This window comes from Globicephala melas, chromosome 5 (genome assembly GCF_963455315.2).
Source record: "Globicephala melas chromosome 5, mGloMel1.2, whole genome shotgun sequence".
In the NCBI taxonomy this organism is placed as follows: Eukaryota; Metazoa; Chordata; class Mammalia; order Artiodactyla; family Delphinidae; genus Globicephala; species Globicephala melas.
In genome coordinates, this window is record NC_083318.1 from 85,921,381 (window position 1) to 86,043,276 (window position 121,896).

The 121,896-nt window shown below is 37.1% G+C and overlaps 2 protein-coding genes and 1 pseudogene across 5 annotated transcripts; 1 reads left to right on the top strand and 2 right to left on the bottom strand.

Annotated features, from left to right (window-relative positions):
* The first annotated feature begins 42,182 nt into the window (after positions 1-42,182).
* YTHDC1 (YTH N6-methyladenosine RNA binding protein C1) lies at positions 42,183-76,871 on the top strand. 4 transcript variants are annotated; one of them, XM_030880703.3, is made up of 17 exons: positions 42,183-42,585; positions 52,393-52,494; positions 52,862-53,190; positions 53,310-53,742; positions 58,278-58,367; positions 58,828-58,881; positions 59,452-59,546; positions 61,051-61,159; positions 61,241-61,358; positions 67,309-67,393; positions 68,380-68,546; positions 71,059-71,141; positions 72,371-72,407; positions 72,480-72,543; positions 72,647-72,709; positions 74,220-74,354; positions 75,877-76,871. In XM_030880703.3, the coding sequence occupies exons 1-17, from the start codon at positions 42,558-42,560 to the stop codon at positions 76,099-76,101; spliced, it is 2,217 nt and encodes a 738-aa protein (XP_030736563.1). In that variant the 5' UTR covers positions 42,183-42,557; the 3' UTR covers positions 76,102-76,871. The 4 variants fall into 4 exon arrangements, with proteins under 4 accessions (XP_030736563.1, XP_030736564.1, XP_030736565.1 ...); XM_030880704.3 differs by having other exon boundaries at positions 72,504-72,543; XM_030880705.2 differs by lacking the exon at positions 58,828-58,881.
* Positions 76,872-90,680: 13,809 nt separating this feature from the next.
* On the bottom strand, positions 90,681-94,534 carry LOC115865722 (UDP-glucuronosyltransferase 2B4-like). Its single transcript, XM_030880720.1, is given in 3 exon segments — positions 90,681-90,713; positions 93,035-93,183; positions 93,805-94,534. Coding segments are annotated over 3 exon segments (912 nt in total).
* A 12,628-nt stretch (positions 94,535-107,162) lies between these two features.
* Positions 107,163-120,542, bottom strand: LOC115865723 (UDP-glucuronosyltransferase 2B31-like; annotated as a pseudogene).
* Between the last annotated feature and the right edge of the window lie 1,354 nt (positions 120,543-121,896).

The window sequence follows — 121,896 nt, forward strand, 5'->3', positions numbered from 1 at the left end:
AGAAGAAACAGCACGAGTAAATAGTACTGAGACTTGAATAAAATACACAATACACTTGTAAGATGTTGACAAAAAAAATTCAGTCTGAAAGGAATACAATTGTTTTTTTCTAATTTCTCCCCGTAAGTAATCAAAGTCTTTGTGCTAGTCCCTTCTTGCTGTATCAGTGTAATAAGCAACTCTGGAAACAATTTCCCATACTGAATGCCACTTTTGACTATCCCTTTACTTCTAAGAAACCATTCTGTGTGGTTGAACCAGAGTAAGTTTTCATTCAAATAGAGAAAATTACCACCAAGCTACTCCTTCCTTGTCTCCCCTCTCGTTATACTGCACCACATTCTTGGAAGACATTCCTGAGCCCCTTAAGGAGCCCTGCTCTGAGCTTCATAGGATGCTATACTTCATGTTATGTGCACTTCTCAGCCCATTTTATAATTGTCTGTATATCCCTGTGTCCCTAATGACAGTGAACTGTGTCTTTCCTTTTAACTACACTATTCCCAAGGCCTAGCTAAGTGCCAGACACATAGTTGGCACTCAATAAAGATCTGTTAAACGAACACATATCTTCAACCTTGTGTTTTTGTGGGTCCAAGATCTTCCTGCAGGATACTGGGCCAGACCTGGTCAAGATGAGTCAGTAGGGCTGACAACCAAGGATTAGTCCCTAGGGTAGGGTACACTAACTGAGGAGGTCTGCAGTGGAGAAAAGTAAGAACACTGAATTCCGAAGTCCTTCAAAAGAATGGGGTTTCAAAGTCAAGGAAACAAAGTCAGAGGGAAGAATCAGGGTCTGAAATGCAAAAAAGCCTGCGCCTCTCAAAAGGCTGTGCCTCTCAAACTGGGGACCTTGTGTTCACAGGGGTATTTGTCAGGGTGCCTCGGAAGACAGGAAGCCATAAGACCAACATGGACCATCTCCCTACAGTACCAAATTTATTAAACCGTGAGTAATTTAGAACATTCTATTTCTAATAAACATAGACTAAAATGCACATTTTCACGGATTTTAAAAGTAAAAATGAAATTTCAAAAGAACTCTATGCTTTCAAGTGAGCCACTTTATTTTGATACCAAGTTCCTAGAGTCATGTGCTTTTCCTCTTGATGTTGGGGATACTGCAGCACAAATTTCTGAGAAGGATAGGCAGGCTAAGAAGCTGAGCAAAACCAAACTTTCAAAGAAATACATTGGACACAATTTGAGAAGTATCTCAAGCACCTGGTAAGAACAATATTGGGCTATCCTTAGCTTAATCATACTGATTTGCATAAAGGTGAATTCTATGGATTAGAGAAAATAAGTAGGTGACTAGATCCTAACATCTTTTTAACTAAAATCAACTTTTTTCTTATTACAAAAAAATGCATGAAACAAGATTTGTCACAAGTTGATAATTGTTGAAGCTAGGTGATGGATACCTGAGGGTTCATTATACTATTTCATTTATTTTTGGATTGACTTGAAATTTTCCATACTAAAAGGTTAAAGAGACAACAACAATGCATACTTAGTTATAGAAGACTATTACATGCAGGTAAGGAAAAGGAAAACATGTAAAAGAAATGTAATTACATTGCCCAATGCTATCATACTGTGGGATTAATTTTCTATTCTATTCAAAGATAGACATTAGATAGATATTTTTAAAACTGTATTTGACTCTCCAAATGCATTTCACCTATACTCCATTGAATGGCAATACTCTGGTTTGGGAAATTGATATTAGCTCAGTGAGTAAGCCTGACTAGTCTAAAGAGAGTCACATTCCCTTTGCCAACTATGAGCTTAGAAATCTGAATATGATGCAATTCTAGCCAATGATAAATGAGGAGGTGGTTGCTAGAGACTTCTAAAAAGGTTCCTCTTCAGTCTTTACAGCAAGTGATAGCCATTCTCTTCTTCTCCATCTGAGTGTTAATGAGGAATCAAGTAGTTATACCAAATGGCACCTGGAATCCATCTTACAATTATTTGGGGAACTAGCTGGAGGATAAAGCAGATATTTTGAGTGATAGAGCAAAGAGAAACAAGCTCTGCCTATCGTGGTTTCCTTGATAACATTGTTAGGTTACTGAATCAACCAACTGTAAAGCCTGCCCTGTCTCTGGACTAGATCAATTGGATTAACACATCTAATAATTATAATAATAAATACATCATTTTAAATTCATTTTGAGTTGGATGTTCTGTTACTTGCTGCCAAAACTATCCTAACTCACACATTCAGTTTAGTCTTTTTGTCTACTTAAGTATATATATCATGAACATCTGCCCATGTCAACAAATTCATTTCTACAGCATCATTTTGAATACCCATACAGTATTCTATTGTGCACTTATACCCTTCCAACATCTCCAAAGTTTAATTGCAATCTTCTTGTACTATCAAATGCATGAAGTTCTTTATCAATGAATCCATTAAGGACATGATCTAAATATCAGTACCCTTTCTGAAGGCAGGACTACCCCTCCATTGAATGACCACTATAATAAGATAGCAACAATGTTCAAAACCATTGTATCTAAGTTCAAGATTTGACACCAAGTTAGCAGTTCTTTCTTATGAATCCATGGGAAGTTTTACATGGTACTGTCTTCTTTTCCACTCTTAATCAGGGAAAAGGTTACTATAACCCAATACTAGAACAATTTTGCCACCTCATATAGGATGCTATGCAAAGTTCCTTCTCACTGAGCTGCAGGAAAAGGTAGGGCTCAGTGTCAAGAGATTTGTTATGACTGTCTTCCTGGTATACTCATGCATCATTCAGAAGGGTCAGAAAATAGTGACCTCTTAAGAAACTCTGCTTATTGTAGGGAAAGACAGGTATTAAGAAGGTCCCATTTAGGGTTTTTTAAGCTTGATATGTCATGTTAACCCATTATTCTTTGACTGGTTGCAATCTTTTCAAAAAGGATATTGTATTACGACATTAGGATTAGGATTATCTAAAGAGACTAGACAATAATTTCTCTTTTAACCCTAACATTCTTATTCATTATTAAGGACTCCTAGTATGGGTGAAGAAAATGTGAAAAGGGGCAATAGTTTAAATATGAATAGTCACTTCAATTGTCATATCAAATACCATATCATGATAAAAAGAACATGATTAAACCATAAATATTGCAAATATTGGTGTTCTACTAAATTTGAATGCATCTGTGCTAATTCCCCGGTTACTTGCCTTAATTTAAGGTGAGTGTTGTCAAAATCTCAATTACTGGGCTTCCCTGGTGGCGCAGCGGTTGGGAGTCCGCCTGCCGATACAGGGGACGTGGGTTTGTGCCCCGGTCCGGGAGGATCCCACATGCCGCGGAGCGGCTGGGCCCATGAGCCATGGCCACTGAGCCTGCATGTCCAGAGCCTGTGCTCTGCAACGGGAGAGCCACAGCAGTGGGAGGCCCACATACCGCCAAAACAAAACAAAACAAAACAAAAAAATCTCAATTACTCGTATCATTTTGGATTTCATGCACAGGCAGGTATTTTTTTCTTATTTTTTATAAATTTATTTATTTATTTTTGGCTGTGTTGGGTCTTCATTGCTGCACGTGGGCTTTCTGTAGTTGCAGCGAGCTGGGGCTACTCTTCATTGCGGTGCGCGGGCTTCTCATTGCAGTGGCTTCTCTTGCTGCGGAGCATGGGCTCTAGGCATGCAGGCTTCAGTAGTTGCAGTGCATGAGCTCACTAGTTGTGGCTTGTGGGCTCTAGAGTGCAGGTTCAGTAGTTGTGGCGCACGGGCTTAGTTGCTCTGTGGCATGTGGGATCTTCGCAGACCAGGGCTCGAACCCCTGTCCCCTGCATTGTCAGGTGGATTCTCAACCACTGTGCCACCAGGGAAGTCCCAGAAAGGTAAATTTATGTCCTATCATACTCTTTTGTTCTAATAAAAGTCTTGCTGAATTAGCAAGTGTCCTAATCCAGATTATTTTATGAATATAAGATTAAAAGAAAAATTATTGGTATAAAATAGAACCATAGTGGATATTCACTACAATCTATTCTTCCATTGCTTAGCACATATCCAGAGACATGCTTATACCTCTAAAAATGTCTTCACCAAGCGTAACTCCTGTGCCACCAAAAACACCCACCTCCTGCCCATTGGGAAACTACATAAAGTCATTCTTTTAGACCTTCCCTCATACAATGTTTTGAGCTCAGTGTTCTTCAAGTCCAAGCTTTCTGTACAATATCCTTCAGTACAGCTGACTCTACTGTGAAGTTTCAAAATATCGGTCATGGATTAGACAATGAACTCACTCTTCTTCAATCAGGGTCCCAAGAAGAAATAGATGGCACAACTAAATAGATTATTTTCAGGGAGGATTGTTTATAAAGAGACTATTTTCTAAGGTGTGGATGTGGGGGAATTATAAGGTATAATGTAGGAACCCGAGGTTTTGTAGCAGCTAATCTGTAGCTCCTAGGCCAGAAGTCAAAGGAGAGAAAGAGTCACATAGAGTGATTTGGCTTGAGATGAGCAGTGACCTTCAGTTGAGGGACACAGAAGGCAGACTTGCAGGGAGGGAGCCAGGAGGTAAGTACCCTTACCTCATCCTTTCCCAAGTCCCTGATCTACTGCTCCTATGCCTCCCTATTGGCTGAAACTAAATGGAAGTCAGAAGGTGTAAGAATCTATTAATGTTGTCTAAACAGGTCTGCCTCCCAGGACAAAGGTAGAATAAGAATAAGGCATAGAGAAGAATAAGAATAAGGTAGAGAGGGGTGAAGGATAGACAGTGGATTCAGAAGGGCAAATAAAAACACACCAAAGACAGAGTACCTATAATAAAATATCTTATTTTAAAAGAAGGGGGGGGGAAATGATCTTTTGTTAAGAGCATGTACTATAAAATGTCATTAACTTGCTTTCTTGGAAGTAGAGGAAACATTCTTGATGAGCCATTCTGCACCTTGGAGCTCCCTTGTTTACCACTGTTTCTCCAATGCCTGATCTAATAGTTATTACCTACGAGGCATTTGGTACTATTATTATTGAATACATGAGTCAAACTCCGAATCGGTCTTTCTATATCTGATCTTGTTCTCATGAAGTACATTATCCCACTTCTTACTAGGATGATCATTCTCAAATGCCAATCTCACCATGTCACTCTCTTGCTAAAATTTCTTCAATTACTATTTACCATTTGAAGAATAAATTTAAAATTTATTAGCATAATATCTAATGCCTTTCCCCTGCCTGCCTCTTCAGCCACATCATTGGTCATGGCATACTTTGCACTCTGATCTACCTTCCCTTTAATCAACATATCTTTATAAATGCTCTGCTTTTGATTAAGATCTCTTTTCCCTTTCTTAGTCTGGCTGAACTACTCATCCCTCAGCAGTTAATTCATCTTTCACCTTTTCTAGGTAGGTGTTCTCCATCAGTCTAGATTAGATGTCCTTCCTAATCTGTACTTTCCTTAGCTATAGCACCTATTATGTTGTATTAGCATTTTTAATATATGTTTTATTGTTTTTATTATTAAAAAATGATACTGATCCACTGTGAAAATTTCAAAAAAATATAGAAAACCAGTTTAAAGAGAATCAAATTAGTCAAATCTGTTACTATCCCAGATATTCACTTTGTGCCCACAAGTGAACACATTTTGCTATATATCCTCCTCCCTATGTGTGTTTGTGCCCCTTCTTACTTTCCACAATGCGGGCAATTATCTTTTTTAAACTATAGATTATTCAAACCTTTCCTCTCCTTAATAGTCTTTTAAAATTTCACATTGCCTTTAGGGAAAGATTTTATGCCCTTACTATAACCTGTAAAGCCAGGAAAGATCTGGTCACTACTTACCTTTCCATATTTACTATATGCCACTCTCCCCACCTCTTCCTCCTAATGCCACATTGGAGTTCTCACCTTTTTATACATACCATGGTCTGTCCACCTTAGAGTTTGTCATTCTATTCGCTCCGCTGTGAACACTTTTACTCCAGCGCTTCATGGAAGTACCTTGTATTTATCATTCAAATCTCACTTTAGAAGTTACATTTTCAGAGAAGTGATTTTCTAATCTACTTTAGCTCTGGAAAAGCTGGTATAGCATTTCTTACATTTACTTCATAGCAGGCATACTACTTGGAATTATGTGTTCAGTACCAGTTTCCCCACCACCAAATTTATGAACTCCATATGTATGTCTGTCTTACTCACCTCTGTATTCCCAGTACCTACCATGTACTTGAAGTATTTCAGGTGCTCAGCATTGCTTAGAGGAAAAATAATAGAATATGTAATAAAAATGGGTTTTTATCTATTTTTTATTTAACAATATTTTATGGATATCTTTCCATATCAGTAAATCTAGGTCCAATGTCAATTTTGGTGGTTCATTGTATGTATTTCTCATCTCACATCATTATTATTTTCTCTTTCCCTGTATATTTTCCTAACTAGACTATGATCTTCTTTAACACAGGGACTAGACCCCTTTCTCTATAGCTCCAGTGCCTAGCATGTAGTAGGAATTCAATACATATTACTGAACAAATGAATGAGAAAAATTTACAACCACAGCAATAATGGTTTCCAATTGCTGAGAACTTTCTATAGTGTGCTGAGCACTATACTAAGTTCTTTATATGTTTAGCTCACTTAACACTCACAACAAGTATTAGCCCAATTTACAGATAAAGAAACAGAAGCCTAGAGAAGATAAATAATATACCACAAGTCTCCTGGTTGGTAAATAGCGTAGCTGGATTAGGACACAGGCCGTCTGGCTACAGATCTGAGTCCCTAAAGGGAATCAGAAAGAGATTGCTGGATCAGGCTAAGGGGACATTAGCAGTGACTTTCAAGACAGAAGATCTGTGAGGCAGAGGTTGTTTTGGGAGTATGCTGAGGACAAAAGTAGGTTTTAAACAATGGTTCAAAAAATCAGAACCACTGTATCAGGGATGAGCATAGGGAACAAATGAGAAATTAGTGAAAGGAATGGCTGAGGATGCAGCAGGGCAGCATTCCCGAGAACCATGGAGGATCGGAGTAAGAGGTCTAAGTAAAAGAGAAGCCTGATTGAACTTGGTCTTGTATGTAAGAAAAAGGCATAAGTCCCACCAAACAAGGACTTTCCATGAATACCCATGGAGCCATAATGACAGTGAGTGGTCCCTTCTATAAACCGGTCTGAGATTTGAAATCCTTTCCTTTAGGCTAGTTATCAAAATATTCAAGGCACAAGAAATACAAATCCCTAAGAACTTTTTCTGGGAACTCTTTTTGTGTGTTCTCCATTATTCCATATTGTTTGTCAATTCTTGATATCATACCCATAAAAAGCTAATTCTTCTTACCAGTAGTAGACATTTTATCTAGGGTATGGTATACTTAAGGATTTGAGACAGTTGTCAAATGATAAACGTTTTCATTTTCCTTACTTTGAGAGGTAAAAGATAAAAGCTGTAACAAGGTACTTACTTGGATGTAGAATAATAACTATGAGGATAGATACAATACAAATACAATTTATTTTCTAAAATAAAAGCCTCTTTCAGTCAGTTAATAAAAACTCAGAATACATGCACATGCAGAGTCTATTTCTCACTTGCTTTTGATATGTAAGAACTGAAGAAAACTTAGAAATAAAATTGCACAAATGCAGGAACAAATCAACAGGGTTGAATACAGCTAAACTCTCCATGCCAAATACCTACAGTTAAAAAGAAATGTTTTAATAAGAGATCTAGTCTATTAATAACTTTTAAAGTGATTTTTTTTTTTTTTTTTTTTTTTTTTTTTTTTTACGGTACGCGGGCCTCTCACTGTTGTGGTCTCTCCTGTTGCGGAGCACAGGCTCCGGACGCGCAAACTCAGCAGCCACGGCTCGCGGGCCCAGCCGCTCCGCGGCATGTGGGATATTCCCGGACCAGGGCACGAACCCACGTCCCCTGCATCGACAGGCGGACTCTCAACAACTGCGCCACCAGGGAAGCCCAGGGACGATTCTTGATTAGGCTCCAATTATGTTTTCTGGGGAGAACTCCATTATCCAATGTTCTCAACCTCTGGAAGGCTCCTCCTTGTCTGTTATCCTCCTCGACTGCAAATGGACAGATCAGGGCCTGCAGGCGAGAGGGGCAGAGAGGGGTCAGAGGGCTCTGGGCCCTCAGCAAGCAGGGGCAGTGGGGAGCTCCTGGACCCTGATGGGAGTGGGGCCCCTAATGTCGAAACCAAGGAGGGTCAGAAGGCCCCAGGGTGGGAGTGCTGATAATCATAGCCCATTTCATGCATGGGGGAATCCGGAGACCCAGAAATGCCAGAGTGCCCCAGGAGCCTGTAGTCCCCCTGGGGCCGTGGTGGATGGTGGCAGAGGCTCACTCATTCAGGGCCTCTTCCAGGTCCTAGAGGCACCACCTAAGCCTCCTCTAGGTCCTCCTGCACCCGCAGCTCATACTGCCTCTGCAGCTCCTCTGGCAGGGACTGTAGCTCTGTGGATGCAGCACCACCGGCGGGCAGGGCACCGAGCTGAGAGGCAGGCAGGTGCCGGGTCTCCCAGCCCTTTGCTCTTCAAGCAGCCCTGGCTCCAGCTCCACTACCCCCCCACCCCGCCCCCCTACTCACTTGGACAGCCACTCACTTTTGGCAACCAGACACCATATGCCATACCGGTTCTACTTTCACTGGTGCCCTGCCACAGGTTGTTACTTAAATACTGCTACCACTATCAGAGTAGGTTCTCCACTAGCTCCCAATGTAAAGTTGAGTGGGTTCAGCAGATTGGTTGAGCCCTGGTCATGTTCCTGCGCCCTAGTTGAAAAGGAAGTTGGGATACAGAGCATATGGACTCTGGGCCTTCTGTCAAAGATGCCTAAGGTGGAGAATTCCCCAAATATACAAAGAGAGTTTGTACTCTGGGCAAAAAGAACAACAAAAGACAAACATTTACTTCAGGCGCTTAGTGAGCTATGCCTGGTAATTTCTGGGTTCCAGGGAAAGACGTCAATGAAATAGTTCTTGCCTCCAAAAAGCTATAAAAGAAAGTATTTTACCTGACTCTATTCAAAGATATAGGAGCCTAGATATCTGACCTCATATGCACAGTATCATTTTTAACCAATAGCTTTTCATGAATATCAGCAGATAGCAACTCCAAAGTTACAAAAATACAGTACATGTGGATGAGTTTCTGTGATTTCTCTTTAACTACTGAAGCTCTGGTTCCTGATCTAGCAGAAGCATCACCTGTTTTCATATACAGTCATGTCAAACAATTTTAGAAAAAAGGGTCAATGAAATAAAGACTAATGTTATTCATTTTCCATTAAATAGAGACTGGAATTTCAGATGTTTCATAAAAGAATATATTACCTTTTCTACATTATGATATAAAAGAACTGTGGATCTCTGAAGAATATATCTTCCTACAGAGAATAACAAAGGAAATGTCCTTCTCCAGGGTTAAATTAGTAATTAACATTCAGTGAGTTGAATGATTGATCTTCTGAAAGAAAGTACTATAGGTCATTCTCAGTTACCCTGCTTATTGTGGCAATGAACCAGGGAGTTCGTGACTTAGCCTGTTTGTAGGGATGGATCAAAATCAGAAGCGGAGGAACCAGGTCTCACAGATCCTACCACTTTGGGGAGCAAATCATGAGGAATGGTAACAATAATCAGCAACCAGAAGACAAATGCTAAGAAAAATAAGCGGGACCTCATAGTTCCAACACAGTCAGATCCCAAAGGGTTAGCTTGTTCATCTGTCTATAGATTTCAAAATAGTCATTTTTGCAACTACAAAATCATTTTGAAATGCAATATGTATAAACATTCACATGAAATAACCAGAAAAGAAAGCATAATTATGATGAAAATAAAGAGGAAAGCCACATCACCACCCATTTACAGAGTGAATATAAATCAATTCACCACAATTATCAGTTTCCTTAGGTAATCTTTCTGAACCTATGCCTTCTCAATTCACCTAGTCAAAGAAATAAGTAACCTAACCTTCACTAGTTAGATGAAAAAAACAGATGACAGCTGAATTGTAATCATCAACTGAGTGATATAACAAGCTTTTTCTTTCTCAAATGGTAATGTCTATCATTCCTCACCACAAAAAACAAACACACACACTCTTCTTTTAAAACTTTTTGAAGCATTTTAATCAGGAAGCAAGGACATTCTTCAGATTCCCTGAGATGTAAAGTTGGCATTTTTCCACATGACAAACGTTCCCTACACCATCAACTAAGGAGCAGTCAGTGATGTTAAAACACACTGAATATAATTAAATGTTCTACATGGAAGCATAATATCCTCTTAATATTCACATTCAACAGTTAAGAAACTATTATTTCAGCTATTTCCTCTAACAGGCTGTGCTGTATACTCCACTGCCTTCTTTTCCTTTTGTGATTTTTCAAAGGAAGCAAGACAATAAATAGAATATAGAACAGAGGGTAAGTGCAAGACAAATAATTTTTAGAGGCACTGAGTTCCAAAGATATTCCTCATTGAAGGTCATGAATGATAACTAAAGAAAGATAAAATGGTAGTTACAATTGAAGTAATTTCTAATGATAACATATTAAAATCTGAGAATGCAATTTAAGCTTCATGTTATACCAGTTAATGAGATAATTGCAAAAGAATTCCCACTATGAAAAAAATCACCATAATTGTCACATGGAAAGGTGAAGTTTTTGATGATCATGGTACATCATCTTCTTTTTAAATATATTTTCTACATTTATGTTTGCTAGTATACATAGATGCATCAATTAGAGCTTTATAGCTTATCTCGTTATTATCATTTGCCAAAACAGAATTAAAGTACAACTGCTATGATATTTATTATCTTTCCCTTAGCCCAGAAAGAATATAAGAGAAGGGAATCATTAGAAGCCTGAGAATTCAACACGCTCATGCTCAGATAGCACAGACTTTCATATGCTCTCAAATTACCCCAGAACCCATACTCCAGGTTGTACTATGTATTATTACTTTTAGATGATCAAGTGCACAAAGTTGAATTAATCACTTTCCCCCATTTCACCGTACATTATCAGCATCTGTCCAATTTCTCTTATTTTTCCTCCTTTCATTTCACTATTTTTTCCATGCATCCATCATCTCTCTTCCACCCTTGTGTAAAAATACATGTATTAAAATATATGCTCTTCCATGTTTATTTAGATACACGTGTATCCTTAGAAATAAGTGTAGGGTTGTTTTCTGAGTGTGTGTGTTTAATCTCCTTGAAAGATATTCTTTTATAAATCTCATATTGTTTCTTTTTTTTTGTACTTGCCAAAATATTTTAAGATCCACCTAGCTATATATTAATCTAGAACATTAATTCTGATTACTGCATATAACTTTATTATGTGTCTATCTCTCACTTTACTTCTCATTTCTCTCCTGATGGGCATCTAGGCTTCTTCCATTCTTATTACCACACCCAGTGCTGTAAAAAATATTCTTAGGGACATGTGCAGAAGACCTAGGATATCATTGCTACATCCTATAGAGAGTATAAGTAGAGTTAATGTACCAAGTACTTGCAGGTTACTCTCTGGAATGGTTGCACTTACTTTCTTTTAAGCTTTATGGGAGATTTCTTTTTTTTAAAATTTGATTAATTAATTAATTTTGTGGCTGCATTGCATCTTCGTTGCTGTACGTGGGCTTTCTCTAGTTGTGGCAATCGGGGGCTACTCTTCCTTGTAGTGCGCGGGTTTCTCGTTGCGGTGGCTTCTCTTGTTGTGGAGCACAGGCTCTAGGCGCATGGGCTTCAGTAGTTGTGGCACGTGGGCTCAGTAGTTGTGGCTCACGGGCTCTAGAGTGCAGGCTCAGTAGTTGTGGCTCTCGGGCTTAGTTGCCCCGCAGCATGTGGGATCTTCCCGGACCAGGGCTCGAACGCATGTCCCCTGCATTGACAGGCAGATTCTTAACCACTGCGCCATCAAGGAAGTCCCTGGGAGATTTCTTATTTCCCAACATTCTCACCTCTACTTGATATAAGACTTTCTAATTGATGCTTTAATTTGCATTTCTCTGATTACTAGTAATGGTAAATAACTCTTATCAGCCATTTGGGTTTCCATGTTTAGTTGTGTATTTTCTGTTTCAATAGCAGAATGCAAACTTCATGGGTGCTGTTATTTATTGCATCTTCTTCCCTTTTTCCTCATTAGTTTTACCAGAAACTGGCCTAATCAATCTTTTACAAGAAAAACCAGCTTTAGATTTTTACAGTAATACCTAGCACACATGAATGATGAATACATTAATAAGTGACAAAGGAATGTCTTTTGCTATGTAACAAACAACTGAACAATTCAATGAATAAACGACGTTTATTTCTCACTCATGGGTGTGCAGACTGGTCTGAAGGAAGTTGTGACTCTGCTCAGATCTCCTGGGCTTGGCACTAGCCTGCAGTTTGGTTTAGGTATGCAATGAGAGGAAACTATCCTAAAGTTTTTTTTAAAAACTTAGCTTAATAGGTTTCATGTCTTAAGTCACCTTTCTTTAAACTATAGGAAAGAAAATGGTACATGATATTTATAACCCAGAAACAGTGAAAACCCAAGCAAGCTGACTTGTCAGGAAAATATCTTGAGTAAGATTATTTGATTATTCTCTCTTCTTTATTATAACTTAATATCCCTTATTTATTTTTTCTTACTTGCCATGTAAAGAAGATAAGGCACTCCAATATACCAAATCGTTTTACTTCAGGAACTGTCATCATCTCTCAGGAATATAACATCTACCCAAAGTTTGTTTTAAAAAACAAGTAGGACCTTCCCGGGTGGCGCAGTGGTTGGGGGGTCCGCCTGCCGATGCGGGGGACGCGGGTTCGTGCCCCGGTCCGGGAGGATCCCACATGCCGCGGAGCGGCTGGGCCCGTGAGCCATGGCCACTGGGCCTGCGCGTCCGGAGCCTGTGCTCCGCAACGGGAGAGGCCGCAGTGGTGAGAGGCCCGCGTACCGCAAAAAAAAAAAAAAAAAGTAAAGTATGTTTTAGAAAACTGCATTACATCATCAAACATGAAGGCACATTGCTATTCTGCCAGTATATGTGACCATACCAACTGTTAAAGTTTTGAACAATTCTATATCTGTTCGTAAATAGAAGCTACCCTGAGCCCCATCCTTGTGCCTCCCACTGCCCCAGCCTGTCCCAAATCTACCCCTAATCCCCAGGTGAAGGACCAAGCAGGAGCCTCCCGGAATCTACTCTAGCCCTTTGACTGACATCTGCTCTGATGGGTCAGTGCCCCATGCTGTACTACATGTTATATATTTTAAATATCACCTCTGATCATAGGAAATAGTACATATATATTCACATGTACAACTTGTAAATAAACTCATGGGAGGTTTTTTTGGCCTTTGTTCCTCCAGCAAATATACACACATACCAATGACATATGTCACACATATGTATACTCTATGAAATCTCTGGGGTAAAGGAAGCAGTCCAATCTTGTCTCTCCCTGAAGCTGTTTGAATTAAAGATGCTCCAGCAGCTTCTGATCCAAGCACAAGTCCTTCTCCCACACTTTCTACATCTCCTAGTTACCTCTTGGATTCATTCCTTTCCTTGCTCAGACACTTCATCCCACAATGTTTTCAAATAGGATCTTTCTGTGTCAGCCTTCTCAGGCCTTGTGCACCTTACAATAACTTATTTGGGCCTTACATATAATTAATTAGATTTTAAAATGCTACCTTGAAATTTCTCCTATTTCAACACTTTCTCTGCACTCTTTCCATCTAGATACTAATATCATTCTTTAATCTTGCAAAATTCTGTCACTATGTCTTAACTTTTCTCTCAGTTTTTTTAGTACCACTTTGTCCCTTCCTAATTCCTTCAGAAATGTTAATTGACCTGATCTTTCAGTTTACTAATTTGTTTTTCAAGTATATTCATTCTGATAAACAGTATCCACAAAACAGTGGTAAGGTGTTTCTGATACAATTCTCACTATACTATTTCATCTGGTAGAGTTTTCATATTCAGTATCTCCAATTGGTCCTTCATAACTGATTTTCTTATTTCCTGTTTCCAGTTTCCTCCTTTAGCTTTCTAAGGTTATTTATTATGCTTTTAAAACTTCTTATTTGTGGCTTCCCTGGTGGCGCAGTGGTTGAGAGTCCGCCTGCCGATGCAGGGGACGCAGGTTTGTGCCCCGGTCCGGGAAGATCCCACATGCCGCGGAGCGGCTGCGCCCGTCAGCCATGGCCGCTGAGCCTGGGCGTCCAGAGCCTGTGCTCCACAACGGGAGAGGCCACAACAATGAGAGGCCCACATACCGCAAAAAAGAAAAAAATTCTTGTTTGGTCTGGTCCATTCACTTGGCTTCCTCTAAAGATTTCTCAATGTTTACTTTCTTTTCCTACTATTGGCATTACTCCTAGTTTGTTATTTTTTCTTGTGTCCCTTAGGATCTGGAGTGATACCCAAATGATTTAATAACTAGATGGCATGAACTAATCCTAATAGAATGTTGAACACATTGGAGCAGGTAGATGCCCACTGCAACCACCCCATATGGGCTCAATATTGAATGTCAGCTTAATCTGGGACTATCAGCTACCTTTGCTAATTATATGTACTATCATATTCTGATTAACACCTCCAGATTACAAAGTTCTTGCACCAAAAATATCCTGCCAGTGACCCAATTCTGATTTTGATTTGCTCTAAATTGCTTGGCAACATATTTTCTAAATCTTCTCCTTGCAACAATTAAAATATAATTTGGCATTTTCTTAAGAACAATAAGATTTTTAAGATCATAAAATGTTTAAAGTGTTAAGAAGAAATGCTTTCAAGAAAAGGCCTGTGGTTGTTATCATCCAGCAAGTGTTTTCATTTCCAAATTAGATGACTTGACACAATATCAAATTACAATCATGGATTATTTTACATAAAGTATTTTTAAACTTTTTTATTTTTGGCTGCGCTGGGTCTTCATTGCTTGTCACGGGCTTTCTTTAGTTGCAGCAAACGGGGGCTACTTTTCATGGTGGCGTGCAGGCTTCTCATTGCGGTGGCTTCTCTTGTTGCGGAGCACGGGCTCTAGGTGCGCGGGCTTCAGTAGTTGTGGCATGCGGGCTCAGTAGTTGTGGCTCGAGGGCTCTAGAGTGCAGGCTCAGTGGTTGTGATGCATGGGTTTAGTTGCTCCGCAGCATGTGGGATCTTCCCGGACCAGAGCTCAAACCCATTTCCCCTGCATTGGCAGGCAGATTCTTAATCACTGTGCCACTAGGGAAGCCCCTACGTAGAGTTTTTATTTATATCAAAATTTAACAGAAGAGGGGTGAGGTTTATTCCATGCTATAATACTTACTGTTCTATTTTTAAATATTTGGCTCTAGTACTCGAGTGTCAGAATTTTTCTTGCTTTCAGGTAACCTATCTTGCCACTAGATGGAGAGTAATGACAGTTTATGGTCTTGTGGTAAACTCAGCTTTTAAAGATAGCTGTTTAAGTATAATACATATGTATGGGGTCTTAATCTGGTGAAAAATCAATATTCTAGTTTCAAAGGTGAATTTAGAACAAGTTCTTTCTCCTCTAAATCACTAAATATGAATAAAACAAACAATTCATTAAGGCCTTCTCTAAATCTCCTTATGCTTATTTTGGTAAGAAAATAGAGGATCTTTAACCTCAAGAATAGTAAAAAAATCAATCAATCAATCAATCAATCAATCTCTTATCATTTCAGAGTAGATGCTTCACATGATGCCTACTAGAAGAAAATGATGTGGGAACTGTTGTCCTGACAGCCCAGGGGTTCCCTGGGAATTCATGGAGCCGCATTAAATCAGGGAGGCCTAGTGATTCTGTCAGTGGATTCAAGCAGATGTAATGACAGCTCTATGTTTGTACCTTTCAGACTTTCCCAAGCTATAGAGCTCTTCCTCACAGAGCAGCTTTCCTTCCATGGCTCTTACTGTGAGTGGCAAGAAATTCAGAGCCTGGACCCGTGCACATGTAACCCACAAATCTCATAAAGTTATACCTATAGATATTCAGATGCTTATGATTCAAGTCTAGTATTTGCACCTAAATTAAAGTGATGGCATCATAATCAAGTTACATAATCTTACTTCTAAGTTATGGTCTACAGGCTTTAATTAAGTTTAATTCATTTTTTAATTAATTTAATTTTGGAGACAGTAAAAGAAGAAAGTTTCCTTGTGTTTACGTGAAAGACCTAAAGAGGATGGTTTACCTACCAACACAGAGCTGTAGTAAGCGGTCACTAGATCTTAAAGTTACTTATTTAACTAATAGTAATTATATATGGATGATATATATGGATATATATATCCATATATATATATATGGATGATTACCATCATTTGAGATAATGCATATGAATGCATTGCTGAGAAATACTGGGGAAATGGGTAGTCTAAGGACTTGATGGTACTTCACCTACAGTGAGAATTAAACTGTTCAAATTTACTAGCAAAATAAATTAGAAGTTTTTAAATGATGTGTCATTTTCCTTTTTAAAAGTATGAGCAAATGCATTAATCATGATTGACAATATGGAACAGGATGGCCAGAAGGAATATAAACTCGTATAAGTTTTTAAGAGGGGAGTTTTGCAATAATTATTAAAAACTTGAAAAGTATTCATACTGTTTGACTAAGATTCCACTTTTAGGAATTTATTTTATTTATTTATCATAGAGAAAAATATGTAACAACCTAAAAATCTAACGAATGGTTAAGTAAATTATAACAATGTTCTACTTGCATTCCAGTCGGCTTCTAGTATTCTTTCTGTGCCTTTGAGGTTGGAAAGTAAAAACTACATTTCCCAGATGCCCTAGCTGTTAGGGTTGAGAGTGGGTTCCACCACACAGGGACAAGAGATCCGTGGACACGGGACCGGGACCGCAGCAGAGGCGGGTTTTGATGCTGTGAACCCAGGCGGAGCCAGTATTGTTCTGTCCGCCGAAACCTCTTGGTTTGATGACTTCCTAGTGGCAGTGCTGCTTCGGAAGTGAGGGTTGGCGGTGTGATTTTGGCGAGTGGAAGTCGTTCCCGGAAGCTCCTTAGCGCCTGCCATTACAAGGAGTTTAAGCCATCTAATACCGGGTAATGAATTCCTTCCTGCTGGAGCTAGATACAATGGTGTGCAACTGGACCGTAGCCAATAGCTCATTCATACGATGGAATATGACACATCAATTTAAAAATCCATGGTCAAAGTTAATATTTAATGATATAGGAGTAAATTCTGTAACTTTATTTTTACTGGCTCATTTTTTCACTTATTTATAATTTAATCATTTACGCCAAAAACTGTTTTCTTAAAGAGCCTCTATATCTTTCAGAGCTAACAATTGAACACATGTGAGTAGTTCAACCTGGTTGTAGGGAAAATTAAAAATGATGTTTTAACACAGCACTTAAAAAGATTTCCCTTATACACTAATATGTATAAAATAGATAACTAAGAACCTACTGTATAAAAATATAAAAAAAGATAAATTAAATTAAAAAAATTTAGCTTCAGATTTTGAGATTAAAAAAAAAAAAGATTTCCCTTCTGTCTTCAGGTAGGCCACAATTCTGTTGCTACACTACCCAGTTTCCCTCAAAGGCATTTGTTTTTAGGTGTAATCCAGTCATCAACTAAAGTAGTCTGTTCTGTATTGTTTAAATTTGGCTCAAACCCACATAAATGGTAGAAATCCTGCATTCCTCCGTGTTTCTATTCCTCAGCTAATTCTTGGTAAAGGGGGAAGGTGGGAGGGTAGGTTTGACTTTTTTCTGAACAATTAATCTAGTGGTTTTCTGCTTGTTCCCTTAGTTGTGTTAAATTAATTAAACAAGGAAGCCATTAGACTGAGGTGGCTCTAAATGCCATGTCAGTCTATGTAAGCAAACCAAAACCTAACCCAGTAAATGCCAAGGTTACCAAATCAAAACCTAAGGACAGTCAGTCACAAATAGCCAATTAGGCCTTATGCTATAGCCAATCAGTTATTTCCTTACTTTGCACTCAGCCTTCACTTTCTTTCCCCCAGCTCGTGTGGATGGAGCTCTCCTAACTACTTCTGGATTGGTACTGGCTTATTTGATTTTTGCTGAAATAAACTCGTAAAATGTTTACTATGCCTCAGTTTATCTTTTAACAGAACTTAAAAGCAGAAGAGTCAATTTTAATTTTAAATGATTTCTCTACTTCCATTCTGCAAGACTTCTAAATCACCATATTTTCACTTGCAAACACTTTTGTAAACCTGAGGACACACCCATATGTTCTGCATATGTACTGTCCTCATAGGGTGATTATGAAGAATCAATAAGATAATGTATGCAATTAAATTTAGCATTTAAGAATATAAGACCCTAGGTGTATGTAAGTGGTGAAGAAATTGACCCAAACTGAACTTATCTTCTTTACAATCCTGATTCTTCTTTTATATTCCTTATCTCTGTTAATGACATCTTTTAGGTGTGTGTCAAGAGCAGATGATATTTCCTTCTCTGGGCTAGGTATAATTTCAGTTCTTTTAAATTAAACAATGAGAAGAAATTTTCAGAGCAGCAATAATGGTAGAAAATACTATCCAGGGATTTAATAAGTAAATACATGGAAATTGTAAAATAAAATTCTTTCTAACACAATCATCTCTGCCTTATTTCTAGATAATAGAATCAGTCAGAACCATTTTCTCTTTTGAAGCAATCATCTGTCTAGTCATGCCCCAGGAGCCCAACTAATTATTGGGGCAAAAACTGTATGTCCTACTATTCTTCCCTCTTAAAAAATAAAGCTGTGGTAAAACTACTATCAATAACAACAACGATAATGACTTCCATTTTTTAAGTGCTTACTGCTGTATACCAGGTGGCATACATGCTTTACTTGCTAAATCTGCAAGGTAACTCTTTGAGGCAGCTATTCTGATTCCCACATACCCTCAGATTAGGATGCAGAGCTGAAAGAGGTTAATTTGATCAATAGCTTCTAAGTGGCAGAGTCTGGATTAGAACAGAGAGCCTGATTCTAGAGTTCTTAAAGAGAGACAAAAACTTGCAGAGTCAGGCTTGTCGCAAATGAAATTACTAGATGCATAGAGAACTTGATAGAGTTATCGTATTAAAACGATCCAATCATGTTATTCCCTCCAGTCACTCAAGATGCCTGTTAAAATAGCAGGTTTGGGACTTCCCTGGTGGCGCAGTGGTTAAGAATCCACCTGCCAATGCAGGGGACACAGGTTTGAGCCCTGGTCCGGGAAGATCCCACATGCCGCGGAGCAACTAAGCCCGTGTGCCACAACTACTGAGTCTGTGTGCCACAACTACTGAGCCCGTGTGCCTAGAGCTCGTTCTCTTGCTCTGCAACAAGAGAAGTCACCGCAATGAGAAGCCCGTGCATCGCACTGAAGAGTAGCCCCCACTCTCTGTAACTAGAGAAAGCCCGGGCACAGCAACAAAAGACCCAATGCAGCCAAAAATAAATAAATTATTTTTTTAAAAAAATTAGCAGGTTCCCAGCCTTATAACAAACCCCTGAATCTTATTTCTGGGTTCAAGACCAGGAATCTACATTTTCAATAAATTTTCCTTATGAATCTTGTGCACAGTATACTTTGAGAACTACAGATCAAGAGGGTCAAGTTCAGACTCCTTATTTTGGCACAAAAAACAGTGTCTTGGGCAGTATCTACCATGTAATGGATGTACAATAAATACGTGTGGGAAAAAACCCAAGGAGGCAAGAAGGGGAGGAAGGTGGGGAAGTAGGTTCGGCTACTTAAGTTTTGGATAAAATTAAGGCTTAATATGGAGATAAGGAAGATAGACTAGATTCTTTACAGAAATCCTGCACATATTAATTCCAACATTCAATCTGTTTTCTGCCTTGTTTTTCTTTCTCCAAAAGATTGTAGCCCTTGAAAAACAAATGCAATGATTAACTAAGTGTAATTTTAACTATTCAACTTTTAAATGCCTTTCATTCTTTTCCTCTTTTTATTATACCTTTCTCTCCTTGCACTGGCAGGTGAACTTGTTGTTCTGGTCAAATGAGTCCGTTTAGATGGAAGCACTGATGTATAGGAGCACAGCTTGTGTTGACGTCCTAGTCACACATTCACAAAAGTAGTGGCTGCACATCTGTGTTCCACTTAGCCCACAGAATTTCTAAAATGTTCCTGGAAATTTGACCTGAAACTGTTTCAGAAAGTCTGGAACAATTTAAGTCCAAACTTACCCAAGTAAAAAGTGTCCTAATGATATTAAGACTTTATTTTTTTAGAATAGTATTAGGTTCATAGCAAAATTGAGAGGAAGATATAGAGATTTCCCATATAAACCTTGCCAACACATATGCATAGGCTTTCCCATTATCAGCATTCCCCACTAGAGTTGTACATTTGTTATAATCGATGAACCTAAATTGACGCATCATAATCACCCAAAGTCCACAGTTTATCTTGGGTAATCCTTTGGTGGTGTACATTCTTTGGGTTTGGACAAATGCATAATGACATGTATCCATCATTACAGTTTCATACAGAGTAGTTTCACTGCCCTAAAAATCCTCTGTGATCCACCTATTCATCCTTTCCCCACTTTCAACCCATGACAACCACTGATCTTTTTACTGTCTCCACAGTTTTCTTTTCCCGAATGTATTTGGGGTCACACAGTATGTAGCCTTTTCGGATTAGCTTCTTTTACTTACTAAAATGCGTTTAAGATTCCTCTGCATCTTTTCATGCTTAATAGCTCATCTCTTTGTAATGCTGATTAATAGTCCATTGTCTGGATGCACCACAGTTTATTCATTTACTTACTGAGGAATATCTTGGTTGCTTCCAAACTTTGGCAATTATGAATAAAGCTACTATAAACATCCATGTGCAGGTTTTTCTGTGGGCATAAATTCTCAACTCCTTTGGGTAAAAACCAAGAAGGATGATTGGTGGATCCTGTAGTAAGAGTATGTCTGATTTGTAAGAAATAGCCAAACTGCCTTCTAATGGCTGTACCATTTTGCATTGTCACCAGTGTCAAAAGATAAACTGAGGCATATTAAAATTTTTTAGTTTATTTGAGCAAAAATGGATTCAAACTGGAAGCGGTTAGGATCACTCTGCTGACAAGAGTCCGGGGAAAGACGTTATATAAGAAAGCATAAAAACAAAGAAAGGAATATATTTGACTGGCTATAACTTCAAGCCTAGTTGGCTATTTGTGATGGGTTGTCCTTAGTGGTTTGATTTCATAGCCTTGAGGCATTTACAGGCTTAGGTTTTGGTTTGCTTACATCAGCCGCCATGGCATTAGAGCCATCACAGTATAATGGCCTCCTTGATTAATTAATTCCACAGAATGTCCAAATCCAGGGATAAAATGCAGCCAAGTCTCAGAAAAAATTGCAGCTGAAAACTATTGACAATAGAATACTGTAAGAAAACCAAGATTGGTGTTTTCCTTTGCTTTCCCTTTGCATTTCTTCTTCTTTACTGGAAGATCAGTCTTATTTGCTACTCAGTCTGCATTATGGTCGAAAAGTGATTAGCTCAAATATTCACGTGTTAATTATAGCTTCAGTCACACATAGAAAATGATTCTCGGTCTTAATTCACATCTAAATTCTGCATTACTCTCATTAGCTGTGGCCAGGAAAGACAATGATGTTGTACAGATTTGGCCACTGGGAGCAGTGTATCTGAGGGCAGTGGTTTGCTGGAAGTGGCTTATAATGACTTACGAGAGTCAATTGTGAGATTTTTAGAAATTTTGCAAACTGGTTGTTAAACACAGGGATTATTAAAAATTAGATTATATGAAACTGTAGTTAAGTAAACTATATCAAAAACAAAAGTAATAAATTTCAAAACTCAACACTTTCTAATTCTTTCAACTAAAATTTAATACTATCTATGTTCTTTTATAAAAATTTAATTTATTTATTTATACAGCAGGTTCTTTTTTTAATAAATTTATTTATTTATTTAATTTATTTTTGACTGTGTTGGGTCATTGTTGCTGTGATTGAGCTTCCTCTAGCTGTGGTGAGCTGGGGCTACTCTTCATTGCAGAGCACAGGCTCTAAACGCACGGGTTTCAGTAGTTGTGGCACACAGGCTTAGTTGCTCCATGGCATGTGAGATCTTCCCGGATCAGGGATTGAACCTGAGAACCCTGTTTTGGCAGGTGGATTCTTAACCACTGCGCCACCAGGGAAGTCCCAACAGCAGGTTCTTATTAGTTATCTGTTTTATACATATTAGTGTATATATGACAATCTCCCAATTCATCCCACCACCACCACCACACCCTGCCCCTGTCTTTTCCCCCTTGGTGTCAATATGTTTGTTCTCTACTTCTACTTTGCAAATCAGTTCATCTGTACCATTTTTCTAGATTCCACATATATGTGTTAGTATATATTTGTTTTTCTGACTTACTTCACTCTGTATGACAGTCTATACAAATGACCCCATTTTGTTCCTTTTTATGGCTGAGTAATATTCCGTTTATACATGTACCAAATCTTCTTTATCCATTCGTCTGTCAATGGGCACTTAGGTTGCTTCCATGACCTGGCTATTATAATAGTGCTGCAATGAACATTGGGGTGCATGTGTCTTTTTGAATTATGGTTTTCTCTGAGTATATGCCCAGTAGTGGGATTGCTGGGTCATATGGTACTTCTATTTTTAGTTTTTTAAGGGACCTCCATACTGTTCTCCATAGTAACTGTATCAATTTACATTCCCACCAAAAGTGCAAGAGGGTCCCCTTTTCTCCACACCCTCTCCAGCATTTGTTGTTGTAGATTTTCTTTCTTTCTTTTTTTTTTTTTTTTTGTGGTACACGGGCCTCTCACTGCTGTGGCCTCTCCCGTCGTGGAGCACAGGCTCCGGACGCGCAGGCCCAGTGGTCATGGCTCACGGGCCCAGCCGCTCCGCGGCATGTGGGATCTTCCCGGACCGGGGCACGAACCCGTGTCCCCTGCATCGGCAGGTGGTCTCTCAACCACTGCGCCACCAGGGAAGCCCTGTTTGTAGATTTTCTGATGATGCCTATTCAAATTGGTGTGAGGTGATACCTCATTGTAGGTTTGATTTGCATTTCTCTAATAATTAGTGATGTCGAGCAGCTTTTCATGTGCTTCTTGGCCATCTGCATGTCTTCTTTAGAGAAATGTCTATTTAGATCTTCTGCCCATTTTTTGACTAGGTTGTTTGTTTTTTTGATATTGAGCTGCATGAGCTGTTTATATATTTTGGAGATTAATCCTTTGTCCATTGATTCATTTGCAAATATTCTCTCCTATTCAGAGGGTTGTCTTTTCATCTGTTTATAGTTTCCTTTGCTGTGCAAAAGCTTTTAAGTTTCATTTGGTCCCATTTGTTTATTTTTATTTCCATTTCTCTAGGAGGTGGGTCAAAAAAGATCTTGCTGTGATTTATATCAAAGAGTGTTCTTCCTATGTTTTCCTCTAAGAGTTTTATAGTGTCCGGTCTTATGTTTAGGTCTTTAATCCATTTTGAGTTTATCTTTGTGTATGGTGTTAGGGAGTGTTCTAATTTCATTCTTTTACATGTAGCTTTCCAGTTTTCCCAGCACCACTTATTGAAGAGACTGTCTTTTGTCCATTGTATATCCTTGCCTCCTTTGTCATAGATTAGCTGACCATAGGTGCATGGGTTTATCTCTGGGCTTTCTATTCTGTTCCATTGATCTATATTTCTGTTTTTGTGCCAGTACCATATTGTCTTGATTACTGTAGCATTGCAGTATAGTCTGAAGTCAGGGAGTCTACTTCCTCTGGCTCCATTTTTTTCCCTCAAGATTGCTTTGGCTATTCAGGATCTTTTGTGTCTCCACGTAAATTTTAAGACTTTTTTTGTTCTAGTTCTGTAAAAAATGCCATTGGAAATTTGATAGGGATTGCATTGAAACTGTAGATTGCTTTGAGTAGAATAGTCATTTTCACAACACTGATTCTTCCAATCCAAGAACATGTTATATCTCTCCATCTGTTTGTGTCATCTTTGATTTCTTTCATCAGTGTCTTATAGTTTTCTGCATACAGGTTTTTTACTTCCTTAGGTAGGTTTATTCCTAGGTATTTTATTCTTTTTGTTGCAGTGGTGAATGGGAGTGTTTCCTTAATTTCTCTTTCTGATCTTTCATTGTTAGTGTATAGGAATGCCAGAGATTTCTGTGCATTAATTATGTATCCTGCAACTTTACCAAATTCATTGATTAGCTCTAGTAGTTTTCTGGTGGCATTTTTAGGATTCTCTATGTATAGTATCATGTCATCTGCAAGCAATGACAGTTTTACTTCTTCTTTTCCAGTTTGGATTCCTTTTATTTCTTTTTCTTCTTTGTTTGCCATGGCTAGGACTTCCAAAACTCTGTTGAATAATAGTGGTGAGCGTGGACATCTTTGTCTTGTTCCTAATCTTAGAGGAAATGCTTTCAGTTTTTCACCATTGAGAATGATGTATGCTGTGGGTTTGTCACATATGACCTTTATTATGTTGAGGTAGCTTCCCTCTATGCCCACTTTCTGGAGAGTTTTTGTTATAGATGGGTGTTGAATTTTGTCAGAAGCTTTTTCTGCATCTATTGAGATGATCATATGGTTTTTATTCTTCAGTTTGTTATTATGGTGTACCACATTGATTGATTTGCATATATTGAAGAAACCTTGCATCTCGGGGATAAATCCCACTTGATCATGGTGTATGAGCCTTTTAATGTGTTGTTGGATTCTGTTTGCTAGTATTTTGTTGAGGATTTTTGCATCTATATTCATCAGTGATATTGGTCTGTATTTTTCTTTTTTTGTAGTATCTTTGTCTGGTTTTGGTATCAGGGTGATGGTGGCCTCGTAGAATGAATTTGGGAGTGTTCCTTCTTCTGCAATATTTTGGAAGAGTTTGAGAAGGATGGGTGTTGGCTTTTCTCTAAATGTTTGATTGAAGTTACCTGTGAAGCCATCTGGTCCTGGACTTTTGTTTGTTGGACGATTTTTAATCACAGTTTCAATTTCATTACTTGTGATTGGTCTGGTCATATTTTCTATTTCTTCCTGGTTCAACCTTGGAACTTTACACCTTTCTAAGAATTTGTCCATTTATTTCAAGTTGTCCCTTTTATTGGCATAGAGTTGCTTGTAGTAGTCTCTTAGGATGCTTTGTATTTCTGTAGTGTCCATTGTGACTTCTCCTTTCTCATTTCTAATTTTATTGATTTGAGTCCTCTCCCTCTTTTTCTTGATGAGTCTGGCTAATGGTTTATCAATTTTGTTTATCTTCTCAAATAACCAGCTTTTAGTTTTATTGATCTTTGCTGTTGTTTTCTTTGTTTCTATTTCATTTATTTATGCTCTGATCTTTATGACTTATTTCTTTCTACTAACTTTGGGTTTTGTTCGTGCTTTTTTCTCTAGTTCCTTTACGTGTAAGGTTAGATAATTTATTTGAGATTTTTCTTGTTTCTTGAGGTAGGATTGTATTGCTCTAAGCTTCCCTCTTAAAACTGCTTTTGCTGCATCCCATAGGTTTTGGATAATCGTGTTTTTGTTGTCATTTGTTTCTAGGTATTTTTTGATTCCCTCTTTGATTTCTTCAGTGATCTCTTGGTTATTTAGTAATGTATTGTTTAGCCTCCATGTGTTTGTGTTTTTTACTTTTCTTCCCTGTAATTTTTTTCTAATCTCATAGCGTTATAAGCAGAAAAGGTGCTTGATATGATTTCAATTTTCTTAAATTTACCAAGGCTTAATTTGTGACCCAAGATGTGATCTATCCTGAAGAGTGTTCCATGTGCACTTGAGAAGAAAGTGTAATCTGCTGTTTTCGGATGGAATGTCCTATAAATATCAATTAAATCTATCTGGTCTCTTGTGTCATTTAAAGCTTGTGTTTCCTTATTAATTTTCATTTTGGATGATCTGTCCATTGGTGTAATGAGGTGTTAAAGTCCCCCACTATTATTGTGTCACTGTCGATTTCTTCTTTTATAGCTGTTAACAGTTGCCTTATGTATTGAGGTGCTCCTATGTTGGGTGCATATATATTTGTAATTGTTATATCTTCTTCTTGGAATAATCCCTTTATCATTATGTATTGTCCTTCCTTATCTCTTGTAATATCCTTTATTTTAAAGTCTATTTTACTGATATGAGTATTGTTACTGCACTTTCTTTTGATTTCCATTTGCATGTAATATCTTTTTCCATCCCCTCACTTTCAGTCTGTATGTGTCTCTAGGTCTGATGTGGGTCTCTTATAGATAGCATATATATGGGTCTTGTTTTTTATCCATTCAGCCAGCCTGTGTCTTTTGGTTGGAGCATTTAATCCATTCATGTTTAAGGTAATTATTGATATGCATGTTCCTGTTACCATTTTCTTAATTGTTTTGGGTTTGTTTTTGTAGGTCCTTTTCTTCTCTTGTATTTTCCACTTAGAGAAGTTTCTTCAGCATTTGTTGTAGAGCTGGTTTTGGTGGCGCTGTCTTCTCTCAGCTTTTGCTTGTCTGTGAAAAGGTTCTTCCCTTTCATCACTTTAAATATATCGTGCCACTCCCTTCTGGGTTGTAGAGTTTCTGCTGAGAAATCAGCTGTTAACCTTATGGGAGTTCCTTTTTATATTATTTGTTGTTTTTCCCTTGTTGCTTGTAATAATTTTTCTTTGTCTTTAATTTTTGTCAATTTGACTACTACATGTCTTTGCGTGTTTCTCCTTGGGTTTATCTTGCCTGGAACACTCTGCACTTCCTGGACTTGGGTGGCTATTTCCTTTCCCATGTTAGGGAAGTTTTCGACTGTAATCTCTTCAAATATTTTCTCAGGTCCTTTCTCTCTCTCTTCTCCTTCTGGGACCCCTATAATGCGAATGTTGGTGAGTTTAATGTTGTCCCAGAGGTCTCATAGGCTGTCTTCATTTCTTTTCATTCTTTTTTCTTTATTCCCTTCTATGGCAGTGAATTCCACCATTCTGTCTTCCAGGTCACTTATCCATTCTTCTGCCTCAGTTATTCTGCTATTGACTCCTTGTAGTGTATTTTTCATTTCAGTTATTGTATTGTTCATCTCTGTTTGTTCTTTAATTCTTCTAGGTCTTTGTTGAACATTTCTTTCATCTTCTCTATCTTTGCCTCCATTCTTTTTCAAAGGTCCTGCATCATCTTCACTATCATTATTCTGAATTCTTTTTCTGGAAGGTTGCCTATCTCCACTTCATTTAGTTGTTTTTTTTGGCGTTTTATCTTTTTCCTTCATCTGGTATATAGTCCTCTGCCTTTTCATTTTGTTTTTCTTTCTGTGAATGTGGTTTTTGTTCCACAGGCTGCAGGATTGTAGTTCTTCTTGCTTCTGCTGTCTTGCCCTCTGGTGGATGAAGCTATCTAAAAGGCTTGTGCAAGCTTCCTGATGGGAGGGACTGGTGGTGGGTAGAGCTGGGTGTTGGTCTGGTTGGCAGAGCTCAGTAAAACTTTAATCCTCTTGTCTTCTGATGGGTGTGGCTGAGTTCCCTCCCTGTTGGTTGTTTGGCCTGAGTTAACCCAGCCCTGGAGCCTACAGGGCCTTTGGTGGGGCTAATGGCCGACTCCAGGAAGGCCCACAGGAAGGAGTACTTCTCAGTATTTCTGCTGCCAGTGTCCTTGTCCCTGTAGTGAGCCACAGCCACCCATTGCCTCTGCAGGAGCCCCTCCAACACTAGCAGGTAGGTCTGGCTTAGTCTCGTATGGGGTCACTGCTCCTTCCCCCTGGGTCCCATGAGCACACTTCTTTGTGTGTGCCCTCTAAGAGTGGAGTCTCTGTTTCCCCCAGTCCTGTCGAAGTCCTGCAATCAAATTCCACTAGCCTTCAAAGTCTGATTCTTTGGGATTTCCTCCTTCCGTTTCCCAACCCCCGGGTTGGGAAGCCTGACCTGGGGCTCAGAACCTTCAGTCCAGTGGATGGACTTCTGTGGTATAATTTTTCTCCAGTTTGTGAGTCACCCACCCAGTGGTTATGGGATTTGATTTTATTGTGATTGTGCCCCTCGTACTGTCTCATTGCGGCTTCTCCTTTGTCTTTGGATGTGGGGTATTATTTTTGGTGAGTTCCAGTGTCTTCCTGTCATTGATTGTTCAGCAGTTAGTAGTGATTCCAGTGCACTCACAAGAGGGAGTGAGTGCACGTACTTCTACTCCGCCATCTTGAGCCAATCCAATATTATCTATGTTCTTGAGGTTATTTACATTTACATCTATTGCATGTGTGTGGTGAAAATACTATATAATTGTGTGTTACTGCACATTTCTCAACTTTTTTCAGTGATATGGTGTCATATTGGTAGCTTGAAATAGGTCGTGATAATATGGAAGTACTTATACCATAGAAATTGTCAAACACTACAAAGACGGTTTTTCCTTCTGGAGTGCTGGTTGTTAAATATCTATCAGCTCACTATCAATTAAAGGAGTCAAAGTACCATTTTCTCTACTATCTATTACTTCTACTGTACTAGAAGATAGGTTCCTTTAAACTAGCTATAACACAATAACAATACAGTTGCCTCTTCTACAATTTTTTAAATTATTTTTAAAATTGAAGTATAGTTGGTTCAAAAAATAGGATGGCAGTTTTAAGGATAAGTTACTGCTAAGAGATGACTGTGAGTTTGGATAGCTACATAGCAGTTTGGATAGCCATGTTCACAAGTAACCACAGTGAGAACAGAAAGTGTCATGGGACTACAGAGCAGGGAGTGGTTAACTGAGGCAGCCTGGATGATATCTCAAAAAAAAAAAGAGAAATATACAAATAAATACATAGTTTTCCTTTATACAAAGTATACACACTTATAGAACATTGATTAAAATTAAATTCTATTAAAGGAAAGTAGAAAGAAAATGTTACATTTGGGAAGTATGTTGGACTCCTTGTAGGGAGTAGCCATTTTCCCAATTTGTAGCCTTTTAGGCAAGTGCCACAAAAAATAAACAACTGGAAGATAATTTAGGATACAAAAATAGCTCTAATTGTTTCACAAGTTATACTGATCTAATAACAATGCTAATAAATACAACTCAGAAGTGGGAATTTCTTATTTCCTTCTCCTGCAATCAGTCCATCATTACAGTGAGTTAGCTTTGATTCATTTTTGCCGTTTATGCCACTAACAGCATACTGTAGTGTTCTGCTCTTGACCCTATGGTTTTTTAAAATTCATGGCCTCTGGCTTCTCTTCCTGTTTCTCTCCACTTCTGCCTACCTTACTATTGTTGTTGTTGTTTTTTAATTGAGACATAACTGACATATAACATTGTATTAGTATTAGGTGTACAACACTATGATTTGATGTATGTATGTATTGTGAAACAATTGTCATGTTAAGTTTAGTTAACATCTATCACCACATATTTCATCTTGTGATGAAAACTTTTAAACTTAGCTTTCTTAGCAACTTTCAAATATACAGTACAGTATTATTAACAATAGTCACTATGCTATACATTATATCTCCATGACTTACTCTTTTTATAACTGGAAGTTTGTACTTTTTGACCCCGTTCACCCATTTTGCCCACTCCACATCCCTCTCCCTACCTCATATCCGTGACCTCAGTTTCTTTGGTTTTGGTTCTGGGTTTTGGTTTTTTTTTTAGATTCCACATATAAGTGAGATCTTATTGTATTTGTCTTTCTCTGTCTGACTTATTTCACTTAGCATAATGCTCTCAAGGTCCCTACATATCGTTGCCAATGACAAAATGTCCTTTTTTTTTTTTTTTTTTTTGTGGTATGTGGGCCTCTCCCGTCGCGGAGCATAGGCTCCGGACGCGCAGGCCCAGCAGCCATGGCTCATGGGCCCAGCCGCTCCGCGGCACGTGGGATCTTCCCAAACCGGGGCACGAACCCGTGTCCCCTGCATTGGCAGGCGGACTCTCAACCACTGCGCCACCAGGGAAGCCCTTCCTTCTTTTTCTATACCACATTTTCTTTATCCATTCACCCATTGATGGACGTTTCAGTTGTTTCCGTGGTTTGGCTATTGTAAATAATGCTGCAATGAACATGGGGGTGCAGATATCTTTTCAAGATAGTGTTTTTTGTTTCCTTTGAATAAATACCCAGAAGTGGAATTGCTGGATTATATGGTAGTTCTGTTTTTAATTTTTTGAAACCCCTCCCTACTCTTCTCTTTTCCATAATGATTGCACCAATTTACATTTCCACCAACAGTGCACCAGGGTTCCCTTTTCACCGCATCCTCTCTAACACATGCTGTTTCTTGTCTTTCTGATAACAGTTACTCTAATAGATCTGAGGTATCTCATTGTGGTTTCGACTTGCTTTCCCTTGATGATTAGTGATGTTGAGTATTTTTCATGTACCTATTGGCCCTTTGTACATCCTCTTTTGGAAAAATGTCTATTCATTTCCTTTATTTTTAATTGAATCGTTTGAGTTTTTTTGCTAATGACTTTTGTGAGTTTGTAAAATATATTTTGAATATTAACCCCTTATCAGATATATGATTATCTCATTCCATAGGTTACCTTTCCATTTGTTGATGGTTTCCTTTGCTGTTTTTTTTTTAATTTAATTATTTTATTTATTTATTTTTGGCTGCATTGGGTCTTCGTTGCTGTGCATGGGCAGAGAGCGGGGGCTACTCTTCGTTGTGGTGCGCAGGCTTCTCATTGCAGTGGCCTCTCTTGTTGTGTAGCATGTGCTCTAGGCGCGCAGGCTCAGTAGTTGTGGCACACAGGCTCAGTAGTCGTGGCTCACGTGGCTTAGTTGCTCTGTGGCATGTGAGATCTTCTCGGACCAGGGCTTGGACCCGTGTCCCCTGCATTAGCAGGTGGATTCTTAGCCACTGCGCCACCAGGGAAGCCCTCCTTTGCTGTTTGATGTAGTCCCATTTGTTTATTTTTGCTTTAGTTGCCAAATCCAAAAAATCATTGACAAGACCAATGTCAAGAAGCTTACCCCCTATGTTTTCTGCTAGGAGCTTTATGGTTCAGGTCTTATGTTCAAGACTTCAAACTATTTTGAGTTGATTTTTGTGTATTATGTGAGATAGGGATCCAGTTTCATTCTTTTGTATGTGTATATCCAGTTTTCCCAACACTGTATATATCCTTTTCCCCCTTTTTTTTAGGAGTAACAAATATTTATTCAGAAGTGGATAAGTAACACATAGTCTCCTCCATCCGTTAATGCTGCTTCCTCTCTTTTTAAACAGAAGAGACACAGATGGGGAATGTATTATAGAAGAGAGGGAGTGGAGAGAGAAATAAGGGTCGGCTCACCACCTTCTCTTCCCTGATTTCCACAACATCCTGTAGAGCAGGGGAGGTGAACAGCCTCCGCCCTCCAGTGTATCATATGGCTATGCAGCAGACAGCATCCAGATGGCCAGGCAGCTGCAGCTGGGTTCAATAAAACTCTGTGATAACCAGAGCAGTTCACCATGGGAACAGGAGGGGAGAAGGAAAGGGAAAGCCACTCAGGCAGGATATTTACCACCCCTACTCAAAGCAGAGTCCAAGCAGTGATCTGACTGTCCTCAGCACCTGAGAAACCAGGTGCTACTGTCTTGTGGGTACTTTCTTGGGCCAAGAAGGGAAAAGCGTAGGAGGAATGTCTTCCAGCTGCTGAAGAGAACTAAGTTTGTACCCATTCAAACAGGGAGAATGGAACAAAAACAGCATTCTTTAAAGAACCAGAAAGTAGAGCACCGTCAGGCGCATTGGACTTCTCAGACCTGAAGGACTGAGCTGGTTTCCAACCCTGGGTTCTTCCTGCTTGACAGATTTAACTCTGTAAACATGAGTTTCTAAGTTTTTCTTCTTCACTGGGCTAGCCCTAAGCAGGTCAGAGAGGTACTCAGTGCCTTAGGTTCCCTTTACCTTTTTGGCTTGTGTCTTTCACAGCACTTGCTACTGATTTTGTAGAGCTCCCAGAATCCTCCTCAACTTGCTCCAGGTCTGTTAGCCTGGATTCCCATTACAGTCCCCCCCAAAAGAGCAGAAGACTAAGAGTGACACTGGAACAATTCTGTCTTGGTATTCAGGGGCTGTCCCTGGGTTCTACAGGATCTATCTCCAAATACAGTCACATTGGGAGTTTGGGCTTCAACATAAGGGTCCTGGGGAGACACAGTTCAGTCCAGAGTAGTACCCTAAGCCAGGATGAGCAAATGAAGGTTGGAGTTACTAGAGCCAAGTTAGGATAACTGTACAGATAGTGTTGACTGCTAGGAACTGGGGCCATGGATAAAAGGACAGAGCCAACCTCTGGTAACCCTGCATGGATGTAGTCACGAAAATAAATGTTTCAACTCTTACTCTACTCTCAGGTCTTCTGTTTGTGCCTTCCGTTGACTGCACTCAAACAAAACCAAGGAAGGGAGCCAATTGGCCAGTCTCTATGGATCAGCTTTCTAAGGTACAGAGCAGGATACAGTGTATGAAAAATGGATCAGGGCAGCCAGAGAGATCCAGCACACCCCTGTGCCAAGATGCTACCAAGAAAAGAGAAGAGGAAAAGAAGGAAAACCCTGAAAGCTTAAGCGTTTACTCAAAAGAAATTTACATCCTCAGTAAAATAAATATAACAATAAGGTCTCATGGGGGTGTTAGATGGATTAAGGGAAGTAAAATACAGGCAGAGTTCAGAGTAGACTCCATATAGTGAGTACTCAGTAAATGTCAGCTATCAACGTTGTTAAAAAGGAAGCAGAACAACTTTGAAATTCCAGAATTCTTTAAATATCCCAGGATTAGATACTTTTTTAAAAAGCTGAGCAAAATTATATTCTTTTTTGGAAGTACTTATATTTTGAAAATTTATTTCCTATTAAAAGGCTTAAACCAATAGAATTTCTGTTAAAGAATGCAAGGCTGCCTACTGTGGTACACTTAAAAACTAAATGAAAACTTGACATTAACATCTTAGTGTAGAAGAACAGTTTCAGGTACCTGGTTTCAAATCAAAAGATTAATACATTTCCAAATTTAAAAATACCCTGTAATATTTAAACAGCCCTATTTTTATTGATTTTTTTAAATTAAAACTATAATTGCTGTTAGGATAAATGTTTATTGAATCTAACTCAGAAGCTGGTTGTGAAGTTTAAATGGGATAAGATATGTGAAAGAGAAGTTCTCAGTAAATGTGCTAGTCAAATGTTAGTTATTTTAAGACTACATAATATACTAAATTGTGCAGGCAGCAGTTCAGTGCTATATCAAGGACTCTGCTGCATTATACTCAATAGTTCAGCAATGTTTACTGTGGTATATTTAATGTAATCTTTCCTCATGTTTGGGAAGTTCTGGAAGAGCTTCAGGCAAGTCCAATACCAGAAAGGACCAAGTCCTTACTAGGAGCCAAACATGAATTCAGTCAGATTCCAGAAGGTGGTGCAGAATACATATTTAAATATTTTAAATGATTCCTATCGGTGTATCTTTAAGTCTTTATAAACCTATTTCAAGTGGGTTCAGGAAGTTCCCTTCTCTAAGGCTTTCCTTCAGACTCTCTTTTCTAGCCTTCTGCTCTCCTCCTCAGGATTTTGAGCACTTTGGCCTCTTTTTCTCCTAGAGAAAAAGCCTAGAGAGACCCACTTGCCCTTAAGAGGCCTAGGTCCTTCACGAATGTTTTTTTCAGAGTGGAGCAGCTACAGTACAAACAACTCCTCTCCTTTTTTTTTCTACTTTATTTTTTTCCCAACTCTATTGAGGTATCATTGACAAGTAAAAATTGTATATGTTTAAGATCTAAAATGTACTTTAGAAATACAAAGTATTTGTATTTGTACATGTACAAAGTACATGTACTTTGTGAAATGATTCCCACAATCAAGTTAATATACACATCCGTCACTTCACATAGTTATAATTACCTTTTTATTTTCCTTTGATGTGGCGAGAACACTTAAGATCTACTCTCTAAGCAATGGCAAGCATGTATACAATACAGTACTGTTAACTATAGTCACCATGCTGTACGTTAGATCCTAGAATTTAGTCACCTTAAAGCTGAAAGTTTATATCTCTCTTAATAATGTATTCCGTTATTATGTTAAACTTCTTGATGTGCTATTTTATAAAAACACCTCATCCTTACAAGGCATGGGTGAAGATGGGAAAATATAGTGTCAGGAGCAGCAAATCAGGCCCTAGCACATTAGCTCACATAGCAGCTTACAGAGGCACTCAGGCAGGCAATAGAAGAGGGGCTGGGCTGTGAAGGCAAGCTAGGCTTTATGCATCTGGAGATCCAGATAACCATTTCAGTAAAGGATATGAGTCCTATCTTGTGCTCTCCTCTCACCTACACATACTTGGTTAGGAATAGGAAATGCTGTCAAGTCTGCATCAAGCTTGAATGAGCAGAAACAAGGACTCTAGTGGAGAAGGCCAAGAGACAAAGGAGGCTCAGTTTCTCTACAGCTTTGAGCAACTATTTTAAACACAATTGCATAATGCAACACGTTCCATTTAAAAATTTGCCTGACATTCCATGTGTAATTTTTTTAAATGAAATATTTCAGACACTGATGACAGTAATGTAATCCTCATGTGCTCACTAATGTTATTGCTTTGCCATGTATTTCAGGTCTTTCTTGTCTTTAAATAAATAAAGCATATCTGATGAGCTTTTAATCCTCTTTGTACCCCTTCTGAGTTCTATTCCTTCCTCCCTTCCTAGAAATAAACACTGTTTTGAAGATTACTTCTGGTCTATAATTTTGTATTTTTCATACATATATCTATTTCTATAAAAGAATACATAGTATTTTTGTGTGTGTGTTTTTAACATTTAAACAATATTACCATAGCAATCTGAAAGTTCCTTTTTCACTTAACATTATGTGTTTGAAATCTAACCATGTTGGTACATGTAGCTCTTGTTCATTTTTAATGCTGTATTATGTAACTGTATTTGAATATAACAAATTATCTCTACATTTAATTCTGTATTCCATGCCTAGGTATGATTATATCATACTTTATTGATTTATTGATCTATCTGTCTTACTTTATTTATTTATTTATTTTTTTGCGGTACCCGGGCCTCTCACTGTTGTGGCCTCTCCCGTTGCAGAGCACAGGCTCCGGACGCGCAGCCTCAGCGGCCATATCTAACGGGCCCAGCCGCTCCACGGCCGGGGCACGAACCCGTGTCCCCTGCATCGGCAGGTGGACTCTCAACCACTGTGCCACCAGGGAAGCCCCTGTCTTACTTTAATAAGTACCACACTGTCTTGATTACTATGGCTTTATGATAAGTCTTGAAATCAGGTAATGCTGATGCTCCAAAATTGTTGTTTTCCAAAGTTGTTTTGACTATTCTAGGTCCTTTTCATTTCCCTACAAATTTAAATTCACCTTGTCAATTTCTTTTGTGAAAATCCATTGGGATTTTGAATGAGATTGCTTTGAATCTATAGATCAATTTAGGGAGAAGTGACATCAATATTGAGTCCTTCAATGCATGATGAGTATTTTTTCATTTATTTAGGTCTTCTTTCTGTCAACACTTTTATAGTTTTCAGTATTGCTAAGTATTTTATGTTTTTTAATGCTATTGTAAATGTTTTTAAATTTCATTTTCCAATTGTTTGTTGCTATATTTAGAAATATAATTGATTTTTACGTATGACATTGTGTATTACTTATCTAGTGCTATGAAACAGCACACTCCCAAGTTTAGTGGCTTAAAAATAACCTTTATTATCTTTTGCCATTTCTGTGGGTCGGGTATTTCAGAACCACTCAGCTGGGCAGTTCTGGCTCATGAAGTTGAGGTCAGATTAAGGCTACAGTCATATGAAGGCTAATCACCTTGAACTTGTGTAGATTGTATGTTTATGCTTTATAGGAACAACCCAAGTTTTTAAATCCTTTCTAATATGCAAGATGCAACTTCCACATTTTGTTTCCCCTGTGGGTCTTCCTGGGCCTTGGTTTTAGTCTTTGTCTGAGTAGGTCATGATTAGATTTTACTTTAGGCTAAAGTCCTTATTCTTATGGTGTGACCTTTCTGGTGTCTCAGGTGGCTACCTGGGGTATTAGAAGGTATGAATGAGATTTCTACCCCAGAAGGGCTAGATCTCCAAAGTTCCCTCCCACTGCTCCTCCTCTAGCTTTGCTTGTCCCCTAGTATCTCTGTTCTGATATTAACCCAATAGTAACTGAAATCTGGTAATCCATCCTATCATGGTTCTTCTCTCCATATGTATAGCTCTGGGCACTTTACTGCTATCTAAATTCTGTTAATTTCAATTCACAATTCATTACCATCAGTTTAAAAGGAACTTCCCACTTTGGAAGCTGTATTGTATTTTTTAAATAATATTTTGATGATCCCCGAGATCTGAAGAGAAGTTTTGGCTGTATGTTTTTAGTTTACTGATCTTTACTCAGGAAATCATATGTATACATAGACAGCTAAGCCAAAAATCTATTTAGAGTCATTTGGTGCTACATTTTCTGATTAAGTTCACCAACAACAATTGATAAAACAATCCATCATCCCTGAACTACAGAAATGATAAAAATAACAGTAGTTCCAGCTTATTGAACATTTAACTGCCCTTTTCTAACCATTTTAAACATTATAGCAACTCTGAAAATGATTTCTAAGTTTTCATTCACAGAGACACTAAAGATTAGAGGTTAATTTCTCCTAGATCGCATGCTAGTGAATGGCAGAGCCAGAATTTGTACCAGCTTCTTATGACTGCAAAATCTGTGCTTTTAATAAGTACACAATAGTTTACTTGAATGTTCAACAAATCTAGAGTTCAGTCCTTTATAACCCCTATAACTTTTCCTTTTTATTAACATGACTGAAATGAAAACTGCATTTTTTAAACAGTTGTACCCTTGTTCTCACATAAACTTATTTTTTTTATTTTTAAAATTTTTATTTTACATTGTATAGTTGATTAACAATGTTGTGTTAGTTTCAGGTGTAAAGCAAAATGACTCAGCTATACACATACATGTATCTATTCTTTTTAAAATTCTTTTCCCATTTAGGTTATTACAGAGTATTGAGCAGAGTTCCCTGTGCCATACAGTAGGTCCTTGTTGTCATTGATCACATAACCTTATTTTAATAGCAAATATTTAAATATAGAATTCTAATTACATTAAAGATTACTTTCAATTACTTCTTAGTTCTGATAGGATAAATATGGATTAGGGAAAATGGCATTTTGATATCGCCTTAACTTTCTTCGTTGGTTTCTCTTGCTCTGCCTTTCTTTAAAATTATTAAAGAAAATCTAAAATATTTTTTAAAAAAGGTAAAGAGAATACGTTTTTCTATGAATGTATACATATCTGCAGCTCATGAGATGACTTGTATGATGCCACCCAAATCCCCTTGCCCTATACAAGTTTATTTTGAAATAAATCTCAGATAACATGTCATTTCATCTACAGATATTTTAGTATATATCATGAAATTATGAGAACTATTTTTTATTTTTATTATTTTTTTAAAGAAGATGTTGGGGGTAGGAGTTTATTAATTCATTAATTTATTTTTGCTGTGTTGGGTCTTCGTTTCTGTGCAAGGGCTTTCTCTAGTTGTGGCAAGTGGGGGCCACTCTTCATCGCGGTGCGCGGGCCTCTCACTATCGCGGCCTCTCTCGTTGCAGAGCACAGACTCCAGACGCGCAGGCTCAGTAGCTGTGGCTCACGGGCCTAGTTGCTCTGCGGCATGTGGGATCTTCCTAGATCAGGGCTCAAACCCGTGTCCCCTGCATTAGCAGGCGGATTCTCAACCACTACACCACGCAGGGAAGCCCCGAGAGCTATTTTTTAAACTTAACTTATTAAACTAAAAATATTAATAGCAATTCTTTCAAAATCATCATTCACTCAATATTAAGTTTGCTGATATGTGTATGACTCTGTGTGTGTGTGTGTGTGTGTGTGTGTGTGTGTGTGTGTGTGTGTGTGTGTGTGTGTACGCAAGTGTATTCACGTATTCAAATCAGTATCTAAGTAAGATCCATGGCATTAGTTTCCTGGGCTGCTGTAACAAAGTACCAGAAACTGGGTGGCTTAAAACAACAGAAATTTATTGTCTCACAGTTCTGGAGGCTAGAAGTCTGAAATCAAGATGTCACTAGGGCCATACTCCCTCAGAAATATGCAGGGGAGAGTCTTTATTTGCTTCTCTTAGTTTCTGGTTTTTGCCTGTAACCCTTGGGATTCTTTAGCTGCGTCATTCCAACCTCTGCCTCCATTCGTCACATGGCCAAATTTTCCATGTGTACTTCTGTCTCTGTGTCTCTTTTCCTCTCTTATAAGGACACCAGTCATTGGATTAAGGGCCCACCCTACTCCAGTATACCCGTATCTTAATTAGTTACATATGAAACAAGCCTATATCCAAATAAGGTTGCAATCTGAGGTACTGCAGGTTATGTCTTCAACATATTATTTGGGGGAACACAATTCAACCCATAACATCCACGTACTACAATTGGTTTACATTTTTTATATTTCTTGTAAGTTTATTTTAGTGTATAGATTACTTACTCCTCTCTATTTCTTTCCTTCTTCATTGCAATTTATTTTCGAAGACATCTGCTTGTTTGTTCTGTAGTTTCCTACTGTCTGGATTTTGCTAATAGTATTTGTGGGGGATAGCTTAACACAGTCACCTGTGCTTTGTCTGTGTCCCAGAGCTCGATTTCTCAGCACAAGCACTGTTGGCATTTGGGTCAGATAGTTCTTTGTTAAAGTGGGAGGCTTTCCTGTGCCTTACAGGATGTTTAAAACCATCCCTGGCCTCCATTCATTATATTCTAGCAGCACGCTCTCTGTTGTGGCAACCACATAGTTCTCCAAATACTGCCAAATGTCCCCTGGGGGCAGAATCCCCCCCCCAACCCCTGCTAGAGAACCACTGACAAAAGTCTTGATGAGATCCAGGTTTAGTTTTTTGGCAAGACTGCTTCATAGACAGAATTAGGTACTTCCATCAGGAGGCACATAACATCTGATTGTCTTTCTGTTATACAAATTAGCAGCCATTAATAACCATTGTCTTGATCTGTTTATTTCATAATGGTTATAAAATGGTGATGTCCTACTTCTATCATTGCTTTGCCCTGGCCACATAGTAGCTGGAATACTTCCCTAAAGAGAAACTTCCCTTCATCAACTATTTGTTTGGTAACCCTGAGATACAGTTCTAATTGGAAAGACGGATAAATGATGATTTCTCTTTACCAGTTTTCAAAATAATGAACTGGTTCCCTAGCATCACCCAAAGGGGAATGATGAATATTTCTGAACTATTATGAATTCAAGGATTTAAACATATTTGATATGTTTCAGTCCAATGCAATTTTATCTTTACAGTTGCTCAAAATGCTCCATAGTTTGATAGGTCTCTGGAATTCTCTGATTACTACTTTCTAATATGAGAAGATGTTCTAGGTTCATATTGCATATTCTCTTCATTGACATTCTCTAAGAGTCTGGACTGAGTCTCCTTTACTCTCCACCCTACATTACCTTCCCGGGGCGACAGAACACAGCTATCAATTTTTTTTTTCTTTTTTCTGAATCCACACACTTCATTGATACATACTTCAATCAGTAATATTGGTCAAAGGTAGGGCAATTGAGAAGGGTGGTGGAGGAAATCTTATTGGAAAGTGCATGCCCTGATTAAAGGCATTAAGCTTCAATAAAAGCACATAAACACTGATGGTTCAAGGAAAGTCTTAGGTCAGCAGGCACCAGTTTGCAACCTGTGCTATATAACCTGGCCCTAGCCTGATGTGATATTAAATATTGTGAAATATATGTTTCAGAGATTTTATATTTTGTTGTCTTCCTCTGAGGAGTGCTGATCATCTTGAACTTGTGTTGGCTTATTTTCACATTTTACAGGTGTGGCTCTTTGGAAAGCCAAAGGTGTTTTCCTTCCTCACGCTCCAGTGGGCTCACCTTTGAAATTCTGTTTCTCTGTAGACCTTATACTGCTTTTGTTTAGGGTTGGGTCCTGATTAGGCCCTTACTCTCATAAGATGTGGCCTGTCCCTCAAACATTATCTCAGCCACTTGCTCTCTCACTCATTATCTGGGTGGCAGCTCATTGGTGTTCTCCTTAGACCCTTGACCACACCAAGGCCTCTTTCTCCCTCAGAGCCTTTGGGTGTGCTGTCCTCTGCCTGGAAGACCCTTATCTCCACCTCTTACTGGGTATCAGTCTCAACTTCACCACCTCAGAGAGGACTTTACTAGTTTTTCTATATAAAAAGCCTCCACCCATTACCCCCCTACCACACCCTTTGCCATATTAACCTCTTGTTTCTTCCATAGAATTTGTCATGACTTTTAATTTGTTTACTTTTGCTTTGTCTCCCTCACTAGAACATAAACTTGAACTCTTTGAAAAGAGAAACCAGATTCTATACCATGTATATTTTTTAACTCTGGAGCCTATTACAACATTTGGGGCAGGATAGGAATTTAATAAATACTAGTTGACTGAAATAATAAATGAGTGGAACATATATAATGCTTTTCTTGATTCAGCTTCTTCTTACATAACCATTGAATATCAACCTGAATTGAACCATGGGTAATTTTGCCACCTAGGACCTTTTTTTTTTTAACATGAAAACCATTTTTCTGCCCACCACCCTTGTCTTTTCTCCCCTTTACCTAGGTTAGGAGGCTTTTAGATCTCAACTAGGCTTTATTTTCCCTTCTCCAGAAAGCTTTCCTTTACTCTATTCTGTACCCTCCAGCAGTCTGAGTGACATGCCCCTAGAAGTTCCAATAACATTCTGAGCTTACTCCACATAAGGCAATGTTAGGTGGTGGCTGGATCCAAATTGCCTTAATTTGAGTCATGTTACTTACTACTACTCATAACTTTGGGCACTTTAATTTCATATTACTTCACTTTCTTTTTATGTAAAATAGAGCTAGTAATATACTAATCTAATTGTGTTTTCAGAAGATGAAATCAGATTGTGTAGGTCAAGTGCTCAGAACGGTTCCTGCCAGACAGTAAGAACACACAATTTTTAGCTATTATTTTTACACAGTAACTTCCTGTTAACTTGTCTCTTCCTTATACATACTGAAAATTCCTGAAAGGCAGAAATACTGTCCTATTCATGCTTGATTCCTAAGCATCTGATACAAAGCTGGATTTATATTTACTGAATTGATTTCCTTCTCTCTTCTCCCTTCAAGCCCTCCAGATAGCTCCAAACGAATCTCTATTCGTGTTTTCCCACTACTTAAAATCTTCCCACTGCCTTCAGTTTGGTCTCTACGTTAAAAGGGCAATCAAAGACCAAGACACCATAGATCTGTCCTTCTCTAAACTTGCCATAAGTTTGTAGTTTGTTTTTATGTCTATAACACTGTTACTTTTCTTGTTTTTCTGTTCTTCAATTTTTTTTTCTCTTGTAAACTCAGTTATGGAGCAGTGAAGCAAAATTACATTTTCATTCGTTGGACAATGAACTTTAAGCAAGTTTCCTCGCAGATCTTACCATATCATGTAAAATAATTTTTCGTCACTTCTGTAGTTTTAATTTCTCAATAGTCTGTTTAAATCAACTGTGTACCCCAGGACCTCGATAAATGTTTCAATCAAATTTAGGTGAATTACAAAGCTATTTTAAAATACAATATAATTCCCTTCCCCAGTTAAAAACGAAACTAGTAGGCTTTTGTGACAAGTGAGCTGGTTGTGTCCTGTGCTGCCTTTGGGTAAGCCTGTAGCACCAAACAAGAAAGTACATCCGGTACCTAGAGTAGAAAGTGGTGGCTGCAAAGGGACTGGCCCAGACTTGTCCTAAATAAGTCTCCAATTTCCAGAACTGAATCAGGTGTCCCGCGGAGCGACAGAAAGCATCTTTGCTTTGAGGCTGGAAGCTCCGTTAATAGGCGCTTCAGGTGAGAAACCTGAGCCACCTGGGAATACCCAGCGCAGCTGGCTCCCCGTAAACTTGGGAGACTTTTATCGCTAGAAATAGAACTCATTCCAGGGACTTCCGGGCTGCGGGGGGCGGGGCAACGTGCTGACGTTACGTCACGTTCTTGCCTGACCTGCCACCCCGCCCTCTCCGCACTGTGACGTTCCCAGGGAGGAACGAAGCGTAAACAGCGCAGGGCATTTTGGGAGGGGGATTGTTTCACGCAGGAAGCAGGCTCCATTTTAGCGCCGCCCGCTGTCGCCATCTGTTTCCCTTCCCTCCCCGTTACCGCCTCCCGTTCCTAAGCCCCAACGGGAAGGCTGGGCCTGGGGTGGGGGAGGCAGGAGTGAAAGGAGGAAAGGGGAAAAGGGAGAAAGGGAAGAAGTGGGGAGAAAGGGTGGGTCGGGAAGGGTGAGTGGTAGAGGCTAACGTGCGAAGCGCGCAAGCCCAGCGGACGGACTGACGGACGCGCCTGTGGTTCTGCTGCCGCGGCTGCGGCGCCCGCGCGAGTCGCGTCGAAGCGGCGGTGGCGGCTGCGGCGGCAGCAGCGGAAACAAGAGGGGAGCAATGGCGGCCGACAGCCGAGAGGAGAAAGGTTAGTGCGGAGAAAGGTGATGGGCGGAGGTGGGGCTCGGGAGTGGGTCGACGGAGCCGTGGTCGTCGTTGTGGGTAGGGGAGGTTAGCTTCCTCCGCGCGGAGCCGGTCTCTCCATCGAGACGCTTGGACTCATTGGAAAAGACAAGGCCTGCCCTTTCGTCCTCGGTCTCCACATAACCTAACACTTCATCTAGCCTTGGATTTTTCTTTAATCCTAATTCCCTTCTTCACTTAACGTTTATGTGTCCTGGGCGCGGCAGAGAGAAGGCCTGTTCTGAGTTGCAGGCCCTTAGGTTTATTTCCTGGTAGTGGTATGCGGATGTAATGCGTATCTTCAAAACAGCCTTTTCTGTTAGGCTGAATTTCGAAAACCCTTAATACCCTTAAAGCTGGTAATCTACTAAGTAAGCATATTTAAGAAGTGATATAGGTAGATAATTTCGCGAAATGTCTACGAGTAACTTATGGCTGTTCTGTTAAATAGGCAAAGTGGCAAGAATGGCCTGTTTGGTTCCTCAGATACTTATTCTGGAAAACGTGATGTTTGAAAAGATGATTATGTGATTTAGGCCAGGCAGGAAAAATCCTGGCCACTATTGTGATAGACACACGTTGTGCGTAGTTCCTAGAGGGTACAACCAGGAACAAATGGATACAGTTTGTAGAGAGTCGGAGGGCTACAGTTACTTTAAATATGGGAAGAACTGATGTTGCCAGAATGAAATGTCATGTCTTTTTAAATACCGACCTTCCAAGCCCTGGAAATGTTAATGTAGATCCTGAATCAGTACAAGTCTGGAGAGTGGTCTAGATTGGATGGTACGTTAAGGTTTTTTACAACCCTAAGATTACCATGATAGATTTGGCAAGGTTATGGTTGATAAAAATCTGGCCAGCTGCTGTCCTGTATTTTACGGATCTACTCTTTTGTGTGGCTAATTGATTTGGGGGAGGGAGGATTTGTTAAGTGGGCTGTAGAGTCAAGTTCCATTAGACTTGTGACCTCTCATTTTTCTCCTTGAAAGAGTTTTCATGAATCAGTGAACTGCTCAATAATAGGGACAGGCTTGGGCAACGGAGTGGGTGGGAATATGTTTAAGATATGGCTCCTATCTCAAAGCAACTCGGTGATTAGGTTTTAGTAGTTCAATTCTCCTTCCTTAAACGAATCCTAAAAAGCCTCTCCCTTCCTTTTGAGAAGTCCAGAAGGAATGTGATCATAGGATTACATGGTGTTAGTGAATAAAAGAAACTGCTTTTAATTAGTAGTAAAGTAGTATTAAGTAGATGATTTTAATCAGGAAGAATTAATTCAGTCAACATTTGATTGTTTCAGAGTGTAATCTATGATCTGTGTGTATGGGAGTGGGTGGTGGTTGTGGTGGGTGAGATGAACTAGATAAAAAATGAGTAAAAGCTCAGTACTTCTCAAGAGTTCAGTGTCTGTTAAGGTGAACATAGTTGTAAGTCATTTATGGAGTAGACACAATATTGTACACGGAGGAAAAAAGTAGGTGATGTTTTATAAATTTTGTTTCAGAAACGGATTTAGTGATGAAAACGTCTAAATGCATAAACTTTGTAACTATTATTGGGAAGTAGTAATGCCACCTATTAGCAATACTCAGGATAAATTGTCCAGCTTCTGAAAGGCCTCCCATTTGTGTAGTTTTTAAAAAATTAATTTTCATAATTCAGCTTCATTTCAGAATTTATGATGTAAGTACTTATAGTTTAAGATTGTCTCTAGTTTACTGGGAAAGCTAGCAGATACATACCTACTGGAATTGCTTATTTAATTTTGGAATGAGCAGATTTCTAGAATAACCCACTTTGCATGTATGGAAACTGAGGCCTAGGGTGTCTCACTTTCTTGATCTTTGTCAAACAGCTAGAATAATAGCCAGAATTAGAATTAATGCTTGACTCTTTCTTCTCATGTTGAACAGGGAAAAATGGGAAGCTAAGTACTTACTGTCATCAGTAGGATGACAGTGAAACACTAGGAAATTGTAAAGGTAAACCCTGTCACAAATCTTAGACATGTCACAAACCTTAAGTCCTTTCTTGAAAGATTCCGTAAGTGGTGTAAGATCTTGATAAGAAATGAGTTTAAGTTGCAGAAATTTGCTATAAATCACAGAGCAGTTACAACACTTCAGTTATAAAGTCCTTGGATTATTGGGCTTTGCACATTAGCTGTGTAATAAGCAGACATTACCTTCTATAAATGCTTCTGTAATACCCATACCAAGAAAGTGAAGCCTATAACTGGAGAATTTGCCAGCTTCCTGATTCCTGTGGTGATTGTCCAAAAAGTAGATGTGGAAGATGTTGGAATGTTGGTGGTATTAACTAGTGTTAATTGCCATTTTTCTATGTTTTCCATTATAAACACCTGGTTTATATTTTATTTCTTAAGCTCTTAAAAATTTCTCTCTGAAGAACAGTTATACAAGTTTAATGTATCTAAAATGTGGATAATGAGGTACCACTTTTGAAAGTAACATGTTTTCTGCATTACCAGACTGGAAGCTCCATGAAGGCCAGGAGTATGTCTTGTTTACCAGGTTCCTGGTGTACAGTAATTATGTCTCAGTGCCTCGAATAAATGATTTAGAAGATTGTAAATCATTAGCTCAAGGTTGGACTTCATTAATGACTGACTAGTTATGACTAGTTATGTGATATTTGCTATTGATGTCCAAAGTTAAGAGTTTCCCAGTTTAAATTATATACGTACACACACTCATGCAGGCAAATACATATAAATATGTATGCATGGTTATATATACACACATATATGTGTATACACACTGTAGCCCTCACTATAGTAAGTCCTTAGGGTTAGATTGACTTGGTCCACTTTAGTTAGGGCTTTGTAAAGCATAGAGTATGTATTTGATATTCCGATATATTTGTTTTACCCATAATAGAAGTAGGAGAAAAAAATTACAAATGCCCTCCTTAGACTTCAATTGTATGCGTTTTGGAAGACAGGAAATTTGGATGGTATAGGAAATCCAAGTCTCTACACTTCTTGAAGAATGACGGTTTTGAGTGACAAAAAAGTAACTGAGAGACTGGTCTAATGTACAACACAACAGAAGGGGAGGCTCCAGGAAATCTTGCTACGTTGCCAAACCCGACTAAAACTACATTAAGTGAATTAAAATAAAAACTGTAATGTATTATGGTGCCCTGTATTGGAAAACAAAATAAGTAGTATATTTAAGTACCCAGTTTTTTGTTTTTTTTTTTTTCTTTAAATATTTCAGGTCTTAGTCTGATGCTGGATCCTGAAATAAATAGTACTTTGTATCTCCTAACCCAGAAGCTTCCTGGGTCAAAAAAATGAACTGCGTCTCAGATAAAGGTTAATTTTCTACACTGATATCCCTGGAGTTAAGGTTTGTGGCCTTCGTGGGCCAGGAATTTCAAGGTTGAGGTGTGATTCTGGTAGAGTGGAAACAGCATTAAATTTGGATTCAGAACTGAGATTTAAGTCACAGTACTTTAATTCTTTGGGCTTCATTTGGGATATTTTTTGTTTCCTTGTTTTGCTTCCTATACCCATGGATCTGTACCTCTTTCCCAAAACTCAGTTTGTTAATAATATCGATAGTTTGTGATAACTAAGATTATGCTTGCTTAACAAGTGATGATAATGAAGTCCGTATAAAAACATCATATATTGTGAATGCAAAACGTTCACAGATTATTGCATTTCCATAGAGGAATCAAGCTAGCAGTAGCCTGCTTTGTTTTGTTTTTAATTGAGGCAGCATTTAAAAGACAATTTCAAATAAAAATCTGAATTTGGGAATCCTCTCGAAAATTTGTAAGATCCAACATAGCACTTGTATTCGGTCAAGGCAGTTAATCCACTTGAGTTGAATAGGCTTGTCCCCTTTAGCATTCCTACTCTTCCACAAAGTATCATATATACTAAAACTGAAATTTGGTGTCCCTGTGCCTCAGTATCTTGAACCTTAAATTTTCTTGCAGTTATTTAACATCAGTGTTGTTCAGGAGTTGTGGGTTTATATGCATTCTAGGGTCAGGCAGATAAAGTACTTACTTAGTACTGTAGGTAATGGTGAGTGTTAGGTTATAGACAGTAAAGGAGTAAGCATGGTATATGTTCAGGCAATATTAGTAAATACACTGATGTATGGGGCATAAACCCAGATTGTCTCATGCAAAACTATGACATAAGTTACCTTCTCTGTGTCTTAACAGAAGACTATCAGGACTGCTCCATCTGGTTTTTTTCAGATGGGAGTCTGGGCCCCTAGTGATCAAATAGTCTTTTTTTTTAAATGTAGGGCCTGGATTTTTATATTAAATCCTTGGCACTTTCAAAAACAAAGCATCCAAGAGCTAGATTCATCCTACAGGCTGTTAGTGTATAACTTTGAATGGATTTGAACTTTAGCTGTAAATGGAAATACTGTTTATTTGTGTTTCATTTGAGTTAATTTGTTGCACTGACATATTGTGGAAAAATTCATTTTGTTGTGGCATCTAAAACACAATTTTCAGGGTTTTAAAAGGATTTTTTTAAAAAGACTGTATAGTTCTTTATATAGACTTCTCAAAAAAAGTGAAGTGCTTTAACTGTAGAAATACTGCATTTGAGTTATTTTTTATATAGAATTCTTAACCTGGCATTTGCTAGCCTTTGTTCATTTTATTGCTAATATTCTTAAGGTGCTGCTGTCAAACTACTGTGAAGAAATTGTATATGTACATATCACTATACAGAATAATAATGCTAAATTTCAGGATAAAGTGAGTGATTTAAAACATTAAAGTAGTTTAAAGAGAGTCACCCTAGAGAACCGGTGGATGTTACTTTATCTCTTAAAGACATAGTTATTTCTTTCTAAAAAGGATATGCCAGTGATAGATAGTCTTTAATAGTAGTAGCTTCTGAGACTACTAAAATAATCTTTCTTTATAACTAATTCATTTTAAATTGAAAACATGAATTAAAATATATACAAACTCCTTTCTCTAGCCAATGAATGAAGTGGTCAGAGGAAGCAGCTTGTTAGCTTTATAACCCAATACTATGAACTCTCTCACCTTTTTAAACCAGATTTTGGTTTTTAAGAGTACTCCTTATATTTATAATTAAAACCCCTAAGTTTAAGCAAAACTAAGCAGGTGGTGGTAGTTTTGAAAACATCTATCAAGTATTTAACATTTCAACCAACAATAGGTGGAGTCCATAGCTCCTCTCTTTGAACCTGAGTAGACTTTTGTGATTGTCTCTGAATAAAATACTGTGGCACTGTTGCTGAGCTTCTGCCTAAACCACCATGAAAGCTCTAAACCACCATGAAAGAGGTCGGCCTACGCTGAAGCTGTCGTGGGGGAAAGTGACCATAGAAAGGAGTGCCCTAGGAACCCCAGCTGTTCTGAGACTTCCCAGCCAAGGTATGTGAATAAGCAAGCCTTCAAATGATTCTAGCTAACCCTTAACTGCAGCCACGTGAGAGACCCTAGTTGAGCCTCAGAACCATAAGCAATAATAGTAAATTACTGTATTGTTTTAAGTCACCAAGTTTTTGGGGTAGCATGTTAAACTTACAGCAGTAGATAGTAGGAACATTTATGCATTTGTCTTATTGAGAAAAGAGGATTTTATTTTATGTGCTGGACCAGATTTTGTGTATCATGTACCCTAGTCATTAACAAAAGGTTCAGAAGCATCAAATAACTGCCCTGTCCACCCCCTTCCCTTCCCCAAACACTGATCTTTTTATTCTAAATGGCTCTTTTCAGAGGTGAAGAAACTGGAGCTGAGACTGGGACTTTCCTAAAGATACCTAGCTCTTAAATGATGACCTGGATTTTCTTGCTTCCAAATACAAATCTCTTGCTCCTATGTATCATATTTCAGCAAATATATAAGCGATTTCAGTGGTGGAGAGAAGTAAATTAAAATGTGATCTTTTATATCGGGGTCAGATAGAAAATAATATTTTAGGCTTTGTGGGCCACATAAGGTCTTCGTCATATATTCTTTCCTTTTTTTTAAGACACAACCTTAAAAATGAAGAAACCATTTATATCTTGCCAGTCAAAAATAGGCCATGGGCTGAATTTGTCCTGCAGGTCTTATTAGTTGGCTGATACTGTGATAAAACCACAGTTAGGTTTTTTTTTTTTTCCACAGTTAGGTTTTTGATGTCATAGACTATAATATGGATAAAAATTTGTAGACCATCAAGTGAGGATGTTATGGTTGATCTTAAAGTAAATTTAAGGTGCTATAATGTTGGTAATATGGAGCTTTCTGGTGCACTAATTTGGAATTGATCTACTAGTGCACATGACCTTTCAGTGATACTTTGTAGTTTTGTTTTCTTATATTTTGTTTGAAGATGCTTATTTTATAATAGCCAGGACATGGAAGCAACCTAAGTGTCCATCGACAGATGAATGGATAAAGAAGATGTGGCACATATATACAATGGAATATTACTCAGCCATAAAAAGAAACAAAACTGAGTTATTTGTAGTGAGGTGGATGGACCTAAAGTCTATCATACAGAGTGAAGTAAGTCAGAAAGAGAAAAATAAATACTGTATGCTAACACATATATATATATGGAATCTAAAGAAAAAAAAAGGGTTCTGATGAACCTAGGGGCAAGACAGGAATAAAGACGCAGACATAGAGATGGACTTGAGGATACAGGGAGGGGAAAGGGGTAAGCTGAGACAAAGTGAGAGAGTTGACATATATACATTGACATTGACATATATACACTACCAAATGTAAAATAGATAGCTGGGGGGAAGCAGCCGCATAGCACAGGGAGATCAGCTCCTGCTTTGTGACCACCTAGAGGGGTGGGATAGGGAGTGTGGGAGGGAGACGCAAGAGGGAAGAGATATGGGGATATATGTATATATATAGCTTATTCACTTTGTTATACAGTAGCAACTAACACAAAATGTAAAGCAATTATACCTCAATAAAGATGTTAAAAAAAAAAAGATGATTTTAATGTCCCCCATCTGATTTAACCGTAAATTTAGAAAGCCTGAACTCTAGACGTGTGAATTTGCTCAACTTGAATTTCTGAGCTTCTGTTTCTTTATCTGCAGAGTATTGGATCTAAAACATACCTTGTGTGTGTCATGTATGATATGTGTGAAAGTGATAAAATGTTAGAAAAGCAAGTATTGATTAATATTTTAAAATTTTGTAGATGCTTTCTAAAACTGCAACCAATCTTTGAATTTGACTAATAAAATTATTTGTTAAAGCTTTTTAAGACAGTAATACCCTTTTTATAGGGAAACCATGATTTAGGCATGTCTGAAATTTAAATTGATTAATTAACCTGCACAGTTATTTCATTCTGTGTTTAGCATGTCTGGATTTAGCATGTATAAAAGTTCATGTGAATGTTCAGGCTTTTGAAGTGGATATTTCTAATCAAGAACTAGTATTTCATGAAAAGATTTGTGTAGCACTGTATTTACTTAATTGCCTATTTTGCTGTCCTAGTTGTATGTTTTTTCTTTTGCTTCTACAGATATCTTATTTTTCAAGATCTGTTGGACCCACTTTTTACTGACTAGAGAGCTTTGACCTAAGAATAATTGAATATCTGAAAAACTTGGGTTTTAAAAAATCAAATTGTATGTTTTTATTTTTTATTTACAATATAACGTCCAAAAATTGTGTATGCCACCATTCAGGTCTTCAGGGAATTTCCTCAGTGAAAAAATGAACCCAGAGGATGAGAGAAGCCTTTTTGGTTGGCATATCTTGATTTTCAGTACCATTTAAGAAAATAAGTAAATAAAAATGATAACAGTCTGTATAGTATATATTCATTTTAGAAAAATGGTAAAGTACAGAAAAGCATTCTTACCAAAGAAATCAGTTACGATGCTATTCCAAGCATAGGTAATTTTCAGTGTTTTTTTTTTTAATTTTTATTGGGGTGTAATTGATTTACAATGTTGTGTTAGTTTCAGGTGTACAGCAGAGTGAATCTGTTATACAAATACATATATCCACTCTTTTTTAGATTCTTTTCCCATATAGGCCATTACAGAGAGTTGAGTAGAGTTCCCTGTGCTATACAGTAGGTCCTTATTAGTTATCTATTTTATATATAGTAGTGTGTATGTGTCAGTGTTATTAAGTAGCAGCAGTGACTCCAAGCACAGAGGAAGATACATTGTTACCTTTTCCATATCCTGTGTAACCTTGCTTTCCTTCTTATTATGCCTACATTATCTGTTTTAGTTCTCTTGAGTCACTGATTTCTGTCCCTCTTGGGGGATATTTGAACTCCATCTAACCTGTTCATAGACCTCAGGTTAATAATCCTTGCTACAATTTTAGTGGGCTTTCCTTTTTGGCTGGAGCTGTGATACAATTGTCCTATCTCATCAGTTTTTATGATTTTATACCTCTCTTTACGTCACCTTAGATTTGGAAGATATTTTTTGATGCCAGGATATTTAGTGTCAAAACATTTACCATTAGCTTTAGTGCCTTATTTGAAAAAAAAAAATCAGTTTAAAGTACTAAATACATAGTTGCATGTATTTCTAAGACTTATTTTATCCAGTTGGACTGGGTTGGGGGTAGGGAAGGTGATGGGGTAATAAAACTGAGTTCTAAATTTTCACAATCATTGACTGTATCAATTGCAGTCAAGTTTCCTTGTCTGAACAAGTTATACTTTTATAGTCCATGCTAGCAGCCTCAAATGTTTTTGATTGTGTACCCTGTCAGTAATTTTCTTCTTTTAACTTACTTGGACATTATTTCAGACAAACAGGATAGCTGTAAGGATAGTACAAAGAATTCTTTTGCTTTTCAGCCACGTTCCACAAATGTTAACATTTTTACCACATTTGTCTTTCTGACTCATTCTTTCTCCCTCTTTTGTCAGTTGTAGACGTGATGCTTCTTTGCCCCTAAATAGTTACGTATGTATTTCCTAAAAAGTAGAATTCTCTTTTACTTAACTGTAGTACTATCAAAATCAGGAAGTTGACATTGATACTTGTAATCTACAGATCTTGTTTAGATTTCACTAGTTTTTCAGTTGTCTCAGATAATGTGCTCTGTCAGTTATTGTATCTTTTAGTCTCCTTTAATCTGAAGTATTTCCTTAGTGTTTGTATTTCATGAATGAACTGTGACATTTTTGGATGCCTCTAAATTTAGGTTGGTTTGATGTTTGTTTACTCATGTATAGGTTTAGGTTTTGCATAGGAATATCACAGAATTTTTCTATTCATAGTGCATCATTCCAGGGGTTCCATGTTGTTGATTTGACCCACTGCTAGTGATGTTAATCTTGATTGCTTGGTTAAGCTGGAGTGTGCCAGATTTCTCGACTGTACAATGGTAATAAGTATTCTGCCCGGAGTACACAATCTTTGATAAATGTATGTTTATTTAAATATTATACACATGTATTTTTATTATTGTGCACATTTTAAAGCAGGTACAAACATTAGACATTAAAGGATGAGCTACAAATACAGAAGGTCTCACTTTTTCTTTTTGTACCCCAGTATATCCTTTCATACCTTATGGATTATATATACTCCTGACTTTGTAGACCAGAGCTGTGCATCATATCCTTTACTTTATATCGTTTTGTAGGAATTATTCTTGTGTCTTGATCCTGAAATAAAAGCTCCTTGAAGGTTGTGTTCTCATACTTCCGTAGCCTCAACACAGTAAGTACTCAGAAATAAATGCTTAATGTTAATGATTTTTCCCTGTTACTTTTTAATCTTTTGCTTCCAGATGGAGAACTTAATGTTCTAGATGATATTTTGACTGAAGTACCAGAACAGGACGATGAACTCTATAATCCAGAGAGTGAACAAGATAAAAATGAGAAAAAGGGTATGTAAGATTTCTATTTTTGTTAAAATAGCAAAGTAGAGATCAGTTTCTTAAGAAAGAGTCTTTGCTTTTGTACTTATTCCTTGAGGCACTTACCACCAAAAGCACAATCATGAGAAGCAGTGGTACCCAATTCCATGTGAATGAGAGTAATATGTTTTTTTCCAAACGCGTGAAATGTCTCATGTATTTATTCCAGTGTTTGAAAGCTGTGTTTTCTTTATGATTAACTTTGGAGTAAAGGTATTTCAGAAAACATTTTAAAGAAGTGAGGCTTTTATTCTCTTATGTATTTACCTGTTAAACTTTGGTGAAATAAGTCTAATACCCAAATTCTTATATATATTTTTTTCATTGTATTTTTAAGGTTCAAAAAGAAAAAGTGACCGAATGGAATCTACTGACACAAAGCGACAAAAGCCTTCTGTTCATTCAAGACAATTGATTTCTAAGCCACTGAGCTCATCAGTTAGCAATAACAAAAGAATGGTTAGTACAAAAGGAAAGTCAGTCACAGAGTATAAAAATGAGGAATATCAAAGATCTGAAAGAAACAAACGTCTAGAAGCTGATCGGAAGATTCGTTTGTCAAGCAGTGCCTCCAGAGAATCTTATAAGAGTCAATCTGAGAAAACATGTCTGCGGAAAAGGGATCCTGAAAGGAGGGTCAAATCCCCTACACCAGATGGTTCTGAGGTAGTAAATATTATTGCAGATATAATACAGAAAGCAGTTCTTTTTGAGGCTAGAACTATTTATTCACTCTGACCTTGTCTGTTATATGACTGCTGATTCCCTTTTTCTTTAAACATCAGAGAATTGGGCTTGAAGTGGATAGACGTGCAAGCAGATCCAGCCAGTCTTCCAAGGAGGAAGTGAACTCTGAAGAATATGGCTCTGACCATGAGACTGGCAGCAGTGGTTCTTCTGATGAGCAAGGCAACAACACTGAGAATGAGGAGGAAGGGGTGGAAGATGTGGAGGAAGATGAAGAAGTAGAAGATGATGCAGAGGAAGATGAAGAGGTGGATGATGATGGAGAGGAGGAAGAGGAGGAAGAAGAAGAGGAAGAGGAGGAGGAGGAGGAAGAGGAGGAGGAGGAAGAAGAAGAATATGAACAGGATGAGAGAGACCAGAAGGAAGAGGGAAATGATTATGACACCCGGAGTGAGGCTAGCGACTCCGATTCTGAATCTGTTTCCTTCACGGATGGGTCTGTCAGATCTGGTTCAGGAACAGATGGATCAGGTACTAATTTTTATATGTAAAGATTTGTCTTTTTTTTTTAATTGTTTTTTTTCTTGAACATGTTTAAATTGAATTATAAAATTTTTGAGGCAATGGGGGGGATGTTAGTAAGACTGTCCTGTGATTTTTTTTTTTAATAGTGTGCTTTTGAGTATTATAAATGCACTTGAATAAGATTTACATATCTTAGTAAAGGCATTTCCCAGCTACAAATTGATTGTATTATAAATACACTAGTCTGATTGTTTCTCTATAAGGAGATGTATTTGAGGTTTTAATGTTATAAATTCTTAGATTTCCATACTAGTCAACAACAGCTTATTTAAACACTGATGTACTTGAAGTATATTCATATGGAACCTGTCTGCTAGGTATTAAAATATTTTCATGTTAAATGCCTCTAGATTTCCATCATGTGGCAACAGAAACCAAAATAACTTTCTTTTTCTCTTGGGAGCACAAACTTTTCTTTCATTTTTGTACCTGTGGGTTGACTGACGGGCAGGGTCTCCAGAGGGCTGGGTGTAAAGGTACCAGATGGAAAATAAGAGTATAAAATTATTGTGGAGAGACTGGGTAAGAGGCATCTTGGGTCATTCCTTCAATGCTACATGCCCTGCCACTTTATCTGACCCATGAGACTTGAATATGAGAATGGTAGGTAGTTGCAGTCATTAGACTGAGGGAGCCCTCTTTTGGGGGGAAGTTCAGAGGGTAGAGCAACGAGAGGCCAGGGTACTTAGAGACCGCTGGTCACTCTGTGATGATTATACTCATGGCTGTCTTATGTAAAGATGCAGCCAGATCTCCTACATAGGCCAAATGTACTAAATATTGGAATACAAGAAAAATTCTATTCTTTTGATATATATGATAGTTAAATGTCATTATTATAGAATTTTATCATTTTAGTGTAGTACATTGTTAGTAAATCATATTTTTGATATAGTGTAAATGATAAGAGCAAATGACCAGGTATTTTTCTAATTGGCAGCTGAAGTGCTTCTAGCCTTTTGCTCACTAGAGTTTTAGGTTTGGGAGTTTAGATAGGTTTTGACAGGGGGCTAAAGAGTTAAACTGAATAGATGAGTAGGGTTTGATATAAAAAAAAAACTTGTGGAATCTTTAATTCTACTATCCCATCATACTTTTTGCAAACTGATGGGATATACGTTTTGTAATTTATGATAATGGATAGAGAACAAAAATTGCATTGGCAATATGAATGAATGTTCATTTATTGTGGAGAATGTGTCAAACCTGTAAAAGTAGGGAACATTTTATTATAGGAATCTTCTTTTTGGTGTCCCTGTTAAGAACGATATTTCTTAGACTTGAACGTTTATCCTGTTTAAGTCAAACGAGGGAGACATATAAATACGTAGGGCCTGAAATAATGTATATTTTTAATAAATTCCTAGATGCTGATACTTAACAAGATACTTATTCATACTTTATGTTTTTTGTGGATTAGACATTTCAGATTGAATGGTAGCCAATAGTTTTATAAAACCTGGATATTAAAACTGTTAAGAGACTTACTGTTATAAAAGAGATACCTGCCTGGAACTCTTACTTTCCATATTAAAGGAAAATTTGTGGCTTTTCTTTGGAAGAGCTCTTATGTGGAACATTTTTTAAAGACTGTATTTAGTATGCAGGACATTATTATTTTTATTTTGGAGTGGTTTCTCTTTATAATAATGTGTGAGAGAAAAACGGGGTGGATCTGGAACTCCACCAGAGGTAAAAAATGTTTTTAAAGATTTTTAAATACAAGGGATCACAGTTTAGTTTTTGTGTCTTGAATTTTCTAGATTCCAGTTTATTTTACCTTATTTTTTCTCAAAATTTCAGTAATTTCCTTATAAAAGTGACATACTTGGTGGTTGTTAAAGGTTTATTTGTTAGATGACTGACTTTTTTTTTTTGCGGTATGCGGTCCTCTCACTATTGTGGCCTCTCCTGTTGCGGAGCGCAGGCTCCGGACGTGCAGGCTTAGCGGCCATGGCTTACGGGCCCAGCCGCTCCGTGCCATGTGGGATCTTCCCGGACCAGGGCACGAACCTGTTCCCTGCATTGGCAGGCGGACTCTCAACCACTGCGCCACCAGGGAAGCCCTCAATTGTTTTTTTGACCTGAGAATAATAGTCGGGAGAGGAGATCATAAACTTAAGAGCAGTGAAGGTTATTTATACAAAAAAGATAATAAATTCTTGGAGATTTTTCATGGTAATGCTATATTTAACATTACATAAAAATTGTTGGGCGAGATCTTACTTCTGCTTCTATTATATTTCCTGCATCTTTTTTTTAAAAAATAAATTTATTTATTTATTTTTGGCTGTGTTGGGTCTTCATTGCTGTGCGCGGGCTTTCTCTAGTTGCTGCGAGCAGGGACTGCTCTTCATTGCAGTGCATGGGCTTCTCGTTGTGGTGGCTTCTCCTTTTGTGGGGCACGGGCTCTAGGCAAGTGAGCTCGGTGGTGCATGGGTTCTAGAGCGCAGCCTCAGTGGTTGTGGCGCATGGGCTTAGTTGCTCTGCGGCATGTGGGATCTTCCCGGACCAGGGCTTGAACCCGTGTCCCCTGCACTGGCAGGTGGATTATTAACCACTCCACCACCAGGGAAGTCCCTGCATCATCTTGGTGAGAGATTCTTTTAGTACTTAGAACCGTAAAGTATTATTTTTAAACAGCAGCAAGAGATATATTACCTTTGTCATCAATTTATAATGCTTAGATCCCTAACTATTCAAAGAGGAAAAGAATAAAAGAAACATGCTAGAATTTTTGAAAGAAATAATTAAAAAAATTTTTTTAAAGTTATTTTTCTAATCTCTTTCATGTACATGTCATACTCATTGATTCAGTGAATTCAGTTCCTTCTGTGTGCCAAACACTATATAAGAATGTGTAGTCAGTGAACAAAACAGACATAGATGAGAAAGAGATTTGGGATATGACAAAAACTCCTGTTATCTGTTTGGACGAGATTCTCAGTCATTTTATACTAAAAGGCTTCAGTCTATTCTCTTGAAGTCTTATAGTTTACCCTGAGGGAGAGGATTTTAAAACTTAAAGGTCAGGTATCATTCAAGGCCAACAAACCTGTAAATAAATGCTTTTCTCTATAGCTAGTTATATAAATTTCATTATGTTCCCAAGTTGCTAGCTTTAAATGGGCCTGGCTTTGAAGTTGTGCCAATATGTACTGCTTTGCCTTTCCTTTTTGCCTTAAGTTAGGAAAATCAGCATCATTTACAAGCTTCTTGTTAACATCTATTCGCAGAAGGAATTAGTAGTAAATTACAAAGGGAAAAATGCTTAAACTAAAAGCATTTTTTAAAACTCCTTGGAGTTTTCTATCTTAAACTAGTTTAAACCTAGAATCCCCTTTCAAGAATAGAAGTAAAATATCTTTTCTATTCTCTTGCTCATGGCTTGTACTTTCAAGTTAGAAACTAGGTTCTGCCACTCAGGAACTGTGGGACCCTAGCCAAGTTGCCTAACCACACCACTAAGTTGAGGTTTCCTTTTCTGTAAATGAGAATAATGGGTATTATGTATCTCATGAGTTTGTTATGAGGATTAAAGGAAATAATTTATTTAAAGCTTTTAAAATAGGAGTTTGTATGAAAGATCATTGATTATTATTTTTCAACATTCTGTTAACTTTTATAAAAATAAGTATATGCATTTTCTCCCATCATATTCCTTCTAGCTGAAAAGTAAAGGTGCTTATAGTGGTGTAATTAAAATACCAACAGAGACAGGAGAGTCTAATTCCATTTTAGGCCCTCATTTATATGCTTCCAAATTAAGCCTGAAATGGTTCTTATAGGTAATGCAAAAAAACCTCTTCTGTCTACTGAAGATTCCCAGCTTTTTAATAGAAATACATAGACTATCGCTGAGATTTTAGAGATAAATTTTAAATTGAATTTGAAAATAAGCAGTAATTCAGGAAGGAAGTGGTCAGGAAGAATGGAATTGAAGATACAAAAGCAAGCAGTGGCAACCAGAAGGGAGTCGCTAATTTACTATAGTGTAATTTAAAAAAAAAAAATTGAAAGGCTTTGGGTTCTGGGGTTCATCAGACATCTAAGATAGAATCAGAGTTGGAATTGTGATGAAGAATGATAGTATACTTTTTAAAAAGAGGACTGAAAACAGTGGTACTTGGTTCATAGAAGGGAACACTGTAAATTTAATTGAAAGAAAAGTTGTGTTTGCTTTGCAGAATTTTTTTCTCTTTTAAAACTTTAAGACCTTTTATATATAGGATAAGTAGTTCTTAATTATAGCTGTGTATTTTTATTTGATTAAAGTTGGTGGGAGAAATAACAAAATGTCCTTAGTATTTGAACAGTGTCTGAATTGGAACATCTTAGGAAATTGAGGGGGTCAGGAAGGATTAGTAATGAATAATACTTAGGGATTATGCAAAATCCAGATGCATGGTGATACATTCTTGTTTGACTAACGGTACCTATATTGTAATGTTTTTAAGAATCTTGTCTGAATTCTTTTTTAGATGAGAAAAAGAAGGAAAGGAAGAGAGCTAGAGGCATATCTCCTATTGTTTTTGATAGAAGTGGAAGCTCTGCATCAGAGTCATATGCAGGTATTCTCATTTTATTTGTGATCATATCTGACTGATTCTAATGTAATCTGCTGTAAAAAGTGTGTGGAGGCTGTAGTTTAGCGTGAACTTGTTAATATTCATTAGTATTGATTTCTGGCATGTTCAGTGTAATAAATCTAGAGGAAACTAAGCTTTTTCTTATTATTTTAATCCTGTTCTGTTACTGCTTAAGTGGAATTTCACTTTTTTTTTTCTTGGAAGATGATGATTCAGTGACTAGTTTTCTGAGTGAGAAACTGTTCAAATATTTTTAAAAACATCCAAACAACCCAAAAAGCAAAACACTCGTACACATTGAGAAGTATTTTTTTTTGTGTGTGTGGGTGCGCCAGGAAGAATAATTTGTCTTGAATGAGAACTTTATGTGACAAGACTGTAGAAATTTTGTCTTATCTCTATTAAAGCTCAATCTGAACAAATGTACTTTGGCTAAATACAGGTTCAGAAAAGAAGCATGAGAAATTATCATCTTCCGTTCGTGCTGTCCGAAAAGGTATCATTTAAATTTGAAATTGTTTTCATTGCATGCTTCCTTAAAAGTCATTATTTTGCCTTATTGGTTCTCCATTAATAGTTGGTTTTAATGTAGTAATGTTCTGATATATTACATTAAGGGAAAAAAAATAATTTAGTCTTACACAGAGCTCCATGTTCACTTCTTACTGGGTATCTTTTAGAACAGTAGCGGACATTTTAGGACATCTTAACAGTTTTTGGACAGAGTGGATGGTATATATATTTTAGTAGCATAATGGTCTATTAGTAAATTTTAAATGATTAATGTGATAAAGATCTATAAAATTTATAGCCATTTTCACACTTAAAAAATATGGATCTGATATATTAGAACATTACTATATTAGGTTTGCCTTCTTGCAAAATGCTGGTGTCTTTCTTAGCTTTGCTTTATTATGTGTTGTGGCTTAGCTTTCTAGGTTGAATGGGTGATTATGAATTTAAAAAGTTTAGCTGGGTTTTGGAGGGCTGATTTCAGTTAGTACAACTTATATCCGTCTGTGTGATAATGGCCTCTGTTTAATCAATTTGGATTTCTTTTTTTCAGATCAAACCAGTAAACTCAAATATGTCCTACAGGATGCGAGATTTTTTCTCATAAAGAGTAACAACCATGAGAATGTGTCCCTTGCCAAAGCTAAGGTATTAGCATCAGTTCTGTTGAAATATCCTAATCTTGAAAATTTAAATGTGAAGGTGGACTTGAGTATCACTTGAGTACATGACATACTGTAATTTTCATTAAAGCTTTAGAGATCCATAGTCCAGTTGCCATGTAGGGTCTGCTTTTTTGACTGGTTAGGCAACCTAGTAGTAATTTGAGTTTTCTTTTAAATCTTTTGAAGATGAGTTTAGAAATAAAAATATTCGGTATTTGAAGAATATATAATTATACGTTGTACTGAAAAAGCCGTGTTTCTTTGGATTTTTGTGTTTCTATACTCAATTGCTAGTTTATTATACTAATAAATTTTATAAAGTTTTTTTAGTTAACCAGTTTTGTTTTATATTGCTGCTTGTTTTACACCTTGAGATTTTCTTGAATTCTTTTCCGGAGAGTTTCTTTTACTTTTAGAAGTAAGATCACTTGGATTTAGAAGAAAAGGGAAGAGTTAGTTTTAGTTTAAAGCCCCACCCTGGGCTTTACAAAAGGGATATGCCCAGTTGCTATAGGATGTCGTAAGGTTAATTTTTTAAAAAATGTTTTTGTTACAAAAATGCATCTACTTTTTATATCAACTATTCTAATATTTTTGTATTTTTGTTTTAAGAGAGTTTCTACTGACTTTGAGAAAGTTAAAATTACGCATTTTTTAAACTGTATTTCTGTCAATATTAATAATCCTATATTTCTAACTTAAGTTGAGGGTTACCCACTAAATTTTACAGATGGAAGGAATAATACACTAAATAGTGGAAGTTTATTCTGTTCTTTAGCTGGAGTGGATTTAGGCAGAAGTAGTTAAGCACCTAGTGAGAATGAGGTCTAGTATGTATCAGCAGATTAAACTGAATTAGAGGTTCTGGTTTACATTACCATTCCTGCCTCTTAATCTTTCATGATCAAAGAATTGTTTAAAATGCTTTGGAAATAATAACTATGTTCCAGCTCAACATAAAACACAGGTCTCTTCAGTCAAACTATTGATACATGAAAATTTGAACTTAAATAGAAAGAAGAGAGAAATGCTAGAAACTTGACAGAAATTCTTCACTTATGGATTTATTAACATGATCATTTTTAATTATTTGGTTAGTCACAGTTTTTAAAGAAAAAAATGTACACATTGTGATTCACCTTCAAACAAAATGTTTTTACCACAGTAAATGGTTCTGATTTTAAATTGTAGGTGATTGTTTTTATTATCTAAAATTCTAGCCCATATGATTTGATTGCCCCCTGTCCCCATGTGTTTACTAGTTGTTTTAATGATTTTGTTAAGGTTGGTAATTTTCTCCATATTTTTCCCAAGTTTTTAATAGATTATTCCATTATTTTGACATACATTATTCATAAATGTCCTATGAATAAATAGGACATTTATTCATTATAGCTTATTGGTAACCTTGGTCTTCTGCAAATGTAATTGGAAACATCAAAGATTTACATTAATTTCAATCTTTGATCTTTACATCATTTATATAGGGTGTATGGTCTACACTGCCAGTAAATGAGAAGAAATTAAATGCTGCATTCAGATCTGCAAGGAGTGTTATCTTAATATTTTCTGTGAGAGAGAGTGGAAAATTTCAAGGTAAGAGTAAAAATAATTTGGATATGTAAAAACATTAATTATATTTGCATCTATATATTATGTTGTGATTTATTCCCCTAGGATTTGCAAGACTTTCTTCAGAATCACACCATGGAGGATCTCCTATACATTGGGTGCTTCCAGCAGGAATGAATGCTAAAATGCTGGGAGGCGTCTTTAAAATTGACTGGATTTGCAGGTAAATTACACACTTCAGTGTAGATAATTAAAGTTGCTCTTGTTTTGAATGGGCTACCAGTTGAGAATAATGTTAAAACTCCACGGTTATTTAGTTTTAATTTATTATTATAATTATTTTCCCCCTTATTTTGGTGTCATTCCTAGGCTGATTGGGATCTATAGAGTTTATTTAACAATGTTAAAAGTAAAAGTAACATTAATATGCTTAGATTGTATTGTTCACCACCTTTATAATGTAATGTAGAATGCATAGGGCAAAGATTTATTTAGTCAAGAGTTTTATGTATTTCATTTGTTCTCTGCATTAGTATTATGGCAGTAAATTTACAAATCAGACAGTTGCTTATGTTATTAGCACATGTTTATGTTTAGTGATTTAACATGCCATTTTATTACTGTGGAGTGGGAAAATAGTCACCCTTTGACTTGGCTAATATAACATTTTGGAGGTGACTAATTTAGTTGTGAACAAGTAGTGTTTAAGGAAGTTAGCAAATCATGTTAGTTGGCATTGTGACCTTTTGAAACTGCAGTAGTTAAGATTTAAATGTTTGTTAGAAAAGTAGACTTACTTTGAAATCTGAGTTATTTACCACTTTTTTTTGTCCTTACTGAACGATTGTACATTGTTTTAAAAAATGATTAAAGAAGTCTATTTAGATGATACAGAGAGACTTAACACTTCAGCAAATGGATAGTCTCTTGTCGAGAACTGCAAAATGGGGCAGAAGGCAGAAAGCTTTTATAGGATAAATAATAAAGAATAAGAAACAGACAAGAAAATATCTGATTAGATGGGGCCACACAGTCAACCTTCTTTGGGATGAGGAAGCCCAGAGTTGGCTTGGCGTTTGGGGATTGACTGACTGGATATATTGCATTTCTGGTCAAGTGGAGCATTTACAGGGACATGAAAGTTATCTAAGTTTCAGTTTGCTGGCTTAGCACCTTGGACAGGAGTGGCTCCATCTGGGGCTTAGAAAGCTATTTCAACAATATGAAAAGCTAATTATTTAAGTGAACTTTATATGGCATACACAAATCTACTACCTGTAAAATTAACTTTAGCTAAATAAGAATTACCTGAAAGGGACCATATGGATTTTTTTGTATCATTAAGTCGGCTTAGGTGGATTTTTGATGAGGATAGAGGAATTGGATAAGAAAGAAAAATGCTGTTCATATTCAGAAGGCAAAGTAGCACAAAGAAGAGACATGAAATCAGAAACCATGGGGTGGGGGGTGTGAGTGGGGTGTGTGGATGGGATAGGGAACCACCTTTTTAATAAAGCAGATAGTCATTAAAGAGAAGAACAAAAGGCAAAGATGGGTAGTAATGTGGGCCAGCCTAAGGAGTTAAACCTTTGCTGTGGGACAGTGAGGAACTATGAAAATGGGCAGTGATACAGTAGAGATAGTGTATTAAGTTGATGTTTAATAGAGTAGCAAAAAGCTATATGCGCATATAAATATATCACCATTATTCATCCAGTAATTACTTTTTTTTTAATAAATTTATTTTTACATTTGGCTGTGTTGTGTCTTCGTTGCTGCAGGCGGGCTTTCTCTAGTTGCGGCTAGCAGGGGTTACTCTTTGTTGCAGTGCGCGGGCTCTTCATTGGGGTGGTTTCTCTTGTCATGGAGCGCGGCCTCTAGGCGCGCAGACTTCAATAGATGTGGCACTTGGGCTCAGTAGTTGTGGCTTGCAGGCTCTAGAGCACAGGCTTAGTAGTTGTGGCGCATGGGCTCAGTTTCTCTGCGGCTTGTGGGATCTTCCCAGACCAGGGTTCGAACCCATGTGCCCTGCATTGGCAGGGGGACTCTCAACCACTGCGCCACTAGGGAAGCCCCCTGTCATTACTTTCTATAGGGAAAAATTAGAAGCAATCTAAATTTTCTCATAGGAAATTGGTTAAGTAAATTATGGTTTGTCACTTAAATGTAATACACAAAAATAATTGTCCATGTGATAACATGGAAAGATACAACAAATGAAAGGATACATAATTATAACGTTGGAATGCATTGTTAGGGTGGTGAGATGATATTCCCATACTCCACTGTGCCCAGGGTTTTAAAATATAGATTTATAGTTCTTAATTTCTAAAGTTAAATCATAGTCAAAATTATAAAATTTAAAAATCTGGTGGCAGTTTATAGGGAAGACAAGGTGCCAATTATTTCTTAGCAGAGATAGACATTTTTACTTAATTTTTTGGATGGATAACTGTAAAGGCCAAAGGAGAGATTTGTTAAGTCTATGGTTTAATGACTAGAAACATTATTGGTGTCACTGGAAAATATTTGGAGGTGATGCTTTTTTAGGAGAAAAATAATTACCCAGTTTTAGATTGGTGGTAGCAAATTTTATTTTGAATGTTGCTTGTTTTGTGAACCTTCATTTTCAGATTATTGATAAGGAAATTTGTTTCTTAATTTTAGAAGATGAGTTTAATTTATTCACAGATTATCGTCTTAATTTTCTTCTTCATTGACTTACTGGCTCTTTTACTAACTCATTTGAAATATATATAGCTAGCATCAGAAGATAGGTACAAACCCAAATAGTCCATTCTGCTAAGATTTTGTGTAAAATTTTGTGTAGTAATGTTTTTTATTACTGTTAAGTAAGTTTTTGGTTTACCTGGAAAAGAATATTCTTAATTAAAAAAAAAAACTAACTTTATTTTTAAATACTCATAAGTGCGTTAAAGAGTAATGTTAAAATACTTCAGAGTTCTGAGGGGGCACGTGTTCTTATTACATTGACATTCCTTTGAGTAAGTCACTTGAACTCTTAGTTTTCTGTGTGAAATGAGAATTACATTTGACCTTCAGTGTTAAAAGGATGAAACTTTAATAAATACAAACCCTGAAGGCTTTGCTATCAGTAATAGTAACTGCTATTAATATATTTTCTTTTCAGATATGATAGTTATTAGAGTTTTATTTAAGCACCTTTTGGATTTAATAATAACTAGCCTTAAGTTTTTTGAGGTGTGGTCCCTGGATCACCTGCATCAGTAGTATCTGATTATTAAAATGCAGAATCGTTACATGCACCTCAAACCTGTAGGCACACCGGAGTTTAAAACTAGATGGTGCATGGTAGCAGATAGGAAAGGAGGCATTAAAAAGTGACTTAAGTTGCTGCTGGGAGTTAGATCAAAGTAAGGCTAAAATCTATAGAATGTCATTCAACCAGAATTAAATCTACTGACTATATTGTATTTTAACCTCACCCCTTTCTTGTCCATTCCAGATAACCCATTTCTCTTTATTTCATGGTTTCTCGATATTATTCCTTTTAGTTTTAATGACCAAAACAGCTGTCAGTACGTAAGAGCCTCTGTACAGTTTCATGTTCTTTTGTTAAATATGCCCCATTTTCTAAGCTCCTTAAGTCAGAGAATCACTGCCATGTTACCTAGGGTACTCACAGTAAAGACAGTCATCTCTAGGCTTTTTCATTACATGTCTGCTCAAAAGCTGATTTTTAGGATGCCTGCTCTATAATTGTGATGACCACAGATGTGCAGTTTCTCTTAGTCTTAATCTGAGCCCTGTTTTTCCTAAGGCCTCATAGTTCTCTGTGCTTTTCAGTCTGGGATTAATTTGTCGAAACAGTGGGCAGAGGTCTCTAGAATCTAGTTAGAACCAGTGCTACCAAAGAATTTTAACCCTAAGTGACTCAAACAGCTCAACATATGCCTTTTTTTTGGACCTAGGGTATTCCATTGCTAATGTTTAAATAACAGTGGTAACTCTGTACAATAATAATTTGTAACCGTCCTGCACTTTCGTAGTTGTAGGTTATTTATTCCTTTCCGTAACCTTTTTTTAACTGGCAACTGAGAGGAAAAATCTGAGAAGCTATTAAAGTACAGTTTTAACTATAGATCTGCATCTGGATATTCTAGGCTTTTGATATGGACTTATTCTAGCTTAATGATAGTCTCTTTCCCCCTGCCTTCCCTGTAAAGGGTGTGTGTGTGTGTGTGTGTGCGTGTGTGTGTGTGTGTGTGTGTGTGTGTGTGTGTATGTATGTAGATACATACACACATGTTTTTATGTATGTATATACACTATTGAACCACTCTCGATGTGTGAGGTAAGATGTCTTTAAGGTGAGGAATCCAGTAGTAGTACCTAGTAGGCATTTCTGTACACTCTGCCCATTTCTCCCATACATTCACATCACCACCACCACAGATCATGCCACCTTGATACTTTAATTTTAGATATATTTCTCTTTTCCTGTAAATGTCGAAATATTTTCTGAGCTTTAAAAATAGTTGTGTAAAATTTGGGAGTTTAATATTCATCTTTAAGAAAATTCACATAAGGTTAGAATAAATGGTTATATAGCTGGTCCACTGGACCAGGTTATTTGCTTGTATTTTTTCTTCTCCATTATGTCTTTGCTCAGGTCCTTTTCATTGCTTCAAATGTAACCCTGCCTTACCTCTCTACATACGGCTTTTCCTGAGTCACTTTTCTTTCAGGCTTATCCCATATGCCACCTTTTCCAGGAAGCATTTTCTGATTGTTTTTTCTTTCTTTCCAAAATACATATGACCATGCACATTAAAAATAAAACTTCTGTACTCTATTTATGGTACCCATTCTTTTACAAAATAATTGTGTGTGCTTGTTTACTCTCTGATAAAAGCTGTGGAAGAAAGGTTAGGAATGCAGGCTCTTTATTTTATTCATCTTTGTATGGCTTTTGAGTAGTTTCATTTATATTGTATATATGTGTATATATATATAATCTTTAATTAAAGCATTTATTTAATTTGGTATTACTTTATGCACAAATAGATGAAACCTTATTGAATGATGTTAATTTTCGATTATTTTTTTTGACAAGTTCTTATGTGTCATGTTTGTGTTCAGTGTTGTGCTGGGTTGATAAAGAACTATAAAAATACAGGGTATCTTTTTTTAGCTTGGTGAGACCATTTTGCCCTATGGCTCAGCTTAGAGCCAGAGTTTGTTTAAATTATTTAGGTATAGCACTGTAGTGTAAGTGAAGGGCATAATTAATACATGCAAATATAGGAATTTATGAATAAAAACATTTGTGTTGTCAAGAGCCATTCCATGTGTGGTGGGGAGTATTGCCTTATCAAAAGGTGGGAGGACATTTGAATCTGGGAAAGCAGCCCTGAACCAAGGATAGGGGGCATGTATTTTCATTTGGTATTAACTGCCTGGTTAAGCTTCATCTCTTTGTGATCAGTTATTAAAAAATACAAGATTTTTAGGGGCTTCCCTGGTTGCGCAGTGGTTGAGAATCCGCCTGCCGATGCAGGGGACACGGGTTTGAGCCCTGGACCGGGAAGATTCCACATGCCGCAGAGCAACTAAGCCTGTGCGCTACAACTACTGAAGCCCGCATGCCTGGAGCCTGTGCTCCACAATGAGAGAGGCCACTGCATTGAGAAGCCCGCTCATGGCAACGAACAGTAGCCCCCACTCACCACAACTAGAGAAAAGCCCGCGTGCAGCAACAAAGACCCAACGCAGCCAAAAAAAAAATAAATTAAAAAAAAAAAAAAGATTTTTAGTACACAGAAGCAAGAAATATGCTAAACATTTGATATGTTATTTCATATGTAGACTGCTTAAAACAAGTATGAAGAAGGTGGTGATATCCTTGTTTATAAGATGAAGAAACTCAGGCTCAGAGAAGCTGAGAGATAGCTGGGATTAAACACCAAACTGTCTTGGTTTCTTAAGCGTATTGTTTAGCTTTTTTAAATTTTGAGAACACCTGAGAATGTGGAAAGAGTGTGTCTCTGAAGGGGGCTCCCTTTCTGGGGAATAAGCTCTATCAGTCTTAAATTTTAGTCATATTTAAATCATGATTAACATAGGAATTCACTACTAAAGTAGTATAAGGATTCTGCAAAGTAATGTAATTAATATTACTTTGTATTTAGGCGTGAATTACCCTTCACTAAGTCGGCTCATCTCACCAATCCTTGGAATGAACATAAGCCAGTAAAGATCGGACGTGATGGACAGGTTTGTTGTTTTAATTGATTCTTTAAAAAACATATTTAATCAACCCTTTTAGAGATCTTTATTGAAGGATATTCTAAAACCATTTTTGATTGAATTTGTGGGAAAGATGAAGGGAAAATATTCTTATTTGGAGTTTGTGATTACTGTGATTTTGATTGATTAATCTGACTTCCGTTAATGTTGAAAGGTAGCTTTATATGGTACTTCATTAATACAATTGAAGGAAAAGTTTTCAAAGAGAATTGGCATGATTTTTACATGCTTTTTCATTATGTTATTACTGTTTGACAGATTCTGAACTTTGTATAATATATTTTAGAAATGCCATTTAATGTCTTTGCTGAAGTTTTCTGAGTAGAAGGAAGCTTTATGAAAAGGAGATAAGTATGTGTAGTCAGGTTTTCAAATCTGCAAATGAAATTAAAAGTGTGCCGTGACTTAAACCCAAACCTGTGAACCTTACGGTTTCTACATGTAATTTTGAACCAGGTTTTCATTGCTCCTAAGTGAAAATATTGGTAATTGAAAATAAAACTTAATTTTAAAAAGTCTGTAGATTAGTCTGTTTTTCTAGTTAATATAATGTATTTAAGTGCATTTAGCAATTTATTATTATGAAAATTGTTGACACACTAACACGTTTTTCCTCCACTGTATTGAGATGGATGACTTTGTCCTGATACTTCTGTGTTTTGCACAAAGAAATATTCCTTTGTTGCAGAGGGAGATTGTCACAGACTTTTTGTATAGTTAACGTTGGAGATTCTACACTTTTAATTTTTCCCCTTATATAAATACGTGAAACACTTTTAAAAGGTTTTTTAGAAACCTTTCAAGGAAATTTATCGGAATCTCATACGATCATCAGCCTTGGGAAGGAAGCCTCCAAGTCGATCTGTTTTTGTTCTTGTACATCAGGAAAATACAAGTCTATTGAAAGTTTCTCCTTTTTTTTCATCTTGTAAATTACTACTTTCCTATTCTAGGAAATTGAACTTGAATGTGGAACCCAGCTTTGTCTTCTATTTCCCCCTGATGAAAGTATTGACTTGTATCAGGTCATTCATAAAATGCGTCACAAGAGAAGAATGCATTCTCAGCCCCGGTCAAGAGGACGTCCATCCCGTCGAGAACCAGTCCGGGATGTGGGAAGGTTAGAAACGTTCTTTGGACTGATAATAGGCACATGTATCAGAATAACATGATGGAGGAATGTGATTCGTCAAAAGTTTGTCCTGCGGTAAAGAAGAAAGAGAAAATCCTCAAATCAAGCTGCATGGACTAGTTTGTGGCTTCATTGAGGATTTCACATGGTCATCTTGGTCTCAGTCATTTTTCAAGAGGAAAATGGGGATCTTTCCTTATGCAGAAAAAGTTATCTGCTAAAGAGTGATAACCAGTTTAGATTAGATAATAATCTGATAATACAATGTATACCATTGAAATGAGGTAGGCCTTTGTTGCTAAGAACAGGCTAGAAAGGAGGAAGAGGAGGAAGTCTTTATTTGCAAAAATTGTTAATATTTTGTAAAAAGCCTTTTCTTTCAGGTGTGTCTCTGGATAAGCCTTATCAGATATGGGACTTTTATAAAGGATCACTAATATTTTTTCAGAAGATGACGCCTCATTTAGAGGATAAAATATTTTAAGTTATTTTGATATTCAAGAGGAGCATTATTGGGACTGTTTCAGATTTTACCATCGTGATGTGTTAACCCCATTGTCAAATATTGTCTAACTTGTACCCAGTGAATTCACACATCTTGCTGAGCTTCTGAAAACAATAGGTTCTTTCCAAAGGGGATCAAGTGGCCCTGGGAGACCCGGCAACAAACCAAAAAGAAGGGCTGTTGCTGTGTCTGTTTACAGCTTTTCCAGATGCTGGCAGTACCTGTGGACTTAAAGTGTTTTTTAGAGGATCGCCATGGTTATTGATCACTACTTATGAACTAAACAGCATTTTCCAGGAAAAGGGGGTTTAACTTGTTACAGAATTGGAGAAGTCTTTGCAAAGGACTGATATATGCCCTTCTACCCAACACCTTCCCCTGTATAGATTTGCATACAGCTAAATCTAAAATATTCTGCTAAAGACTGTTGGATGTGTGGTTGATGGGATGAAACCTTTGGTTAAGTTTCCTTTTGGTGGAAACATCCTGTGGTAGGTACAGATAATCCAACAAGAGTCCCCATTTCTTTGAGCTTAAGAAGGACACTGTCAAGTAGGTAGGAGGAAACCTGGCAGAGCCCCCTTATTTTTGGCCTAAAAGGACTGAGCACCAAGATGTCTTTTGAAGTTTTAAGCTAAGAGGTTTCCAGTGCAATACAGTACATACAAGTGAAGTTTTTACCTCAGTTTTGCAATGGACTGTAAACTATACTTACACTACACCTTCTCTCAAGCCTGCCAGGGCCTCCATATTTGTATGTGGCTTACAGCTTAAAGTCAGTAGTTGGACTACTTTATGAACTGTTACTATCATGTTTTATACCGGTCGTAAATGCACTCCCCAAACTACAAGAAAGCGGTATGTTTATTTTTTTAAACCAGCTTTTAATTTTCTTAGTCTTATTTATTGTAGATGCAACTGTTTTTATTCTGTTGGGGGGCTTGGGTTTGTTGCAGCTTTGTAGTTTGAGTGAACTTGTGTTGCAAAAGTTAATGAAAACAGTTAATATGCAGAGAAATAGCTGGAAAACTAGTGATACCAGGTTATTATGGAGTTTTTTACATTAAGGGTAAAAAGGTGTATTTATTATTACCTTAAAAACTTGGATTTTTGTTTTTCTTTTGTGTAGCTCTTTATTAAATGCTAAGTAAAATGAAGTGTATTTAATGATGTATTTACATTAACCATTGAGATTTATGGAAGATAGTGAAGAGCAGCCCTCTGCAGATAGTAAAGTTGTCACCTTCTAAAGAATACACTTTGAACTCGTTTTATGAACTCTGTTAAAACTCTGCCCCATTACGTGCCAGTTTTATTTTAAGGCATTGTCTCTGGAAAACATTCCCATAATTCCTAAATGTTATTAACTTTAGAAATTGGTTTTTCAAAGTATTAAGATTTTCAAAACTTTTCTGTAAAGTCACGTTTAATTATCAAATTTTCTGTATGATCATGTGAAAAGTGTAATTTTGTGCAAAGCAGAAGAAAAATATTTAAGAAATTCTTAATTTTCTTTAGACTTAGCCTAAAATGACATTAATACGTTTAAATATATAGATTTTAGAATTACCTGTTGTGTAATGATGATAGTTTTTTTTCCCCTTTCTTTTACCTGAATGGAGACTTTATTTGGGAAAGTGTTTTGTTAAACTGGATATTTATATTAGTTTGAGGGCAGCTCATTTACTTTTGTTTAGATTACTAAAATGTGATGTACGTATTTTGAGCAGGTTACTCTTTGCAAGTGCCTCGTCATAGCATGAGGATTACAGAGAATATCTATTCCAGCGATACATCTAAGGATTGGTGTATAGTAATTACTTTGAGGAATTAGAATTTAGGAATTTTAAGGTATTTGCTCACCAAAAATGAGGGTGTTATTTTAAAGGAAATAATGAGCTTTTTTGTGTGCTTATTTCTGTCAGAAACACTTGCTTTGCTGTTTGTTCTCCCAGCAGTTTTTGGTTTAATTTCTAATGTGTCTAATTTGTGTAGGCGTCGACCAGAAGATTATGATATTCATAACAGCAGAAAGAAACCAAGGATTGACTATGCCCCTGAGTTTCATCAGAGACCAGGTTAATATTTTATAATCCTGCAGATATTTGACTTGAAATTATTAAAAACAACAACAACAACACAAACTTCTATCATGACCCTATAGTTTTAAAAGTGAGAAAACTTTAGGATGCAACTACTTAAACCTTAGGAAATTATTAATCACATAGTAATTCCTCTTCTTTGTTAAGGTTGTTTATTCTAGTGTGACTCATTATCATAATCTGTTAATTATCTGAAATTACTAATTTATCATTATTGCACTTGTGCTTTTAAGATTAAATGTAGTTAGGGAAAGCAGTGCTCTTACACTGTATTAAGCTTTTTATTCCCTTTGATACTTAGTATTTCATGTGTATACAGCTTTAAATGGAAACGGAAATAATGCTGTATTTTTCTAAATAAAAATACCTTTGACATCATTTTTTTAGAGAGGAATGGGGAATGCTTGGTTTAATCTAAAAGCAGCTTTTCAGTTAGTCTTTCCCTTACTGGAATTGAAAAAGGCAAAGTGTATTTAAGAGAAGATACTTAAAACAGTCAGTGATACACGTATAAAAATTAGGCAGTTTGGAAGTTGGTGTTAGCATTACAGCACTGTATGTGGCAAGTGGCTTGATAAGCCTCATTCTTCTCCAAAATGGGATATTCCAGAGAGTAAAATTAAATTTTTCCCCAGTAACTTGGCCACTCAGATTTTTTTACATTTTTAATTTACTGAGTACTTATGAAAAGGAGGGAGAATATTTCTCTTATTACCATGGTTCTTTCACTTATTGATAAAATGTATATATCTTCATTTTTGCAACTTTTGTTAATTTTGCTTTTCTCCCTGTACGTTTGCATTTTTTAAAACTATGGTTGACTTAGCAAGACTTGTGTATACTCAAGGTAGAGGTAAACATTTGTTTTAAGGAAGCCCTATTACGGTGTTCTCAAGATAATTCCTCTGCCCTTACCTTCCTTACGGTGCAGCATGAAGAAATTTCTGTCTAGCAAGAAGTGGGGTGTGAATTTAGAAGATCCATATGAAAATCTCTCTAGCAGTTTATAATTCTGTGATATCAGTAAGTTATTTAGTTACTTTTATCATGTAATCTGAGAAGAAAATCTGAAAGTGGAATAATACAATAATAGCATCACTATTATTACATGGGAAGAATTGAATTGAGTGGTAAGGAAGGTTTAATTATAATGCCATAATAAAAAACATATATTTGATATACTAAAATGCTTGATGTTTAAACAGGGTATTTAAAGGATCCACGATACCAGGAAGTAGATAGGTAAGTTGGGTTCACTCTTGCTTAGTTTTGAATTACGTTCTTGGAACTGGTTTATGAATTACCTGAATTTAGTTTCACAAATCTTATTCCCAACAGACGGTTTTCAGGAGTTCGCCGAGATGTGTTTTTAAATGGGGTAAGCATCTCACTTTTTAAATTTAATGTACATAAAATCTGTATATGATTTATAACTTCTGGGCATTTTATTTATTTATTAACATTATCATCTTTCATTTTAGTCCTACAATGATTATGTGAGGGAATTTCATAACATGGGACCACCACCACCTTGGCAAGGAATGGTTTGTATTATTCTGTTTTTGCAAGTTATTTAACTTCATTTGCAGTTCCATACATTTTGAGTGCTTACTTGGAATATGATTGTTACAGTTACCCATTAGGAGACTTAAAATACGTATCTTTGGTGATATATACTTGCATGCTGTTTTTAAAACTAAAGGCTAATGAATGATTTGATTTATATTAATAGTACCGGCTTAATTGATGAGTATTATGATCTGTTATTGTAGTGGCTAGTAGTGCAAACTCTTCGGGGTTCAAATACCTTCCCTTCTCAACTCTGACCTTGGACAAGTTTCATAATATATTTTTTTCTTATAGCTTTCCTTATCTGTAAAACTCGATAAGCATCCATTCATTCTTTGGCTCATCAAACTAATATTTAGAACCTACTCTTTGCAGGCACTGTGCTTGCTCTGGGTATATGTTGGTGAATAAATTGGGCATTATGTCTATCCTTTTATGGCTTAAAATTTAATGGAATAGTCATTAATATCATTTAATGTCAACCTCAGGATTGTCAAGAAGCTAAATATACAAAATACAAGTTAAGTTTAGCATAGTGCCTGACCCTAATATTCAGTAAATTCTCTATATTAAATAAGGTTAATTAAACCCTATTCCTAAACTTTAATTTTTTTTCCTTTCTTTAAGAAAACTGGATATTCTTCTTAGAATATATCTTAAGGTATTGAGGATAGCTGAAGCATTAATCTCTAAAAAATAAAAAAACTTGGAAGTTTAAGTAGTTCTGATTGTTTCTTACCTTTTTTATCTTAAATGCTGCCTGTAATGTGGCATTTCCATCTGACTTGTTTCACTTAGTTACTCTGTACAGATAGATGAATTATGAGGTTACTTTCCTTTAGATTCTATGAAATTAAAGAAAATATTTAATAATATTATCTTGGTGCTAATTAGGGGGAGAAGTACCTTTGATTTTCCATTATTTTATAATGGCATTTAAAAGTTCATTAGCCCCTGAGTTTTTTTTTTTTTAAGAATACATTTGTACATAGTGGTTAAGATGACTGATTCTAGAGCCAGAATGCCTGATGTTGTGTCTAACTTCCACCCCTTTACTAGCAGTGTGATCTTAAGCAGGTTACTTAACCATTTGGTGCCTCAGTTTCCCTTTTGTAAACTAGGATTACGTAATAGTACCTATCTGTAGGGTTGCTGTGAGAATTAAATGAGCCATGTAAAGTGCTTAGGACAGTGCCTGATCCATAGTAATCACTGTGTAGTGAGGGCTCGCTGTTTTTATTAGTATGTAAATGGTATGTATAAATGTTAAATTTTGGAAGATATGTAATTAGAGAGTTTATTACACACATTTTCAACAAGCAAATAAAGAGGGTATTTTGACGAATCCTAATGCCATCAAAGTAAACGGCTTGTACAGAGTAAATTATTTGTTTGGGATGGGTGGTTTGGATAGGGGAATTCTAAGAATGGTTTGTTTACAAGGATGTTTGGTAGATGCTTATGGAAGTGGTTTTCTTTTTTTAGACTCCTTATCCTGGAATGGAACAACCTCCACACCATCCTTACTATCAGCACCATGCTCCACCTCCTCAAGCTCATCCCCCCTACTCAGGACATCACCCAGTACCACATGAAGCAAGATACAGAGATAAACGAGTAGTAAGTGAATGAGAAGGCAGAAGTATGAGGGAACTACTTAGAATTCTGTAGATAATTTGAATGTGAGGGATACCAGATTATGTTGAGTGGTAGACTGTTTCACATTCTTATTGAAGGCTGTTTTTGAAGGAATTCACAACTTGTTTTTATTAAAAATGGCTAGTTTCTTTGATTATTTAAGCAGACTATATTTGAGTTTGAGATTTCTGGGTCTTCAGTATAGTAGTTGGGCTTAGTTTATTAAATGTTATACACACACACACACGATGACTCTGTGCTGGGCCACATAACATCCTTTTATCTTCCCACATGATGAAGAGCATGCATATCTGAGAGGACCAGTCAGAGCAGGAGTTTCCTAGCCTATCTTTGAGATACTTTCATCTGTCATTTATTTCCTTATCCTCATAAAGATACTAATCCTTCAAAATAAAGTCATACTAGGATCTTTAATGTTCGGTTAAACAATTTGAGAATACTAATTGACTAATAGACTTTAATTTAATAGTGGTTTTTTTTTTTCAGTCACAGAAGAAGACATATACAGCCTATATGTATGATGAAATCTTAGTTGACTAGCTGGATTGTGTTTTTAAAAATGCCTTTTGTAAATGATCATATTTTCAAAAGAAGTTTTTCTGAGATTGCTTTATCAAAATGTACTTTTAAACAAGTTCTATTTCTGTTGTAGCTTTTTTGTTAGTATATATGTATATATTTCATACTTAGGTAATATTCACATATTTATTATATGTGAAAGGTAGTGTGAAATTGTTTTTGAACCTTATATTCTATATATTTAAGCTGACTTTTGAAGAGACCAATTTCAGTAAGTAAAGAATTGAGAACTAAGAGTAGAAATCTAGAGCAGGGGTCAAGTTTAGAAATATCCACGGTAACAACCTTGCACCTCAGTTGCTTATCTTACCCTTCGTTGTCCTCCTCAACCTTTTGTGTATTATTAGCTCTGTGTGGAATAGACTACAATCTTACTGCAGTACATATTTTCTTAAAATTCTGTCAAATTCCACAAATTGTCATTAACAATGATTCAGTCTGAAAAAAATCAGGAATGGAAGAATTCTTAATTTCACCTTTAGAGGGCAGAGTTGGTTTGGTTTAGTTTGTAGACTCAGGAGGAAAAATAAGTAGAGCTCACCTGTTGCAGAAAAACATTGATGACATTTAGCGTAGTTGACAGCATGTATTGATGTATTTATTGATCATGTGGTTGATGGTCATCAGGTGATTATTTTGGCATAAATCTTACTAAAGGGATTGGATGGAGAAATCATCAAAGTTAAATAGAAAACTGCATGAAGTGATTTTTTTAATGAGATTTGAATAATCCTCTGTTGTAGGTGTCTAATTAGTAAGACATCAAAATCCTTTCTCTAAACAATGTCAGAATTACATTCTGTGAATTAATAGGGCATTTCTTCAGATTCTTTCTCTACAATGAAGGGACATATAAATTCCATTTGATTTTTGACATACCTTACCCATTTCTTACCTTTTCTAGCATGATTATGATATGAGGGTGGATGATTTCCTTCGTCGAACACAAGCTGTTGTCAGTGGTCGGAGAAGTAGACCTCGTGAAAGAGATCGGGAGCGAGAGCGAGACCGCCCTAGAGATAACAGAAGAGACAGAGAACGAGATAGAGGACGTGATAGAGAAAGAGAAAGAGAGCGATTATGTGATCGGGACAGAGACCGAGGGGAGAGAGGTCGATATAGAAGATAATGTGCTTTTGGAAGCACTGATTGTTTAAAAATAAAAAGAATCTTGTATTTTTCTTTTTGTGTGTGTTTACAAGTAGTAAATTTATTTTCAACTGTCTACTTAAAGTTCATTGTGTAGAAGGATTTATTATGACCCTCTTTGTTCCAAGCATGCAGTATAATAAGAACTGGAAAAACTCAAATCCTCCAAAAAATGCACAGTTGACAATTTGAGTTGAGACTTTTATTGGGGCAGAATGGAACAGTCCAAGAATGTAGATATTGATTCAGTCTCCATAAATGTTCACCTACATATAGTATGTTCATCCTAGAGTTATTTTTTGTTTTCTTTCTTTTGAATCTTGATGGATGACTGCCACAATATTTTGCTTTGATGTATTTCTAAATGTAGGTGCACACGGTTCAGTAAAAATAATGCTGCTATCAAGTATGCAAATATTGAAATATGATGGTTTGACTGTATGGCAGTGTTGTAGCAGCCTCTTGGTTTTTCCTTTTTTTTAATCTTAAAAAAAGTCACTTTTTATGTTTCTTCCGTCTTCAATGATGACAGCAATATTAAGAAGACATTGCTATCTAATTTTTAGTCTTTTTAGATAAAAAATTCCTATGTTCAGTAGCATGGTTGATGCTATTGTTTAGCCTTCCCCTCCAAACTGTATACATTGGCTTGGAATGTTCACAACTTGCGTGTGTGGCAGCGGAAGATAATTCCCATATTCTACATTGCTACTGTTTTGTATAAAATAAATTGGTAAAGATTGACACTTATGTCTTGTATTTCTTTCTTGTCTGTATGCAAGTTTGTTTCCTTATATATTAGTGGACATAAAAGAATGCTTTGTGTTCAGGAATTGTGGGAACCCCATTTGTCTCTTTTTGCATATTTTATCAGAAATGATTAACTTACGTCAATTATATTAAAAGCTTACTTATATTTCTAATATAAGAACTAATGGTACACAGTGGAGTTTCGTTAGTATTTTGGTTAAGTATTCATCTGATAACATTTTTGGATCTCCTCTGATTATAGGATTGTTTTTTCAGGTTTTGTGTTGGTTTGTGTGTAACTTTGATAAGTTAGCTACTTTAGGTATTTTCTATTTTACTTTTAGAATACACTTTTAAAATTTAGCCCTCTTATAGTTACTTATTTTAAGTTAATCAAGTTAATCATCAATCCCTCTCAGTAATAACAAGCTGTATAAAATACAGTTTATGAGAGTTTTTTTTGTACTTTATTTTGAGTTATACCTATAGTTTTGGCCTTTGTTATGTTGAATATTTAAATATTTGGGATATTTGACCACATTTTTTTGTTTTCATACATTGTCATAATTGTGTTCTGTACCAGATCATGATTACAGTTTTATATTTACTCTATATTAGTCTCAAGAACACAGGAACTTCACTGTTGAAGGATACTTAAAACTATCAGTTTACTGCTTTCATATGCTCACTGGTATTTAGAATATTTTTCCATTCAGTTACAATTAGTAGGTATATTTACCTATTTCAAAAATAAAGCATAAGGATTTAAGTCTGTGCAGTGTGGTAGAGAAGAAAGAACATTTAACTGTATTACGAAACCTGGGTTCTAGATTCAGCATTGCCTTTGATTAAACCAGTTGGTAATACATGGTAAGTCATTTCACTGACATTTTGTTTGTATTCATCAGTATGTTTTACAAGTTGATATCTAAGGTTTTCTTTTCAAGTTCTTAAACTCTGAAGAATTTCTAAAATGTAGAGGAATCACCAAAAATGTTACTTTATGAGATAAGTAGGTAATATTAAAGTCATCTTTCTGAAATAATCATAGTAATAATAAAATATACATCATGTTGAGCACTTTGTATTTAAAGTCACTTTGTGCTTTCACGTACTGACTTCATCTTCATATAGCATCTCACTCTGTATTTTTATACGTGGAGAGATAGGCCCAAAGAGGTTAATAATTTGCTCAAGATTATAAAGGTGGTAATTGATGGAGCCAAGATTCCACCCATATATTTCAGCCAGTTTGGTGTTTTTGAAGAAGGCATCTCATCATTTGGAAAAAATAGAAAAATAAATATTTTAAATGATGGTGCTGGGTTCTACTAAGGATATTAAACATTTCAAGCTTCCTTATTAAAAGAAGTGTCCAATCACATGTTAACGTGTGCTTTGTATTTTAGGTGTTAAGATGCTTAGTATCCAGTTAATCTATTCTAAAAAGCTAACATTTACTGATTTCTTACTATGTTATCATGTATTCTGTATACTTAATGTTAGCTGATTTACTCCTCACAATAACTGGTTTTTCTCCTCATGATTTTTTTGAATGAAAAAACTGACAGAGGAACGTGGTGTGAAAGATTGAATGATAATTTTTTTTCCTATGCAAAGAAATCAAAATAATAGAAGTGTAAAATGGAAATTTTGATTAGCTATTTGAAGACATTTATGACAGCCTTCCTTATTGTGAGAAGCATAGTTTCTTCCATGTATTCTACAATATTGACTGTAAAAATCTATACATCAGCAGCATGTTCAAGTCAAACAAAATTGTTATTCAGAGTGGTTTTCTTTTTGTCGTCTTGTTTGTTTGTTTGTTTTGGCAGCATGGGATCTTAGTTCCCTGACCAGGGATTGAACCCGGCCACCGCAGTGAAAGCACCAAATCTTAACCACTGGACACCAGGGAATTCCCTATTCAGAGTTTAGAAATTCAGGGTTTTTATTAGGTGGAGAAAAATTCAAGGGAGGGAAATGTAATTCAGGTATGTCACTTGTCTTTTGGCTTTGCTTTCCTCTATAATGACTTTATTCTCAGGCATAGTCTTAAGTATTCCAAAAATGGCCATTACCATCTCCAGGCTTCTATTATCCATATAGTTCTCAGTGTCAGAAGGAGAGAGACCATTTTTCCAACAATGCGCAGGCTCAGCGGCCACGTCTCACGGGCCCAGCTGCTCCGCGGCATGTAGGATCTTCCCAGACCGGGGCACGAACCCGCGTCCACTGCATCGGCAGGCGGACTCTCAACCACTGCGCTACCAGGGAAGCCCCTTCTGAGAGTTTTTAACTGAAGTCTATGGAGATAGAATATTATTGGGATTAATTTTAAGCTCAAAATACTCAATTTTTAAATTTTTGTTTTCAAAACAATGCACATAAAATATTTACTATATATAAACTTCCTTTTGGATAAGAAATCTCCATTTGCGTCATTTCTTGTTTCAAAATCATATTCTGTTGTAGAAAAACTTGTACAAGAACTGCTTACTTTGTAAGCAGACCTCTTTAGAAATGTACATTATCTGTACTATAGGAGCTGTTTTTCATCACTGCAGTGAGGTCATAGAGCTTGAGAGAGAATTTGAGAACAGATCCATTGACTCTAATAAATTCTAAATAATAGTCACAGTGAATGTTACTGATTTCTTTTATAGCCTCCATTCATTGTTTTGTCCATCCTAACAGTTCTTCAATTATCACCAAAGTATCCCACCCTGCAAGAACCCATGTGATTCAGAATTAGTTGGCCCCATCCTCAGAGAGTGAACTTGATTGGCCAGGGTTATCCCATTCCTTTAGGAACTCATGAATCAGGGCATGGCATTCCTTTTGCCAGGACTTGGCTTAAAATTAGGCAGTTTACCATACTTAGGCCAATGAAATGCCATGGGAGTTTTTCTGAGAATTTCTGTGAAAGGTTTGCCTGCTCTTTGGAGAAAGTCACTGAAATAGATACTTTTTCATCTCATGGGACTAAATTATGTAAATGTGAAGTGTGGAAATGTTTTAACTATTTTGCCAGCTTCAGGGAACTGGTTTAAGGATAAATCCAACAAACAATAGGAAAACCCGTTCTGTCTTGCATCATAGAATAGGGTAGAGATTTCTGTAATCTTTGAGGAACTTTTCTACTTCACTGGGCCTTGAACCAAAGATGCTGTAAGTACAGTCAAGGATTTACAGAAATAAGGAAAAATCATTGGGAAGAGGTCATAGATCTGAGTAAAACAGAGGGTGAGTGAGGGTGCAGGATCAATATGGACAAACATCTTGATAAAACAAGTTACATTTCAGCTCAAGAAAAAGTGACACAGGGTTATGCTTTGCACTTGAACTCATCCGACCCAAGTGCTGATGTGGGGAAAAGGTGCTCGGAGCACATTGGAGTTTATAGTAAAAATCTGGTAAAGGGAGAAAAGGGAAGGGAGAAATTTAATGATGTTACATTTAATCTTTACATCCTCTCTCTCCAGTAGGCGCTTCAGACTTTATTGCTAGTATGCAATAAAGTCAGGCTTTGAGCCACATTGTTTTAACTCAGTAGCCCACAATCTTCTGAGAGGAGGAAGGAAGAGCTTATTTCTCCTCTGTTTGGGAATGTGTTTCCTGGTGCAATCTGGCAAAAGAGTCGAGATACGATGTTGATTAAGAATGAAGGAAAAAAAATCAAAAATTTTTTAAAACATTTAAAAATTTTAAATTCATTTAAATTTGTTGTTTAATTGAAGCATAATTGAAATGTAACATTATATTAGTTTGAGGTGTACATGATTTGGTATTTATGTATTGTGAAATTATCACCACAGTAAATTTAGTTAACATCCATCACCACGTGTAAGTTTTTTTCTTGTGATGAGGACTTTTAATATTTACTCTCAACAGTTTTCGCATATGCAATATGATGTTAGCTATAGTCACCATGCTGTTAAAATTACTTCTCCATGACTTGCTTATTTTGTAATGGGATGTTTGTACCTTTTTTACCGCTTTCAGCCATTTTGCCCACCTCCACCACCTGCCACCTTTGGTAACCACCAACCTATTTTCTGTATAAAATTTTTACTTTAAAGATTTTTCTTTTAGATTCCATCCACATTTAAGTGAAATTGTACAATATTTGTCTTTGACTTGTTTCACTTGGCATAATGCCCTCAAGGTCCATCTGTGTTGTCAGAAATAGCAAGATTTCATTCTTTTCTTATGGCTGAATAATATTCCATAATGTGTATGCCACACTTTCTTTATTCAGACATCAATGGACACTCAGGTTATGTCTGCATCTTGGCTATTGTAAATTTGCAATGAACATGGACGTGCATATATCTTCTTGAATTAGTGCTTTCGTTTTCTTTGGGTAAGTACCCAGGAGTGAAATTGCTGGATTGTATGGTAGTTCTATTTTTTAGTTTTTTGAGGAGCCTACACACTGTTCTGCATAGTGGTTGCACAAGTTTGCAATCTCAGCAACAGTACAGGAGGGTTCCCTTTTCTTCATATCCTCACCAACACTTGTTATTTCTTGTCTTTTTGATAATAGCCAATCTAACAGGTGTGAGGTGATATTTTGATTTGCATTTTCCTGATGATTAGTGATCATGAGCACTTTTTCATGAACCTGTTGGCCATCTGTTTCTCTTCTTTGGAAAATAGCTATTCAGAACTTCTACCATTTTTTAATTGGATTTTTTTGGGGTTTTGTTTTTTTGCTATTGAGTTGTATGAGTTTTTTAATATATTTTGGATATTAACACCTTATATATATGATTTGCAAATATTTTCTCCCATTCTGTAGGCTGCCTTTTCATTTTGTTGATGATTCCCTTTGCTGTTCAGAGGCTTTTTAGTTTGATGTGTAGGCATACTATGGAGATAATTGCAGGTTCAATTCCAGACCACTGTAATAAAGCAAATATCTCAGTAAAACTAGTCACATGAAATTTTTGGTTTCCCGGTGCATTTAAGTTATGTTTACACTATATTATAGTCTATTAGGTGTGCAATAGCAATACGTCTAAAAAAACTATGTACCTTTGTTAAAAAACACTTTATTGCTAAAAAATTATAGCCATCATCTGGCAAAAAAAATGTTAACCATCATCTAGCAATGCAAGGTTGCCACAAACCTTCAATTTGTAAAAAAAAAAAATGCCATATCAGTAAAGCACATTAAAGTGTAGTGCAATAAAACAAGGTTGCTTATAGTCTCACTGTTTTTTGTTTTGTTTTGTTTTGTTTTTTTGCGGTACGTGGGCCTCTCACTGTTGTGGCCTCTCCCGTTGAGGAGCACAGGCTCCAGATGTGCAGGCACAGCGGCCATGGCTCACGGGCCGGGGCACGAACCCGTGTCCCCTGCATCGGCAGGCGGACTCTCAACCACTGCGCCACCAGGGAAGCCTGTTCTTATTTTTTTCAGGTATATACCCAGGAGAGGAATTGCTGGATCATATTTTTATTGTTTTGAGGAACCTCCATACTGTTTTCCATAGTGGCTGCACCAATTTACATTCCCACCAACAATATACAAGCGTTCCCTTTTCTCCACATCCTCTCCAACATTTGTTATTCATAGACTTTTTGATGCTAGCCATTCTGGCAGGTGTGAGGTGATACCTCACTGTAGTTTTGATTTGCATTTCTCTAATAGTTAGCAATGTTGAGTATATTTTTGAATGCCTGTTAGCCATCTGTACATCTTTGGAAAAAATGTCTATTTGAGACTTGTGCCCATTCTTTGATTGTGTTATTTGTTTTCTTTGATAATGAATTGTATGAGCTGTTTGTGTATTTTGGATATTAACCACTTGTTAGGTAATTTACAAATATTTTCTCCCATTCTGTAGATTGTATTTTTGTTCTGCCGATGGTTTCCTTTCCTGTGCAAAAGGTTTTATGTTAATTAGGTCATTTGTTTATTGCTGCTTTTATTTCTTTTGCCTTAGGAGACTGATCTAAGAAAATATTGCTGTGATTTATGTCAAAGAGTGTTCTGCCTATGTTCCCTTCTAGGAGTTTTATAGTTTCAGGTCTTATATTTAAACCTTTAAACCATTTTGAGTTCATTTTTGTATAATGTACAGGAATGGTCTAATCTCATTGTTTTTAATGTGGCTGTCCAGTTTTCCCAGCACCACCTGTTGAAGAGACTCTTTTCTCTGTTACATATTCTTGCTAACTTTCTCAGAGATTGACCATAGGTGTGTGGGATTATTTCCAGGCTCTGTATTCTGTTCCATTGATCTATGTGTCTGTTTTTGTGCCAATACCACACTGTTTTCATTACTGTAGCTTTGTCGTATATGTAGTCTGAAGTCTGGAAGAATTATACGTCCAGCTTTGTTCTTTATCCTCAGGACTGCTGTGGCAATTTGGGGTCTTTTGGTGTTCCATATAAATTTTAGTATTATTTGTTCTAGTTCTGTGAAAAATGTCCTGGGTATTTTGATCAGGACTGCACTAAATCTGTAGATAGCTTTGGGTACTAAGGCAGTTTTAATAATACTAATTCTTCCAACCCAAGAGCACAGGATATCGTTCCATTTCTTTGAATCATCTTCAATTTCTTTCATCAATGTTTTATAGTTTTCAGCCTGTAGGTCTTTCACCTCCTTGATTAAGTCTATTCCTAGGTATTTTATTATTTTTATGTGATTTTAAACAGGATTTTTATCTTACTTTCTTCTGACATTTCATTATTATTTTATAGAAATGCAACAGATTTCTTTGTATTGATCTTGTATCCTGCATACTTGCTGAAATTATTTATTAGTTCTAATAGTTTTTGTGTGGAGACTTTAGTGTTCTCTATATAGGCTATCATGTCATCTGCAAATAGTGACAGTTTTACCTCTTCCCTTCCAATTTGGATACTTTTTATTTACTTTTTGTATCTGATTGCTGTGGTTAGGACTTCAAAAACTATGTTAAATAGAGGCATTGGGAGTGGCATCCTTGTCTTGTTCCTGAATTTAGAGATAAGGTTTTCAGCTTATCACTGTTGAGTAATATGTTTGTTGTGAGTTTGTCATAAATGGCCTTTATTATGTTGAAATATGTTCCCTCTATACCCACTCTGATGAAAGTTTTTGTCATGAATGGATGATGAATTTTATCAGTTGCTTTTTGTGCATCTATTGAGATATTCATGTGATTTTTATCTTTCCTTTTGTTAATGTGGTATATCACATTGATTGATTTACATATGTTGAATCATCCTTGTGACCCTGGAATGAATCCAACTTGATCATGGTGTGTGATTCTTTTTATGTATTGTTGGATTCAGTTTGCTAATATTTTTCGTTAGCTAATATTTTTTTAAGGATTTTTGCATCTATATTCATTAATGATATCCACCTATAATTTTCTTTTTTTATGTTTGACTGGTTTTGGTATCAGGGTAATTGTGGTCTTGTAGAATGAATTTGGGAGTGTTCCCTTCTCTTCACTTTTTTGAAATAGTTTGAGAAGGATAGGTATAAATTCTTTTTTATATGTTTGGTAGAATTCCCCAGTGAAGCCATCTGGTCCTGGACTTTTGTTTCCTGGGAGTCTTTTTAAATTTCAAATTCAATTTCACTTCTAGTTATCGGTCTGTTCAAATTGTCTGTTTCTTTTTGAATCAGTCTTGGCAGGCTATATGCTCCTAGAAACTTGTCCATTTCTTCTAGGTTGTCCAATTTGTTGGCATATAATTGTTCATAGTATTCTTTTATGATTTTTTGAATTTCTGTGGAATTGGTTATTTCTCCTCTTTTATTTCTTCTTTTGTTTTTTCGGGTCCTCTCTTTCTTCTTGGTGGGCTTGGCTAAAGATTAATCAATTTTGTTTAACTTTTCAAAAAACCAGTTCTTGGTTTGATTTTTCTATTGTTTTTTTGATGTCTATTTCATTTGTTTCCTCTCTGATGATTATTACTTCCTTCCTTCTGCCAACTTTCAGCTTTCTTTGTTCTTCTAATTCCTTTAGTTGATAGATTAGGTTGTTTGAGATTTTTCTTATTTCTTGAGGAAGGCCTGCATCACTATGAACTTCCCTCTTAGAACTGCTTTTTGTTGTAACCCCTAGATTTTGGAAAGCTGTGTTTCCATTTTTATTTGTCTTGAGGTGTTTTCCTTTTTCCTCTTTGATTTCATTGTTGACCCACATTTTTGGTAGTAACATGTGGTTTGGTCTCCATATGTTTGTTCTTTTCCCAATTTTCTTTCTTTAGCTGATTTCCAGTTTCATGCTACTGTGATCAGAAAAATGCTTGGTATAGTTTCTATCCTCATAAGTTTGTTGATGCTTGTTTTGCGACCTAGTATTTGATCTATATTGGAGAGCATTCCATGTGCACTGGAAAAGAATGTGTATTTCTTATTTTTTTTAGAAGTAATGTCCTGTAGATACCAAGTAAATTCGACTGGTCTATTGTGCCATTTAAGACCACTGTTGCTTTATTGATATTTGTCTGGATGATTGGCCCATTGATGTCAGAGGGGTTTTAAAGTCTCCTGCTATTATAGTACTATTGTCAGGTCCTCCCTTTGTGTCTGTTAGTATTTGCTATATATATTTAGGTGCTCCTGTATTGGGTGTGTATATGTTAACAAGTGTAATATCCTCTTTTTGCTTTCCCTTTATTATTCTGTAATGCCCTTCTTTGTCTTTCATTATGGCCTTTCAAAGTTTATTTTGTCTGATATGAGTATTGCTACCTCTGCTTTCTTGTTGTTTTCATTTACATGAAATATCTTTTCCTACCTCCTCACTTTCAGTCTGTATGTCTTTTGCCCTGAAGTGAGTCTCTGGTAAGGCACCATACTGAAGGCTCTTGTTCTTTTTTTTTTTTTTGGCGGTACACGGGCCTCTCACTGTTGTGGCCTCTTCCGTTGCAGAGCATAGGCTCCGGATGCGCAGGCTCAGCGGCCATGGCTCATGGGCCCAGCCACTCTGCGGCATGTGGGATCTTCCCAGACCGGGGCATGAACCTATGTCCCCTGCATCAGCAGGCGGACTCTCAACCACTGCGCCACCAGGGAATCCCTCTTGTTCTTTTTTTTCCAGTCAGCTGCCCTATGTCTTTTGGTTGGAGCATTTAGTCCATTAACATGTAAAGGAATTTTTGATAGTTATTAATGACTTATTGCCATTCTAAAACTGTTTTCCAGTTGTTTTTGTAGTTTTTTTCTGTTCATTTCTTCTTTTTGTTTTTCTGTTGTGGTTTGATGATTTTATTTCATAGTATGCTTGGAATCCATCTTTTTGATTTTTGTGTATCTATTGTACATTTTTGATTTGTGGTTATCATGGGGTTCATATATGTTAACCCATAATTATATCTACTTTCTTTAAACTAATAGTCATTTAAGTTTAAACACATTCTAAGAGATTAATTTTTTATTCCTCTCCCTCATATTTTGTGTTTTTGATATTATATTTTACATCTTCATGCTTATCCCTTTACTGTTTATGGTAGTTATAGTTGCTTTTGCAATATTTTTTTGTCTTTTAATCTATGTACTGGCTTATTTAAGTGCTCTTCAGGAAAAAAAGTGATCTTCAATCCTTACTTTATATTGGCTGTTTCTACTGTGACTATCCCTTTCCTATAGATTCTTACTTCTTTTTCATTTAGAGAAGACCCATCAACATTTCTTTTTGGGTAGGTTTATTATTGCCAAATTTTTTTAGTTATTGCTTGTCTGAGAAGTTCTTTATCTCTCCTATTTTAAATGACAGTCTTGCTGGGTAGAGTATCCTAGGTTGCAAATTTTTCCCTTTCAGGAATTTGAATAGATCATGCTGCCCCCCTTCTGGCCTGAAAGTTTCTGCAGAGAAATCAGATAATAGCCTTATAGTGATCCTTTTGTATATGACTCTTTGTCTTTCTCTTGCTGCCTTTAGAATTCTCTCTTTATTTTTAACTCTTGTCATTAATTATGATATGTCTTATTCTGGGTCTGTCTGAGTTCATGTTGTTTCAGATCCTCTGTGTTTTCTATACCTGGATGTCTGTTTCCTTCTTTAGACTTGGGAATTTTTCAGCCATAATTTCTTCAAATACATCTCGATAACTTTTCTCTCTCTCATCTTCTGGAACCCCTAAAATGCAAATGTTGCATGTTTTATGCTATCCCAAAGATCTCATGTTACTTTATTTTTATTTATTTGTCTTTTGTTCTGATTGGGTGATTTTCATTCTATTTTCTAGATTACTTATGCATTCTTCTGTGTCATTTAGTATTCTATTCATTGCTTCTAGAGTGCTTTTTATCTCAGATATTGAATTATCTATTTTTGTTTGTGTCTTCTTTATATTTTCTAGTTCCCTGTTAAAATGATCTGTGCTTAGATGAATTCTCTTTCCTAATTCAATTAGCATTTTTATTATCAACCGTTTGAATTCATTGTCTGGTAGACTGATTATCTCTGTTTCATTATTTTTTTTCAGGGGTTTTGTCTTGCTCTTTCAATTGAGAGTAGTTCTCTGCCTTTTCATTTTACTTGCTTTGTCTCTGTGAATATAGGTGAAACAGTTACCTTTTGTGGTCCTGAAGTGGTGTTCTTATGTGGAAGCATCCTTATGTAGACCTTGTGTGCCTTTGGTGGGAGGGCTGTGTTTGATGTGGATTCCAGTCACACATTTCCTTAGGGTGTGCTGGTAGCTATCACCTTGGTGTAGGGGTTGTGGCTGGTAATGGAGAAGCCTGAGCCTGTGCAGGGTGTGAGGTGGAACTTCCACTCTGCTCAGTGGCCATCTCTACCCTTTCACAGGTGGAGTCTGCTCCCAAGGTGCTGGAGCAGAAGGTTGAGAATCTGGCTGGAGCTGGTTGTGTGTTCCATTTAAGTGTGTGTTTTTCCTCCTCCCTGCACTGGGGTCTTTTCCCCAAAGCAAGGGAGTACTGAAGCAAGTGGGGCTCCTGTGCTTACAGTGGTCTGATGCACTGGTTGTGTAGGCATCTGTGGCTACCTCAGACACAGCTCACATTCACATCTCTTCCCCTGTTGTGGTCACTCCAGATCTAGTGCTAGGTTGTGGCATCAAGTGGGCAGGGCTGGAGCATTTGCTCATCTGGGATTGCATACTTGTGGTCACAGGAGTTCAAGCAGCTGTGCTGCCATCAGAAGTCTGGGCTGCTTATGGGGTGCTGTCTTAGTAAGCACCAACAATGGCCTCCACCATCCCACCTGTAAACACCCCAGGCCCCAGGTCACCTCTGCATCCCAAGATTGAATCTTTTCCCAGTTGGTGGGAAATCTCCCTAGATCCAGGGCCAAGCTGTGGTGTGGAGTGGGTGAGGTAGGAGTGTTTGCTTGGCTTGGACTGGGGAGCCCAGTGAGGCAGCAACCACTAGGGCTGACCTCTCTCCGCCCTGTCTGTTGGCAAGCCAGCACCCTTGCATTCCACACGAGTGGAGCCCAGGCTTCTCCAGACTTTCTATCTGTCCCAGCAGTTCTCCAAGCAGCCAAGGGAACTTGTCTCCTTCCTGTAGGACCCTAGAACTGGGATGCCCAGTCTGTGACTTGACCCACTCACTTCCCAGGGTGAGTGTCCATCTGTGCAATCTCTCTTTTCCTCTTAGTACCCTCCCAGGGGTATTTGTCCCAGACCGGTGCTTTTTTTCTTGTCCTACTCAATTATGTGTGTATCTTACTTACAGCCTTGGTTTGTAGGAGTTCTGCCACTTTCCAGTTAGTTTTCCATGAGAATTGTTCCACCTGTAGATGTATTTTTGATGTGTTTGTGTGGGGAGGTGAGCTCCACATCATCTTGCTCCACCACCATTTGATCTTCCTCTGATCAGTGATCGTTGATGTTACTATTGCAAAAAGATTATGACTCACTGAAGGCTCAAGATGATTAGTATTTATTACCAATAAGGTGTTTTTAAATAGAGATATGTACATTTTGAAGATGAAATATATTTGACATAAAACATTATGTAATTTAAGTTGTATAATGTATTGATTTGATACATTTATATTCAATATATTGTAATAGGATAGCCACTTTTCATGATAGTTCACACCTCTATCATGTCACATAATTATTTCTTTTTGTGGTTGGAATAATTAAGATGTAGTCTCTTAGCAAGTTTGCTGATTATAATATAATATGGTTGTCCATATTCACTGTACTATACCTTAGATCTCTAGGACTTATTTTTCTATGAGATGCAGATCTGTACCCTTAAAAGACATCTCTCCTATTCTCCTGCCCCTCAGCTCCTGGTAACCACCATATTACTCTCTGTTTTTACAAGTTTGACTTTTTTATATTCCACATAAAATGGATATCATCTAGTATTTGTCTTTCTCTGTCTTTTAAAAAAATAAACAAAATGACAATCTTTAGCTAGATTAACTAAGGAAGGAAGAAGACATAAATAAAATTAGAAATGAAAGTGGAGACATTATAACTGATGCTACAGAAATACATACGCTCGTAAGAGACTACTGTGTAGAATTATAGGCCAAAAAATTACATTACCAAGAAGAATGAATAAATTCCTAGAAACATGCAATCTATCAAGACTGAATCAGGAAGAATTAGAAAATCTGGACAGTCATAATAAGTAAAGGTATTGAATCAGTTTCAAAAACCTCTCAACAGAAAACCCCAGGACCAGAAGGCTTCACTGACAAATTCTATGAAATATTTAAAGAATAATTAATGCCAGTTCTTCAAAAACTCTTCCAAAAAAATTAAAGAGGAAAGAGGGAACACTTCCAAACTCATTCTACAAGCCAGTATTATCTTCAATATAAGCCATTATCCAGGATGAATATAAATGCAAAAATTCTCATCCAAATATCAGCAAGTCAAATTCAAGAACATATTAAAAGGATTATATACCATGACCAAATGGGATTTATCCCTGGGATGCAAGGATGGTTCAAAGTACCCAAATCAGTAAGTGTAATACATTGCATTAATAGAATGAAATTTAAAATAACTTGATCATCTCAATAAATGTAGAATAACATTTGGCAAGATACAACATCCTTTCCTGATAAAAACCCTCAACATATTGGGTGTAGAAGGAACATACTTCAACATAATAAAGGTGTGATATATATAATACACACACACACATGCACACACACACACACAGAACTGAATGTTATTCATCTATGAGAAAGAAGGACATCCTGCCATTTTTTGACTACATGGATGGACTTTGATGGCATTATGCTAAAATTCGTGCTTTCATTCTAATCTTAATTACTCCTATAACTAAATATACATTGTGATATATATTTTGAAAATTGTAATTCTAATTTATATTTTTTTATCCTACAAGAAAACTGTGATCTTATTATAGCTGTTATTTTCCAACTAAACCTCATACTATAGTTGATTTAGTGTAATAAAAAATTCTTTGAGAAAACGATTGTAATGGTGTGATGTGCACATGATAATTTATTTAATTATTGCTTAATTTTGAATATTTACATTACTTCCAGTGTTGGCTTTTATGAATTACTGCCCAAAATATTGTTTTTGCACACCTTGATTAATTTTCTCTGTATGGTTTCTTAGGAGTATACTATGAAGTCAAAGGCTATAGCATTTTTAAGATTCTTGAAGCATTTTGCCAAATGTCTTAATTCTTTAAAAATTACAGAAATTTTCTGAGAACCTAATAATGAATGGAAAAGTTAGTAGCTTGAAGGAATAGTTTCTTTATATAATGAAATCTTCACAATCATTGACGGATTTAAATCTTATTTTGCAACTTAATAGCAACAGCTACTATTACTAATTATTTTCATTATCCTACTATTCATCTTTTCTTTGTCCTTATTCCTCTCCTCTTAACCTCCCTTCTTACTAACGCTATCACTTTCCTGCAATGAGAACAGGGAAATCTTTCAAAAACTAGGGTTAGATAGCATAGAACTTTCACTAACCTTATCTCAGACTTTGTTGGTGCAAATGGCATTATTTTGTTCTTTTTTATGGCTGAGTAATATTCCATTGTATATATGTACCACATCTTTTATTTATTTTTGGCTGCATTGGTTCTTCCTTGCTGTGCACGGGCTTTCTCTAGTTGTGGTGAGTGGGGGCTACTCTTTGCAGTGCGTGGGCTTCTCATTGTGGTGGCTTCTCTTGTTGTAGAGCATGGGCTCTGGGCATGCGGGCTTCAGTACTTGTGGCTCACAGGCTCTAGAGCACGGACTCAGTAGTTGTGGCGCACGGGCTTAGCTGCTCTGTGGCATCAGGGATCTTCCCAGACCAGGGCTTGAACCCATGTCCCCTGCATTGGCAGGCAGATTCTTAACCACTGTGCCACTAGGGAAGCACTTAAGTCAATTTAAAAGAGATCATATCAATTTAAAATAGATTCGATTCTTGCTTTCCTTCATAAGGAATAGCATCCTATAAATTGAAGAGAATTCTTTGTATTTTTAAACTACAGGAAGTTTTCAGATTCAAGTTGTACAAATTATTTGCTGTTTAGTGTATGTGCAGAGTTTATGGTTCTTATATATGCAGTGTATATTTTCCCTGTGCTCATTCTGTTAGGCAGCTATGATGTTGAGATGTACATCCCTAAGGGAGCTTTACTGAGGTTTTCTATAGGATTGGTATAGGCAGAAAACACCTATCCTAATAAACTAAATTATCTCTTTTATTCTGCAAGTTGTAAAACCCTGGGATTTCAAATGAGGAATGGTTTAAGTGCTGATGTGAAAGCTAGGAAATGCTGAATTTGGCTCCAAAAATTGTTAGATCATACACTTATATTGTTCAAGAATGGTGTTCTTTTTGGCTAGTGCGCCAGTGAAGAATCTCAATCCTTAGAAAAGAATTTTATCATTTTATCTTGCTGGTCAGATAGCCAAACCTTAAAAAATTCTTAAAATAAAACAACTTTAACTTAAATGTATTAAATTATATTTTATTTAACTTAAATTTTATTACATGTATTAAAATTTTAATTCCCTTTATTTTTCATTTAAAAACTTAAAATTTACTTTTAAACAACTCCTTGGGATATCTACTCTTTAGGACTTTGCTAGATTATATAATCTTGATATATTGGAAAACCAGTTTCTAGTAATTTAGAAATTAGATCCAAGTGACTGGTACACATTGGGTTATTGACAGTATGGAATAGCAACAAAATAACAATAAAGACAATAGGTAATATTTTTTCTGGATCACTAAGTATGTTCCAGAGACATTTTGGGTGTTTCATACATACTAACAGATTTTTTCCCCACAACAATATGAGGTTTGTACTATTATTATAAGAGTTAAGGCGGACATAACTCTATGAACATTGTATTCTAGTTTTCCATCATTGTTGCCTGTATCTTGTAACAACCAGCTAAATGGTGTCCCTTTTCACTCTTGCCCCTCTACAATCCAACCCAGTGACTACATCCTGTGTGTGTTTTTTTTTATGTGAACATCTCTCTCCCTTTCTTTACCCTTTTAATTTTCTCCCTAATGCTCCTACTAGATGTTTCAAACTCCTTATAATTATCTGTCTCCAACTTACCTCTCCAGCATCATCTGCCTCTTTACTCAAACTCTTCCTTTTTAGGCTAAACTTAGACTTCTTGGAAACTGTCATTACTACTCTACCTGCTTTTCTTTTGTGCCTTCTTCTACCCCTGCCCTATCCTGAACATCTTTCAGATCTTGTCTTAATTATCAATGCCTCAGGGATAATATCTGTGATTCCTGCTGGATGTTTCCTTAGTGTTGTGGTCTTTCCTTATAAAAATTTCACAAAGTTTTTACTACTTGCTGGTATTCTATCTTTCCAGGTAGAGTGTCAGATGGCAGAAATTGTGTCTACACCATTTCTCTGCATATTAGCACTTATTTCTGGAATATGCTAGTCATTTTATAATTATTCTTTTAATTTTTTATAATAATTCTTTTAATGAAGTCTGATGATTTATTATGTATTGAATAATGAAAGTAATAATTTTACTGACATATTCTCAAAGTCTTCCACTTTATTCTGTATTGATAATGAAATTCTGATACTTGCGTTGGTATAGAAATATATGAGTTTCCAATTGGCAAGTCACTTTATCTAGCATCCCACAACTCTCTCACTGTAATTAAATATTCTAAATAAAGAATACAGGATTATTCCTATTGAAAATTCAATGTAAACAAAACAGAATAAATAGGAATAGGTAACCTTAGGCAGGTGTTTGGCTGGTTTGCAGTGGAGGCCTCCAACAAATTCAAAATTTGGTAGCAGTGGGAGAGGAAATTCAAAATCCCAGTATGTTCAAATGAGCCACATTTCAGCTTTCCCCATTGTCTTTAATAATGTAGTCGGTCTTCCTGGAAGGATAAACTAAAACAACAAGAGTTAGATCAAATGAGAGTATTGCCATGTGAATATAGTAGGTAGTTTTTGGAAAGGAGCTTGGAATGATATAGCCAAAGATGTTTGAAAGTGTTCTCTAATTAAGCAAATATATATGTATGTGTATAGTGTACACCATATTGATATTGTATCATATCATATCATATAATACAGAAATCGAGCTACACAAGTAGAAACAATTTCCAAATGCTACCTAGATACTTGTGCTACAAATATGTGTGTAACTCTTCAATCTACCTGTCTTCATTTATCAAGGCATTTTATGAGGTTTCTAGTGATTTTTTTTAAGTTAAAAAAAGAAGTTTAGTAATATAGATATATAATTGCTTGGAGAAGTCCTAAGTGCTTCAGTTTGTGTTTTATGACTTCCTGGAGGAGAATCTGTATGAGTAATGGGAAACAGGGTTATACCTTACCCTATAATTTAATATTTTGATAATACTTATGAAATCATTTTATATTTTCATTTCCTTGTTTCACTTATAAGAGACAAAATTCTGTTACTTTATACAAACTCACCTTCCAAGGCACTAGGAAAGTTAGAACTTCATGCTACAACTAAAAATATGACTTACCTAGTACTTCGCCATAAAACTGATTCCATTTATTCTCATTAAATGTCTGGAACCAAAAGTCAAAATAAAGTGCATATATCATATTTTTGACCCTCTCCGTGAATGTCACGTGATCACTTAATTCTGAAAACGTAGCAGGTACATAGGATGGTGGTAATGGAAGTCTTCCACTATACTTTTCAGCTGAATAGCCAGGAGAGGAGCGGAGACTGTATACTAAATGTACTTTAAGTACCTCAGCCAGCAGCTCACCACAGGGTCCAACAGCATCTGCAAGAACAGCATCAAACCTTGATTCATGTAGTTTTGTCATCAGCTTCTTGTTCGAAACAACATCTTTACAGATATTCATAAGCATATCAGAAAGTTCCCAAAATAAACTTCTCAATGATGAAAAATATGTCCACAACGAATTTTTTGCCAGATATGTCCATTTCTCTACCAAATGCTTGATGTTATGCTTCAAATTATCTTTAGTTAAAGACATAGGGAAAGTCCCAAACTTAATAGCAGATGGTTTGTTGGGATCAATAAGAATGGAAGCTGAAGTTGTCAGAACAGTCACCTTATGACCCATCATGACAAGTTCATCCAGGATTGTCTTCATATTCATCCAATGACTGTATTTCATTGGCCGTGCCAGCACCTTTCCACAATTTCCAGAGCTAAAGTAGCAAGTCAGGTGTAGTAGCAGCAGAAGTGAGAGCCATTTCACAGACATCTTGTTCATATGCAGTACTTTTCAAAAATTACATTATCCTTTTGCCATTGCTCATGCTTATATCCAAGGAAAAATCAATCAGGATGTTAAATTATAACTCCTGTGCCTCAAATAACTACATTATATGAATAGTCATAGCTGTGGAAATCAAGTGAAAGGGCAAAGTGTAGAACACTTCATGTTTATACTGGTGTTTAATATTATTTCATCAGTGCTATCACCCATCTAAAAGTCGATGACCTTGCACACACAAATCAGTTATTATGTAAGAGAGAAAAATAGTGTAACAACAGTGACAAGTGAGAGGCTCTTGTGTCTGCAGTCCCCTTGACACAGAATTAGAGATAATGTAACATCAACAGGATGGAGGGTTAGGAGGTTCCAACACTTGTATCCCCCATAAAAGCAACAACAAAAAAATAAATGAGCAACTACAAACCAATGTAAATTACTTTGGGAAAGCTCTGGACTACAATGAAGAAGCAGCAGAAACCCTGCAGATTGTAAAAACTGAGGATGGCCCTGTGAAAAAGCTTGGGAAACATTTTACCTCCATCACCTCATCCTCCAGTTCAGAGCAGCTTGGCACCCACAGAAATTCCTTCAAATGGATTTCACCCCATGGGGAGAGGAAGAGCAGGAGAATCCCAGCAAGCTTCACCATCATAGAGGTTTGCTACTGAGGACTTGCACGGTCTTCTCCAACACTGATTACAGCAGACACAGAGCTGCCCAGAGTCCCTGCTTCTGTGTCTTTCCTGAGGCTGGAAATGTTGCTGTGGTGAGATCTGACACTTGGGGCCCCATCACTCTGGTACTTTGCTTTCCCTGGTTGAGTTGTCACAATGCCTGACTATCTATGAGACTGGAGCTCCTGCTCTGTGCCCTGCCCTCAGGTATTAAGTCAGTACTTTTTCTTGCCATAACTGGGGCAATGCTGCTATTGCTTGGACTTCACTGTGTATTCCTAGTTGTGGCTTTGACTGGTCATTACCTAGGCTGAGCTGCTGAGCTACCCACCATTCCTGGAGCCTAAGTCATGGCTTTAACCTATCATTGCTGGGGCTAAAATGCTGCTACTTTGTATCTCACCCTGGGTCAGAGTTCTGATCCACAATTACCACGGCCACACTGCTGGGGCTCTGCACCCCAGCCCATGGGTCCTGACTTGCGACTTTAACAGGCCATTGCTGGGCACACGCTGCTGCTGCTCTGTGACTTCCACTAGGGCCAGAATTGGAATCTTGGCCCACCATTTCCAGGCTGTGCAGCTACAGGACCCTGGACCCTTGGACCTAAGCCATTGTAGAACCCTGTCATCTCAGGGCCTGTAACACTGCTGCATCCCAGTCACCCCCCCCCCCAATATATTAACTATATGTCAGATGCCTAGGACTACAACTATATACATGTTTTACATGCTTGCTTTTTATATTTATTAAGAGAAGAAAGAAGACATATGCATTTATACTGTCATATAAATACTTATCTCACCAGTTCTTTCTGTTTTATCATGGTGATTAGAAATTGCAATCTGGGTTTACTTCCTTCAGTTTGAAGACTTTCTTTTAGTTTTTCCTATAAGGCAGATTTCCAAGCAATGAATTTTTTGGGGGGGAGTGGAGGGAGAGAAATATCTGTATTTTGCCCTCATTTTTGAAAGATAGTTTTGTTTGATATAGAACTTTTGGTTGACAGTTTTGTCTTTCAGCGCTTTGAATATGTCATCCCACTGCCATAGAGCTTCCATTGTTTCTAATGAGATATAAGTGATGTCTTATTGGAGTTCCCTTGTATGGATAAATTACTTTTCTTTTAGTGCTTCAAGATTTTCTGTCTTTAGCTTTCAACATTTCATTAAGTCTGTGTATGGCTCTCCTATGTTTATCGTACTTGGACTTGGTTGAACAATTGGGATACATAGGTTAATGCTTTTCATCATATTTGGGATGTTCTCAGGCATTATTTTTAAAAATATTTTGCTCCGCTCCTTTTTCTCTGACACTCCCATTTTGTGTATGTTACTGTGCTTAATTATGTCCCACAATTCTCAACCCCTCAGTTCATTTATCTTCATTCTTTTTTCTCTCTGTTCTTTGAGGTGTATTATCTTATTGATCTATCTTCAAGTTTGCAGGGTTTTTTTTTAAATTTATTTTTGTCTGTGTTGGATCTTTGTTGCTGTGTGTGGACTCTCTCTAGTTGCAGTCAGTGGGGTCTATTCTTCATTGTGGTGCACGGGCTTTTCACTGTGGTGGCTTCTCCTGTTGCAGAGCACAGGCTCTAAGTGCATGGCCTCAGGAGTTGTGGTGTGCAGGCTCAGTAGTTGTCATGCACGGGCTTGTTGCTCCACGGCACGTGGGGTCTTCCTGGACCAGAGCTCAAACCCATGTCCCCTGTATTGGCAGGTGGATTCATAACCACTGTGCCACCAGGGAAGTCCCTTGCAGGCTTTTTTGTTTTGTTTTGTTTTTAAAGTTCAGCAAGATTTTTTTTTTTTTGATAGACATTGATGATCTGATTTTTAAATTCATATGGAAAGGAAAAGGACCTAGAATAGCCAAAGTTGTATATCAAACTTTAAAAAGGAAAACAAAGTTGAAGGACTAACATTACCTGATTTCAGGAGTTATTGTAAAGCTATGTAATCAAGAGAGTATGGTACTGGTGCAAAGACAGACAAATAGATCAGCGGAATAGAATAGCAAGTCCAGAAACTAACCCACACACATATGGCACACATATATGGACAAATGATTTTTGACAAAGGTGTAAAGACAATTTAGTGGAGAAAGGATAGCCTTTCAACAAGTGGTGCTGGCATAAAAGGATAGGCATGTGCCAAAAAAAAAACCAAAAAAATAAACCAAAACAAGAACTTCAAATCATACCTTGTACCATACACAAAAATTAACTTAAAATGGATCATAAAATCAAATGCAAAGTCTACAACTAGGGCTTCCCTGGTGGCACAGTGGTTGAGAGTCCACCTGCCGATGCAGGGGATGCGGGTTCGTGCGCTGGTCCGGGAGGATCCCACATGCCTCAGAGCGGCTGGGCCCATGGGCCATGGCCGCTGGTCCTGTGCGTCCGGAGCCTGTGCTCCACAGCGGGAGGGGCTGTGGCATTGAGAGGCCCAGTACCGCTAAAAAAAAAAAAAAAAAAAAAAAAAATCTACAACTATAAAACTCCTAGGAGAAAACTTTCATGGCCTTAAGTTGGGCAAAAATTTCTTAAATATGACACCAAAAGCATGGTCCAGAAAAGGCAAAACTGATCAACTGGACTTTATCAAAGTTAAAACTTCTCTTTGAAAGACACTTTTAAAAGAATGAAAGACAAGCCACAGACTTAGAGAAAGTATTTGCAAATCATATGTGTGATAAAGGACTTGTATCAAGAATACGTAAATAACTCTTAGAACGCAATTAGAAAACAAAAATATCATTTGTAAATCAGGCAGAGGAGTTGAACAAATACATCAGTAAGGAAGATATATGGTGGTAAATAAGGCACAAGAAAAGATGCTTAACATTATTAGTCATTAGGGAAATGCAAATTAAAACCATGAGGTACCACTATACACCTTTTTGTTTTTTTTTTTTGTTTTTTTTTTTTGGTACGCGGGCCTCTCACTGTTGTGGCCTCTCCCGTTGCGGAGCACAGGCTCCGGACACGCAGGCTCAGCGGCCATGGCTCATGGGCCCTGCCGCTCCGTGGCATATGGGATCTTCCCAGACCGGGGCATGAACCCGTGTCCCCTGCATCGGCAGGCGAACTCTCAACCACTGTGCCACCAGGGAAACCCTACACCTATTTTTTTTTCTTTCGTAGTTACATGTTTTATTAATCACATCTGAAAGCAAATATTTAAGCAAATATTTATTGGCGGTCTGTGGGAATAAGATACATCTAGGTCCTCTTTCCTTGGTATATTCACAAAAGCCTCTGAAACTAAATTTCCAAGTCAGGTCATACTAAGCCATGGCATAGTAAGTTTTCATCATTAACAGTTCTTTTTTTTTTTTTTATTCAAACAGCAAGTCACAAAAATTATAATCATCCTCATCAGTTCACTCAGTCCCATGTAATTAATTTTTTTATCTTGATCTTTTGTTAGCACTTTTATGAATTCATCAGTTTTCCATTAGAGTTCAGAAAATGCTTATTCATTCAGTTCAGCAGTATAGTCAGTTACCAGAAACCTGTGCTTGTCAGAGTCTTTTCCATGAATTCCTAGAAGACGAAACACTTTTATAGGAACATTTTTGCAAAAGCATCAGAGTACACCCAGAACTGTCTGTAAATGACAAAAGACTTAACAATGACCACAGTTAAAGATTTGATGAAAGTTCATAATAATGCAATTGACAAGGAAATTTAGTTATTTCTGAGATATACATTTTAAAATAATAACTAGAATTATGACTGCTAACATTATACCAGAATATATAAGATTTTTAGGAATTTCATGTAATGTCTGAAACATTTATATTAACATATTTCCATACAAATAACCCAAAGGAAGTTTAGTTGTTTTGTTTTTAATTTTTGAATTTTATTTTATTTATTTTTTATACAGTAGGTTCTTATTAGTCATCAATTTTATACACATCAGTGTATACATGTCAATCCCAATCACCCAATTCATCTCACCACCATCCTCACCCCACCCCCCGCGGCTTTCCCGCCTTGGTGTCCATATATTTGTTCTCTACATCTGTGTCTCAACTACTGCCCAGCAAAGTTTTATAGTTTTATAGTGTCCAGTTTTACACTTAGGTCTCTAATCCATTTAGGAGTTATTTTTGTGAATGGTGTTAGGGAGTGTTCTAATTTCATTCTTTTACATGTAGCTGTCCAGTTTTCCCAGCACCACTTATTGTATATCCTTGTATATCCTTGCTTCCTTTGTCATAGAGTAGTTGACCACAAGTGCGTGGGTTTATCTCTGGGTTTTTTATCCTGTACCATTGATCTATATTTCATATATCTATATTTTTGTGCCAGTACCATATTGTCTTGATTACTGTAGCTTTGTAGTATAGTATGAAGTCAGGGAGTCTGATTCCTCCACCTCCGTTTTTTTTCCCTCAAAACCGCTTTGGCTATTCAGGGTCTTTTGTGTCTCCATACAAATTTTAAGATTTTTTGTTCTAGTTCCATAAAAAATGTCATTGGTAATTTGGTAGGGATTGCATTGAATCTATATACTGCTTTGGGTAGTATAGTCATTTTAATAATGTTGATTCTTCCAGTCCAAGAACATGGTATATCTCTCCATCTGTTGGTATCATCTTTAATTTCTTTCATCAGTGTCTTATAGTTCTCTGCATATAGGTCTTTTGTATCCCTAGGTAGGTTTATTCCTTGGTATTTTATTCTTTTTGTTGCAGTGGTAAATGGGAGTGTTTCCTTAATTTCTCTTTCAAATTTTTCATCATTAGTGTATAGGAATGCAAGAGATTTCTGTGCATTAATTTTGTATCCTGCAACTTTACCAAATTCATTGATTAGCTCTAGTAGTTTTCTGGTGGCATTTTTAGGTTTCTCTATGTATAGTATCATTTCATCTGCAAAGAGTGACAGTTTTACTTCTTCTTTTATGATTTGTATTCCTTTTATTTTTTTTTCCCTCTGATTGCTGTGGCTAGGACTTGCAAAACTATGTTGAATAATAGTGGTGAGAGTGGACATCCTTGTCTTGTTCCTGATCTTAGTGGAAATGCTTTCAGTTTTTCACCATTGAGAATGATGTTTGCTGTGGCTTTGTCATATATGGCCTTTATTATGTTGATGTAGCTTCCCTCTATTCCCACTTTCTGGAGAGTTTTTATCATAAATATGTGTTGAATTTTGTCAAAAGCTTTTTCTGCATCTATTGAGATGATTATATGGTTTTTATTCTTCAATTTGTTAATATGGTGTATCACATTGATTGATTTGTGTATCATGAAGAATCCTTGCATCCCTGAACTAAATCTCACTTGATCATGGTGTATGATCCTTTTAATATGTTGTTGGATTCTGTTTGCTAGTATTTTGTTGAGGATTTTTACATCTATATTCATCAGTGTTATTGATCTGTAATTTTCTTTTTTTGTAGTATCTTTGTCTGGTTTTGGTATCAGGGTGATGGTGGCTTATTGAATGAGTTTGGGAGTGTTCCTTCCTCTGCAATTTTTTGGAAGAGTTTGAGAAGGATGGGTGTTAGCTCTTCTCTAAATGTTTGATAGAATTCACCTGTGAAGACATCTGGTCCTGGACTTTTGTTTGTTGGAAGATTTTTAATCACAGTTTCAATTTCATTACTAGTGATTGGTCTGTTCATATTTTCTATTTCTTCTTTTTTCTTTGTTCTGCAGCAGTGAATTCCACTATTCTGTCTTCCAGGTCACTTATCTGTTCTTTTGCCTAACTTATTTTGCTATTGATTCCTTCTAGTGTAGTTTTCATTTCAGTTATTGTATTATTCATCTCTGTTTGTTTGTTCTTTTATTCTTCTATGTCTTTGATAAACATTTCTTGCATCTTCTCTATCTTTGCCTCCATTCCTTTCCAGAGGTCCTGGATCATCTTCACTATCATTATTCTGAATTCTTTCTTTGGAAGGTTGCTTATCTCCACTTCATTTAATTGTTTTTCTGGGGTTTTATCTTGTTCCTTCATCTGGTACATAGCCCTCTTCCTTTTCATCTTGTCTATCTTTCTGTGAATGTGGTTTTTATTCCACAGGCTGCAGGATTGTAGTTCTTCTTGCTTCTGCTGTCTGCCCTCTGGTGGATGAGGCTATCTAAGAGGCTTGTGCAAATTTCCTAATGGGAGGGACTGGTGGTGGGTAGAGCTGGCTGTTGCTCTGTTGGGCAGAGCTCAATAAAACTTTAATCCACTTGTCTGCTGATGGGTGGGGCTGGGTTCCCTCCCTGTTCATTGTTTGCCATGAGGTGACCCCAAAATGAAGCCTACCCAGGCTCTTTGGTGAGGCTAATGGTGGGCTCTGGGAGAGCTCACACCAAGCAGTACTTCCCAGAACTTCTGCTGCCAGTGTCCTTGTCCTCACAGTGAGACACTGTCACTCGCCGCCTCTGCAGGACACCCTCCAACACTAGCAGGTAGCTCTAGTTCAGTCTCCTATTGGGTCACTGCTCCTTCCCCTGTTTCCCAATGTGCACAGTACTTTGTGTGTGCCCTCCACGAGTGGAGTCTGTTTCCCCCAGTTCTGTCAAAGTCCTGCAATCAAATACCACTAGCCTTCAAAGTCTGATTATCTAGGAATTCCTCCTTCTGTGGCTGGACCCCCAGGTTGGGAAGCCTGATGTGGGGCTCAGAACCTACATTCCAGTGGGTGGACTTCTGTGGTATAAGTGTTCTCCAGTGTAAGTCACCTACCCAGCAGTTATGGGATTTGATTTTATTGAGACTGCACCCCTCCTACCATCTCATTGTGGCTTCTCCTTTGTCTTTGGATGTCAGGTATCATTTTTGGTGAGTTCCAGTGTCTTCCAGTCGATGATTGTTCATCAGTAAGTTGTGATTCTGGTGCTCTCATAAGAGGAGATGAGAGCATGTCCTTCTACTCTGCCATCTTGAACCAATCTCCTATAATCTTTTAAGTGTGAATTTTTCAAGATATTATCTCAGTTTTTTTCCCTCAAAGTCTCTAGTTTCTAAGAGTGGAGTTATCCATGCACAGTTTTACACGTATTTATACAAAACTAGGAACTGAAGAATAATACAAGTGATAAAATTTAAAAAAAGACAATGCCACATTAATTTTCACTGACCATTATATGATAAAATAGGCAAAGTAGCAGTTTATGCTTTCAGGAGATCTAACTGCATTTTATACAATGGAAAACACTAATTTAGAAGGTATCGAATATGCTATATCCAGCCCAAAGAATTCATGGATATTGAAATTCTCACTTCTCAATGGGATGAAATCCCAAGGAATCCTAGGTTTCTGGGGCAATTTTTTTTTTTTAAGGTAGGTGGCTGTCTATTACTTGTCAAGGCAGTCAGCCTGATTCCAGGCTGTAGAAGATAAAAATTGTTTGGGTTGTTTTGGGGCAGTTTAGATCATGCCTGAAGGTGGAAAGTAGTTCACCACTAGTGAGAGAGCTCAGATGGATTTATACTGTCATAAAAATAACTATAGGATTTACCAGGGAGCACTTCTGTAATTTTCTCTGTGCTAACCCTGACTACTCCCATGCTTTCCAGTTTTTGCCTCTCCTCTTCCTCCCCACCTCTGAGAAAGTAGCTGTTAATCCAATTGGTCAGAACCGTATGTTGAATAGGCCAAGTTATTAATGGGCAGGACTAAGAGACCTTAAATTCAGAACCTATGCCTCTTACTGTCACCCTTTTCTGCTTTAACAGGAAACAAAGCGTGGCTCCCAGGGGTCTCTCTTGGTCTTTTACTCAACGACTGGTTTTAAGACACAGACCTACTAGAGAATGGACTTGAGGATACGGGGAGGGGGAAGGGTAAGCTGGGACAAAGCAAGAGAGTGGCCCATGCCATATATACACTACCAAATGTAAGGTAGATAGCTAGTGGGGAGCAGCCGCATAGCACAGGGAGATCAGCTCAGTGTTTTGTGACCACCTAGAGGTGTGGGATAGGGAGGGTGGGAGGGAGGGAGACGCAAGAAGGAAGAGATATGGGGACATATGCATATGTATAACTGATTCACTTTGTTATAAAGCAGAAACTAACACACCATTGTAAAGTGATTATACTCCAATAAAGATGTTTTAAAAAGAAAGAAAGAAAGAAAAAAGATATATGCTCTTTTCATCTTGGGAAAAGAGAGAGCAGGAACAGGAAGAAGGATTTGAATCTTTATGCTTCAACTCAGCCTTTTTCAAAATTCTATTTTGAATATTGAATATCGAGTACTAACTGAACTGTAACACAATGTCTCTCTGCTGCTCAGAACTTCCACAGTCCCCCAGGAACTCCTCTGGGAAAAATCATCATTTGTGGGGTTAGATTTGGACATTCTTGTGTTCTTACTATTAACTTAATAGCACTGAAACCTCACACATAACCTCTAATACAGAAGTGTCTCTGAGAACAAAGTAAAACTTGAATTGGAATATTTAAGCACATGAGTCCCCCTTGCACCATTTAAAACTTTGACTTCAAAAGAAAAACAGATATACCAGTTCATTTTGATCTAATTGTGTTATGAAATTCTCTCCCCCTTGCAAAAGCTATTTTAATGGACCCACTCCATAGACATTAAAGAGAGTCATTTAAGTAGTTGTTCAGCACAAAGGCAATGTATCATACCTTCTGTGGAATCTGGACAGGGGCCAATGCAATCATGTTAGCCTTTCCTTCTGGAAGGTTTTGGACCATTGAGCCCAAACTAAGTAATACAATGCCATCTTCTCCAGAGCTTTGGACAGCTTTTCGATTTCCTGAAAAGAAATAATTTGCTATACTACAAAGGGGCATCAGCAAAGAGAGAAAGAGAGAGTTTTGTTTGTTTCATTTATTCTTGTTTTAGTTTGTTTGAAGGAAATGAATATGTATATTTCTAAAGAGAGAAGTATTGTTAGAATGCCTCATCTTCTAACATGCCAAACCTTAAACCCCCTTGGAAAGAGATGTGTAATATGAAATCTATTTTCTTTAATCAATGTATAATCATTGACTACTAGGCAAGTATGGTGATTTATTTATTACTTATCAACAAGAGACAGCAGTAAAGTGAAAGTTTCCAGTGAACAACATTTTACGTTGTGACAGCACAGGTTTAATTTTCTTAAGTGAGTTTTGAAAACAGTGTAATTTTTATTCCATGTCTCAAACAATAGCAGGACCAGGAATTTTTTTTCTAGTTATGTGTTAAATAATGCTATGTTCCAGCAACAATGACTTAGTAATTTGTCCCAGGATGACAGGATTGTGACCAAGTAAAATAGTGTGCTTATTAAAACACGTGGCTTGCTCACACAGACAAAATTCAAGACCTGACCTCACTGTGTCCAGCAATTCAAAGTTATGCCTTGAACTTTGCCCAGTCCCAAACTGTTCCTCACTTTACAAATTCTTCCTCGATATCGCCAACCAGGCCCCAACACCTTAGAATTATCTTCCCCTGACTTTCCTCTGCTGAAAAGTAATAAAACTCTGTCAAAGTGCTGTTCTTGTTTCCTATAATAAGTCAAATAAACCTAGCCTTGCTTGATCAACAAGGTTTTTTTTGTTTGTTTGGATTTTTTTTGGTTTTGTTTGGAGGAGTTGACAGAGACAAATATTTAAAAGGACCTGAATTCCTAACAGAGAATCTGTCTGTAGCTCGGCTTCTTGAGATTTTATGTCATTTTATGTCCAGTGTATTTGTTACTGAATTGGTCTACTTTTCTTCTTGGCAGTTTTCAGGATGTCTCTTTTGGTGTACAGCCTTTCCTGATTATAAAGGCTACATATGATAATATAACCTGATTATGAGGTTACATATAATTGCTTTGGTAAAAGAACGAAAGTGCTCTTGTTAAATCATCTATATATAAATAAATGACTCTGAATTTATTAATCACAATTTATTATTTATTTATTGGTGTTTCAAATTCCCAATATTGACGGGTTCCCTAAATTTAATCCTCAGTTAAGATTCTGAGCTATTAAACTTCTGGTGATATTACATTAATTGACTGAAAGAGAAAAAGACTGATGAAAGCAATTTTCCTTATCTTAAAATATTATTTCCTTTTTCTTTCTACCTCATGCTCTGATAACACTGGGCATGCTATATTAATTTCATCTCTCTTAAGGAAATAGCTTTTCAAAACTTCCTGTAGTTTATTTCTCTCTATTTTCATTCAAAACCTAATGAAATTACAATATCAAATATTATCATTATTTTTATATGGGATGTTTAAATTTTGAGTATAAATTTAATTTTACTTCTGATCATGGCCCAGATATTTTAAGGGAATTAATGCTATGACTTATAATGAATGTGACAGATTTTGCCTGTAAATTGTTTATTTTGGGTGGATTTTACTCCATGAGAGTGTGATTTATTGGGTAAAACATCTGATCAGGCTATCTATGAACTAATTGGGGCTCATGACATAACGTTATGGAAGACTTTCATTTACATTTTAAAATTTGTAGCCTATTGTGCAGGTTAATACTAAAGTAGGCACTTCCTCTCTGATATCTACTTTACTTTATTTGTTTCCAAGCCTAGCTAGTGAGGTCAGGCAATTTACATGATTGAAATAGAGCTATATCTTTATGCGTTACTGGATGATTTTTAATGCACCGCCACAACCAATTCCTGAGAGAGGCTTATTTCCATGAATTGTATTATCAGGATACAATAATTTCTGTTCTATTTTGTGCTGTGAAGTTCTTTGATCTCAAATATGATGAGAACAAATTTTGGGGGAAAAAATATCATGAGTTTGCCAGTATGACACATACACAAGTGCATATATCAGAAGGAATCCCTCCAGTCTAGATACTAGTGAGACTGCTTAAAGCTTCAAATACAATTTTAACATTTTCTTCTTCTTACTTTGGTTTCTGAGACAAATTCCTTTTGTCAAAAGGGGCACTAAGAAATTTGTCACAATAGCTAATATTTATCAAGCACTATGTCCTTGGCACTGTGTATGGGCTTTATGTATCCAGTCGATTCTTTTTATTCTTAGTAACTATGTTCTATAAAGTTGCCACAAACATGTCATTTGTGAGTAATGAATCATTGCTCCTGGTTTCACCCAAGCTTCTTGTCACAACATTTTTGTCAACTGCTCAACACATAAGCTGGTTTTATGTGTGTTTCTGTTTTAAAACACCTTGTTTAACATATATTGTTGATTCATCAACACTGAACTCATAGCCAACAGTGCTATAACTCATGGAATGGAATGAAGATTATCTGGCAAACATATTTTCTTCCTAAGGTACATCACAGCCTTCTTACTTCTTTTCCGGAACAATAGAAAACATGTCAGCACTCTCCTTGGGGGCCATTCCAAACAGCGACATCACCAACAAAAAGCACTCAAATGCAAAAATGTGGTATTAATTAGACCTGAAAAGGACACTTATTTACAGTATGAGAGCTGCAACAAAAAGGCAGAGGATTGCCTTGTTCAATGCTTAACTGGGAACATGCACGTCCAGTGAGTAACTTTTTTACTGCTCTGTATATAGCTATGAATGACCATGAAATACTACAAATATTGATTCTGGGGTTACAAATAAATTTTAGTGAGTAGGAAAATTTGAAAATACAGAATCTGTATATAATGAAGAATTACTGTATTAGACCATTTTATTCTCACACCACTCCAATGAGGTAGGTAAGTAAACCCCCTCCCTCATTTTTCTTCTTTTTTTCTTGTGCATCCATATTTTATAGGAAAGGCACTACCGGCAGGATTTGGCTTTTGTATATTTCCTAGCTACCATAGTACCATATATTAAAGCACCAGATTCCATAACCTTTGAATACTCTCACATATTTCCACTTTTAATATCACATTATCAGAATTTAATTCTTTTAAATACCTCATTGCAATTTATTTTAATAAAATACAAGAGATAAGCTCCCACATTACCTCAGTCTTATGCATTTTGTGATTTGTACTTGATTGTAAATAACTATTTAATATTTATAGTTTTTCTGGCTGTCCAGTCTATAATATCCCTAAGGACTACAACTGTGTCTATCTCATTCACCCCTCCTTCTTCATTTCGGAGTGTAGAATCTGGTATCTAGCAGACAAAGAATACACATTTGTTGAAAAAAATATAATTTCTTATGTGTTGGAAGACTTTTTTATAGTGGCTATATCCACACAATCTTGCATTTCTCTCTTACTTTTCATGACTGTTATGTAGCTCAGAATCTTCAGTGATAATAAAACCTGAAACACATAATAGGTGAGGGCATGGTGTGAAGAAATTTTATATATTGTCCGTTTCTTTTCCATAAGACAGTATTTGGACTGGGAATAGAAAACTATTCAAGACACCAGTTTACCTTTGGCAGTGGTTTAGCAGGTTTACTGTGGAGTCTTCCAACAAATTCAAAATTTGGTAAGAGTGGGTGGAGAAATTCAAAGTCCCAATAGCTTCTTATCAGTCAAATATCAGTTTTCCCCATCAATTCACACAATGTAGTGAGTCTTCCTGAAAAAGAAAATAGGAAAAGGAATATATGTAAATTTGTATCCATTTTTTCTTAGAAGATATAGCAATAAAGCTTCAAGTCTGTGTTGGTCAAGATGAACAAATAATGCCAGTGTTTTATAATTTAAACAAACATATATACAGAAAAAAGAGAAGGAAAAAAATACATGTTAAGTGAGAGACTTACATAGCTTACAATAACTTCTCCCCTCTGCACCTTTGAAAACAGGTTCAAATAATTGTTAAAGATTAATTCTTGTTTCATGTATTACATGTTCAAGTTAACTAACAGATTTTAATTCTAAGTCAATATCTCTCTGTAATTATTTAAGTATGTGATGAATATTACATTCTAAATGGTCATTTTCCTGCATAGCATTGGGCTTGTATCACATTGATGATATTTGTGCATTTTTACTTAATGCTCTAACATTTTAAACTTTTCTTTTTTTTTAACTAACTGAGCATCCCCATCTTCCAAGGATGACCCAGCATTGTGTGACTGCCATGGACCTACTGGCAGGCAAGCCCCTGGTGCTAATAGGTTAGAGAGAGGCTTCCAAAATGGTGTTTGCCAGTGTTAGCATGGTAGAACAAGATCCCCAAAATGGCTGCCACCAGAGTCTCCATCCCTAGTTGGAGTCCCAGCTGCACAATGCCTCTCCAGGAGACTCGCCAAGATCAGCAAGTGGGTCTCACCCAGGTGCCTTTTTAACTACTGCCTCTTCACTGGGACTCAGACTGTGTGAGATTTTGTGTGCAGACTTTGAGAACAGAATCTGTTTACAGGGTCTCCTGTTCTCTCGAATGTAAGCCCATCTGGTTTGCAAAGCCAGACATTCTGGGGGCCTATCTTACCAAAATGGGGAGCCTGAAGTGGGGTCTCAGACCCTTTTCTCCTGGAGGAGAACCTCTGTGGTTGTGATATTCCTCCTGTTTGTGGGTGGCCAACCCCAGGGTGTGGATCCTGGTTAGACTGCATCTCTGCTCCTCCTACTTGTCTAGTTGTGGCTCCTTCTTTATATCTTTAGTTGTGGGAAATCTTTTATGCTAGTCTTCAAGTTGTTCTCAAAGATAGTTGCTTTCTGAATAGTTGTATTTTGGTGTGTCCATGGGAGGAGGTAAGTTCCTATTTCACCAACTTGATCTCACCTTCATAGAGATTGTTTTCTAAAGATTATTAATGACTTTCCACATTAAACAAGGACCTGCAGCATGATGAATTTGCACTGTTCACACTTGTTTCAATCTGGTCTCCAGTGTCACTTAGCTAGCCACCAGAGAATAAACAGGTTACTCATAGGAAATTGAATTTCCTCTAGGGGTATAGAGAAAGGCAAGAAGAGAAACCTCAGTGGTTTAAGAAGCTTCCCTAATGATGCATATATCACTAAGAATGAATAGCCTTCCCTTGCATAACTTAAAGTCTCACACTTTCTTGTATGTTTTAAAGAAAGCTTATTGTGGGACTAAATTCTTGGACCATCTGTGATCAAGAAAGGGCATGATGAATGAGGTGCACCAAATGAAATGATGTCTTTCACTTCCATCTCTATGTCATTTATTTTTTCTGTTCTAGGAAATTCGAAACAGTCTGACTGTATCAATTACTACAATCTAATATAAAGGGAAGGCTGCTTGATAACTGCCTAGAAAGGACAGGAGGCTAAGGAAGTATCACATGATTCAGACTGTGAAGTGTTTTCCCATATCTAAACTTGTCTCTTTGGTCTCCAGAAAAATTATAAATACTGGAAAAGCTAAAAATAAATATTATGAACAAGTGGGAATGAGTGATAAAGGAGACTCAGCTGCCCAAAGCTGAAAAATATTCCCTTAGTGTTTATAACTTGGTCAAAGGATCTCCTTTGTTAGTTTCTATTCCTAGAATAAATCAGCAATGCTGTGATGGCTTCTTTTTCAAGGAATGACAAAAAACTTCTGGAAAGTCAGACTGGAAAACTGCCTTGGTTGTAAAAGTCTATTTGTGTCAATCGCTTTCACCTCTGTCCCCTTATTTACCTACAATTTCTCTAAGCTTTTTCGTGGCTTTGGATTATTTGCTTAGTCATATTCTCACAGACCAATGCACCCGCCCCATTCACAGCCCAGCATTCTACTTTGATTGTTATTTGGTGCCATGTTTTCCTTCCCATTGCTGTGCATGTGCTTATTATGGTATCTCATTTAAGAGCTTATTTTCTACGACTTATGATTCCTGATGAATTTTTATCTTAGAAACTTTGGTCTTTGGGTTATTTGTTTAGTCTTTTATTTCAGATAGGCCTACTCATCCTCCCACTTCATTCACCAACCAGCTTTCTACTTTGATTGTTTGGCATTTGATGCTCTGTTTTCCTTCACATTGCCTTGCATGCCCTGGCAATGGAATCTCATCTAAGAGCTTATTTTCTATGATCTGTGATTCTTGATTAATTTTTAGCAGAATTTGTTCCTGAGACTTTGACCTTGGCTCTATTCTCCAAGCCACTACGTCTTATAACCTCATATACTATATATGTAATCAAAGTTTAATGTTTATATAACTCGGATATTTATTTCCTTTGTAATTGTAAATTACCCTTTTAAATATTCTTAGGCAATGAGAGTAATTATGAATTTCTGTCAAGGATGGTTAAGATCAATTTGGAAGGGATACTTTTCTTAGGTTTCCAAAATTTTTACAATACTTCCCAAACACAAAGATGCTTTATATGTATCTATGAGTAAATGGTGGTGAGGGAGCATCTCTCCTGGCAAAAATAAGTTTGGTTAGTTCAGTGGTATATGCTGACTATGGAGAGTGTTTGTTATAAAGACCACCAACATCAAGAAAAACTAATCTTCTTGGTCTTCTATATTGCAGAACACTTGGTGCTTAGCACAATGTTTCTCCAAATCGTACATGGCGTTTTGAAATTACAGTCTCATGCTTTTCTTTCAGTTAATACAATATACAAGTCCTTAGGTTCAGGGGCCAGACTGCTGTGTTTTAATCCCATCTCCATCACTTCTTCCCCAAGAGAACCTGAGTAGGTTATCTTACTTAAGTTTCCATATTTATAAAATGACGAGAATAATAGTGCCTATGAACAGGATTTCTATATGTGTCTTTCATGAGTTAATAAATGTAAAGGATGTAGAAGATTTCCTGGAGAAGAGTAAATTCTCAATAAATATTTACTAATATCCTTCTGTGCTTCACCCCCCCTCAAACAAGAAGCAGCTCAATAAATATTTATAGTTGAATGAATGTACTCACAGAATCAAGATTAGAAATCATCCAGATATGAAAAATATTCTGGAACTTTGCCTTTTGCTTCATTTTTCAAACTGTAGTGTTGTAGAATCAGAAAGCAGACACTGATAATTCTAATATAAATCCCCAGTGTTTTAGGTTTGCTTAGCAAATGACTTTTAATCCATTGAGAGGGAAGGAGTAATACTAGATAATTCCCAGCGACAACTCATCCACACTAAGTAATTTTCCTTCTTAATAGATATATTAGATGATGAAGATGTTAGAGATATTAAAATAATAGAAGAACTGAATCTAGAAGAGAGATATCAGAGACTTTGAAGCTGAAAGCTGAAAGGAACCTCAGGTATGAGTTCATAAAATGTTTAATTTTTTTTTTTTTTCTTTGCGGTACGTGGGCCTCTCACTGTTGTGGCCACTCCCGTTGCAGAGCACAGGCTCCGGACGCGCAGGCTCAGCGGCCATGGCTCACGGGCCTAGCCGCTCCACGGCATGTGGGATCTTCCCGGACCGGGGCACGAACTGCTGTCCCCTGCATCGGCAGGCGGTCTCTAAAACGCTGCGCCACCAGGGAAACCCTAGAAATGTTTAATTTTAAAGACAAGTAAACATAAAGTTTACACAAAGTGTCATACTTTCTTGTACATGAAGTAGATTTTTTTTGCTACACCCAGGTTTAAAATTATATTTAATCGTGACTGACTTTCACTTGATTTTTAAATATATTTAATGAAGTTTCTTACTATTATATATTATAAATGGCTACGTAGTCTTTGAAACTCCTCCTATTGAGAGGTGGAGGCTACTTCTTCACCTTTTGAATTTGGGCTTGCGTTGTGGCTTGTTTTACCAATAGAAGGTGGCAGAAGTGATACTGTGTGACTTCCAAATCTAGGCCTAAAACTTTCATACAAACTATTCTAGAATTCTTCTGTCATGTGAAAAATTACAAGCTTTTCTGTTGGACAGGTCACATGGAAGAGACAATCATAGTATCCTGCCAATCTGCCAAATCCCAGCCATGAGAGTGACACTTTCTTGGACTGATCCACCGCAGCCAAGCTGATAACTAACCGTAGGCTAATGAGTAAGCCCAGACAAGCCTCAAAGAAGAAACATTTCCCTGAGCCCAGCCCAAGTTGCTGATTCATAGGATCATGAGCAAATGATATGTTTGCTCTTTTATTTTATTTTTTATTATTTTTATATTTTTATTGGATTATAATTGCTTTACAATGGTGTGTTAGTTTCTGCTTTATAACAAAGTGAATCAGTTATACATATACATATGTTCCCGTATCTCTTCCCTCTTGCGTCTCCCTCCCTCCCACCTTCCCTATCCCACCCCTCCAGGCGGTCACAAAGAACCGAGCTGATCTCCCTGTGCTATGCGGCTGCTTCCCACTAGCTATCTACCTTACCTTTGGTAGTGTATATATGTCCATGCCTCTCTCTCGCTTTGTCGCAGCTCACCCTTCGCCCTCCCCATATCCTCAAGTCCATTCTCTAGTAGGTCTGTGTCTTTATTCCTGTCTTACCCCTAGGTTCTTCATGACATTTTTTTTTTCTTAAATTCCATATATATGTGTTAGCATACGGTATTTGTCTTTCTCTTTCTGACTTACTTCACTCTGTATGACAGACTCTAGTTCTTTCCACCTCATTACAAAAAGCTCAGTTTCATTTCTTTTTAAGGTTGAGTAATATTCCATTGTATATATGTGCCACATCTTCTTTATCCATTCATCCGATGATGGACACTTAGGTTGTTTCCATCTCCGGGCTATTGTAAATAGAGCTGCAATGAACATTTTGGTACATGACTCTTTTTCAATTATGGTTTTCTCAGGGTATATGCCCAGTAGTGGGAGTGCTGGGTCATATGGTAGATCTATTTGTAGTTTTCTGAGGAACCTCCACACTGTTCTCCACAGTGGCTGTATCAATTTACATTACCACCAACAGTGCAAGAGGGTTCCCTTTTCTCCACACCCACTCCAGCATTTATTGTTTCTAGATTTTTTGATGATGGCCATTCTGACTGGTGTGAGATGATACCTCATTGTAGTTTTGATTTGCATTTCTCTAATGATTAATTATGTTGAGCATTCTTTCATGTGTTTGTTGGCAGTCTGTATATCTTCTTTGGAGAAATGTCTATTTAGGTATTCTGCCCATTTTTGGACTGGGTTGTTTGTTTGTTTGCTATTGAGCTGCATGAGCTGCTTATAAATTTTGGAGATTAATCCTTTGTCAGTTGCTTCATTTGCAAATATTTTCTCCCATTCTGAGGGTTGTCTTTTGGTCTTGTTTATGGTTTATTTGCTGTGCAAAAGCTTTGAAGTTTCATTAGGTCCCACTTGTTTACTTTTGTTTTTATTTCCATCTCTCTAGGAGGTGGGTCAAAAAGGATCTTGCTGTGATTTATGTCATAGAGGGTTCTGCCTATGTTTTCCTCTAAGAGTTTGATAGTTTATGGCCTTACATTTAGGTCTTTAATCCATTTTGAGCTTCTTTTTGTGTATGGTGTTAGGGAGTCATCTAATCTCATACTTTTACATGTACCTGTCCAGTTTTCCCAGCACCACTTATTGAAGAGGCTGTCCTTTCTCCACTATACATTCCTGCCTCCTTTATCAAAGATAAGGTGACCATATGTGCGTGGGTTTATCTCTGGGCTTTCTATCCTGTTCCATTGATCTATCTTTCTGTTTTTGTGCCAGTACAATACTGTCTTGATTACTGTAGCTTTGTAGTATAGTCTGAAGTCAGGGAGCCTGATTCCTCTAGCTCCGTTTTTTGTTCTCAAGATTGTTTTGGCTATTTGGAGTCTTTTGTGTTTCCATACAAATTGTGAAATTTTTTGTTCTAGTTCTGTGAAAAATACCAGTGGTAGTTTGATAGTGATTGCATTGAATCTGCAGATTGCTTTGGGTAGTAGAGTCATTTTCACAATGTTGATTCTTTCAATCCAAGAACATGGTATATCTCTCCATCTATTTGTATCATCTTTAATTTATTTCATCAGTATCTTATAATTTTCTGCATACAAGTCTTTTGTCTCCTTAGGTAGGTTTATTCCTAGATATTTTATTCTTTTTGTTGCAGTGGTAAATGGGAGTGTTTTCTTGATTTCACTTTCAGATTTTTCATCATTAGTGTATAGGAATGCAAGAGATTTCTGTGCATTAATTTTGTATCCTGCTACTTTACCAAATTCATTGATTAGCTCTAGTAGTTTTCTGGTAGCATCTTTAGGATTCTCTATGTATAGTATCATGTCATCTGCAAACAGTGACAGCTTTATTTCTTCTTTTCTGATTTGGATTCCTTTTATTTCCTTTTGTTCTCTGATTGCTGTGGCTAAAACTTCCAAAACTATGTTGCATAATAGGGGTGAGAGTGGGCAACCTTGTCTTGTTCCTAATCTTAGTGGAAATGTTTTCAGATTTTCACCATTGAGGACGATGTTGGCTGTGGGTTTGTCATATATGGCCTTTATTATGTTGAGGAAAGTTCCCTGTGTGCGTACTTTCTGCAGGGTTTTTATCATAAATCAGTGTTGAATTTTGTCGAAAACTTTCTCTGCATCTATTGAGATGATCATATGGTTTTTCTCCTTCAATTTGTTAATATGGTTTATCATATTGATTGATTTGTGTATATTAAAGAATCCTTGCATTCCTGGAATAAACCACACTTGATCATGGTGTATGATCCTTTTAATGTGCTGTTGGATTCTGTTTGCTAGTATTTTGTTGAGGATTTTTGCATCTATGTTCATCAGTGATATTGGCCTGTAGTTTTCTTTCTTTGTGACATCCTTGTCTGGTTTTGGTATCAGGGTGATGGTGGCCTCGTAGAATGAGTTTCGGAGTGTTCCTCCCTCTGCTACATTTTGGAAGAGTTTGAGAAGGATGGGTGTTAGCTCTTCTCTAAATGTTTGATATAATTCGCCTGTGAAGTCATCTGGTCCTGGGCTTTTGTTTGTTGGAAGATTTTTAATCACAGTTTCAATTTCAGTGCTTGTGATTGGTCTGTTCATATTTTCTATTTCTTCCTGATTCAGTCTTGGCAGGTTGTACATTTCTAAGAATTTGTCCATTTCTTCCAGGTTGTCCATTTTATTGGCATATAGTTGCTTGTAGTAATCTCTCATGATCTTTTGTATTTCTGCAGTGTCAGTTTTTACTTCTCCTTTTTCATTTCTAATTCTATTGATTTGAGTCTTCTCCCTTTTTTTCTTGATGAGTCTGGCTAATGGTTTATCAATTTTGTTTATCTTCTCAAAGAACCAGCTTTTAATTTTATTGATCTTTGCTATCGTTTCCTTCATTTCTTTTTCATTTATTTCTGATCTGATGTTTATGATTTCTTTCCTTCTGCTAACTTTGGGTATTTTTTGTTCTTCTTTCCCTAATTGCTTTAGGTGCAAGGTTAGGTTGTTTATTTGAGATGCTTCCTGTATTTTAAGGTACGTTGTATTGCTATAAACTTCCCTCTTAGAACTGCTTTTGCTGCATCCCATAGATTTTGGGTCATCGTGTCTCCATTGTCATTTGTTTCTAGATATTTTTTAATTTCATCTTTGATTTCTTCAGTGATCACTTCGTTATTATGTAGTGTATTGTTTAGCCTCCATGTGTTTGTATTTTTTACAGATCTTTTCCTGTAATTGATATATAGTTCTCATAGCATTGTGGTCGGAAAAGATACTTGATACAATTTCAATTTTCTTAAATTTACCAAGGCTTGATTTGTGACCCAAGATATGATCTATCCTGGAGAATGTTCCATGAGCACTTGAGAAAAATGTGTATTCTGTTGGTTTTGGATGGAATGTCTTATAAATATCAATTAAGTCCATCTTGTTTAATATATCATTTAAAGCTTGTGTTTCCTTATTTATTTTCATTTTGGATGATCTGTCCATGGGTGAAAGTGGGGTGTTAAATTCCCCTACTATGTATGTGTTACTGTCGATTTCCCCTTTTATGGCTGTTAGTATTTGCCTTATGTATTGAGGTGCTCCTATGTTGGGTGCATAAATATTTACAATTGTTATATCTTCTTCTTGGATCAATCCCTTGATCATTATGTAGTGTCCTTCTTTGTCTCTTCTAATATTCTTTATTTTAAAGTCTATTTTGTCTGATATGAGAATTGCTACTCCAGCTTTCTTTTGGTTTCTATTTGCATGAAATATCTTTTTCCATCCCCTTACTTTCAGTCTATATGTGTTTCTAGGTCTGAAGTTGGTCTCTTGTAGACAGCAAATATATGGGTCTTGTTTGTGTATCCATTCAGCCAATCTGTGTCTTTTGGTGGGAGCATTTAGTCCATTTAAAGATAATTATCGATATGTATGTTCCTATTCCCATTTTCTTAATTGTTTGGGGTTCGTTATTGTAGGTCTTTTCCTTCTCTTGTGTTTTTTGCCTAGAGAAGTTCCTTTAGCAGTTGTTGTAAAGACGGTTTGGTGGTGCTGATCTCTCTCAGCTTTTGCTTGTCTGTAAAGGTTTTAATTTCTCCATCAAATCTGAATGAGATCCTTGCTGGGTAGAGTAATCTTGGTTGCATGTTTTTCTCCTTCATCACTTAAGTATGTCCTGCCAGTCCCTTCTGGCTTGCAGAGTTTCTCCTGAAAGATCAGCTGTTAACCTTATGGGGATTCCCTTGTGTGTTATTTGTTGTTTTTCCCTTGCTGCTTTTAATATGTTTTCTTTGTATTTAATTTTTGACAGTTTGATTCATATGTGTCTTGGCATACTTCTCCTTGGATTTATCCTGTATGGGACTCTCTGTGCTTCCTGGACTTGATTAACTATTTCCTTTCCCATATTAGGGAAGTTTTCAACTATAATCTCTTCAAATATTTTCTCAGTCCCTTTCTTTTCCTCTTCTTCTTCTGGCACTCCTGTAATTCGAATGTTGGTGCGTTTAATGTTGTCCCAGAGGTCTCTGAGACTGTCCTCAGTTCTTTCCATTCTTTTTTCTTTATTCTGCTCTGCAGTAATTATTTCCACTATTTTATCTTCCAGGTCACTTATCTGTTCTTTTTCCTCAGTTATTCTGCTATTGATCCCATCTAGAGTATTTTTCATTTCATTTATTGTGTTGTTCATCGTTGTTTGTTTCATCTTTAATTCTTCTAGGTCCTTGTTAAATGTTTCTTGCATTTTGTCTATTCTATTTCCAAGATTTTGGATCATCTTTACTATCATTATTCTGAATTCTTTTTCAGGTAGACTGCCTATTTCCTCTTCATTTGTTAGGTCTTGTGGGTTTTCATCTTGCTCCTTCATCTGCTATGTGTTTTTCTGTCTTCTCATTTTGCTTATCTTACTGTCTTTGGGGTCTCCTTTTTGCAGGCTGCAGGTTCATAGTTCCCATTGTTTTTGGTGTCTGTTCCCAGTGGTTAAGGTTGGTTTAGTGGGTTGTATAGGCTTCCTGGTGGAGGGTACTAGTGCCTGTGTTTTGGTAGATGAGGCTGGATCTTGTCTTTCTGGTGGGCAGGTCCACATCTGGTGGTGTGTTTTGGGGTGTCTGTGGACTTATTATGATTTTAGGCAGCCTCTCTGCTAATGGGTGGGGTTTTGTTCCTGTCTTGTTATTTGTTTGGCATAGGATGTTCAGCACTGTAGCTTGCTGGTCATTGAGTGAAGCTGGGTGCTGGTGTTGAGATGGAGATCTGTGGGAGATTTTCGCCATTTTATATTATGTGGAGCTGGGAGGTCTCTTGTGGATCAATGTCCTGAAATTGGCTCTCCCACCTCAGAGGCACAGCACTGACTCCTGGCTGCAGCACCAAGAGCCTTTCATCCACATCGCTCAGAATAAAAGGGAGAAAAAGTAGAAAGAAAGAATTAGTAGAAGTAGAGAGAAAGAAAGAAAGAAAGAAAGAAAGAAGGGAGGGAGAGGACGAGGGAGGGAGGAAGGAAGGAAGGAAGGGGGAAGGAAGCATAAAAAGAAAGAAGATAAAGTAAAATAAAAGTAAAGTAGATAAAATAAAGATAAGTAAAATAAAAGTAAAATAAAATAAAGTAAGAAAATATAATAAAGTTATTAAAATAAAAAAATTATTAAGAAAAAAAGAAAAAAATTAACAAAAAAAAGAAAAGAAAAAAAAAACACGGACAGATAGAACCCTAGGACAAATGGTGGAAGCAAAGGTATACAGACAAAATCTCACACAGAAGCATACACATACATACTCACAAAAAGAGGAAAAGGGGAAAAAATCATAAATCTTGCTGTCAAAGTCCACCTCCTCAATTTGGGATGATTCATTGTCTATTCATGTATTCCACAGATGCAGAGTACATCAAGTTGATTGTGGAGCTTTAATCCGCTGCTTCTGAGGCTGCTGGGAGAGATTTCCCTTTCTTTTCTTTGTTCTCACAGCTCCCAGGGGCTCAGCTTTGGACTTGGCCCCGCTTCTGCGTGTAGGTCGCAGGAAGGCCTCTGTTCTTCGCTCAGACAGGACGGGGTTAAAGGAGCCGCTGATTCCGGGGCTCTGGCTCACTTAGGCCGGGGGGAGGGAGGGGCATGGAGTGCGGGGCGGGCCTGCGCCGGCAGAGGCCGGCGTGACGTTGCACCAGCCTGAGGCGCGCCGTACATTCTCCCGGGGAAGTTGTCCCTGGATCCCGGGACCCTGGCAGTGGCTGGCTGCACAGGCTCCCCGGAAGGGGGGTGTGGATAGAGACCTGTGCTCGCACACAGGCTTCTTGGTGGCGGCAGCAGCAGCCTTAGTGTCTCATGACTGTCTCTGGGGTACGCGCTTTAGCCGCGGCTCGCGCCAGTCTCTGGAGCTCGTTTAAGCAGCGCTCTTAATCCCCTCTCCTCGCGCACAAGGAAACAAAGAGGGAAGAAAAAGTCTCTTGCCTCTTCGGCAGGTCCAGACTTTTCCCTGGACTCCCTCCCGGCTAGCCATGGCGCACTAACCACCTGCAGGCTGTGTTCACGCCGCCAACCCCAGTCCTCTCCCGGAGATCCGACTGAAGCCCGAGCCTCAACTCCCAGCCCCGCCCGCCCCGGCGAGTGAGCAGACAAGCCTCCCGGGCTGGTGAGTGCCGGTCGGCACCGATCCTCTGAGCGGGAATCTCTCCGCTTTCCTCTCTGCACCCCTGTTGCTGCGCTCTCCTCCACGGCTGCGAAGCTTTCCCCCTCTACCACCCGCAGTCTCCTCCCACGAAGGGGCTTCCTAGTGTGTGGAATCCTTTCCTCCTTCACGGCTCCCTCCCACTGGTGCAGGTCCCGTCCCTATTCTTTTGTCTCTGTTTATTCTTTTTTCATTTGTCCTACCCAGGTATGTTGGGGGGGGGCGGTTCTTGCCTTTTGGGAGGTCTGAGTTCTTCTGCCAGCGTTCAGTAGGTGTTCTGTAGGAGTTGTTCCAAGTGTAGATGTATTTCTGGTGTATCTGTGGGGAGGAAGGTGATCTCCGCGTCTTACTCTTCCGCCGTCTTCCCGGAGGCTCTCTCACGTTTGCTCTTTTAAATGCTAAGTTTTAGGATGGTTGATTTTACAACAATAATTAACAGACAGTATGGTTTATCGAAAACACAGTGAGTATGTAGCTTTCTAAATAAACAAGTCCCAAGAATATTCACATATTGGAATATTATTGTCAAATGGAGGGATATCTCCAGTGTCACACAGTTCTAGATTACTTTGCATGCTTTCTTGAATAGTTGATAAATTTTGACTGAGAAGCGTTCTATTTCCATTTTGACACTAAAGCTAAGAAAATACAAGTTATTTTTTATTTTAAATTATATGTATATATATATATACACACATATGCACTCTAACCCACACAAAGGAAGTAAGGTTTCTTTCCATCTACTAGAGGGAAAACGTACTAAATAAACCAGACTTACCTAATACTTCACTGTAAAATTTATCCCACTACTTCTTGTTAAAAGTCTCAAATGCAAAGTCAAAATATAGCTAATACAACATATTTGTTACCATCTCCATAAATGTCCTTTTGTCACTAAGTTCTGATATGATAACAGGTACATAGGAAGGAGGTAATATGAGCCCTCCGCAGAGTTTTTCATTTGTATTGTCAGTGGTAAGTCAAAGACTGTAGACCAAAGGTAGGTTAAGTAGTTCAGACAGCAGCTCGGCACAAGGAGAAATGGCATGTCCAAAAACAACATCAAATCTGTATTCCTGCAGTTTTTTCACAAGTTTTTTGTTCAAAACTGCATCCTCACAGAGCTTTTGAACAGTATCAGAATATTCATAATATGTTTTTTGCATCTTTGAATCATATGCCCATAATGTACTCTTTGGTAACTCGTATGGCCATATCTTGATCCATTCTGTAAAAAGCAAATCAAGCTCATTCTTAGTGAAGGATGTAGAGTGAACCTCAAATTTAAGGGTAGATGGCTTATTGGGACCCACAAGGATGGTGAAGATACTAGCACAGTAACTTCATGGTCCCTCTGAGCAAGTTCATCCCATATTGTCTTTAAATTGATGCAGTGATTATATTCCATTGGCCACAGCAGCACCTTTCCACAAGATGCACAGCTGAAATAAAAGGAAAGGACAAGAAGAGAAACCCATGTCTTAGACATCTTGATAAAATCCAAACCTTCTTCATAAACTTTCTTTACTGCAGAGGTAGCTCTCACTTATATCCAGTATGGAGTAATTAAGTAGTTAAAATATAACTGGCACATAGCAAGGTCACAATGACTATGAGGTAAAGATTTTGTTTCCAAGAGCACGCCTTCATAATTTCTCTGCAAGCTAATCTCCAGTTCAGAGGCTTTGGAAAGCAAATAGATAAAGAAAAGCGTAGATGATCTTGTGCCTCTATGTGTGAAAAATAAATCCCAGTATCATTGTAAATGCTACTGGCTCTAGGCTAAGAAGAAATTACCTTGTATGTAGGGAGTTTCCAGATACGAAAGCAGCATGTGTCAACACAAGGATATTCTGATTTATTTGAGCATTTCCAAACATTTCTTTCTCCATATTTTCACACCTGTTTTATTAGCCCCATTTCATTTAGCTTGCTGTTGTTCTTTTGGCTATAGTTATTCCTTCCCTTTTTTCCTTTTTATCCAAACATGGGTATCCTTTGAGTATCAACTTTGGTTACTTTCCTTTATTTAAGAATATTATCTCTGGGCTTCCCTGGTGGCGCAGTGGTTGAGAGTCCGCCTGCCAATGTAGGGGACACGGGTTCGTGCCCCGGTCCGGGAAGATCCCACGTGCCGCGGAGCGGCTGGGACCATGAGCCATGGCCGCTGAGCCTGCGCGTCCGCAGCCTGTGCTCTGCAACGGGAGAGGCCACAACAGTGAGAGGCCCGCGTACCGCAAAAAAAAAAAAAAAAAAAAAAGAAGAATATTATCTCTGAATTATGATCATTTCCTTTTCTGAACATTTGCAACATTCCTTATATTTCTCTCACTTCTTCAGTACTTCCTAATACTTACTCTTAGAAAGTATTTATCCTCTAAGTACCTTCTTCTGAACTTTGTTTTGTATCCTGCCTTTGTAGTCCAGGTAAGTTATATTTTAAAATGATCTTACCAGGAATTCCCATCAAATTAGAAGTAGGAAGGGAAAGATGCATGTCATGGGATAGATTTGTTTTTATGCTATCAATAATCTATTGACCTGAAATGAGAGGAGAATCTCCTTTGAAAAGGATTTGGATACAGATTCTAAGTAAACATTCATTCTGTGAGTGATATAAGCTTTTAAGTGTAGCAACTAATTTGGGAACAATATCCTCATCATCTTGCCTTGTAAACATATGAAAGTAATGGATAAATTCACATTTCTCATGTTAGGATTCTCCAGAGGTATTGCATCGGGTTTTGTGAAGACTGGAATGGAAGATGGCTGTTAACTGCAAAGGGATGGTACAGGAGTAATAGTACCAGCAATGATTTCTTATACCTCTCACACAGGTAAGA

What these genes read in the sequence shown, in the direction of transcription:
- YTHDC1 (XM_030880703.3), top strand. Translation starts at nt 42,558, where the DNA reads ATGGCGGCCGACAGCCGAGAGGAGAAAG. An exon ending in AGATCGGACGTGATGGACAG is followed by an intron (nt 67,394 to 68,379) that starts GTTTGTTGTTTT and finishes TTCCTATTCTAG; the next exon opens with GAAATTGAACTTGAATGTGG. An exon ending in CGATACCAGGAAGTAGATAG is followed by an intron (nt 72,408 to 72,479) that starts GTAAGTTGGGTT and finishes ACCTGAATTTAG; the next exon opens with TTTCACAAATCTTATTCCCA.